Consider the following 144,179-nt stretch of genomic DNA (forward strand, 5'->3'; position numbering starts at 1 on the left):
CCTAAATCAAATCTCTTATGATTATACAGCGGAAGTGAGAAATAGATTCAAGGGATTAGATCTGATAGACAGAGTGGCTGAAGAACTATGGACAGAGTTTTGTGACATTGTACAGGAGGCAGTGATTAAGACCATCCGCAAGAAGAAGAAATGCAAAAAGGCAAAACAATTGTCTGAAGTGGCCTTACAAATAGCTGAGAAAAGAAAAGAAGTGAAAGGCAAAGGAGAAAGCAAAAGATTTATCTATCTGAATGCAGAGTTCCAAAGAATAGCAAGGAGAGATGATAAAGTTTTCCTAAGTAATCAACACAGAAAAGAGAGACAGAGAGAGAGAGACAGAGAGAGAGAGAGAGAGAGAGAGAGAGAGAGAGAGAGAGAGAGAGAGAGACAGAAACATCAGAATAGGAAAAAATGTAGATCTCTTTAAGAAAATTAGATATACCAAGAAGACATTTCATGCACAGCTGGACACAGCAAAATGCAGAAATGATATGGACATAACAGCAGCAGAAAATATCAAGAAGTGGTGGCAAGAATAAACAGATGAACTGTGCAAAACTATCTTAATGACCCAGATAAACACAATGGTATGATCACTCCCCTAGAGACAGACATCATGGCATGCAAAGTCAAGTGGGTCTAAGGAAGCATCACTATGAACAAAACTAGTCCAGGTGATGGGATTCCAGTTGAACTATTTCAAATCCAAAAGATGATGTTGTGAAAATGCTGCACTCAATATGCCAGCAAATTTGTAAAGTTCAGCAGTAGCCACAGGACTGGAAAAGTTCAATTTCATTCCAATATCAAAGAACAGCAATACCAAAGAATGTTCAAACTACTGCACAATTGCACTTATCTCATACGGTAGCAGAATAATGCTCAAAATTCTCCAAGATAGGCTTCAACAGTACATGAATCTAGAATTTCCAAATGTTCAAGCTGGATTTAGAAAAGACAGAGGAATTAGAGATCAAATGACCAACATCCACTGGATCATAGAAACAGCAAGAGAGTTCCAGAAAAAAAAAATCTGCTTCTGCTTCATTGACTATGCTAAAGCCTTTGACTGTGTGGGTCACAACAAACTGTGGAAAATTTTTCAAGAGATGGAAACACCAGACTACCTTTCCTGCCTCCTGAGAAATCTGTATGCAGGTCAAGAAGCCACAGTCCAGACAAGGCATGGAACAATGAACTGGATCCAAATTGAGAAAGGAATTCATCAAGGCTGTATATTGCCACCTTTCTTATATAACTTCTGTGCATTGTCCATCATGCCATATGCCTGATTGAATGATGCACAAGCTAATCAAGATTGCAGGGAGAAATATCAATAACCTCAGATATGCAGATGACACCACCCTTATGGCAAAAAGCAAAGAGGAACTAAGGAACTTCTTGAGGGGAGTGAAAAAGTTGTCTTAAAATTCAACATTTAGAAAACAAAGATCATGGCATCCGGTCTCATCACTTCATGACAAATAGATGGGGAAACAATGGGAACCATGACAGAATTTATTTTCTTGGGCTCCAAAATCACTGCTGATGGTGACTGTAGCCATGAAATTAAAAGACACTTGCTCCTTGGAAGAAAAGCTATGACAAACCTAGATAGCATATTAGAAAGCAGAGACATCACTTTGCCAACAAAGGTCTGTCTAGTCAAAGCTATGGGTTTTCCAGTAGTCATGTATGGATGTGAGAGTTGGACAATAAAGAAAGCTGAGTGCTGAAGAATTGATGCTTTTTAACTATGGTGTTGGAGAAGACACTTGAGAGTCCCTTGGACTGCAAAGAGATCAATCCTGTCAATCCTAAAGGAAATCAGTTCTGAATATTCCTTGAAAGGATTAATGCTGAAGCTGAAGCTCCAGTACTTTGGCCAATGGACAAGAATTTGAGCAACCTCCAGGAGCTGGTGATTGACGGGGAATCCTGATGTGCTTCAGTCCATGAGGTTGCAAACAGTTCGACATGACTGAGCAACTGAACTGCTAATGCTCCACTGATTCTGAGGCACTGTGTTTCCTCCAATTCATGGGTTGTTTTCCCTTGAATAATGGACATCAGGCTCATTACTAAATTATTTTGACACAGCTTACACTGTGCTCAGTTCAGTTCAGCCTCTCAGTCGTGTCCAACTCTTTGTGACCTCATGCCAGGCCTCCCTGTCCATCATCAACTGCCAGAGTTTACTCAAACTCATGTCCATTGAGTCAGTGATACCATCCAACCATCTCATCCTCTGTTGTCCCCTTCTCCCACCGTCAATATTCCCCAGCATCAGGGTCTTTTCAAATGAGTCCACTCTTCGCATTAGGTGGCCAAAGTATTGCAGTTTCAGCTTCAACATCAGTCCTTCCAATGAACATTCAGGACTGATTTCCTTTACGATTGACTGGTTTGATCTCCTTGCAGTCCAAGGGAGTCTCAAGAGTCTTCTCCAACACCACCGTTCAAGACCATCAATTCTTCGGCGCTCAGCTTTCTTTATAGTCCAACTCTCACATCCATACATGACCACTGGAAAAACCACAGCTTTAATTAGACAGACCTTTGTTGCAAAGTGATGTTTCTGCTTTTTAACATGTTGTCTATGTTGGTCATAACTTGCCTTCCAAGGAGTAAGTGTCTTTGAATTTCATGGCTGCAGTCACCATCTGAAGTGATTTTGGAGCCTCCCAAAATAAAGTCTGTCATTGTTTCCACTGTTTCCCCATCTACTTGCCATGAAGTGACGAGACCGGATGCCATGATCTTAGTTATCTGAATGTTGAGCTTTAAGCCAACTTTTCCACTCTCCTCTTTCACTTTCATCAAGAGGCTCTTTAGTTCTTCTTTGCTTTTTGCCATAAAGGTGGTGTCATCTGCATATCTGAGGTTATTGATATTTCTCCCTGCAATCTTGATTCCAGCTTGTACTTCATCCAGCCCAGCATTTCTCATGATGTACTCTGCATATAAGTTAAATAAGCAGGTGACACAATACAGCCTTTGATATATTCCTTTCCTGATTTGGAGCCAGTCTGTTGTTCCATGTCCAATTCTAGCTATCGCTTCTTGACCTGCATACAGATTTCTCAAAAGGCAGGTAATGTGGTCTGGTATGCCCATCTCTTTTAGAACTTTCCACAGTTTTTTGTGATCCACACAGCCAGAGGATTTGGCATAGTCGATAAAGCAGAAATAGATGTTTTACTGGAACTCTCTTGCTTTTACAATGATCCAGCAGATGTTGGTAATTTGATCTCTGTTTCCTCTGCCTTTTCTAAAACCAGTTGAACATGTGGAAGTTCACGGTTCATGAATTGTTGAAGCCAGCTTACATTAGTATGATATATTTGTTACAGTTAATAAACAATATTAATAAATTATTTAGTAAGGTTCAGACTTCGTTCAGATACCCTTAACTCATAGCTTCCATCTTGTTTTTCTATGCATAGACCCCACCCAGAGTATCATATTTCATTTTGCAGCCATTTCTTCATAGGTATCTTTGGCTGTGTGAAATTTCTCAAATTCCATGATTTTGATCATTTAGATGTTTAAGTATTCTTGTTTAAGTATTTTGTAGAACATTCCTAAGCTGGTACTTTTCTGGGTGTTTTAGTTATGTATTTTGGTGGGAGAAGATCATAAACTGCCATTTTCATCATATCAGATTGAGGGTACACTATTAATATGAAAGACATGGCTTATTGCTGTTGATGTAAACCTGGATCACCTGGCTAAGGTGTAATTTTCAGGTTTCTCCACTAAAGTATCTCTTTTCCTCTGTCATATTGTATTTTTGGAGAAAAGTCACAATGTGCAGCTCATACAATGAAGTGGAATGTTATGTTTTAGCTCCTGAGAGTGAAATGAATATTAATATCAGTACATTTACCATTTGGAATTCTCTGAATGGAAGATTTGTCTGTTATCTCACTTTATCATTTATTACATCATTCATTTATATATTAACATATAGATATTTATTTTATCCTTTGATTTATAATTCAATACTACTTTATTTTTAATGTTGTTCAAATTGTTCTAGTGTTTTCTGTTTCGTTTCTAATCTCTTTCTGTTATTTCTTGTGTCATTTTGACATATTCCATCATTGTGTTTTAATTCAGCATACCCTTATTTTCTGGCACTGTAAGAAACTCCAGGCTAATTCTACATATTTCCTGCACTCATCCTGGAATCATTCATTTTTCCAAGGAACCCTGATTCCTTTAACTGGAGAAAATAGAAACTGGTACATGGGCACAGCTATGGTCTTTGTTCCTAAATACCCTTACCTTCAGCCCTCTCAGCTAAGATAGCAAAAGGAAATAATGGGTATAGTAATTTATTTATATGCACATATTTATAATTATTTCCATATTTACCCATCCATAGGTACCGAGATGTATATGGGTTCATCCTGATGGCTCCAGCTCTAACGCAGCACGACACAGTTCAACACAATCCAGTTTTTGTTCTTGTTTGTCTGCAACCTTCTTTTCAACAGTGAGAAGTCTGACTTCCACCCCTTTCTAACATTTTCCTTAACTATTCAATTTCAGTCAAAATGTATAGCAGGATCAGAACTGTTACTATATCCCGTGGGAAAGAAGTTTATCAACAAGAGTACAGTGCTTATGTCTTGCTCCTTTTACCTTTAGTTTTCACTTTAGTCTCCACTATTTTTTGTTACTTAGACCAACACCTTACACATCACCCTTTTGGTGAGATTGTTTCATATATTTGCAACATAAATTGTTTTGTCATTGTCTGCTTTTCATCCTGATGTTCTGTCCTCCAAAATTAACATTTTAATTTGTGTTCATTAAGATTCACTCTTTGTGGTTCAAAGTTCTATGGCTTTTGAAGATGTGTAATACCATGGATTGTATAGAACAATTATAATATTGTATAGAATATTTTTCTCTGCCCTAAAATGTCCTCTGTGCTTCACCTACTGAATCTCTCCTTTTCCTAACTCTAGTGTCTGAACTTTCTCATAATGTGCAATTGGACTCAATAGTTTTTACCCTTTCCACACTGGCTTCTTGCACTTAGCAATATGACTCATTTATCCATATCTGTTGTAGTTCTTTTCTTTTTGTCCTTGGATGATACCCCATTGTACAGAAGGACCATACATGTTTGTCCATTCACCTAATAAAAGGCATCTTAGTTGCTTGTCTTTTTGATGATTGTGAATAAAAATGCTATAAACATGTACATTTTTGTGGAGATATTCTTTACCAAATCAAGGCCACGTTCCTATAATTGTAGTTTACTGAGAATTGTTATCATGAATGAGTGCTGAGAATTTTTTTCATGAACAAGTGCTAGATTATCTCAAATGCCTTTACTGCATCAGTTGATATAACCATATGACTTTTCTTTTTAGCTTGTTAATTTGGTGGATTATAATTGCTTAACTTGTAAATGTTGAATCAGCTTTGTATCACTGAAGTAATTATTATGTACTTGTTTGCAGCGTCATTGATTTGTCTCCTAATTGTTGCTATTTCTTTTATTCTTCTTCTTGTTTTAGGCTTCAATTTCACTTTCAGAAATCTAATTTCCTAATGTGAAAGCTTAGATTATTGATTTTAGATATTTCTTCTTTTCTAAAATGCATGTTTAAAATATGTAATTGCTCTTCAAACTTCTTATTTGCCTTATGTACTATTCAAAAGTGTGTTGTATTATTTCCAAATATTTAGCAATTTTCTAGTCATATTTTTATTGTTTATTTATAGTTTAATTCCATTGTAGTCTGAGAATATAGTTTGTACGATTTCTCTTCTTTTATATTTTTGAGCATGTGTTTTAAGGACCAGAATAATGTCCAACTTGGTGGGTGGTTCATGTGAGGTAGGGAAGAATGTGTTTTCTGCTGTTATTGGATGGATTATTCTCTGAGTCAATTAAACAAAAATGATGGATAGTGCTTTTCAGGTTAACTATATCTTTCTGATTTTCTGCCTGCTTAATCTATTAATTACTGACAGAATTTTTGAAATATTATACTATAATTATTAATTTTTCTATTTCTCCTTTCAATTGTATCCTAATTTTGTCATTTACATTGATGCTCTGTTGTTAGGTGCATAAATGTTTAGAAATTTTGTGTCCTATTGAGAACTGACTTTTTAGCCATTATGTAGTGCCACTCATTTTTATGTTTTTCCTTGCTCTAAGAACTGTTTCATCTGAGATTCATTATCTAATTTAGCTTCTTTTGATTGGTATAAGTATGGTATATTTTTCTCCGTCACTTTATTTTTAACCTGTCAAAGATTTTATATTTAAAATGTCTTTTTTTTTTGGTCTGTTTAGCAACTAATAATTTATTAAAATATTTAAACATCTGCAATGGTGACTTTAATTTCTACTCTTGATTCAACATTCATGGAAATAATCTGCTTAACAACTTCAAAGAAGTGTGCAAGTTAATGAGACACTTGTGATCCTTATGTGAAAATAGGCCTAGTTTTAGAATTTTTAATTACAAATAGTTTTTCCAGCAATTCTTAGAACTTTGGTAGGCATGTAAACTGGTCTTTTAATTTGAAAATTATTTTCAAATAATTTTCAAGGCAGAATATACTTGTTCTGTATATATTTTATTGGTTAATAGAAATTGAGCTAAATAAGACTATAATTGAAGATTTTTTGAAGAATTTGGCTAGAAATTAAGCTGTGTGTCATATTTGCTGCAGCTGTAGCTCCAGAAGCCAGCAATCTATTTCCCTTGCTCTTGTTTTCTTTATAGACTTTGATCATACCTAAGTATGATCAGAAGAAGAAGATATTAGAAAGAGGTGGCAAGAATACACAGAACAATACAAAAGAAATCTTCACCACCCAGACAATCACGATGGTGTGATGACTCACCTAGAGCCAGATATCCTGGAATGCGAAGTCATGTGGGCCCTAGGAAGCATGACTATGAACAAAACTAGTGCAGGTGATGGAATTCCAGTTGAGCTACTTCAAATCCTAAAAGGCGATGCTGTGAAAGTGCTGCATTCAATATGTCAGCATTTGTAAAACTCAGCAGTGGTCACAGGACTGGAAAAGGTCAATTTTCTTTCCAGTCCCAAAGAAAGGCAATGCTGAAGATTGTTCAAACTACTGCACAATTGCACTCATCTCACAGGCTAGCAAAGTAATGCTCAAAATTCTCCAAGCCAGGCTTCAACAATAAGTGAACTGTGAACTTCCAGATAGATGTTCAAGCTGGATTTAGAAAGGGCAGAGGAACCAGAGGTCAAATCACCACATACATTGGATCATCAAAAAAGCAAGAGAGTTCCAGAAAAACATCTATTTCTGCTTAATTGACCAAGCCAAAGCCTTTGACGGTGTGGATCACAACAAACTGTGGAAAATTCTTAAAGAGACGGAGATACCAGATCACCTAACCTACCTCCTGAGATATCTGTATGCAGGTCAAGAAGCTATAGTTAGAACTGAACATGAAACAACTGGCTGGTTCCAGAGCAGGTATGGACTACATCAAGGCTGTATATTGTCACTCTGCTTATTTAACTTGTATGCAGAGTACATCATGAGAAATGCTGGGCTGGATGAAGCACAAGCTGGAATCAAGATTGCAGGGAAAAATATCAATAACCTCAGATATACAGATGACACCACCCTTATGGCAGAAAGTGGAGAAGAACTAAAGAACCTCTTGATGAAAGTGAAAGAGGAGAGTGAAAAAGTTGGCTTAAAACTCAACATCTAGTAAACTAAGATCATGGCATTTGGTTCCATCATTTCATGACAAATAGATGGGGAAACAGTGGAAACAATGACAGACTTTATTTTTGGGGGGGCTCCAAAATCACTTCAGTGGTGACTGCAGTCATGAAATTAAAACACGCTTGCTCCTTGGAAGAAACGCTATGACCAACTTGGACAGCACATTAAAAAGCAGAGACATTACTTTGCCACCAAAGGTCCATCTAGTCAAAGCTATGGTTTTTCCAGTAGTCATGTGTGGATGTGAGAGTTGGACTATAAAGAAAGTTGAGCGCCGAAGAATGGATGCTTTTGAACTGTGGTGTTGGAGAAGACTCTTGAGAGTCCCTTGAACTGCAAGGAGATCCAACCAGTCCATCCTAAAGGAAATCAGTCCTGAATATTCATTGGAAGGACAGATGCTGAAGCTGAAACTCCAGTACATTGGCCACCTGATGAGAACTGACTCATTTGAAAAGACCCTAATGCTGGGAAAGATTGAAGGTGGGAGGAGAAGGGGATGACAGAGGATGAGATGGTTGGATGGCATCACCAACTCAATGGACATGAGTTTGAGTAAACTCCAGGAGTTGATGATGGACAGGGAGGCCTGGTGTGCTGCAGCCCAAGGAGTTGCAAAGAGTTGGACACAGTTGAGTGACTGAAATGTACTGAACTGAACTGAAATATTCTTCCCTAGAGACAGTCTGCCTCAAAGTTCTTATAGCTATAATACACTGCTGTTGTTGGTATAATGTGTGGCAAAGGGAAGCATTATGTACTTTCAGTGATGAAATATCTATATCTCAGTGGACTCTCGTCCCGGGCCTGTGACTTTCAGATGTTTTTCTGAGTTTTGTTTTTTTCCCCTTGAGTGAAACAGGAAGGATAGAGAGAGCTGGAGTCAGAGAAATGCCTTTTCCTTAGGTGGGATAAGGGTGCAGTGAAGTCTCTTCCAGTAGAATGTATAATTTTGTTATAGAGAACACTATACTGTATTTCACAATGGTTCTTTTCTCCTTTCCGTGCCAGTGTCACATGGGGATCTTTATTGGCTCGTCATTGCGAGAAGTTTCTGAATTCATAGAGGTCAAAGCTACAAAAGTGTAAAGCCACTCTAAGACTACAGCCCTCAGGAGTTTCTCACCCTTAAGCTTGTCTACAGCCCCCTCCCACATCATTTCATCACAATCATCATTAAGTGTTTTCTTCCCATGCACGGTTTCTCTAGAAGCTGTACTCCCATGAACATGAATCTTGGCTGTGACTCTCTCTACCTGCTTATCCAGAATTCGGGGGTATTACTTTGCCTTTCAATCTCAGATCTATGGTGGGTTGAGAAAAAGTTATTGATTTTCAGTCTCTTTGACTTTTTCCTATGTATGATTGGAACTGACAACTTCCAAGCTTTTAAAATGTCAGAAGAAAAAAAAAAAGTTGTTTATAAAATATTATGGATAGATATATGAGCGGGGTACACTTCATTGAGGTTTGATATTCACATTATGACCACTCATCATTCTTTATTATTAATAAAGCTTCTCTGAGCTAAACGCTGTGGGATTTACCATGTCAGTCGCAAACGAGACCCTGTTGCTCTTGAATTTATGATCCCAGTGGGAAAGATTACAGTTAAAACACATGATTTTTATTTTTATTTGAATATTGTGCACCTTGAGACCACTTAATAAAGTAACTTGTATTTTCCAGAGTGTCTCTTTCTAGAGTAGGTTACAATTTAGTTGAGACCTGGCAGATGATAAGTTTTTCTGGCAGAGATGGTAGGAATGAATATTACAGAGTGAAGGGAACAAGTATGTTAGAAAGCCTGAAATGGATTGTGTATGATGTTGTTATGGCTGTATGAAACAGAAAGGGCTGGAGAGGAGTGAAAAACAAATAAGAAGCACCGATATAAAAGGTGACAATAAGATCCTGCCTGTCTTGATATACTACCACCTTTCAAATGCATCAGTAGTTGAGGTTTTAGGATCAGAAACATGACTTGACAGCTATACTTGACTAATTTCTTGGTTGTGACTTAAGGAAATAATTTTCTACCTCAAGTATATAAAAATTTCTCATCTTTAAAAATATTATATAATATTATATTCTTATTATAATATTTATAATAATATTATATTAAAATATTATATAATATTATATTGTTATTATAATATTTATATTATTATATTATTAAAATATTATATTATTGTTATTATATAATAATATATTATTAAAATATTATATAGCATTGTATTATTATTATATACAATAATATTATATCATTGACATATTATATAATATTATATAATATTTTTTAAGATGAGAAATTTTTATATACTTGAGGTAGAAAATTATTTCCTTAAGTCACAACCAAGAAATTAGTCAAGTGTAGCTATCAAGTCATGTTTCTGATCCTAAAACCTTAACTACTGATGCATTTGAAAGGTGGTAGTATATCAAGACAGACAGAATCTTATTGTCACATTTTATATCGGTGCTTCTTATTTATTTTTCCCTCCTCTCCAGCCCTTTCTGTTTCATATGGCCATAACAACAAAAATTAGCCTCCAACTAATAAAAACAAATGAAAAAAATAAATAAAAATAAAAACAACAACAGCAAATATTATAGCCCTACATAGGCAATGGCTTTTTAATATTGTTTCCTGGGTCAAGCGAAATAATAATTGGGATAGCACTTTTCAAAACATGAGGAATATTATTGGACTACATTGTTGTATATTTTATTAGTATAATAATTATTGGGTATATTGTTGGACTACATTGTTGAATATTTCTAAGATTTATGCCATTTATTTATTATTTTCCTCATACGTATTATTAGATGGCAAGATAGCAGACTATGAAGAGAGAGAAGACAGCAACTGCCAGTAGCTCATCCCTTCAAGAGACAGTGCGTGCTGCTATGATTTTATATATGTCCCTGTTATGATCTGAACTGGTCTTCATGTGGTAATCTACACAAGGGTTCCCCAAAGCTAATGTGCTTTGTACTGAAACTTTGGGAACATCTAGTCTTACGGGGCTTATTGAGAAAGGAGAATAAAGAAGCTGTGCTCATGAGTTGAATGCAAATTAAGAGAGTCAAGAGTGTGTGTTCGTCACTCAGTCATGTCTGACTCTTTGTGACACCGTGGATTGTAGTCTACCAGGCTCTTCCGTCTTGGAATTCTCCAGGAAAGTATCCTGGAGTGAGTAGTCATTCCATTCTCCAGGATTTGAACCAAGGTCTTGTGCACTGCAGGTGGATTCTTTACCATCTAAGCTTCCAGGGAAGCCCAAGAGACAAGTGAGGGGTTGATAAATAAACATGTTGATTACTAAAAATTGGTAAGTAAGACAAGGGAATTATGTTTGGGGCATGTTGAGTTTGAGATGCCTTTAGAAATCAAATGGAAATGCCATGTAAATATTTTTCTTATCCAAATCTAAAGTTCAGGAGAGAGGGCAGGGTGGGAGGTTTATCAACTTTAGGGTCAAACTATATTGGGCTTCCCAGGTGGCTCAGTGGGTAAAATATCCACCTGCAATGCAAGATATGCAGGTTCAACCCCTGGGTTGAGAAGATCACCTGGAGGAGGGCATGGCAACCCACTCCAGTATTCATGCCTGGAGAATCCCATGGGTGATGAAAAGTGAGTACTGTAGAATAATGTAGAATGGAATAGATGGTGTGGCAAATGAAATGAACAGCCATCAACCACATGAAAGTCTGGTCTTCATCCAAAGAAGATGATGTTATATATATGGTGGAATTGGAAGGGAGTCCTCTATTATTAACTCCTATCAGAAAACCAAACAATTAATTCCAATAAGTATTGCTCCCAATTAGACCAGCTGAAAACAACATTTGATGAAAAATATCCCAAATTAGTCCACAGAAAACACTTAGTCTTCCATCAAGATAACACAGAACTGCATTTTCTTTGATGATCAGGCACAAACTGTTATAGCTTGGAGGGAGAGTCTTATTCATCCATCATATCACCAGGCATATCTCCAGACATCTGCCATATCACCAGACATTATTTGGTCTTTCCAAAATTCTCTTAGTGGAAAAAAAATTCAATTCCTTGGAAGACTGTAAAAGGCAACTGGAATAGTTTTTTTTATCAAAAAGATAAAAAGTTTTGGAAAGATAGAATTATGAAGTTGCCCGAAAAATGTCAGTGAATATATTGTTCAATAAAGTTCTTGGTGAAAATGAAAAATTTGTCTTGTATTTTTGCTTAAAAACTGAAGGAACTTTTGGGGCGATCCACTATATAAATGCATTCATTACAATGCACTTAATAAGCTTATACAAAGTGTATATGTATAGAGATTTTTTATATATACATTTACATGTGATGAGATGACATACAATCTTATATAGACAACACACTGCATAATGAGAAGCAGGCATGATATTTGTATTAGAAAATAAATAATTTTAATAGAATTATTGTTAAGCATCCAAAAAATTCAGTATTCTAGCTTTATTTCAAAATAAATAAGAATAAAAGCTATTTTTTATTGAAAAATATCTCATATTAACCTGAAAAATCTAGATTAACAATCTGTTAGGAAGTTTTAATATTATGTAGCATTAAATGACTGATCTGTATTGACTCTTTTCATCTCTAGTGTCATAAATCTTTTGAATCAGAAAGCATATCAATTTCTCATCCTTTTTTCCCCCACTCTGAGGTATATGAGAAGAGGAATTATTAATTGAAGTTGTGCTGCCTTTTAGATTGCTGCTGTAGGAACACAAGCAAGTCACTCCAACCACAGGAAGAGCTAGTTTTTATTTCTAGGATATTAAATTATCAAAAAACAATAAGTAGAACTTGAACTTATATACCACTACATGCATGGTAAGATATTTTTCAAACCTAAACCACTCCAAAAACAGCTCTGTTAATTTTTTCTACATCTTTCAAATATTTTCTTCAACATGTGAATTTTAATATGTTAAAATTAGAAATTTTGGATAAACATACCTTAAGATGCTACACTGGATACTTTCTATTCTGGCTTCAGTCCTCAAAACAAACAAACAAACAAACAAAAAAAACCACCTCTACAGTTTTTGATTAAAAAAAAAGCTACCAGTTTTCAACTTAGCAGAACAAGCGGATATACTTCTATTGATTCAGAAGCCATTGATTGACAAAATATTGTGAGATTTATTTTTCACTTGTTATTTAAGAATACATAGATTCCTTGTTGTATACTGATAGTGATCTCCAACTTATTACTAACCTTTCCTGACCCATCATCAACAATATTTATTCTTCTTTACATCACGTATAGATTTTTTTTCCCCCCTCACAGCTGGGATCTTGTATAATTTCCCCAGAGATGTTTCAATGATTTCTGGAAAGTAGGCCATTTTTTTCATGAAAAACAAGGGCTCACAAGTGCAATAACTCAGGTCAGTATGCTATATATTCAGTGAAAGATCTATAGCAATACATGTGAAATGAAATGAAGTGATAGATCAACTCTTATAGCTGATTTTTTCTTGGGATTTGATATTTGAAAACTTTATCATTCATGTCTAGTTTCAAGGACTTAAATTTTAGCTCTTCCATTCTGTTTTGAGGGCCCAGCTGTGAGATATTTTATGATTTTCAAATCACTTCCATGTACCTTGAATCTTTCATTATATATATATATATATATATATATATATATGAAAGAAAGATGTATAAGTTAATTTAGGCTCTTATAACCTAGGTCATAAGCCTGGGATCACGAACCAGAACTCAGAAATCTGTTCACAATTATCTTATATATCATATGGAAATAAAATCTGATATGCTTCTAATGTTGATAAGGGATATATTCAGATGATGAATATTTGTAGTTTCAGCATAATGAATACTTCAGATATAAGAGAAGTTTGTCCTCATTGTAAGCAGATCCCTTGAATTTTTGTTAGCCTGGTTACATTATTACATTGTCACTTAACTTCATTCTTGGATAAGTTAAGTATCTTAAGAGAATAATTAGAGAAAAATCTATGTCCTAGAATTATGTGCAAATCAATACTTGTTTTTGTGGAAATGGAGAAATTAGAGAAAGTCCTGGAAATTTCTGCTAGATTATGAATTCATGATAGGAGACATATACACTTATTGCTATTGAATTTAATAAATGCCAGATACTAAATCAGGCTTTAGAAATACAAAATTGACTAATACCAATTCCTGTATTTATTTATTTTTAATTTTTTTTTTTTTTTTCAATTCCTGTATTTAAAGAGTTGAGCAGCTATCTAGCAGGGAAAGCCAAGACATGCTTTCTTAGTCCTAGAACATTCAAATACTTATTGAAACAAGTATACTATCAAGGGTGAAACACATCACCAGCCCAGGTTGGATGCATGAGACAAGTGCTCAGGGCTGGTGTACTGGGAAGACCCAGAGGGATGGGATGGGGAGGGAGGTGGGAGGGGGGATCGGGATGGGGAACACATGTAAATCCATGGATGATTCATGTCAATGTATGGCAAAAACCACTACAATATTGTAAAATAATTAGCTTCCAACTAATAAAAATAAATGGAAAAAAAAAAAAAAAAAAAAAAAAAAAAGAGGTCTGAGAAAAGTGCTAAGGCAGCCCAAAGAAGGGAGACTATCACTAAGTAGGGATATTTGGAAACTTCCTGGACAGAGGGATATTTGGGTTAGAGCTCTCTCTGCCCCCTTCCCTTTTTAATTTCTCCAGAAAATCAGTTATTTCATACCTAGAGAATATAAAATGTCAAAATTCACATTACAATGCCCCTTCATTTTGGCACTCTGAAAGGATGTTCAGTAGTTGGGAGCATTGCCAAAAGGCAAATGACTATAGAATAGCTTCCTTGGAAAATTGATGGTTACTTTGGAGTCCTGTTTTTAAGGTTTCTTATCTTGCCAACTGTTTCTTTTCCAGCTTAACAGTTTCTATTGTTTAGGAAACTATTTTGGGTAGAAAATTGCACTTATTCATGGCTGCAGAGTCACTAAACTCTTAAGGCTTACTTTTCTAATTAACTTTCTATTATTAGCTGGGCCAGTTAACGTGTAGGCATTTTTAGAACCACCTGGAATAGAATGTGTCTGATGAAGTATTACCCTTTTGAATGAGCAGCATCTGATTGCAACAATTTGCTTTCTTTGAAAAATTCCCACAATCTCCATAGTAATATAGCACAAATGGGGAGATTCTAGGTTTACATGAATTCTGCTCCAGTCACAAGCAAATAGAAAGAACAGAACAACTTTCATTTTCCATGTAAAGTTAGTTAAGAATGGAAATGTACCTGAATAGGATTTAAAAACAACCAAAAGTAAATGAACAAAAACCCAACCAAGTAACAATGGTGATGAGCTTTGGGTACTCGCTGTCTCTTGTAAGAAAACAATAGGAAACTGATTATGCTTTGAAGGACCTACATTGGGCCGTCTAATTGCCCACAGTGTCCTGACCCAACTGCAGGAGGTTCATGATGTCAAGAGAGTTTAATTGTTCCTTTTGAATGTATTGGCTTCTAGTACCCAAATGGAAATGAGGTGAAAAAAAAATACAGGAGCTAAAACCTGATTATTAATTTCAAACTGTGAAATTCCTATAAGCTTCTTTTCACTGATTCTATAATGGTGCACAATTTTCCTGTGTGGGACTAGTAATTCTGCTTTGCTCACCTAATTTAAACAGTATCATTTGACATTTTGGGGTTATCTAATAATGGAGTCAGCCATGCAATCAGCTTTAGTGTTATGCATTTCATGAGTGAAAGGAAAAAATATCTTAAAAGACAGGATGGCTTGGTTTAATTTCATTGACTATTAGCATTTTCAAAAGCAAAGCAGTGTTTAGTGATGGAAAGTAGGTTAAAACATTGCTGGTTTGCTAATAAGGAAAAGCAGGGTTTTTCTTCCTCAAAATGAGAATGCTATTGAATGAAACTTCAACACATGCAAGGTAGCAAAATTCTCTGTATTTATGTCTCTTGATTTCTAGATAATAGATTCATTAGGAGGTGAAAGAAGCATAAAAAGATTATGGATACAAAAATGGCAGATTAGTAAAAGAATAAATAGCAGCAGGATTAAAATGGGGACAAAAAGGAGGTGGTATTTTTATTCTCTTTGGGGAGGGAAAAGGAAGGAGAGGAAGTGAGTCTCAGCATGGTTTAAATCACTAATAGGGCATGTTCAGAAGTGCTGTGCAGTAGCATTTAATGAAATTCTAACCTCTACCTCCTCTCATTAAGTTGATTCATGGAGTCAGTAACAGGAGAATAACTGGCAAGTGCCGCCTGCTGTGAAAATGACCAAGTGTCCCATCCATCAGTTTAAACTCTGAAAAAAAGGGCTGAGAAAATGCCCTCTCTTTTAGGTCTTCCTCACCTCTTTTATGCTATCACTGCTTTGAACTTCTCTGTGAGCTTAGCACCTGCTTGCCACCTTCATTACCTGGATATGTACTAATAAATGCAGATATTTCTCCTGAAAGGCGAACATTCTCCTATTACTTTCTTTATTATTCCTTTCCGTGGACTCAAAGCTAAACCTAAGTTCACAAGGAAAGATGCAACAACAGGTTTCCTCTAGTAAGGCTGGTGGAAGGGTGGTAAATTATTGGCCAAAGAAAATTCGTCAAGTGAGATTATTTTCCCTAATATAGTGAAAGTGTTAGTCCTTCTGCCATATCCAACTCTTTGAGACCATATGAACTATAGCTCTCGGGCTCCTCTGTCCATGGGATTTTCCAGGCAAGAATACTGCAGTGGGTAGCCATTTCATTCTCCAGGGGATCTTCCCAACCTAGGAACTGAACCTGGGTCTCCTGTATTGCAGGCAGATTCTTTACTATCTGAGCCATCAGGGAAGCCCAATATCTAATATAAGTATTGCTTGAATAGTATCTGGAGCAAAAGATTTAATGAAACTAATATTTCATGTTTGAAATTAGGAGTTTTTTTTTTTTTAATTCCACCTTTTGTTAGTTAACTTAGCTATTTTCATCTAACAAGAGCTATAAATGAAACCATCCTTAGGAAATTACAAACTTATATGGTCTAGATCTTTTCCCTGATGTTACCATGAATCCTAATCTCCTCCTCGTGTTTCCTGGCCTTAGAAAGAGATTAAGTTCCCATTGAGTTAACTGATTTATTCCCCCTCTTCAGGGCTGCACAGAGGAGCTCTATGAAGAAGAAAATGTGATGACCTAAGGTCCCTGTCTAAAAGAATATGGGGATTTATTAGATTGAACAGAAAGGATTTTCCTCTTATCCAATGAGCTGTTCTTATTTCTTCCCAGGAATAAAGTTCTGCATAACTTTTCTTGATGTCTTTACAACAATTTTTGGGAATATGCTTCTGACATAATTTATAAATTACAGAATTCCTTGGGCATCTCTTTTATGGGTTTTTTGAAATAAGGAATTCAGAAGTACATTAATGGGCAGAATATAACAGCATAAAAATTGTAGAGATACAGATTTGTCTCAAGTTGCTCTCTTGGAATGGGCAAGACAGTGAGGAAGTGTACACAGTGAATGTCGTCCCCTTATTGGTGGGAATACTCATGTATATTTCCCACATGAGTACAGTTAAGAAGGAAGACTAAAGTGCAGGACATCCCAGGATGCAGAGCAGAGTGGTTATCCTAACTCAAACAAAACCTTTTATAGATATTCATGGCTGTGTTACCCCAACCTTTAACAGGTTCATTAAAGCATTTATATCTCACATAAATGTTTCTGTCCATCAGGAATTTGAGAGTGGATTAATTTGGTGGTTAGGGCCCAGGGTTTCTTATACAATTGTAGATAAGATGGCATTTATGGTTGCCACCCACCTGAAGGGTTGAGTAGGGCTGGAGGACACACTTCCAAAGTGGCTCACAGACATCTGGCAAATTAATGCTGGTTGCTTTCAAGAGGCTATAGTTTTATTTTTGCCATAAGGGCATCTCCAAAGTTTACCTGAGTGTCCTGCAGGCATGTCTTCCTCCAGAGCAGGTGATCTGAGAGCTAGGTAGATGTCCCAATGTCTAAGTCTTATTGGTGACTCAGATGGTGAAGAATCTGCCTGCAGTGCAGGAGATCTGGGCTCAACCCCTGGAGAAGGGAATAGTTGCACACTCCAGTATTCTTGCCTGGAGAAATCAATGGACAGAGCAGCCTGGCCGGACACAGAGAATCAGACACAGCTGAGCAGCTAACACTTTCACTTTTCACTAGATAAACTGCTTTCTTTATTTCATAATTCGGAGTTGCTTTCTGGTGGGGGTAGAGCAAATCTGTATCAAGCTAAGCAAATAGGAAAGAAAGTTCAACTTGCTGCAAACAATCTAGCTTGAGTCTAAATAATAAACACATATTTCTTTCCTATGTTGCCATATATACTTATCTTCATACTATCTGCTCAAGGGAAAATGAGTGACAATGATAATTCCGAATCAATTAAAAATACATTCTCTATTAAGGGGAGGGAGGAAGGGAGTAATTGCCATTTTAATTATGTCTGATTAAATTGCAATTAGTTTGTGTTCCCTGAGATCACACCTGATAAAAGAGATGGCCCAAATAAGGCAGTCTGATTGTGGGAAGAGAGACTGAATTTATAAAGTAAGTTCTTTAGAAAAACTACAAGGATTTTAATTCCTATATAGTTATCAAGATTAAATCCTCCCTGAATTGTGATTAAATTGTATGTTGTGTTTGTGTGTTAGTCTTTGAGACGCCAGGCTCCTCTGTCCATGGCAGTAATACTGGCAAGAATACTGGAGTGGGTTGCCATGCCCTCCTCCAGGGGATCTTTTGAACTCAGGGGTCAAACCCAGGTATCCTGTATTGCAGGCAGATTCTTTACCATCTGGTCCACCATGTGGTTTTATATCTTTATGCTTTCTTCATAACTTAATATGCTTTCTTCATAACTTAATAACTTTATGCTTTCTTCATAACGTAATAACAGCATAGGTTAATTTTGAGTCATAATGCTGGATGATTAGAAAAAGAAGAAACTGATAAACTGAATTAGATAAGGGAGGTAAAACAAAAGGCAAAGTGTGAGTAAAGAATTTGAAAATAAAACCTCTGGAGAGATAAAAAAAACTGAGGGAAAGTCAAGATGACCTTTAGAACTACTGTTCCTATTAGGAGAGAGGGAGCTGAGCCTTGTAACAAGGGATCTGCTGACCTGTGTTTCCAGGGGAGCAGTTAGAATCTCTCAGTTACAAACCTTAAAAAAGTATTTTGCATTTGAATAGAGGCTCATTCATTAATTTCATTCATTTTACCAATATTGAAGGGGAATCTACCATGTGTCAGGTGTTTGTTATTATTTTTGGACTGTCGCAATCATAACAAATACAATGGGATAAAACCAGTTGACAAAATCATTTTATTCTTTCTAATAATGAAGATAGATGACAGAATTAATTTTACACTGTCAATCAGTACTAATTAAGAAACATATATATAAATGTTCAGGAGCCAGTTACACTTTGGAGTGGGCACTTTTGAGCAAGTGATTACAAACATATCTTTTATTCTTCTGGTGCTCTCTCAAGTTTTGTTTTTTGTTTTTTAATCAAGTTTATTTTTTTAATATAAGCAAATATATTCCTAGAATCTAAGGTCAAAATGCTAGACATGCTTTATGTGAGCCCAGGGCTTCCCTTGTGGCTCAGCTGGTAAAGAATCTGCCTGCAATGGAGGAGACCTGGATTCTATCTCTGAGTTGGGAAGGTCCCCAAAAGAAGTGAATGGCTTCCCACTTCAGTATTCTTGCTTGGAGTAATTCCATGGACAGAGAAGTCTGGTGGGTTATAGTCTTTGGGGTCACAAAAGAATCCAACATGACTGAGCAACTAACACAAGCTTATCAAATCCTTCTTCATTTACAGTGCAGATACAGAGATTTCAGAATATCTTGAAAAGGTAGAAACAAACGTTCACAAGCTAGATGAGGGTGTGGCGGTTAGTGCTGAAGCGTCTATTAATTTTTCCAGGAACCAAATTTATTCCGCCAATTTCTTAGATAAAAATCGTTTAGTGCTCTCATGAGCAGCCTCTTTTGCTTGAACTATTCAAACCTTGTAGGTGAGAACTACATAATTTTTTCATCTGAAACTCTTCAAAGTTTAGATTTAAGCACAACACCTAAACTGACTTTATTTCTGTAGTTTTAGTTATGACTGTTTTAACAGTTTCCCTTTGAAAACTCATCTTCCTCTCCCTCATTCAAAAGTGTAAACTGACTCTAGGTGGGTTTAAGGTTCCAGAATATTTCTTGCAGAATAGTACTCTCATGAACAGGACTTAGAATAGGGCTAACCATGAGTAGCCCTGATGGCTCACCAGTAAAGAATTTGCCTTAAAAAATAGGAGATGCAAGTTCAATCCCTGGGTCAGGAAAATTCCAAGAAGGAAATGACAACCCACTCTTGTATTCTTGCCTAGAGAATTCCATGGACAGCGGAGCCTGGTGGGTTACAATCCAAAGGGTTGCAAAAGCATCAGACATGACTTAACAACAACAATCATGTAGTAGGGGACCCAAAATAGTTGCTGAACATTGTTGAATTAATAAGAATTTAAAAATTTGAAAGTGACAGTGACAGTCGCTCAGTCGTGTCCGACTCTTTGCAACACCATCGTCTATACAGTCTGTGGAATTCTCCAGGCCAGAATACTGGAGTGGGTAGCCTTTCCCTTCTCCAGGGGATCCTTGCAACCCAGGGATCGAACCCAGAGCTCCCACACTGCAGGGGGATTCTTTATCAGCTGAGACACAAGGGAAGCCCAAGAATATTGAAGTGGGTAACCCATCCCTTCTCCAGGGGATCTTCCCAACCCAGGAATAGAATGAGGGGCTGCTGAATTGCAGGTGGATTCTTTACCAACTGAGTTATCAGGGAAGCCCCCATCTTAGCATATTTTTTACTAATTGAAGAAAATTCTATCTCAGTCTGTCTCCCCAGCCATCCCTCCCATCTCGCTGACCCAATCTGATCACTTATTAAGAGTCTTCCTTGGCCATGCAAGGTTACAAGTACAATGTCCTTATTAAAGGAAATTCCCAGAAACACCCTCCATCCCCCCCATGCCCCCCGCACCCGACTTCTGTCTTAGGTCTTGAAATTCCTAGCTTAACCCCCCCCCCACCACATAATGTCATGACATGGTCCTTTCAGTCGCTTTTAATGACTCCTCTTTCAGTTCACTTCCCTACGTGCTTCCACCTTACTCAGGATTTATGTCTCTAGCATTGGCTCCATCCAAGCTATCAATTTAACCCTTTACCCTTTGAAGACATATCTTCCTCTCCCTCTTTCAACTGTATACATTATTTTCAAAGTAGAGCCTCCTGAGAGTGTTTAGATCCCAGAGTATTTCTTGCAGAATATTGCTGTCATAAGCAGTCCCTTTTGCTTGAATTATTCAACCCTTGTAGGCAAGAATTATATATTCATTTTTTTGGAAACTTCAAAGTTCAGATTTAAACACAAAACCTGAATTGATTTTATTTCTGTAGTTCCAGTTATGACTGTTTTAACTCAATGTAACTTAATCACTGTCATAGTAAACCATCTGAGCTTCTTAGTGCCTGGAAATATCAATCTCAGCCATTGAATTCCTTTTGATGTATCTGTGCACTCTTCATATCTAAAACTTTCATGTGTAACTTTCTATTCACCTTTTATGCCTCTTTTGTATTATTCCACTGCCTTTGAGACATACAACAGTGACAGGAGGATATTCTAAACTCCTAGCTTTCTGGTGATGAGAAAACTGGTTCCCATGCTATGATTTGTTACAGGGACCATTGAACTCTATGATTCTTTCACAATCACACATACTTTCTTTTCCTCTTATTTATGATTTAACCATTTAATGCTCATTATTTAAAGTTCATTTGCCCAGTCATTCTACATGAATTGTGTACTATCTAATCACTATTAACTCCTTCAGGAAAACTGATATATGCATAGGCATGTCCTTGAAGTTGAAACCTTGAGTCTTATTTTGAAGAAATGATATATGGGTTCTTCCTTTAAACTTTGGCACTTCTAAAATTGTTAATTATTGAGGAGAATAAACTTCCTTGCTGACCAAGGTGTCTGAGGATTATAGTTCTTTCAACTCAACTTTGATCTAAAAATAATTTTTACTGTAACTGCAACTTAATTTATGACAACTCAAGTCAAATTTTTGAGTAAATGGCTTGGAGATTAGAACTGAAACATTCAAAGGAAATTGAAATATTGAAAAACATTTGAATTTGTAATAGAATTATTATTATATTGGTTTAATTTTAAAGCACCAAAGCTAAAAACTACAAAGCAATGGATGAGGGTCAAATAGGACAAAGGTAGGTAGCATACAGCATAAATGGAAACAGATATGTTTCTTTATGATTATCATAAGATTTCACAAAATACATTCTTAATAGTTTGACTTGTGTCATGAAAGTGGATAACTCATTTTGAACTTTTATGCAAATACAAAAAATGAATCATGTACATTTTGTATAGTAGAAAATTACTGATGGATTCTTTGTGTTCCAGTTTTAAGTATTTGAAGTTTATTATTTATTTAGGATTATCCATTTGTCATTCCTTCTGCTTTTCAGACTAAACAAAATGAAAAAAGTGAAATATTATCTTCTAAGTGTTGTAAGATGTAATTTGGACAAGTTTAGTTTCTTGGCAGGTTAAATCAATTCATATTTGTGAAATCAATAAAAAGTATAAGTAACAGTGACTGTCAAATCTTTAAAAGTTATAATCAGAGGGATGAACTAATGGTTATAGCCATCTCTCAGAAAACAAATATTAAAGATTCATTTACTCTATGAACACTCAGTTCATCGAGCACCTAGAGGAAAGGTAAATGGAATTAGGCATGGGATTTTAGGCAAATGCAAAGAAAACTGAAGACTTTGATCTATGATAAATATAGATTATAGACCTATACCTAATATTCACTGCTTCTTCAGGGCAATACTCTTGTTTTGAGAGATTGAAATGAGTTCTTTGTCATCCTGAGACAAAGGGACAGTAGAATTAAACTTCTAAATCTACCTTTTAATCAAGGTAGATTGATGTTCATACTATTTTAGTCTACTCTTTTTTTTTTAAAATGAGTTTCCATACTTACAATCTGAAGACATGAATGAATTTTTTAGCTTAGCTGTGAAAGTAAATTTTCACAGTGTTTTAAAGTTCATCTTGCCAAGATTGGATATCTTCTAATTTGGGCTACTTGTTTTAGGTGTGTCTATAAGTAGCTGTATCATTTGTAAAAGATTTGAAGTGTCTCTAAAGTCATTGAACAATTAAATCAAATTAGTTACCTCTATTAATGTAGTAGTATAATAGAAAGAAAATGTTCTTTGCTAATCAGTAACAAAGTGACATGAGATTAGAATTCAGACTGCTCCTTGCTGGCTTTATAGCTTTGGCCAAATTACTTAAACTCTCTGAGCTGCAGTTTCATCATGTATAGAGTGAGAATTATAATACCTAACAGCTGTGTTATGAGGACAAAATGAGATAAAATATGTGATAAGGATCTATAACAATGTTAGGTTCTTACTGGATACTAAACAGCTGTTAGTTTCTTTTCCCTCTGCTTTATAGTAGAACCCAGTCTCCGACACTCACACACACACACACACACACACACACACACACACACACAGACAAATGAACTCTTAATAGTTGCTTGACTAAACTTCCATTTAATTAACTTACTGGTTAAGTAAGCTAAAATAGTCAAGTGGGTTCTGTATGGCAGAAAACACAGTCATTTTCTTTTATATAGATATTAGTTCATTTACTGATACCAAGTGCATTTAATATTATTTAACATATAATTAATATAACATATAACATATAATTAATAACAAAAGTTGTTTAATAGCAAATACTATTAGAATTACATATTGCATTGCTAAGTTATACCCTCCCATGAGCTCTTAGTTTGAAAAATACTTTTATCACTTTGATTCAGAAACTATCCTTCTGAAAAGGGAGTTTTGCAAAAATTCTGGGCAAGGTTTTCATGTCATATGTTGGCAAACATTATTGCAAATCCCAATAAATTCAAAAGTTCCCATAGAGCTCTGAGTAGCAGCAAATACAAGCCACAATAAGAAGACGTGAGCAATGTTAGCCTTTAAAAACTCCTTTTTATTTTGCTGTTTCTTGTTTGCATTCAGAGAAATATCCTTAGATTTTCAATAATAATAATAAAAATAATAAAAAACAACTTTTAGTTTTGAATATTAAGATCATAGATCTTGTCTAGTACAATAAAATAAAGATCCAAAACTTAATCACCCATCATCAATGATAAACATTACCAACATTTTTTGGAACAACATTTTAACCCTTGTGAATAACAATGATGATGCGACAGAGTGGAACTTAAAAAGTCTTTGTGATTATTCCTTTGCTTGAATTTTGCATGGATCAAGACATTGCTTAATATTTATGGTGTCCTTGACACACATCTCAAGTGACTGAGAGAAGATCCGGAGACTGTGAGTGTCAATAATCTCTACTGCTATTTCTATTCATTATATTGCTCCAGTAGCCAAAGGAAGCCACTGGTAAAATACATTCTCTTAGTCATAAAAGACATAGTTAATAAGGAATTAAAATAATAAAAGGTCATCTGTAACTGTGACTTTTTTTATGTCCTAAGTTTATGTATTTATGCTTTTCTATTTTTCTTTATTAAAATGTCTTCTGATGTATCTTTCTTATAAATATATTTTCTTATTCAAGGAATTTGTTCTAGAATTTGCATATCATTTTATTGATTTTCTTTTACTAATACAAGAAATCCAGATTTTCTTATTTTGCAATAACTTTCTTGATCTATGGATACTCCTCAGTTTAGCTAACCCACAGATTTAGATATGTAACATTTTCATCACTATTTTTCAGTTACTCTTGTAATTGTTATATGAATTTCCTTGGTTTAATGGTTTTTTAAAAAATATTTCTATTTTGTTGTTGTTAGTACTTTTGTTATTTAATTCCAGTTTATTGTTGTGTGTTAATAAAATTTTATATTATTTAAAAACATTTTTATATTTTCACATTTTTTTCAGAGACTAATATGTTTACAGCTTTAAAAATATTCTTGGGTGTGTGTGTTAGTCCAACTCCTTGTGACCCCATGGACTATAGCCTGCTAGGCACTTCCAGTTATAGGATTCTCCAGGCAAGAGTACTGGAGTGGGTTGCCATTCCCTTCTCCAGCGTATTTTCCTGACCTAGGCATGGAACCTGTATCTCCTGCATTGCAGGCAGATTCTTTACCGTCTCAGCCACCAGGGAACCCCAAAAGTATTCTTGGTACTATCAAAAATAAAGAACATCCTAATGGTGGAATGATGAATATTTTACATACAAGTACCATTGCAATGCTGTAATATTCATCTTTATATATTTCTCAAGTTTTAGCTTTTAACATTTAGATAATGCTATTTATTACTAACGGAGAAGGCAACGGCACCCCACTCCAGTACTCTTGCCTGGAAAATCCCATGGATGGAGGAGCTTGGTAAGCTGCAGTCCATGGGGTCGCAAGGAGTTGGACACAACTGAGCGACTTCACTTTCACTTTTCACTTTCAAGCATTGGAGAAGGAAATGGCAGCCCACTCCAGTGTTCTTGACTATTTATTACTAAGCATTTAGATTTCATATATTATGTGCCAGGTACTTTTGTAGATGCAACTCAATGAAAAGAGATGTATACCACTTCCCGGTGTTTTCACTTAATATGACACTATTGTCTCAGTATAGTTAGAATTGAAAGTGGGATTTATTCAAGGACTTGGAGCAATAGGTTTGGAAGTTTCCTATAGTTTCGTTATGTTTTCCTGTATTTATTTTTCTTCATCTCAAAGGGCTTCAGGGTGGGGAATGATAAAAATTATTTATTCTGACACCTCTTATTTACCCATTTTATGTTATAATCTATTTTTGGTATTTTTAAATAAATTTAAGACTAAGTTTTAGGTGCTCAAGTCACCATGTGTAAACCAACTATTGTGGTAATTAATTTTTAAAAACCTCAAACATTAAGAGATAGAGAGGCTTTCTAAAATGGAAATAAATTCATAATTCATCAGGCTGTTGTTTCATTAGGCTAGCCATTAGCTGACATTATGAATGCATATATGGCAAAGGCTTATTTATGTCACATAGTATAAATAGAGAAATACACAAAGATGTTTAGATCACAATGTATATCCATTCTCTTTCTGTTTTCTGCCCTACCACCATTTTAAGTGACCCACAGACAGACCTTTAATTATTTCTTGTGAAAAATTTGTTGAATACATGCAAATTAAGACCTTCTTACTTTCTCCTTCCACCCACAGTGCTTAATTAAATTTTAATTTAGCTTTTTGTTTTATTGAGTCGACAAGAGAATGATAAGCAATAGTTTCTGAAGAGTATTTACTATTATTTCTTAAGAGTATTACTAGTATTGATGGTGATTGGCAGGGTAGTAGTGGGGGATAGACATAGAGAATGGACAGTTAACCCCTCTTAGCCTAATTCATCAGAGAAGGCAATGGCACCCCAGTCCAGTACTCTTGCCTGGAAAATCCTATAGACGGAGGAGTCTGGTAGGCTGCAGTTCATGGGGTCTTGAAGAGTCAGACACCACTGAAGCAACTTAGCAGCAGCAGCCTAATTTATTGCTGTTAAGTCACTTGATCATGCCGGATTCTTTGCGACCCCATGGACTGCAGTACTCCAAGCTTTCCCTATCATTCACCGTCTCCCAGAGTTTGGTCAAACTCATGTCCATTGAGTTGGTGATGCCATCCAACCATCTCATCTTCTGTTCTCCCCTTCTCCTCCTGCCTTCAATCTTTCCCAGCATCAGGGTCTTTCCAATGAGATGGCATTTCCCATCAGGTGGCCAAAGCATTAGAGCTTCAGCATCAGTCCATCCAATGAATATTTAGGGTTGATTTCCTTTAGGGCTGACTGATTTGATTTCCTTTCAGTCAAGGGATTCTCAAGAGTCTTCTCTAGCACCATGTTTGAAGGCATCCATTCTTTGGCACTCGGCCTTTTTTTATTGTGAGCTCTCACATCCATACACTACTACTGGAAAACCCATAGCTTTGATAATATGGACTTCTGTAGGCAAAGTAATGTCTCTGCTTTTTAAAATGCTGTCTATGTTGGTCATAGCTTTTCTTTCAAGATGCAAGCGTTGCCTTCATGAAGAGGCTCTTTAATTGCTCTTGGCTTTCTGCCATGAGTGGTGTCATCTGGATATCTGAGGTTGTTGATATTTCTTCTAGCAAACTTGATTCCAGGTTGTGCTTTATCCAGCCCAGCATTTCACATGATGTACTCTGCATAGAAGTTAAATAAGCAGGGTGACAATATACAGCTTTCACATACTCCTTTCCAGATTTGGAACCAGACTTTTGTCCCATGTCTTGTTCTAACTGTTGCTTCTTCACCTGCATACAGATTTCACAGGAGGCAGGTAAGGTGGTCTGGTATTCCCATCTCTTGAAGAATTTTCCACAGTTTGATGAAAGTGAAAGAGGTGATGAAAAAGCCAGCTTAAAACTCAGCATTCAAAAAGCTAAGATCATGGCCTCTGGTCCCATCTCTTCATGGCAAATAGATGGGGAAACTTTGGAAACAGTGATAGACTTTATTTTCTTGGGCTCCAAAATCACTGCAGATGGTGACTGCAGCCATAAAATTAAAGTATGCTTTCTCTTTGGAAGAAAAGTTATGGCCAACATAGACAGCATATTAAAAAGCAGAGACATTACTTTGCCTACAAAAGTCCATATTGTCAAAGCTATGGTTTTTCCAGTGGTCATGTATGGATGTGAGAGCTCACAATAAAAAAAGGCTGAGTGCTATAGAATTGAGGCCTTTGAACTGTGGTGTTGGAGAAGACTCTCGAGAATCCCTTGGACTGCAAGGAGATCCAGCCAGTCCATTCTAAAGGAAATCAGTCTCGCACATTCATTGGAAGGACTGATGCTGAAGCTCCAATACTCTGGCCACCTGATGTGAGGAACTGACTCATTGGAAAAGACCCTGATGCTGGGGAAGACTGAAGGCAGGAAGAGAACTGGATGTCAGAGGATGAGATGGTTGGATGACATCATGGACTCAATGGACAGAAGTTTGAGTAAGCTTTGGGAGTTGGTGATGGACAGGTTAACCTGGTGTGCTGCAGTTCATAGGGACACAAAGAGTCAGACATGACTGAATGACTGAACTGATTGACATAGTTAAAGGCTTTAGTGTAGTCAATGAAGCAGAAATAGATGTTTTTCTAGAATTCTCTAGTGTTTACCTATGATGCATCCGATGTAGACAATTTGATCTCTGATTCCTCTGCCTTTTCTAAATCCAGGTTTTACGTCTGGAAGTTCTTCGTTCACATATTGTTGAAGCTTAGTTTGATGGATTTTGAGCATTACTTTGCTAGCATGTGAAATGAGTGCAGTAGTTTGAACATTCATTGGCGTTTCCTTTCTTTGGGACTGGATTGAAAACTGACCTTTACCAGTCCTGTGGTTACTGTCCTTTATTATGTCTATTTGCATGAAATGTTCCCTTGGTATCTCTATTCTAGCCTAATAGTCTGACACATTATGCAATCTGATTTTCCTTTTACCACCTGTGGGTGGTGCAGTGGTGAAGAATCCACCTGCAAAATGCAGGAGATACAGGAAACCTGATTCTATGCAGGTTGGGCAGATCCCCTGGACAAGGGAATGGCTACCCACTCCAGTGTTCCGGCCTGAAAAATTCCATGGACAGAGGAGCCTGGCAAGCTACACTGTAGCCCACCAGGTAAAAATTGCTAGTATATATACTCAGGCTGGCTTGATCTGGAGGAAATTTTTCTTTCATAGTGATGTAGGTAGTCTCAGAAATGTGATCTTTATAAATTTCACTACTAAGTACCTTGAGTTCCAAATCACACACACACACACTCACACAAAAGAATCAGTCTTTATTTTTTCAATTTCTGGCTTCGGAACTACTCAGAGGGATAATATATTAAATTAGTCATTCAAATATTGATATACTTCTGAAGTCTTAATTTTGGAAATACAGAAGATCTTTATAAGTTTTGTGCAATAACACATAGAGTAATTATTATCCTCTACCAGTGTGATTCAGAGAAAAAAAAATCTGAATGTTTCAGAGCAATGTTTTCATGGGTTATTCAGTTTTTTTCAATGAGAAATTTTATTTTGCAATTTTCTTGATTATTATAAAAGTTATACATATGGTACAATTATGCATCTACCAGTTACATGTAATTTATGTGTTTAAGAAAATTGGGGCATTTTTTCATTTGTTTGAAGCTCTATAACCAAATGCCAGAGACAGGTGGCTTATAAAGAGCAACAATTTATTGCTCACAGTTCTGGAGCTGGAAGTCCTAGGTAGGCTGCCAGAATGGTCAGGTGAAGGCCCTCTTCTAGGCTGCAGACATTTTATTGCATCCTCACATACAGGAAGGTGATAAAGAGCTCTGTGGAGTGTATTTTATGAGCCCTAATGCCCCTCATGTAGCTCTACCCTCATGACATAAGCACTTCCCAAAGGCCCAACCTACTAACACCATCACCTTTGAGAATTAGTATTTCAGTATATGAATTTTGGGAAGATACTCACACTATAGTAAAGTATCCTGTGACTGAATTAAGTTATGCAAGGATTCCCTGGTGTGTTAGTGGTAAAGAACCCACTTGCCAATAAAGGAGACGTAAGAGACATGGGTTTGATCCCTGGGTTGGGAAGATCCCCTAGAGTAGGAAATGGCAACTCACTCCAGTATTCTGGCCTGGAAAATTCCATGGACAGAGGAGCCTAGAAGGCTACAATCCATGGAGTCACAAAGTTGGACACGAGTGAAGTGACTTAACACATGCAGGCCAGTTGTGTGGGTAGAGAAATTTGCTTCCTGCTACCAATAGCTGTAAGTCAATTAGGAGCTGGATAAAGGCAAAATTCTTTTTTTTCCCCCTGAGTGAAAAAGTGAAAAAGTTAAATGTTTTATTGACATCACAATGTCATTATCTGATAACGGAGAAGGTAGCTCCTATTATATCACAGGTGATGATGTTAATAGTATAAACATCTTAATAGAACAATATAAACAAGTTAATAGTATAATATTGGATGATGATAAGAGTAAAAAAAGAAAAAAAAAAAAAAAAGCCCATATGGCTTTTTGAAAGGTTTACTTTAAAGAAGTCCAGGTGGTCAACATGAATTTTGGAAAATATTTAATATTATTTTAGCTGAACTGGTTTGTCTTCATGCAATTTATCAATTTATACACAGATCAAAATGCAGAAACTACTTAAAGATGAGTCTTAATACCAATAACCACATTCTTGTGCACAAATATTTTCATTGTTAAGAGTAAATTCTTTAAGGCAGATTCTCAGAAATAGGGCAACTGAATCAGAATATAATATTTTAAGCAATTTTTTCCCCCATAAAACATAAAGACTGTAACCTTAACTCAAATTACTGAGAGGTACATGTCATTACTTGTATCACCTTACCCTTACGTTTTTGGAATTTTCATGCAAAGAAAATCAATAATTTTGGTAAAAAGGATTTAATTGTTATTTTCATTTGCATTTCTTTTTTAAAAAATGATATCAATAGTTTTCAGTGTTTTCCAGTTAGTGTTTCAATGTCTGATTACATAGTTTAGTAATTTAAAATATTTATTTTAGCTTAATTCTTACATTTTACTATATATAAAAACATATTCAGTATTGGTATTTACATTAAAGTTTGTTCAAAATTGCACAGAGCATCAATGACCAACATTTTTAGAAAATTTCTTTAGTTATAAAGTTATGCCATACTAAAAAATAATTTGGAAACATATAACGTAATAAAGACAAAATGAAAAAAAAAATCTATCAAGAAAAAAAAATTTAATGCGTTTTCTTGCTTTTTCCCTCAGAAAACAAATATTTCTCTTTCTGCTCTGGCCTCAATTTCTTCAAGTGGATATAGATAAAAATAGTATCTTACTCATATTGCTAGTATAAGAAATAATTAAGTTAGTGTTAGTACAGCACTAAAATCATTGCATATGTATAAGTAGTTTATGCCATTAAACCATACCTAAAACATACTCTTATATCTTGCTCTACAGTTGAACATCAAATCAACCCATTCTAGGCATTCTTAACTATTTTCAAGATTATCATTGTCATTTTTTAACTAAAACTGTCCTACTGGAACTGAAAGATGAACTCCCCAGGTCGGTAGGTGCCCAATATACTGCTGGAGAAGAGTGGAGAAATAGTTCCAGATGGAAAGAAGAGGCCAAGTCAAAGCAAAAACAACGCCCAGTTGTGGATGTGTCTGGCGGTGGAAGTAAAGTCTGATGTTGTAAAGAATAACATTGCATAGGATCCTGCAATGTTAGGTCCATGACTCAAGGTAAATTAGAAGTGATTAAACAGGAGATGCAAGAGTGAACAAAGACCTCAGTGAACTAAAATGGACCAGAATGGGTGAATTTAATTCAGATGACCATTATATCTACTGCTGTGGGAAAGAATCCCTTAGAATAAATAGAGTAGCCCTCATAGTCAACAGAAGAGTCCTAAATGCAGTACTTGAGTACAATCTCAAAATCGACAGAATGATCTCTGTTCATGTCCAAGGCAAACCATTCAATATCACACTAATCCAAGTCTCTGGCCAACCACTAATGATGAAGAAGTTGCAGGTGAATGAAGAAGTCTTTCCATGAAGACCTACAAGAAGTTTTAGAACAAATGTCAAAAAATTAAAAAAAAAAGTAGTCCTCCTTTCATCTTAGGGGACTGGAATGCAAAAGTAGGAAGTCAAGAGATATCTGGAGTACCAGGCAAGTTTGGTCTTAGAGTACAAAATAAAGTAGGGCAAAGGCTAACAGAGTTTTGACAAAAGAATGCACTGCTCATAGCAAACAAACTCTTCCAACAACACAAGAGACATATTTACACATGGACATCACTAGATGGTCAATACCAAAAACAGATTGATTGCATTCTTTGCAACTGAAGATGGAGAAGCTCTATACAGTCATCAAAAACAAGACTGGGAGCTGGCTGACTGTGGCTCAGATCATGAACTCCTTGTTGTAAAATTCAGACAAATTTAAATTGAAGAAAATAGGGAAAACCACTAGGCCTTTCAGGTATGAACTAAGTCAAATCCCTTCTGATTATACAGTGGAAGTAGCAAATAGGTTCAAGGGATTGGAACTGATAGACAGAGTACCTGAAGAACTAAGGACAGAGGTTCAGGATGCACACTCATTTATGATTAAAACTCTCCAGAAAGCAGGAATAGAAGGAACATACCTCAAAATAATAAAAGCTATATATGACAAACCCACAGCAAGCATCACCCTCAATGGTGAAAAATTGAAAGCATTTCCCCTGAAATCAGGAACAAGACAAGGGTGCCCACTCTCACCGCTACTGTTCAACATAGTGTTGGAAGTTTTGGCCACAGCAATCAGAGCAGAAAAAGAAGTAAAAGGAATCCAGATAGGAAAAGAAGAAGTGAAACTCTCACTGTTTGCAGATGACATGATCCTCTACATAGAAAAACCTAAAGACTCTTCCAGAAAATTACTAGAGTTAATGAATGAATATAGTAAAGTTGCAGGATATAAAATTAGCACACAGAAATTCCTTGCATTCCTATATACTAACAATGAAAAAACAGAAAGAGAAATTAAGGAAACAATACCATTCACCATTGCAACAAAAAGAATAAAATACTTAGGAGTATATCTACCTAAAGAAACAAAAGACCCATACATAGAAAACTATAAAACGCTGATGAAAGAAATCAAAGAGTACACAAACAGATGGAGAAACATACCGTGTTCATGGATTGGAAGAATCAATATTGTCAAAATGGCTATACTACCCAAAGCAATCTATAGATTCAGTGAAATCCCTATCAAGCTACCAACGGTATTTTTCACAGAACTAGAACAAATAATTTCACAATTTGTATGGAAATGCAAAAAACCTCGAATAGCCAAAGTAATCTTGAGAAAGAAGAATGGAACTGGAGGAATCAACCTGCCTGACTTCAGACTCTACTACAAAGCCACAGTCATCAAGACAGTATGGTACTGGCACAAAGACAGAAATATAGATCAATGGAACAGAATAGAAAGCCCAGAGGTAAATCCACGAACCTATGGACACCTTATCTTTGACAAAGGAGGCAAAGATATACAATGGAAAAAAGACAACCTCTTCAACAAGTGGTGCTGGGAAAACTGGTCAACCACTTGTAAAAGAATGAAACTAGAACACTTTCTAACACCATACACAAAAATAAACTCAAAATGGATTAAAGATCTAAATGTAAGACCAGAAACTATAAAACTCCTAGAGGAGAACATAAGCAAAACACTCTCCGACATAAATCACAGCAGGATCCTCTATGACCCACCTCCCAGAATATTGGAAATAAAAGCAAAAATAAACAAATGGGACCAAATGAAACTTAAAAGCTTTTGCACTACAAAGGAAACTATAAGTAAGGTGAAAAGACAGTCCTCAGATTGGGAAAAAATAATAGCAAACGAAGCAACAGACAAAGGATTAATCTAAAAAATATACAAGCAACTCCTGAAGCTCAATTCCAGAAAAATAAATGACCCAATCAAAAAATGGGCCAAAGAACTAAACAGACATTTCTCCAAAGAAGACATACAGATTGCTAACAAACACATGAAAAGATGCTCAACATCACTCATTATCAGAGAAATGAAAAGCAAAACCACAATGAGGTACCATTACACGCCAGTCAGGATGGCTGCTATCCAAAAGTCTACAAGCAATAAATGCTGGAGAGGGTGTGGAGAAAAGGGAACCCTCTTACACTGTTGGTGGGAATGCAAACTAGTACAGCCGCTATGGAGAACAGTGTGGAGATTTCTTAAAAACTGGAAATAGAACTGCCATATGACCCAGCAATCCCACTTTTGGGCATACACACCGAGGAAACCAGATCTGAAAGAGACACGTGCACCCCAATGTTCATCACAGCACTGTTTATAATAGCCAGGACATGGAAGCAGCCTAGATGCCCATCAGCAGACGAATGGATAAGGAAGCTGTGGTACATATACACCATGGAATATTACTCAGCCATTAAAAAGAATTCATTTGAATCAGTTCTAATGAGATTGATGAAAGTGGAGCCCATTACACAGAGTGAAAAAGATAAAGAACATTACAGCATACTAACACATATAAATGGAATTTAGAAAGATGGAAACGATAACCCTATATGCAAAACAGAAAAAGAGACACAGAAGTACAGAACAGACTTTTGAACTCTGTGGGAGAAGGTGAGGGTGGGATGTTTTGAAAGAACAGCCTGTATATTATCTATGGTGAAACAGATCACCAGCCCAGGTGGGATGCATGAGACAAGTGCTCGGACCTGGTGCACTGTAAAGAACCAGAGGAATCGGGTGGAGAGGGAGATGGGAGGGGAGATCGGGATGGAGAATACGTGTAAATCTATGGCTGATTCATATCAATGTATGACAAAACCCACTGAAATGTTGGGAAGTAATTGGCCTCCAACTAATTAAAAAAAAAAAAAATAGAAAAAAAAAAATCCTCAAGAAAAAAAAAATACAAAAAGACAAAATGGTTGTCCAAGGAAGCCTTACAAATAGCTGGGGAAAGAAGAGAACCAAAAGGCAAAGAAGAAAAGGAAAGATATATCCATCTGAATGGAGAATTTCAAAGAATAGCAAGGAGAGATAAGAAATACTTCCTCTGTGATCAATGCAAAGAAACAAAGGATAGAATGGGTAGGACTAGAGATCTATTAAAGAAAATTAGAGATACCAAGGGAATGTTTCTTGCAAAGATGGGCAACTAAAGGACAGAAATGATATGGATATAAAAGAAGCAGAAGATGTTAAGAAGAGGTGGCAAAAATACACAGAAGAACTATACAAGAAGCCTCTTAATAACCCAGGTAACCATGATGGTGTAATCACTCACCTAGAACTAGACATCCTGGAATACAAAGTCAAGTGGGCCTTAGGAAACATCACTATGAACAAAGTTAGTGGAGGTGATGTAGTTCCAGCTATTAATGTAATTTGAGCTATGATGTAATTTGAGCTATTTCAAATCCTAAAAGATGATGTTATGCAAGTGCTGTGCTCAATATGCCTACAAATTTGGAAAACTCAGCGGTAGACACAAGAGTGGAAAGTGTCAGTTTTTATTCTAATCTCAAAGAAAGGCAATGCTAAAGAATGTCCAAACTACCACACAATTACACTCATTTCGCATGCTTGCAGAGTAATGTTCAAAATACTCCTAGGTAGGCTTCAAGAGGATGTGAACAAAGAATTTCCAAATGTTCAAGCTGGATTTAGAAAAGGCAAAAGAATCGGAGATCAAATAGCCAACATCTGTTGAATTATAGAAAAAGCAAGAGAATTCAAGAAAAACACCTACTTCTGCTTAATTGGCTATGCTAAAGCCTTTGACATTGTGGATATCAACCAACTGTGGAAAATTCTCAAAGAGATGGAAATGCCAGACCACTTCACCTGTCTCCTGAGAAACCTGTATTTAGGACAAGAAGAAACAGAACCGTACATGGAACAATGGACTGATTCAAAATTGGGAAAGAAGTATTTCAAGGCCGTATATTGTCATATTGTCACTCTACTTATTTATCTTCTATGCAGAGCACTTCATGAAGAAAGCAGGCTGGATGAAGCACAAGCTGGAATCAAGAATAAGGGAGAAATATCAATAACCTCATATATGTAAGATGACACCACCTTCATGGCAGAAAGCTAAGAGGAACTAAAAAGTCTCCTGATGAAAAGTGAGAGAGAGTGAAAAGCCTGGCTTAATGCTCAATATTCTGAAAACAAAGATCATGGCACCCGATTCCATCACTTCATGGCAAACAGATGGGGAAACAATGGAAACAGTGACAGACTTTATTTTCATGGGCTTCAAAATCACTGCAAATGGTGACTGCAGCTATGAAATTAAAAGATGCTTGCTCCTTTGAAGAGAAACTATGACAAACCTGACAGCATATTGAAAAGCAGAGACATTACTTTGACGGCATGGTCCGTATAGTCAAAGCTGTGGTTTTTCCAGTAGTCATGTATGGATGTAAGAGTTAGACCATAAAGAAGGCTGAGCACTGAAGTATTGATGCTTTTGAACTCTGGTGTTGGAGAAGACTCTTGAGAGTCCTTGGACTGTAAGGAGATCAAACCAGTCAATCCTAAAGGAAATCAACTCTGAATATTCATTGGAAGGACAGATGGTAAAGCTCAAATACTTTAGCCACCTGATGTGAAGAACTGACTCATTAGAAAAGACTCTGATGCTGGGAAAGACTGAAAGCAGGAGGTGAAGTGGATGACAGAGGATGAGATTTTTGGGTGGTATCACCAATTCAATGGATATGCTTCAGGAGATGGTGAAGGACAGGGAGGCCTGGTGTGCTGAAGTCCATGGAGTCACAGACACAAGTGAGTGACTGAACAGCAACAACATTGGCAAAAGAAAACTAAGTTGCTACTACCACACTTTTACATGTTAGTAAAATGTAAGCAGGCTTACACCTTAGGCATTTATGAAAGTAGTTTTACAGATAGAAAGAAAATGATAATAGAAAAAAAAATCTGAAGCTTTAAAATAAAGGAAAACAGTAGAACAGACAAATATTGTGGTGAATATACTAGGTTATTCTTTTCATCATGGGTTTCTTAATCATATATGATGATTGGAGCAAATTTATAACATCTGTCGTAATTGTCGATGTATATGGAGAAAATGTTCACATGAAAATAAAGGGAAACCTTATTTTAAATGGAGTCAGGGTCACAAATGGAGAGCTCTCAAGCCCGTATCACTCACTGTAGTCTACATAACCAACAGGAATAAGATAAGAATTATTTTAACTGATCTGTTTGTATAGAATTCTTTGTATAAAATTTTCTCAGTCTCAACTTCTTATGCCTGATTAAAAGAATGTTACTTCCAGCACAAAGGAGAACATTATTTTTTTTCCAACATGGAAAGTTCATCTCTTGTTTTCTGAAAAAGGAAGAGCTTTCCCTGCCCCAGCAAGAATGCACTAAACTCTACTTGCAGCCAAAAGGAAGCTGTCATAACTTTGAACGTATTCTCCAAAGAACTTTTGTTTAAAAAAGCCCTCCCAAGTTTACTCCTGAGGCCTAATAAAAGATGACCTTCCCTTTGTGACTTTTGACTTTTCTATGATTTACCATAACTTCCCTGTCCTGAATTCTGTGCAATTCCCAATAAACCCACTTTTCTGGCTTCAAAAGGATTATGTTGAAAAAAATGAAAGAATACAGGGTCCTAGATAAAAGGGAGGTTATAATATTTCACTTAAAATGGCAAAATATTAGCAACAATAGACTTTGCTAACTTATGTATGTATGTTGGATTTCCTAGGGCAACCATTAAGAAAACTAACTAATACAGCATAATCAAAGCAGAATTAAAAAAAAAAAAAAAAACAAGAAAAACTACTATGAAATTTTCAAGTAAATCACGAGATGACAAAAAGGGAAAAATAGACTTAAAAAATAGAAAGACAAATAGAAAAATAATAGAATTGTAGCCTTAAGCCCTAAACATCAGTAATAACTTCAAATGTAGACTAAAGCACCAACTAAAAGACACAAGTTTGTGGATTTGATGAAAGAAAATAAAATAGCTATTATGTGGTTTATAGGAAACTCTTTACAAATACAATATAAAAAATAAAAGTAAAAAGCAGAAATAGATATATTATGGTAATATTAACTAAAAGCATAATATATATGTTAATAGCAAATAGTGTAGAGTTTAAAGCAAAGAAAATTATATTAAGTAATAAAAGGAATTATTACATAATGGAAAATGGGTCATTATGTCATGATTCTTTATGTTAATTTCATAATGATAAAAGGGTCAATCCTTCAAGAAATCCTGTACATATGTGAAAAAACAGAGTTGCAAAATACATAAAGGCTGATGGGGTGAAGGGAAAGAGAACATAGGAATGCACAATTTTAGCTGGCATTCCAAAACTCCACCTCATACAACTAATAGACATAAAAGCAACAAAAATATCAAATAATTGAACAACACCATCAATCAGTAGCAGCTACTTGACATTTATAGAACAACCAAACAAACTATAGCATAACACATATTTTATTAAAATGTTCATGGAATATTTACTAAGATTGAACATATCTTGGGCCACAAAACAAATGTCAACATGTTTAACAGATCTGAATTTATTTTTATGTGTTATGTCCAACTATAATGGAATTAAACTAGAAAACAATAACCTAAAAACAACCTCAATCCTCAAACACTTGGAAATTAAACTGCTCACTTCTAAACAACCTATGCCTCAAAGAGCAAGTCCCCAGGAAACAGAAATATACATAGAATTTAAAGAAAATGAAACTAACATATATTAGAATATGACAGATGTACTTACAACAGTCTTGATAGGAAAATATATAAAACAAAATGCTTATTAAAAATGGAAAGGGCTCAAAAAATTATCTAAATTCCTATAAAAAAAAAGATTGAAAGCTCAAATATGCCAAAAGAGAGGGAAAAAAAAGAAATAATAAAAATAAGAGAATCCAATTAAACTAAAAACATGGAAACAATAAAGAAAATCAATGGAACAAAGCTTTTTTTTTTTTAAAAACACCTCAATAAAATGGATCACCTGCAGCAAAACTTAAAGATATAAATGACAATATGAGAAGTAAAACATAAGATATCATTACAGGTGCTGCAAACATTAAAATAATAATAAAGAAATATTATGAACAGCTTCACACTGATAAATTTCAAAATGCTGAAGAACTGGGCAATTTCCTCAAAACAGCACATCACTAAAACTCAATCAAGATGAAATAGATAACCTGAAGAGCTCTATAACATCCAAAGGAATTAAATTTGCTATTTAAAATTTACATTCCTCCCCCAACCAACACACATATATATCCTTAGGCCCAGACTTCCTCATTGAAAAATTTTACCAAACTGCTAGTAAAGAAGAACTAATCTCAATTTTATACATTCTTTTTCAGTGGATAGAAGAGGAGAGATTAGTTCCGACTTTATTTTATGAAGCCAGTGCTAGGCTGATACTCAAACTATACTCAAAGATAGTACCCAAAAAAAAAAAAAAAAAGACAAAATTATATTTAGAAAAATAGAGGGGAATTATCTTAACTTGATACTGTATCAACAAACAATACAGAACACTCTATAACAAGCGTCATCTTCAATGGTAAAAGATTGAACTCTTTCTACTACTAGGAAAAAGGCAAAAATACCTAGTTACTACCTCACTTGTGGTATTCAGCATAGCACTATAAATTCTAGCTATTTCAAAGAGAACCAAGCAAAAAAACAAAAAAAGAATATTGACCTCAATTTTACACAGTGTGCAAAAATTAACTCAAAATAAATCATGCATTTAAATATAAAATATTAACCTATGAAACTTTTATAAGAAAACTATGAAAAAAATTGAGGATTTAGGGCCAGCAAGTTTGTTGACTTGAATACCAAAATCAAGATCTAAAAATGAAAAGTTATATGTAAATTAGCCTCATCAAAAGTAAAAGTTTTACCCTGATAAAGGTACAATGAAGAAGATGAAAAGACCAGCTACAATTTGAGAGAAAAACTGCATACCACAACCTGATAAATGATTGTGTTGCAGATACCTAAAACCCCACAAAACTCAACAGATGAAAAGAAAAAAAATCCAATTAGAAATTTAGTAAAAGATATAAACATACATTTCACAGAGAGTAGGATATCATGAAAATAAGCATGTTAAAAGTTATTCCACATCACTAGCCCTTGTGTGTGTGTGTGTGTGTGTGTGTGTGTGTGCGCGCTCAGTCATGTTTGACTCTTTGCAACCCCGTGGACTGTAGCTCAACTGCCAGGCTCGTCGGTCCATGGAATTTTCCAGGCAAGAATACTGGAGAGGGTTGCTATTTCCTACTCCAGGGTATCTTCCCAACTCAGGGATTGAACCCACGGATTTTGCATCTCCTGCATTGGCAGGCAAATTCCTTACCATTGCGCCACCTGGGAAGTCCTTAGGTAAATAAAAATTAAAACCATAATGAGAGATATCACAACTTAACTATCAGAGTGGCTAAAATTAAAGAAAAAAATAATGATAATATCAAATATACTGGTGAAAATGCAGAGAAACTAGATCACTCATACATTGCATGGGGATGTAGAATTAACATTCTATCATAAAACTAAACATGCAATTACTATATAATCCTATAATTGCACTCTGAGGCAATTTATTTCAGATAAATGAAAATTTATGCTTATACAAACATCTGCACATGAATGTTCATAATTGCCTTATCTGTGATACTCCCAAACTAGAAGCAACCCAGAAGTTATTCAATGAGTAAAACTTTAAATATACCATGATCCATTTACACAATGGAATACAAGTAAAAAATAAAAGGAACAAATCATTGACACACTCAACAACTTCAGGAATGACTATCAGAACACCACAGAACTGAGGCATCAGAGAAGCTAATATTTTTATCCCAATCAGGAAGGTAGAGAATCAGAAGGCTAACACTAGAAATACTAAGTGAAGAGCTCTATAATTAAGATTCCAAGTTAGGATAGCAGTTGTTGGTAGCCATTATTGCAACTTCCTCACTGGAAAGGGGAGTCTGGTTGTCACTGAAATCCAGTTCTTTTTGATATCACAAAGCTGGTGACCATACAGGGAAACAATGACTCAAGTTGCCATTGCTACTGTGACTGTCCTTTGGAGCTCATAAAGTTAGCAGTGACATCTCCTCAATCTTGTCTGTCAGCAGAGTATAACAAAAGGCATTAAAAAAAAGCCTCTATTCATTTCAATCTCCCAAGTCTTGCTTACGAGCAACAAATTGGCAGAAATATTTACATTAAACATTTATGACTGGACAATATATTAAATAATGTATGGATGATGAAGAAGATATTTTTTCCTTGTAGTAATTATTGAATTGAATAGAAAATAAAAACATATATTTCACTAAGATTTAATTTGGAGGAAGAATAAAAGAAACATATTTGTTTAACTGATCTGCATTTTCAGGTTGCTTTTAAATTTGTTAATTAATAAGGATAGTGTGAGGCATGTTCAAGAACCGAGAGTATTTTTTCTATGTCTTGTTTTCTGTTTATCTGACATGGAAGTAATCATAATAATCATTTAATGGACTGTAATAGGTATATATAGGTTATAAAGATATGGTTTTAATGTTTCCTTGCCCCACAATTTCAACTGGAGCTTAGCATTCATAGAGAAGTTGGATAAATGTAACACATAGGCCAAGCTCCTCATATGTAGAAAAATACATGTCATTTTGTGAATTCATACTTGTGTCCAAAAGTTTTATCAGTTTAAATCAGTAAAAACTGTTTAAAAGCATCCATAATGTTAAGAAATATTTGAGTTGGTTATTCTGTGGTTTTATTTGCCCTGAATTAATAAAATGTTTGAGTTGCATTAATTAGCTTCTTTCCACAGGACTGGAAAAAATCAATCCTCATCCCAATTCCCAAGAAGGGAAGTACTAAAGAATGTTCAAACCATTGGATAATTGCACTCATCTTCCGTGCTAGTAAGGTCATGCTTAAAATCTTACATGTTAGTCTTCAGCATTATGCAAACTAAGAACTTCCAGACGCCCAAGCTGTGCTTAGAAAAGGCAGATGGACCAGAGATCAAATTGCCAGCATTTGTTGGATCATAGAGAAAGGAAGGGAATTCCAGAAAAACATCTATCTCTGTTTGATCGACTACACTAAAGCCTTGACTGTGTGGATCATAACAAACTGTGGAAAGCTCTTAAAGAGATGGGAATACCAGACCATCTTACATGTCTCCTGAGAAACCTGTAGGTAGGTAGGTCAAGAAGCCTGAACCCTGTATGGAACAACTGATTGGTTCAAGATTGAAAAATGAGTACAGCAGGGCTCTCTGTTGTCCTGTTTGTTTATCTTATATGCTGAGCATGTCATGAGAAATGCCAGCTGGATGAATTACAAGATGGAATCAAGGTAGGCAGGAGAAACATCAACAACCTCAAATATGTGGGTGATACCACTCTAATGGAAGAAAGCAAGCAGAAACTAAAGAAACCTCTTGATGGGGGTGAAAGAGGAGAATGAAAAGACAGCTTAAAACTAAACATTAAAAATCAAATTTCATGGCATCCAGCCCCATTATTTCGTGGTAAATAGAAGGGGAAAACATGGAAATAGTGACAGATTTCCTTTTCTCAGGCTCTAAAATCACTGCATGTGGTGACTGAAGCCATGAAATCAGAAGATGATTGCTTCTTGGCAGGAAATCTGTGACAAACCTAGACAGTGTGTTGAAAACCAGAGACATTACTCTACCAATAAAGGTCTATATAATTAAGGCTATGGTCTTCCCAGTGGTCACATATGGTGGTGAGAGCTGAACTGCAAAGAAGGCAGAGCAGCAGACAGTTGATGCCTTTGGAATGTGGTGCTTGAGAAGACTCCTGAGAGTCCTTTGGACAATGAGGAGATCAAACCAGTCAATCTTAAAGGAAATCAACCCTGCACACTTACTGGAAGGACTGATGCTGAAGCTGAAGCTCCAGTATTTTGGTCACCTGATGCAAACAGCTAACTCACTGGAAAAGTCCCTGATGCTGGGGAAGATTGAGGGCAGAAGGAGAAGAGGGCATCAGAGGATGAGATGGCTGGATGGCGTCACTGATGCAATGGATATAAACTTGGGCAAACTCCAGGAGATGGTGAGGGACAAAGTGGCCTGGTGTGATGCAGTCCATGGGGTTGCAAAGAGTTGGACATGATTGGGCAACTGAAAAACAATTAACTTCTTAAAGGGTAGGAATAGCAGGAATAACAGCAGCAATAATAAGTAACATATATAAAATACATCCTAAGTGGCAGGTATTTGTGTATATTCTACATATTTTGCATATACCATGTCATTGAATATTCATACCTACTTTAAGAAAATGAGTGATATACTTTTAGTTATATGTTCATTTCAGTACAGTCACTCTGTTGTGTCCGTGTCTGGCTCTTTGCGACTCCATGGACTACAGCACACCAGGCCACCTTGTCCATCACCAACTCCCAGAGTTTGCTCAAACTCATGTCCATCCATAATGGATGGCATATAAAGTTATCTGTTACTTCTGTATGAATGCCTCTGTGACTTGTTTTCTCACTCAGAATTGCCTTTTGGAAACTCATTCATGGAGATGCCTGTAGCTATAGCACATTCATTCGCAAATGCCAAATTGTATGCAAAACTGCTTTTTGCCAATTACATTTCCACCACAAGTGGATGAAATTCCATTGCTCCATATGCTTGAGATATTTGTTTTGTCAGACTTTTACATTTTGCCAATTTAGAAGTTGTAAAATATCTCATGTTGGTTTTAATTTCTAATTTTCCTAACTATATAAAATTGAATATATTTTAAAAGTTATTTGGTATTCATATTTATTATTCTACAAAGTGCACATTATTTTTCTTGCTAATTTTTTAAATTAATGCTCAAAATTTTTATAGTTTAAATGCTTAATGCTAATTATCAATGCAAATACCTTCTATAGTTTATGGGCTGACTCAGTTTTTAAGTTGTCCTTTGAAGAGACTTAAGTGTCTTAATATGGTTGAACTCATACATTTTCATTTTGGTTTGTAATTTCTGTGCATTTTAAAAGGTATTATTCATTCAGTTAAGCTATACAGGTGTTTCCCTACTCTCTATTCAAAATTTTGTGTGTGTGTGTTTTTACATATACATAAATTCCAGAAGAACTAATCATGAAATTAATTTTATGAAGTGTCAATTAAGGAAACAATGATTTTCCTATATGAAAACATTTTCCTAATACTATCTATAAACAATGTCTTTCCCACAGATCTCCAATGCCTCCTTTTCAGGTATCAAGTTGCCATATATGCTTGATTCTGTGTCTGCACCATCTCTGTCTCTCTTTTTCTTACTTTTATGTTTGATTGTGTGTTGCTGTTTTTCTTTGCCTCTAACCTAATTTCTATAGGTAAATGAAAAATTTTGAAGGATTATAGCAGTTCCTTGTGATTATTATTCTTTGAAATATTCCTGACTTTGCCCTGTCTGTATAAAGCTTAAATAAATTTCTCTCAATTTTTAAAAAGAAAATTAAAAAAAATTTTTGCAAATTAAAAAAAATTCTCTATAGAAAAATTTGGCAATAATTAAGAACTCTTGCCTAGAGAATCCCGTGGCCAGAGGAGCCTGCTGGGCTGCAGTCCATGGGGTCACACAGAGTTGGACACGGCTGAAGCAACTTAGCATGCATGCATGCATTGGAGAAGGCAATGGCAACCCACTTCAGTATTCTTGCCTGGAGAATCCCAGGGAAGAGCCTGGAGGGTTGCCATCTCTGGGGTTGCGCAGAGTCAGACACAACTGAAACAACTTTGCAGCAGCAGCAGCAGCAATGCTGCTATTTTTAATGATGAGAGTAAGGTTCTCTAATCAGGTCAACTTCAGTTCAGTCACTCAGTAGAGTCCGACTCTTTGTGACCTCACGGACTGCAGCACTCCAAGTTATACTGTCCATCACCAACTCCTGGAACTTACTCAAACTCATGTCCATTGAGTTGGTGATGCCATCCAACCATCTCATCCTCTGACATCCCGTTCTTCTCCTGCCTTCAATCTTTCCCATCATCAAGGTCTTTTCTAATAAGTCAGTTCTTCGCATCAGGTGGTGAAAGTATTGGAGTTTCAGCTTCAGCATAAGTCCTTTCAATGGACATTTAGGACTAATTTCTTTTAGGATGGACTGGTTGGATCTCCTTGCAGTCCAAGGGACTCTCAAGACTTCTCAAGAGTCAAGGGGCTCTCAAGAGTTCAAAAACATCAATTCTTCAGCACTCAACTTTCTTCATAGTCCAACTCTTACATCCATACATGACTACTGGAAAAACCATAGCTTTGACTAGATGGATCTTTGTTGGAAAATAATGTCTTTGCTTTTTAATATGCTGTTTATGTTGGTCATAACTTTTCTTCCAAGGATCAAGTGTCTTTTAATCTCATGGCTGCAGTCATCATCTGCAGTGATTTTGGAGACAAAAATAAAGTCTCTCACTGTTCCCATTGTTTCCCAGTCTATGCCATGAAGTGATGGGATCAGAAGCCATGATATTAGTTTTCTGAATGTTGAGTTTTAAGCCAGCTTTTTCACTCTCCTCTTTCACTTCCACCAAGAGGTTCTTTAGTTCTTCTTCACTTTCTGCCATAAGGGTGGTGTCATCTGCATATCTGAGGTTATCGATATTTCTCCCGGCAATCTTGATCCCAGCCTGTGCTTCATCCAGCCAAGCATTTCTCATGATGTACTCTGCATATAAGGTAAATAAGCAGGGTGAAAATATACAGATTTGATGTACTGTTTGGAATCAGTCTGTTGTCCCATGTCCAATTCTAACTGTTTTTTCTTGACCTGCATACAGATTTCTCAAGAGGCAGGTCAGGTGGTCTGGCATTTCCATCTCTTGAAGAATTTTCCACAGTTTGTTTTATTCCACACAGCCAAAGTCTTTGGCACAGTCAATAAAGCAGAAGTAGATGTTTTGAAATAATGAGATGCTCAATGAAATAATAAGTCATTCTGTGTATGGTCACCCAAGATGGACAGACCAACTTAATGTCTTTCAATAAAGTTATTTTCATAGCAAAACTTTTTTCCACCTTTTCTACATTCATTAATAAATACCATATATACATATACACCTGGAGGAGGGCACAGTGACCCAATCCAGTATTCTTGCCTGGAGAATCCCAAGGACAAAGGAGCCTGGTGGGAGTCCATAGGGTTGCAAGAGTTGGACATGAATGAAGTGGCTTAGCATGCACACATACATATACACAAATATATGAAATGTATATTATATATATATATATATATATAATTTTTTAGATTATACTATTTTAATGTTTGTTGCCTCTGTATGAAAATGCATTAAGTGTTTGGTATATTCCTCTGTTATCTGGGTTTTCCTGGTAGCTCAGCTGGTAAAGAATCTGCCTGCAGTGCAGGAGACTCCAGTTCAATTCCTGGGTTGGGAAGATTCACTGGATCTAGTCACCTTGCTAAACTTTTTAATTCTCTTTTGTTAATTATGATAATGTGATGGTAGATTTTGTTTCTCTCTCTATGTGTATATACCTACATTTATATATATGCTCAAATCTATTTCTGTGTTTAATATAACATATACATATAATCTTATAGTATTAAAATATTTACTGTCTTTCTGGATTAGCAAAGGTTTTGTATAAAATGTTGAGTGAGAGGAAGGAGATGTAGATGCTGGGGTAAGAGAACATAGGGCTCACCTCCTGCCACCAATACATTTAAAATATATCTACATGTGGAACAATTCTCACTGCAAACCAACTGGAGATGGCAGAAGTCTGCTATAGAAACAAGATTGTAAAAAGACACACATAGAATTGGGTAGGAAGGGGAGAGAAGCCATCACCTGTGCCCCAGGGAGGGGACTCAACAGAAGACAAAAGTGGAGACCCTCCCTGGGAATTGAGTAGTTTGAGCCACATATTGAGTACCCTAGCCTGTGGGTCCAACATTGGGAAATCTTGCCCCTTGACTGGTTGGAAGGCCAATGAGACAAATAGGGGAGCTATGGGAATCCTGGACTCTGCTTGCAAGGAACTCACACACCCTTACTATCAAAACAGGGCAAAGAAGGAGTATTAAAAATGCATAGATGGCTGGCCAGTTTCCTGCAACCAGCATGGAACACACCTAGCCTTAGGTGACCTACTACTCTGGCCTGATTGCTTCATGACACAACTTCACACTGGGGTGAGAGAAATCGACTGTGAGATACAAAAGTGGCTTAGACATGAAAGTGTGTCTGAATAAGGGAGCACTCTTTACTGGTATTTGCACAAGCAGTGCATCAGAAGCAGTCCCAATAATGGATTGCACTTGAAGCACCATAGCCAAGTCCCTGACCCATGCCAAGGACCCACACTGGCCCCACCTGCCCTGGAGCAAAGCTCAACATAAGAGTGAGGACATCAGAAATCAAGAGGAGAGCTCAGATGCAAGGGCAAAGCAGAAGTTTAGACTCTAAGTGGCATCAAAGCAGGGCAGGTATAGCCAATAATTGTACTTATACAGGCACTTATACTGCACCAGAAGCAGTTCAGGTCTATGACCCCAGTCAGACACCCCAACTTGTACCCCACCCAAGCCAAGCACTCAAAACAGCCCCTCTTGCTTAAGCATTTCTCCCCCTGGAGTGAAGGTGCCAGTACTGTGAGGGAGAAGAATCCACACTTAAAGGGAGTCAGCTTGGACCTAACCTTCAGGAGTTCTGTTCTAGCCATTTGGGACCCGACCCAGACCCTGATAAATTGTAGTGGCCACGACAGTTAACTTTGGCCCCAGCCCCCTCCTTCTCCAGCCCTACCACCTACTAAGGTGATACTGCCAGTGCACCCTGAGGAAGGATATGAATTGTGTTCACATCAGATCCAACTCTATCACCAAAATCACTAAGAACATGTAGACTGTATGGGAATATTCTTGCAAAAGGAAATCACTTCAAGACCACAATAAATAACTATTTCAGCTAATTTCTCAGAGACCAGAAATGTTGTGCAAAATGACAGAGGAATTTGTTTAAGTTGAAACGATTGAAAGAAAACAAACAAACAAATAAAAAAAAAAACTAGTGAGATAGTTTATTAGATAAAAAGTGCAATTTATTAGAAAAAGAGTGCAAAGCATTAGTAACAAGAATGTTAACTGGGTGTTTCAATCTACATTCCCACAAACAGTGTAAGAGAGTTCCGGTTTCTCCACACCCACGTCAGCATTTACTGTTTGTAGATTTTTTTGATGATGGCCATTCTGACCCATGTGAGGTGACATAGAGACCAGATTTGTGGACACAGTGGGGGAAGGAGGAGGTGGGATGAATTAAGAGAGTAATATGGAAACATATATATTACCATATGCAAAATAAATAGTGGGAATTACTTGCTGTATAATTCAAAGATTTCAAACTGGTGCTCTGTAACAACCCAGAGGGATGGGGTAGGATGGGAGATGGGAGGGAGGTTCAATATAGAGGGCGGATATGTATACCTATGGCTGATTTGTGAAAAGGTCAGTTTTCATTCCAATCCCAAAGAAGGGCAATGCCAAAGAATGCTCAACCTACCATCCATTCATTTCACAGGACAGCAAAATAATACTGAAAATCTTCCAAGTGAGGCTTCAACAGTATGTGAACCAAGAACTGCCAGATGTACAAGCTGGATTTTAAAAAGGCAGAGGAAACAGAGATCAAATTGTCAACATCTGATGGATCATAGAAAAACCTAGAGAATTCCAGAAAAAAGAAATCTACCTCTGTTTCATTGACTAGACTAAAGCCTTTGACTGTGTAGATAACAACAAATTGGAAAAATATGAAAGAGGAGGGAATACCAGACCACCTTACCTGCCTCCAGAGAAGCCTGTATGCAGGTCAAGAAGAAACAGTTAGAACTGGACATGGAACAATGGACTGGTTCCAAATTGGGAAAAGAGTACTGTATATTATCACCCTGCTTATTTAACTTATATGCACAGAACATCATGTGAAATTCCAGGCTGGATGAAGCCCAAGCTGGAGTTAAGATTGCAGAGAGAAATATCAATAACCTCATATATGAAGGTGACACCATCTGCATATGGTGTGAAGAAAGTGAAGAGGAACTCAAGAGCCCCTTGATGAAGGTGCAAGAGCAGATGAAAAAGCTGGCTTAAAATTCAACATTCAAAAAACAAAGATCATGGCATCTGGTCCCATCACTTCATGGCAAATAGATGGGGGAAACAATGGAAACTGTGACAGACTTTATTTTCTTGGGCTCCAAAATCACTGTGGATGGTGACTGTATACATGAAATTAAAAGATGCTTGCTGCTTGGAAGAAAATCTATTACAAACCTGACAGCACATTAAAAAACAGAGATATTACTTTGCTAACAGAGGTCCATATAGTCAAAGCTGTGTTTTTTCCCTGTAGTCATGCACGGACAAGACAGCTGGACAATAAAAATGGCTGATAATGAAAAAAAATGATGCTTTTCAACTGTGGTGCTGGAGAAGACTCTTGAGAGTCCCTTGTACAGCAAGGAGATCCAACCAGTCAATCCTAAAGGATATCAGCCCTGGATATTCATTAAAAGGACTGATGTTGAAGCTGAAACTCCTATACATTGGCCACTGAAGAGAGGAACTGACTCCTCAGAAAAGACCCTGACTTTGGGAAAGATTGAGGGCAGGAAAGCAAGGGGGTAACAGAGGATGAGATGGTTTAATGGCATCGCTGGCTCAATGGATATGAGTTTGAGTAAACTATGGGAGAAAGACAGGGAAACCTGGCATGCTACCGTCCATGGTGTCACAGAGTCGGACACAACTGAGTGACTGATTGATGACAATGGCTAATTCATGCTGGTGTGTGGCAGAAATAAACAAAATACTCTAAAGCAATTATCCTCCAATTAAAAATAAATAAATTTAAAAATTATTTTAGAAAAAAAAAAAGAATGTTAACTGGGAAAAGATTAGAGGAACACAGTGAGAATTCTAACAAGGAATTACAAAACATGAAAAAAGGAAGAGAACCAAGCAGAACTGAAGAATGCCATAACAGAAATGAAATGCACACTAGAAGGGATTAACAACAGGCTATGTGATATGGAAAAATATATGCATTATCTGGATGATAGAATAATGGAAATCATCCAATTGGAACAATGAAAAGAACACCAAATTTGAAAAATAAGAACAGTTTATAGACTCTCTGGAACAGCATCATATATATCAATATTTACATTTATAAATGTTCCCAAAATACAAGATATAAAGGAGGGAGTTGGAAATTATTTGATGAAATTATGGCTGAAAACTTTCTAAAGTGGAAGATGGAAACATATATCCAGATAGAGGAAGCACAGTGGCTCCAGACAAATGAAACCAAACAGACCTGTGACAAAGCATATCATAACTAAAATGACAAAGTTTCAAGACATAGAACAGATTCTAATATCTGCAAGAGAAATGCAATGAACATTTACTAAGGAACCATCACAAGGCTATCAGCTGGCTTTTCTGCAGAAATTTTGTAGGTCAGAAGGGAGTGGCATGATATATTCAAGGTGCTAAAAGGAAAAAATAAAAAATACCCTGCAGACCAGGCTACTCCATCCAATAAAATTATCACTTAGAATTTAAGCAGATAAAGAAGTTCTCAGATAAGAATAAACTGAGAGGTCCTCAATATGAAACCCAAACTAAAAGAAATGTTAAAATTCTTCTCTAAGTGGAAAAGACTGTAACAAGAATCAGTAGAAAAGGAATACTCTCACTAGACAGGGAGATTGTTTGAATAAATGATCTAGCCTACCACCTAAAATAATTAGGAAAAGAACAACAACAGCAACAGCAACAACAAAAGCCCAAAAGTAGCATCAGGGAAGAAACAATACAGTTCAGAGAGGAAATAAAATAGACAAAAAAAAAAAAAAAAAAAAAAAGGAAGAAGAAGAAAAAGAAATCAATAAAACCAAGAGAGAGTTTTTTTTTTTTTAATAAAGAAATCTGATAAAATTTTAGCTATACTCACAAGGAAGAGAGAGAGGACCCAAATAAAATAAATAAAAGAAAAAAAATAACAGTAGATACAATAGAGAAACAAAATAAGAGAAGACTATGCCTCTTGATGAAAGTTAAAGAGGAGTGTGAAAAATTGACTTAGAACTCAACATTCAGAAAACTAAGATCATGGCATCTGGTCACATCACTTCATGGGAAATAGAAGGGGAAACAGTGGAAACAGTGTCAGACTTTATTTTTTTGGGCTTCAAAATCACTGTAGATGGTGATTGCAGCCATGAAATTAAAAGATGCTTACTCCTTGGAAGGAAAATTATGACCAACCTAGATAGCATATTAAAAAGCAGAGACATTACTTTACCAACAAAGGTTCGTCTAGTCAAGGCTGTTGTTTTTCCAATGGTCATGTGTGGATGTGAGAGCTGGACTGTGAAGAAAGCTGAGCACTGAAAAATTGATGCTTTTGAACTGTGGTGTTGGAGAAGACTCTTGAGAATCCCTTGGACTGCAGGGAGATCCAACCAGTCCATCCTAAAGAAGATCAGCCCTGGGGTGTTCATAGGAAGCACTGATGTTGAAGCTGAAACTCCAAAACTTTGGCCACCTCATGAGAAAAGTTGACTCATTGGAAAATATCCTGACACTTGGAGGGATTGGGGGGCAGGAGGAGAAGGGGACGACAGAGGATGAGATGGCTGGATGGCATCATCAACTCGGTGGACATGAGTTTGAGTAAACTCTGGGAGTTGGTGATGGACAGGGAGGCCTGGCGTGCTGCGATTCATGGATTCGCAAAGAGTCGGATACGACTGAGTGACTGAACTGATGTACAGTTGTATGCCAATCAGTTGGAAGAAATAGATGTATTTCTAGAAACATACAACCTGCTAAGAATGAATCAGAAAGAAATAGATAATCTGAACTAACTAATATCTAATAGGAAAATTGAATGTGTAATTTCAAAACCCACAGCAAACAAAAGACGAGGATCAGAAGGATTCACAGAGGTATTCTACCAAACATATAGACAAAAGCTAATACCTGTTTTTCTCAAACTACTCCAGAAATTTGCAGAGGGTGAACACTTAAATTTATTCTACAAAACTACAGTTACCCTGATACTGAAATCAGTGGGAGGCACACACACACACACACACACACACACACACACACACACACACACACACACACACAAGGCTAATGTGTGCTGTGCTTTGCTTAGTTTCTCAGTCATGTCTGACTCTGTGACTTTAAATACTGTTACCCACTAGTCTCCTGTGTTCAGGGGGATGCTCCAGGCAAGAATACTGGAGTGGGTTGCCATGACCTCCTCCAGGGGATATTCCCAACCCAGGGATTGAACCCATGTCTCCCACATTGCAGGAGGATTCTTCACCATCTGAGCCACCAGGGAAGACAGAATATTGGAGTTGATATCCTATCCTTTCTCCAGGGGATCTTCCTGACCCAGGAATGGAACCAGGGTCTTCTACATTGAAGGTGGATTCTTTACCAGCTGAGCTACTAGCAATCCCATATAATGCTAATATGTCTGATCAATCTAAATCAAAAGTCCTCAATGAAATATGAGCAAATTGAATTCAGCAATATATAACCAAAGATCATACACTAAGATCAAATGGGATTTATTTTAGGGATGCAAGAACATAAAGTTCAATATTCACAAACCAGTCAATGTGATACACCACATTAACAAAAGGAAGGATAAAAATCACATGATCATCTCTATATAGGAAAAAAATTTTTCAGTAAGATTCAGCATCCATTCACAATAAAACTCTCATCAAAGTTGGTCTAGAAGAAACATATCTCAACACAGTAAAGGCCATTTATGACAAACCCACAGTTATCATGATACATAATGATGAAAAGCAGAAAGTGTTTTCTCAAATATCAGGAACAATAATGCCTTCTCTTACAACACTTCCATTTAACATAATAATATATGCCCTAGTCACAGCAATGAGAGCAAAAAAAGAAAACAAATTTGAAAGGAAAGAAGTAAAACTATCACTATTTGCAGATGATGTGATACTCTATGCAGAAAATCCTATCTCCATCAAAGCACTATTAGAACTAAGAAACACATTCAGTACAATTGCAGGATATAAGATCAATATATAGAAATCTATTGCTTTTCTGTACTCTAATAATGAGCTTCAGAAAGAGAAAGCAAGAAAACAATTCCACTTAAAGTCATATCAAAAAGAATAAAATGCTTACTAAAAAACAAAGCTATGGATGTGAAAAACATACTCTGTAAAATGTTGATGAGAGAATGTGAAACTAATGCAAAAGAGATAGAAAATAATACAAAGAAATGTTCATGGATTGGAAGTATTAATATTGTAAAAATATCCATAACATCTAAAGCATTTTATAGATATAATGCAATTAATATAAAAATATCCATAAAAAAATCCATGATATTTTCACAGAATTGAAATAATCCTAAAATTTAAATGGGACAAAAAGACCCCAAATTGCCAAAGCAATTGTTCAAAAGCAACAAAACTCTATATACCATGCTCTCTGACTTCAGACTATGCCATAAAACTACAGTAATGAAATCAGCATGATACTGGCACAAAAACAAACACATAGATCAATGAAATAGAAAGGAGAGTCTCAAAATAAATGTATTCACTTATGGTCAATTAATTTGTGGCAAAAGAAGCTAAAGTATACATGGGGAAAAGATAATCTCTTTAATAAGTGGTGTTGGGAATAAGTGCTGCCTTGAAAACTGGACAGCTACATGTAAAGAAAGAAATTCAACATTTTCTCATACCATTTGCAACAGTAAACTCATAATGGATTAAAGACTTGAATGTAAGATTGGAAAGCATAAAACTCCCATGAGAGAACATGGGCAACCATCTTTGATACAAACTGTAGCCAATTTTTTGGATTTGTTTTCTAGGGCAAAAGAAACAAAAGCAAAGTTAAACAAATGAGACCAGTTAAACTTGAAAACTACTTCACAGTAAAGGAAACCAGTGGTCAAACACAAAGACAACCTACTGAATGAAAAAAAAAATAAATCATATGACCAATACAGGATTAATATCCAATATGCATAAATAGCTCATGTAACTGAATATCAACAGCAATAACAACAACAATTCAAAAAAAAATAATGGGCCAAAGACTAGAATAATACCTTTCCAAAGAAGATACAACACATAGTCAACAAGCACAATAATAGTGTTCAACACCACTAGTCATCAGAGGAATACAAATCAAAAACACACTGAGATATCACCTTCTATCTGCCAAAATTACTATCATCAAAAGGTCTATAAATTAGAAGTGCTGGCTAGGATTTGGTGAAAAGAAAATGCTAGAACACCGTTGGTGGGATTTAAATTGGTGTGGCCACTATGAAGAGCAGCATGGAGGATCCACAAAAAAACTAAAAATAGAACTACCATTTGATTTAGCAATTCTACTCTTGGATACACATTCAGAAAAAAATGAACACAGTAATTCAAAAAGATATATGCACCCAATGTTTGCAACACCATTATTTATAATGAATATGGTTTGAAAGCAACACATGTCCCTTAAATGATGAATGCATAAAGAAGACGTAGTATATATATTTATAAATTTAGGCTCATGGTGGTTAAAATTTGCTTTGAGTTCCCCGATTTTCTGAAAGATTTCATGATGTACTTAAACATATTTTTGGTAACTTATTCATCATTTAGTTTTATTTATCTTATTTATTTTCTAAAGTGGGACAATTGTTCAGACTAATTTGTTGATCTGCTGTAAAGAGATCTCATTGTCCTTAATGACATCTTTTACTTTATCCTTTTTCTCTTTATTTTTAAATGAGATTTAATTTAATTTAATAGTTGAATTACAATATTATGTTACAGTACTTGAGATGTTATTCCTCTTTATGCCATCTATTAGAATAATTTTATCACTAATTATACATTTAAAATCTCACATTCTCATAATATTCCTTATCTACCACATTCTCATAATATTCCTTATCTACCATGGCCTAATTTATATTTCTGTCTTCAACACTACTCATGGTCTGTACAAGTAATCTAGCAATTAACTATATATATCTTTATAATACCTTATCTATTGTTTCCTTAAACTATAATTATACTTTCTGTCATTTTAACTGCCCTGTGAGAACAGTTTATCTGTATTACAATTATATTTAAACTTCCTAAATGCTAATGTGGTGTTTTGTGCATCTTGTACTCTGATAGAATGTACAGTGCTTGAATTACAGTTAAGCTTCCTTGAACAGATATGTTCAAGTTCTTTTTCATTTATTTTTCAATATTTATTATCCTGTTTTTCACTTTCCTCTCACTCTTCCACATCATTACCAAAGTTATTAATTAATAGTGGCTATTTCAAACTCATTAGAATACAAGGAAGAGCTTTAACTTTTTCTACAACCATATTCTCAATTATTCATCCATAAAATAAAACTTTCACAAGTTTTCATGTTTTAGTCACTCAGTTTTAATGTCTCATTTAATATTATTATATAATAATCTCAGTTTTGAATTAGTAGATTATGATGGCATTTCACATGTTCAGTGGTAAAATTATATTAAAAATTTTTTAAAGTTTCATTCTTATATTCAAGTCAAAGTGACCTTTCTCCTTTAAGCTTTATTTTGATTTGCAGACCAGGAACTTATAACATTGAAGTGAAGGTGTATTTCTTCTTTATGTCTTCCTTGATATACTCCCTGTTTTGTTTCCTGAGAAGGAAGTGACAGAGGATGAGGATGAAATGGTTGGATGGCATCATCAACTCAATGGACATGAGTCTGAGCAAGCTCCAGGAAATGGTGAAGGACAGGGAAGGAAGACTGACACTATGTGGTTGGATCACAAAGAGTTGGACATGACTTAGCAACAGAATGACAGCCTTTGATTATGACATAGAGTCACAAAAGATTAGATAAAGAGATGTAATATTTAAATGATTCATATGGCTGTAATCCAGTTATAACTGTCCATTGTCATGGCCAGACTTAAAATACTGGCTCTTTCATGAGGAACATGTGAATTTCAAGCTTCTTGCTTTGGCTGATACTTTTCTGACAAATGCTTTGCTATGACTGCCTCTTATATTCCTTCTTTATCTGCCCACTGGTAAACTTATTGATGAACATAATGATGTTGATGAACATAGGTAAAATGGCTGAGTGTTCCTTTTATCATAATACACAACCTTTCTGGCTAAGGTTCCTTCAAGATTGAATGAACCAGACAGTTTCTCCTGAGAAATTTCTGGCACTCTTGCTCTGACAGAGATAGAAAAGAGTAACTTATCTGACTACTAATCTTTCTTCATAATGTAGATTCTATATATTTCAACTCAACTTGCCTTAGATTTCTCTAAGATAGAGAAATTTCTCTAATATAGAGGCATCAGATTCTTAGATGTACATGCTCTGTTTACCCCCTAAGGGATACACATTAGTTTCTCCCAAGAATGCTTTAATGTTGCTCAACCATTTTTGGCCACATAATACATTTTTGTATTTGTAAAGCAAATATTTACTAAGTTCTTATTTTATGTAAGTTACTGTTTTCAGCACTGGAAGAAGTATAGTTGGAGTTATCAATTTACCAATTTAGTGATTTTCAGTTAAATTTGATATTAGATAAATATAAATAACTTAACAGTTGTTTCGTTATTCAGTCGAAGTCAGGTGCAACTCTTTTGGAGCCCACGGACTGTATCAGACCATGCTCCTTTGTCATCCAGGATCTCAGGGAGTTTTCTCAAATTCATGTCCATTGAGTCAGTGATGTTATCTAGCCGACTCATCCTCAATCTTTCCCAGAATTAGGATCTTCTCCAATGAGATGGCCCTTTGCCTCAGGTGGTCAAAGTACTGGAGCTTCAGCTTCAGCACCAGTACTTACAATGAATATGCAGGGTTGATTTCCTTTTGGATCGACTGGTTTGATCTCTGCTGTTCAAGGGGCTCTCAAGAACAGCACAATTAAAAAGCATTAATTCTCTGGCATTCAGTCTTCTTTTTAAAAGATGATGATGTTATAGTGCTACACTCATTATGCCAGTAAATTTGGAAAACTCAGTAGTGGCCACAAGTGGGAGAGCTCAATTATCTTTCCAATTCCAAAGAAAAGCAATGCCAGAGAAAGTTCAAATTACCACACAATTACACTCATTTCATATGCTAGCAAGATTATGCTCAAAATTTTTCATCTAGGCTTCAGGAGTATGTGAACTGAGGGCTTCCTGATGTACAAGCTGGATTTAGAAAAGGCAGAGGAACCAGAGATCAAATTGCCAATATATGCTGAATCATAGAAAATTCAAAGGAATTAAAAAAACAAAATCAACTTCTGCTTCATTGACTATGCAAAAGTCTTTGAATGTGTGGATCACAAAAAGCTGTAGAATATTTTTAATGAGTTGGGAAAACCTTAACATATTACTTGCCTCCTGAGAAACCTGTATGCAGGGCAAGAAGCAGTAGTTAAAACTGGACATGGAACCACGGACTGGTTCAAAGTTGGGAAAGGAGTTCATTGAGGCTGTATACTATCACCATGCTTATTATATGCAGAGTACATTATATGACATACCAGGCTGGATGAAGCACAAGCTGAAATCAAAGTTGCTGGGAGAAATAGCAATAACCTCAAATATGCAGATGATACCACTTTAATGGCAGAAAGTGAAGAGGAGCTAAAGAGCCTCTTGATGAAGGTGAAAGAGAAAAGTGAAAACACTGCCTTAAAACTCAACATTCAAAAAATGAAGATCATGGCATCTGGTCCTATCACTTTATGGCAAATAGATGGGTAAAATGTAGAAACAGTGTCAGATTTCATTTACTTGGTCTCCAAAATCACTGTGGATGGTGGGTGGCTGCAGCCATGGAATTAAAAGGTGCTTGCTCCTTGGAAGTATAGCTTTGACAAATCTAGATAGTGTAATAAAAAGCAGAGACATCAGTTTTTGCTGTACCCTAGAGAAGGCTAAGCACCAAAGAACTGATGCTTTAGGACAGTGGGGCTAGAGAATACCATTGAGAATCCCTTGGACAGCATTATATTGGCCATCTGATGTAAAGGGCTGACTCACTGGAAAAGTCCCCAATGCTGGGAACGGTTGAGGGCAAGAGAAGAAGGGAGTGATTGAGGATGTGATGGTTGGGTGGCATCATCAACTCTATGGACATGAGTTTGAGCAAACTCCAGGAGATAGTGAAGGACAGGGAATCCTGGTGTGCTGAAGTACATGGAGTCATAGAGACACAAGTTAATGAGTGAGCAACAACAGCCTTCTTTATGGCCCAATTCTCACATCTGTACATGACTAATGGAAAAATCATAGCTTTGACTATACAGGCTTTTGTTGGCAAAATGATGTACCCTTTAATATGCTATCTAGGTTTGTCATAGTTCTCCTTTCAAGAAGAAAGCATTTTTTAAAAAAATTTCTTTGCTGTAGTCACCTTCCACAGTGATTTTGGAACTCAAGAAAATAAAATGTGTCACTGCTTCCAGTTTTTCCCCTTCTATTTGCTATGAAGTATTGGGACTGGATGGCACAATCTTAATTTGTTTAATGTTGAGTTTCAGGCCAGATTTTTCACTTTTCTCTTTCACCTCATTATGAGCACCTCTAGTTCCTCTTCACTTTCTGCCATTAGAGTGGTATCATCTGCATATCTGAGGTTGTTGCCATGTTTCCTGACAAATTTGATTACAGCTTGAGCTTCAACCAGCTTGGCATTTCACATGATGTACTGTGCATGTAAATTAAATAAACAGCAGGATGGCAATATACATCCTTGTCATACTCCTTTTCCAACTTTGAACTAGTCTGTTGTTTCATGTCTGGTTCTAACTGTTGCTTCTGACCTGCATAGAGCTTTCTCAGGAGGCAGTTAAGTGGTCTTGTACTCTTATCTCTTTAAGAATTTTCCACAGTTTGTTGTGATCCACACAGTCAAAGGCTTTAGCATATACAATCAAAATTTTGTATTCCTAATCTCGAATATACAGTAATACCTCCTTTCTTTTGATACTAAAATCTATATGTATTCCTTAAATAACATAGACTTGAAGCACACTCTTTTGACAGTAGTTGATAACCTAGACTTTGGAGTCAAATAAATTGTGGTTCAAATCCTCATTTAACTAATTTTAGCTTCGGTATTTTTTACAAGGCATTTTGACAATAATAAAATTGGGATTTTGAGAGATTAAATAAAGAAGATTATGCTTTTCAAAATGTATGGATATGTATGTGTTAAGTTGCTAAGTCGTGCCTGACTCTCTGTGGCACCATGAACTGTAACCCACCACGATCCTCTGTTCGTGGAATTTTCCAGGCAAGAATACTGGAATGAGTAACCATTTCCTCTTTCAGGAAAAACTCCTGACACAGTGATCAGACTCACATCTCCTGTGTCTCCTTCTTTGGCAGGTGGACTCACTGAACCACCTGAGTGAAATCAAGTGTTAGTTTTTTGGTCATATTTGATGTTTTGCAACCCCACACAAGATGATGGAGTAGAAGGACATGTGCTCATCTTCTGCTGTGAGAACTCCAAAATTACAACTCACTGTTGAACAACCATCGACAGGAGGATGTTGGACCCCACCAAAAATGATACCCCATGTACAAAGGCAAAGAAGAAGACCTAGCAAGATGGTAGGAGGGGTGAAATCACATTTAGACTCAAACCTCATACCTGCTAAAAATGCTCGGAGGGCTCAAACAAAACCTTGTGCACAGCATGACCCAGATACCCCACAGAGACTGAGCCAGACCTGCCTTTGGGAGTTTGGGTGTCTCCTGCAGGGTACGAGTCAGCAGTGGCCTGCCACAGGGCCAGAGGCTCTGGGTGCAGCAGACCTGGGTCATACAGCCTGTGGCATAAGCCCTTTAGGAGGAGGTCACCATTAACCCCACCATAGAGCCACCGAGCAAATGACCCACAAACTGCAAAACAATTATACCAAATATATTCTCACATTGTTAAGAAAGTTCTAGGACCCACAACAAATTTCCCAACATGGGGATCTGGCAAAGAGACTGAGAACTCCCAGGGAACTTGACATTGGAGGCTGGTGGGATTTGATTATAGAACTTGCACAGGACTGAAGAAACAGACTCTTGGAGGGCACAAACAAAATCTTGTACACACCAGGACCCAGGAGAAAGGAGAAGTGACCCCACAAGAGACTGACTAAGTCTTGTCTGTGAGTGTCCAGGAGTCTCCAGCAGAGGCATGGGTCAGCGATGGCCTACGGCAGGGTCGGGACACTGATTATGGCAGTTTATGCATGGGACCTTTTGAAAGAGGTGGCCATTATTTTCATTGCCTCCACCATAGTTTGGTATCAGGTCAAACAATAGGGAGGGAACACAGCCCTGTCCATAAACAGAAATTAGGGTTAAAGATTTACTGGACATGGCCCTGCCCATCAGAATAAGACCCAGTTTCCCCCACAGTCAGATTTTCCCATCAGGAAGCTTCCATAAACCTCTTATCCCTATCCATCAAAGGGCAGACAGAATGAAAACCACAGTCATAGAAAATTAATCAAATTGATCACATGGACCACAGCCTTGTCTATCTCAATGAAACTATGAGACATGCCATGTACAGCCACCCAAGATGGAAGGGTCAAGGTGGAGAGTTCTGACAAAACGGGGTCCACTGGAGAAGGGAATGGCAAACCACTTCAGTATTCCTGTCTTGAGAACCGCTTTAACAGTATGAAAAGGCAAAAAGATATGATACTGAAAGATGAACTCCTCAATGGGCAGTAGGTGCCCAATGTGCTATTGGAGAAGAATAGAGAAATAACTTGAGAAAGAAAGAGGAGACAGAGCCAAAGCAAAAACAACGCCCAGTTGTGGATGTAACTGGTAATGGAAGTAAAGTCCAATGCTGTAAGAAGAATACGACACAGGCACCTGGAATGTTAGGTCCATGACACAAGGCAAATTCAGCTCAGTTCAGTCTCTCAGTCATGTCCGACTCTTTGCTACCCCATGAATCACAGTATGCCAGGCCTCCCTGTCCATCACCAACTCCTAAAGCTTACTCAAACTCATGTCCATCGAGTAGGTGATGCCATCCAGCCATCTCATCCTCTGTCGTCCCCTTCTCCTCCTGCCCCCAATCCCTCCCAGCATCAGGGTCTTTTCCAATGAGTCAACTCTTTGCATGAGGTGGCCAAAATTATGGAGTTTCAGCTTCAGCATCAGTCCTTCTTATGAAGACTCAGGACTGATCTTCTTTAGGATGGACAGGTTGGATCTTCTTGCAGCCCAAGGGACTCTCAAGAGTCTTCTCCAACACCACAGTTCAAAAGCATCAATTTTTCAGTGCTCATCTTTCTTCACAGTCCAACTCTCACATCCATACATGATCACTGGAAAAACCATAGCCTTGACTAGATGAACCTTTTTTGGCAAAATAATGTCTCTGCTTTTTAATATGCTATCTAGTTAGGTCATAACTTTCCTTCCAAGGAGTAAGTGTCTTTTAATTTCATGGCTGCAATCACCATCTTCAGTGATTTTGGAGCCCCCCAAAACAACGTCTGACACTGTTTCCACTGTTTCCCCATCCCCATCTATTTCCAATGAAGTGATGCAACCAGATGCCATGATCTTAGTTTTCTGAATGCTGAGTTTTAAGCAAACTTTTTCACTCTCTTTTTTCACTTTCATCAAGAGGCTTTTTAGTTCCTCTTCACTTTCTGCTATAAGCGTGGTGTCATCTGTATATCTGAGGTTATTGATTGGAAGTGATCAAACAGGAGATGGCAAGAGTGAGCATCAGCATTTTAGGAATGTAAACTAAAATGGACTGGAATGGGTGACTTTAATTCAGATACTACTGTGGGAAAGAACTCCTTAGAAGAAATGGAGTAGCCTTCAGAGTCAACACAAGAGTCCAAAATGCAGTACTTGGATGCAATCACAAAAAAATGACAGAATGATCTCTGTTCATTTCCAAGGCAAACCATTCAATATCACAGCAATCCAAGTCTATGCCCCAACCAGTAAGGCTGAAGAAGCTGAAGTTGAATGCTTCTATGCAGACCTTCAGGACTTTCTAAAACTTTCTAGAACCCCAAAAGTTGTCCTTTTCAACATAAGGGACTGGAATGCAAAAGTTGGAAGTCAAGAGATACCTGAGGTAACAGGTCAGTTTGACATTGGAGTACAAAATGAAGCAGGGTGAAGGCCAACACAATTTTGCCAAGAAAACACACTAGTCAAAGCAAATGTTCTCTTCAAACAAGACAAGAGATGATTTTATGCATGGACATCACCAAATGGTCAATAACAAAGTCAGATTGATTATATTTTTGCAGTCAAAAATGAAGAAGTTCTATACAGTCAGTATAAACAAAGCTGGGAGAAGACTGTGCCTCAGATCATGAACTACTTACTGCCAAATTCAGACTTAAATTGAAGAAAGTAGGGAACATCACTAGATTTTTCAGACATAGCCTAAATCAAATCCCTTATTATTGTACAGTGGCAATGACAAATAGTTTCAAGGGATTAGATCTGATAGAGTGCCTGAAGAACTATGGATGGAGGTTCATGACATTGTACAAGAGGCAGTGATCAAGAGCATCTCTAAAAAAAGAAATGAGAAGTGCAAAATGGTTGTCTGAGGAGGCCTTACAAATAGCTGAGGAAAGAAGAGAAGCTAAAGCAAAGGGGAAAAGGAAAGATATACCCATTTGAATGCACAGTTCCAAAGAATAGCAAAGAGCGATAAGAAAGCCTTCCTCAGTGATCAACGCAAAGAAATAGAGGAAAGCTATAGAATGGGAAAAACTAGAGATCTCTTCAAGAAAATTAGAGATAGCAAGGGAATATTTCATGCAAAGATGGAGACATTAAAGGGTAGAAAGTGTATGGACCTAACAGAAGCAGAAGATATTAGGAAGAGGTGCCAAGAACACACAGAACTATACAAAAAAGATCTTCATGACCTAGATAATCACGATGGTGTAATCACTCACCAAGATCCAGACATCCTGGGATAGGAAGTCAAGTGGCACTTAGGAAGCATCACTACAAACAAAGTGATGGAGGTGATGGAATTCCAGTTGAGCTATTTCAAATTCTAAAAGATGATGCTGTTAAAGTGCTGCACTCAATATACCAGCAAATCTGGGAAAATTCAGCAGTGGCCACAGGATTGGAAAAGGTCAGTTTTCATTCCAATACCAAAGAAAGGCAATGCCAAAGAACGTTCAAACTACTGCACAATTGCACTCATCTTACACGATAGCAAAGTAACATTCAAAATTCTCTAAGCCAGGCTTCAACAGTATGTGAATTGTAAACTTCCAATTGTTAAAACTGGATTTACAAAAGGCAGTGGAACCAGAGATCGAACTGTCAGCGTCCGTTGGATCATAGAAAAAGCAAGGGAGTTCCAAAAAAAAAAAAATCTACTTCTGCTTTATTGACTATGCCAAAGCCTTTGACTGTGTATATTACAACAAACTCTGGAAAATTCTTCAAGAGATGGGAATAGCAGATCAACTTACCTGCCTCCTGAGAAATCTGTATGCAGGTTACCAAGCAACAGTTACAATTGGACATGAAACAATAGACTGGTTCAAAATTGGGAAAGGAGTATGTCAAAGCTGTATATTGTCACCCTGCTTATATAACTTATATGCAGAATGCATCATGAGAAATGCTGGGTTCTATGAAGCACAAGGTGGAATCAAGATTGTCGGGAGAAATATCAATGATCTTAGATATGCAAATTACACCACCATTGTGGCAGAGAGCAAAGAGAAACTAATGAGTCTCTTGATGAAAGTGAAAGAGGAGAGTGAAAATGCTGGCTTAAAACTCAACATTCAAAAAATGAAGATCATGGTATCCCATCCCATCACTTCATGGCAAATAGACTGAGAAACAATCCAAACAGTGACAGATTTCATTTTCTTGGGCTCCAGAATCACTGTAGATGGTTAAGGCAGCCATGCAATTAAAAGACGCTTGCTCCTTGGAAGAAATGCTATGACAAACCTAGAAAACATGTTAAAAAACAGAGACATTTCTTTGCCACCAAAGGTCCATCTAGTCAAAGATATGATTTTTCCTGTAGTCATGTATGGATGCGAGAGTTGGACGGTAAAGTGAGTGCCAAATAATTGATACTTTTGAACTATGGTTTTGGAGAATACTGTTGAGAGTCTCCTAGACTGCATGGAGATTCAACCAGTCAATCCTAAAGGAAATCAGGCCTGAATATTCACTGGAAGGACTGATGCTGATGCTGAAGCTCCAATACTTTGGCCATTTGCTGAGAAGAACCACCCATTTGAAAAGACCCTGATGCTGGGAAAGATTGAAAGCAGGAGGAGAAGGGGAGAATGAGGATGAGATAGTTGGGGACACTACTGCCTCGATGGACATAAATTTGAGCAAGCTCCGTGTGTTGTTGCTGGAGAGGGAAGCCTGGTGTGCTGCAGTCTGTGGGTCGCAAAGAGTCGGACATGACTAAGTGACTGGAATAAACTGAACTGACTGTAAACGAACTTTAGCTCACTAGATTCTTCTGTCCATAGAATCCTCCAGGCAAGAATGCTCATATGGGTAGCCATTCCTTTCTCCAAGGAATCTTCCTGATTTCTAAATTATTATTTTAGTATGTACATAATGGGTGACCCTGCAAAGAATAGCTGATAACCTAATTGAGTAATACAAACCCGTTGGCCATGATAAGGCTGTGATTCAAGAAGAGATTTATTGTTAAGTATGCAATCTAATACACACACACACACACACACACACATAATTATTTGACTCACCCGAAATTAAGGTTTAAGTGAATGTCTAGTATCTTATTTGGCACTCTTAGAAACAGAAATATAAAAAACATTCTATTTTATGTGGTATAGAAGATATATTCATGTCTTTATGGAGCTATAATCTAGTTGGAAATGCAAGACTAATAGACATTATAGAAAATTATAGAAAAAATAAAATTATGTTAGGGTGATAGTGTCAGGTGCTTATTGTTGCTACTATATATATATATATACATACACACATATACATATATATATCATATGGTATAGACCATGGCCCTAATATCAAAAGATTTATGAGCAGAGAATGCAAGAAAGCAAGGAAATACAGACGATCCATGTACAAGAACAAGCAAGTACAAAGAAACTGAGATGTAAATATTCATGCCATATACAAGGAATAACAAATAATAGCAACAAAAAATGCATATGCTAAAGAAAATGGCGGAGAGTGATTCAAAGAGGTATCGGGCTTGGGTCTCCTGTGTGTTGTGCCAACGAAGGTGCAAGAAGGCTGGGTCACTCCAACTATTACAAGGATTTTATTTTTGGTTAGATAGGAAGGCTTTGTTGATTTTTGAGAAGTGGCATGATTACAAAATATTTTCAAATGTATTATTTTTCTGCTGAAAAAAGAAATAGATTAGAGAATGTGATTGCAAAGGCAGGATGCCTACTTCAGTAAGCTTGAAAAGAATTGTTAGACTATTCTGATAATTTGGATGTAGAATGTAAGAAAAAGAGAAAAGTCAAAGATGACTCATAACATTTACTGGAGAAACTGAAAGAACAGAGTTGACATTCACTGTGATGGGAAATATAATGAGAAGTTTGTGAGAGGATATGAAATAAGGAGTTCAGTTGGGGCATTTCAAATTTGCAGTGTTAGATATCTAATTGCAAAGATTGAGCCTACAGTTAAAATGACTCTTTGGGGAAGACTTTTGGGCGAGAGATAGCAGCTTGAGAGTTGATAGGTTATGTGTTCACGTGTGTGTGTGCTAAGTTGCTTCAGTTGTGTCTGACTTTGTGCGATCCTATGGATTATAGACCTCCAGGCTCCTCTGTCCATGGGATTCTCCAGGCAAGAATACTGGAGAGGTTTGCCATTTCCTTCTCCAGGGATCTTCCCCACCCATGGATCAAACAGGCATCACTTACCTCTGCACTGGCAGGCAGGTTCTTTCCCACTAGTGCCATCTGGCAGGTTACACATGGTGTTTGGGGGATTCCCATGTGGCACTAGTAGTAAAGGACTTACCTGCCAATGGAGGTGATCTAAGAGACATGAGTTCAATACCTGGTTTGGTAAGATCCTCTGGAGGAGGAAGTGACAACCCACTCCAGTATTCTTGCCTGGAGAATCCCATGGACAGAGGAGCCTGGCGGACTACAGTCCATAGGGTCTCACAGAGTCAGACATGACTGAAGTGACTTAGCGGCACACACATTGTATTTGATACAAAATCATGTAAGAGCACTGACGCTTCTTGAAGGCATCTCCAATTGCTATGGTTGTTTTCCTTGAGAGTCCTTCGGCTTTCTTCTGCTGAAAAGGAGTACTTTATTCCCAATCCATTACACTAATCCTCATCGTAGAATTAATGTCTCAATGACAACTTTTAATACAGGTATGGAAAGTAGCTTCCATTCAGCGACTCTAAAGACGATTTTTCATTCATGGTGCATTTGGTTCTTTCTTTTTTTAAATCTTCTGTCTTTTCAAAAATGATATCAGGTGCTTGAGGGCAGCATGCAATGTATCATTTAAATAATTTTGACTAAAGTTCCTTCTCAATGAGGAAGAAAAGGTTGATTTTAGTATATTAAAGTGATGACATTAATTTGGCTTTAGCAATGACTTCTTTTCAATTTGGACAACATTTGACTATGAGACTATCTTGATCATAGGACTAATTTTATACTTCACCCCCCCCCCCGCCTCCATGTTCATTAACAGTTTTAAGAAAACTTCCCTAAATGCTGCCTATATCTATTATTATTTTTAGTACAATATAGCAAAATCAGTATTTTTCTAATTTGACTTTCCTAATTAATTTACTAAGAAGCAAAAATTTGCATAGAAATCAGCTTCTAGAGTTGCAAAAGACTACCTATATGTTACTGAATAAGTCTCCTACTTCTTCTCTTATTCATCTCATTTGTGAAACACAAGACTTGGAATGCATTCTATCTAAAAACCCACTGATGTAGTATTTCATAGTTCTATGATCAAAAATTTCAGACCAGTCACACCTATAAATTTTGGTCACCTATCTTCTTTATTAGAGGCCTAGAATACTTTTCTCAATTCATAATTTAGAATCAATTTTCAAGTGAGCTAAAACCTTTATATAAAATAAAATTCAAGTGTAGTTTTGTTCATTTGCAGGACTCACCATTCCATGATTTTTTTAATATTGAAGTAAACAAATGTAAAATATTATACTGGTGGTGGTGGTTTAGCCACTAAGTCATGTCTGACTCTTTGCGACCTCATGAATTGTAGCTCACCAGGCTCCTCTGTCCATGGGAATTTCTGGGCAAGAATACTGGAGTGGGTTGACATTTCCTTCTTGGGGGGATTTTTCCCAACCCAGGGACTGAACCTGCATCTCCTGCATTGGCAGGTGGATTCTTTACCACTGAGGCGTTATACCAGAACAAGATTAATAAATGTATAGGTGGTATTTCATGAGACTGTGTATATAGATTGTCATTTTAGAACAAAGCTATTAAGTGACAGTGACTTGGTTATATGTATAAAATATAGACCACTGAAAACATTCCATCAATATTAAAGAATGGTATTAGTTTCTCAACTGATGTTAAAGTGTGATAACTTCAGCACCCAACCTAAACAATCATTAAAATCACATACATGTCTAGTGCCAATTCATATAAAAATATTTAATAATTTTAAAAGCCTTTTTCTTATGCCACTAATATATACAAATAAAAGTTTTACAAAAGTTGAATGCCACTCACATCAGAGGCTCTGATGGAACACATCATAAATCTTCATGGAGAAGAGATGAAAAAGTAAAACTGAACATTCTTTATATATAAATATATATATTTATATATCATTAAGTTCCTAATTGAAATTACCTGATGTATGCTATTTCCTAAGGAGGTAAGGGATAAATCATTTGTTTGAGCTAAAGAAAGCTCTGAAAGTACAGTGACTTTCTTCCTATTTTACATTCAGGGAAACTGACAAAACAATAAAATGCAAAGTTCACAGTTTTAACTGTGCTGACAGGTACACTTGCTTTTCTTTCTAATTAGCTAATCAATAGAATAAATATTCTGAGTTGTGCTATAGTCTAAAGTAAAGCTAACATTTTGCTTTCTAAACAAGTGTTTTATTTTCCTTAAATATTTCAGAAATCATTGTTGATTTGGAATAAATCATTTTAGGAAACATTTTAAAAAAGAGAGCAATATTTAAATTGGAACTATGGGAATATTTCCTAGATTTTTACCTTTCTTAAAAACTAACAGAGGTCAACTCCCAATAGACCAATTTTCAATATTTTCTTTGTGTGTAACTCTTTAAAGTCATAGAAAGAGAGAATATCTTGTTATAGTAGTTGTATCCAAAGACTGTGCTTCAAACAGGAGCTTATTACAGGCATATTTTTATGAATAATGTACATTTTAAACCCTCCTGCTGTTCTATAGCATAATAGCATGCATAGTACAATTTTGCTCCTTTTATGTCATTTTCTGAAAGTTTTTGAGATTTTGAATGCCTTGCAATCAGGAACACTCCCGTGCATTTCTGCAACCATAAATGATACTAAGTAAATACTTCCTGAATCTGTGGAATGGAGTTCTGAGACTATTTCTGTATGTGATAGTTTAATTTATGGTGAACAAAGGTAAAGCGGAAGTGAATGTGAACATATTCAATATTTCAAGAAATTTTCATCTCCTGAACATTGTTAGTTTTTCTAATCCTTCAGTTCAGTCGCTCAGTCGTGTCCCACTCTTTGTGAACCCATGAACTGCAGCACACCAATCTTCCCTGCCCATCACCAACTCCTGAAGCTTACTCAAACTCATGCCCATTGATTCAGTTAAGCCATCCAACCATTCCATCCTCTGTCCTCCACTTTTCCTCCAGCTTTCAGTCTTTCCCAGCATTGGGTCTTTTTCAAAGAGTCAGTTCTTTGCACCAGGTGGCAAAGGTATTGCAGTTTCAGCTTCAACATTAATCTTTCCAATGAATATTCAGGACTGATTTCCTTTAGGATGGACTGGTTTGATCTCTGTGCAGTCCAGGGGACTCTCAAGAGTTTTCTCCAACACCACAGTCCAAAAGTATCAGTTCTTTGGTGCTCAGTTTTCTTTATGGTCCAACTCTCCTATCCATACATGACTACAGCAAAAATCATAGCTTTAACTAGATGGAGCTTTGGTGGCAAAGTAATGTCTTTGCTTTTTAATATGCTGTCTAAGTTGGTCATAACTTTTCTTCCAAGAGCAAGTGTCTTTTAATTTCATGGCTGCAGTCAGCATCTGCAGTGATTTTGGAAACCCCCAAATAAAGTCTCTCACTGTTTCCATTGTTTCCCCATCTATTTGCCATGAAGTGATGGGACCAGATGCCATGATCTTAGTTTTCTAAATGTTGAGTTTTAAGCCAGCTTTTTCACTCTTCTCTTTCATTTTCATCTAGAAGCTCTTTAGTTCTTCTTCACTTTCTGCCATGAGGATGATATCATCTGGATATCTGAGGTTATTGATATCTCTCCCGACAATCTTGATTCCAGTTTGTGCTTCAAATAGCCTAGCATTTCTCATGATGTACTGTGCATATTAGTGAAATAAGCAGGGTGACAATATAAGCCTTAACCAATTTGTGTCTAGTGTGTTGTTCCATGTCAAATTCTAACTGTTGCTTCTTGACCTGCATACAGATTTCTCAGGAGGCAGGTCAGGTGGTCTGGTATTCCCATCTCTTTCAGAATTTTCTAGAGTTTGTTGTGATCCACACCGTCAAAGGCTTTGGCATAGTCAATAAAGCAGAAGTAGAGGTTTTTCTGAAACTCTCTTGCTTTTTTGATGACCCAATGGATGTTGGCAGTTTGATCTCTGGTTCCTCCGTCTTTTGTAAATTCAGCTTGAACATCTGGAAATTCACAGTTTGTGTACTGTTGAAGCCTGGCTTGGGGGATTTTGAGTATTACTTTTCTATCATGTGAGATGAGTACAATTGTGCAATAGTTTGAACATTCTTTGGCATTGCCTTTCTTTGGGATTGGAATTAAAACTGACCTTTTTACAGTCCTGTGGCTACTGCTGAATTTTCCATGTTTGCTGGTATATTGAGTGCAGCACTTTCACAGCATCATCTTTTAGGATTTGAAATAGCTCAACTGGAACTCCATCACCTCCATTAGCTTTGTTCATAGTGATGCTTCCTAATGCCCACTTGACTTCATATTATAGGATGTCTGGATCTAGGTGCGTGATCACACCATCGTGATTATCTGGGTCATGATGATCTTTTTTCTAGAGTTCTTCTTTGTGCTCTTGCCACCTCTTCTTAATATCTTCTGCTTCTTTTAGGTCCATACCATTTCTATCCTTTATTGTTCCCATCTTTGCATAACATGTTCCCTTGGTATTTCTAATTCTCTTGGAGAGATCGATAGTCCTTCCCATTCTATTGTTTTCCTCTATTTCTTTGCATTAAGCACTGAGGAAGCCTTTCTTATTTCTCCTTGCTATTCTTTGGAACTCTGAATTCAAATGCGCATATCTTTCCTTTTCTCCTTTGTCTTTAGCTTCTCTTCTTTCTCAGGTATTTGTAATGTTTCCTCAGACAACTATTTACCTTTTTGCATTTTCTTTTTCTTGGGGTTCATCTTGATCACTGCCTCCTGTTCAATGTCACCGACCTCTGTCCATAGATCTCATCCTTAGGAAACACAGAGTAATTGTGTAAGATTTCCAAATGCTTGGACTCAAAATGTACTACAATACAAAAGTAACAAATATAGTTGGCTAGACTTATTTTTATAAGTCATATTACTAAATTGTGCCTTTCTTAGCCTATAGATAGTTGAATGATTAACTTTATGACTAGATTCCCCAGCCCATTCTAAACATGTAAAAGTGAAAGTGAAAGTTGTTTAGTAGTGTCTGATTCTTTGTGACCCCAGGTACTGTAGCCTGCCAGGTTCCTGTGTTCATGGAATTCTTCAGGCAAGGATACTGGATTGAGTAGCCATTGCATTCACGATGGGATCTTCTTGATCCAAAGAGAGAACCCAGGTCTCCTTCATTGGTAGGTGAATTATTTACCGTCTGAGCACCAGGAAATAGTGTCCTAACTGATTCTTAGGAGGAAATAGCCCAACAAAACACTAGCTTTCTGCTTCTCTTTTAACAGCTTTAGGAAAAAGTATTAATGATTCTCAAATTTTAAGATCTTAAGACTTTTTCTATTCTTAAAATTTCTTTTTAAGAATTTAAAATTTTAAATCTTAAAATCTTCTTATTTAAAGAAAAATCTTAAAATTTTCTTTTTAAGAAACAAATAGCTTTGTTTACTTTAGCAATATCTTTTTATATTCTTCATTTTAAAAGACTAAAACTAACAAACTCTAAGAATCAAGTATTTTTATTAATATATTTAAAATGAATCTAAACTCCTTAATGTTAACCAAATAACATACTTGAAGTGAAAAGAAACTGTTTTTTTCCCAAACAAAAACAGTAAGAAGTACAGCATTTTACACTTTTGTAATAATATTCTACACTTTCATCAATTCATCCATTGCTGTACACTGTTTCAATTAAGATATGCAAAGAAAATCTAGTCACTCATGTATATGTAGTTGGGAAAGAAACATTTTAATAGACTTGTCAGATAATTTTGGATATTTTTATTTGAATGTGGAATCTGAAACCAAATCAATTAATATTTTGCACTCTGCTGCATAAAAATCAATTGGTCTGTCTTATCATTTGAATGGATATTTTACTTATGCATGATTTTGAAACATGCTTTAGTCATTGGGAAAACATTAATTTCAGAGTTATGCAGATAATGAAATAATGAAGCATTTTGTTATACAAAGTGAAAACACACACACACACTCAAATATGTATAGCTTCTATTCCCAGCCAAGATGGAGTTCAGTTCAGTTCAGTTCAGTCGTTCAACCATAATCCGACTCTTTGCAACCCCATGAATCGCAGCACGCCAGGCCACACTGTCCATCACCAACTCTCGGAGTTTACTCAAACTCATGTCCATTGAGTCAGTGATGCCATCTAACCATCTCATCTTCTGTTGTCCCCTTCTCCTCTTGCCCCCAATTCTTCTCAGCATCAGTGTCTTTTCCAATGAGTCAGCTCTTTGCATGAGGTGGCCAAAGTATCGGAGTTTCAACTTCAGCATCAGTCCTTCTAATGAGCACCCAGGACTGATCTCTTTTAGGATGGACTCGTTGGATCTCTTTGCAGTCCAAGGGACTCTCAAGAGTCTTCTCCAACACCACAGTTCAAAAGCATCAATTCTTTGGTGTTCAGCTTTCTTCACAGTCCAACTCTCACATCCATACATGATCACTGGAAAAAAACCATAGCCTTGACTAGACGGACCTTTGTTGGCAAAGTAATGCCTCTGCTTTTTAATATGCTATCTAGTTTGGTAATAACTTTCCTTCCAAGAGTAAGCATCTTTTAATTTCATGGCTGCAATCACCATGTGCAGTGATTTTGGAGCAATAGTGCAAATAGACTCCCACTCATATCATCAAAAAGTCCAAGTAAAATACATAAAACAACAAATATAAAGATATTAGAAATGGAACAATAAAGAACAGTGGTCCCAAGAAATGAGAAAGTAATGAGTAAGACTTCTTAATTGCCCAATGACACCTTGGAGAGTTTCCAAGCCATAGTACCAGGAGCAGAAACTAAGGTAGAAGCCAGTAGTCTCCTCCAATTGAGAAGAAATCAAAGTGGTCAAAGTGCTTGGAGTGCTCAAAGCAGGGAACCAAAGAGAAATCAGCTCAAAGGGAGAATTGCCCAGAGATATTTGAGAACTGATTGGTGCACTCATGTTGAGAAACCATTTAAAACTGGGATAGCTTTGTTTTTACTAATGGGAGTGAAAAAGTCTCAGAATTCACAGGACTCAGGTGAGATATGTAAAATAATTTTTGCCTCAATAGTAAAAAAAATTGGTCCTAGACTAAACACAGATTTAAACTTTTAAACAAAGTTTAAAAGCAAGATCTAAGAAACTCAAAATGTTTCCAGGTAATTTAACTATGTCTAAAAAATGTAATTACAAAAATGTTCAGCACTTAGCAAAGTAACATTCACAGTCTCATTTCCAATTAAAAAATTACTAACCATGAAAATAAGTGAAAAAAAAAAAAAAACCTATCATGAGGGGAAAAAAATCAATCAATGACAACTTATACAATAATAGCACAGATGATAGATTTAATTGGTAAGGAAATTATAACAGTTATTATAACAGTTATTATTATATTATATATTCATTAAGCTCAAATGATGAATTAAGTGAATATGTCTGCTAGAAAGAAAGGTGAAAAAAGACCCATGATAAGCTCTTAAATACAAAGGTATAAAATCCCAAGCGAATTTTAAAAGGAAAAGATTCAACTATGTTTCCTACCAGAAAAACATGTTAAATGGAAGCTTAAATTGGTTGAAAGTAAAAAGAATAAAGAATGAAATATGAATACATGAAACAAAGAGCATTATGGCAAAAAGTGACTTGTATGTCTGTAGTGGTGTACAGAAGACATTATAAATTTACCAAAGTCCATAAAACTGTTCAACTAAAAGAGTGTTGAATTCTAATGTACATAATTTTGGATCATAGTAAAAGTAAGAGAGTTTCAGAAAAACATCTGCTTCTGCTTTATTGACTATGGTAAAGCCTTTGACCTGCAACGCAGGAGAACTGCGTTCAATACCTAGGTCGGGAAGATCCCCTGGAGAAGGAAATGACAACCCACTCCAGTATTCTTGCCTAGAGAATCCCGTGGACAGAGGTGACTTGCAGGGTACAGTCCATCGGGTCTCAAGAGTCAGACACGACTTAGCGACTAAACCAAACCACTAAAACTTTTGACTTTGTAGATCACAAACTGTGGAAAATTCTGAAAGAGATGGGAGGCACATTACCTGCCTTCTGTGAAACCTGTATGCAACTTGTATGTCCAAGTTAGAACTGGACATGGAACAACAGACTAGTTCCACATTGGGAAAGGAGCACATCAAGGCTGCATATTGTCATCCTGCTTATTTAACTTGTATGCAGAGTACAGCATGTGAAATGCTCGGTTGGAGTAAGCACAAGGTAGAATCAAGATTGCTGGGAGAAACATCAATGACCTCAGATGTGCAGATGACATCACACTATGGCAGAAAGTGAAGAGGAACTGAAGAGCCTGTTGATGAAAGTGAAAGAGGAGAGTGAAAAAACTGGCTTAAAATTCAACATTCAGAAAACTAAGATCATGACATCCGGTCCCATCATTTTATAGCAAATAGATGAGAAAACAATGGAAACCATGACAAATTTTATTTCGGGGGGCTCTAAAATCACTGCAGATGGTGACTGCAGCACTGAAATTAAAAGATGCTTGCTCCTTAGAAGAAAAGCTATTAAAAAGCATATTAAACACCATATTAAAAAGCATAGACATATTAAAAAGCAGAGACATTACTTTGCCACCAAAAGTCCATCTAGTCAAAGCTATGATTTTTCCAGTAATCACATATGAATGTGAGAGTTGGACTATAAATAAAACTGAGTGCTGAAGAATTGATGCTTTTGAACTGTGGTGTTGAGGAAGACTCTTGAGAGTCCCTTGGGTCACAAGGAGATCCAACCAGTCCATCCTAAAGAAATCAGTCTTGAATATTCATTGGAAGGACTGATGCTGAAGCTGAAGCTCCAATACTTTTGCCACCTGAAGGGAAGAAATGATCATTTGAAAAGACCCTGATGCTGGGAAAGATTGAAGGTGGGAGGAAAAGGGGACGACAGAGGGTGAGAAGGTTGGATGGAATCACCGACTTGATGGGCATGAGTTTGAGTAAACTCCAGGAGTTGTTGATGGAAAGAGAAGCCTGGGGTCCATGGGGTCACAGAGAGTCAGAAATGACTGAGAGACTGAACTGAACTGAACTGAACACTATATGGCCCTAAAATTAACTATGGGCTTTAGTTGAGAAGATACTGATAATGAATCACCAATTGTAGTAAATGTCCCACACTAAGGCATGGTATTAATAATACAGGAAAGTGTAAGTAGCAGACGCAGAAGATGTACTTTTTGTTGGTTGGAAGAGGTCACCAAAAATACATCACCTCTGGTTGATCTCTGAGCTGAACCCAAGTAATTGGAAGATCTCTACTCTTTCCTGCTCTTGGAATTGTGTTCTACTGGGTTTCCCCACTCCCAGAAGCTGTTCCAAGGATACAGTCTTGAATCAGAAGTGTGATATTGAGGTTTCTTTGACTGGATACATGACTGAACCCATTTAATATCACTATTTAAAAATTTTTTTTAGATTTCTTTAGATAGAAGCATAGTTGATTTACAATGGGCTAGTTTCAGATGTACAGGCATACAGTAATGTTATTCAGCTTTATATATATATATATATATATATATATATATATATAATTATTATATATAAATATATATAATAAAATATATAAATATAAAATATAAATATTATATATATATATATATATATATAAATATATATAATTATTTTATGGCCAGAAAGAAACTAGGGTTAATGGGTTGGAGTGTGTAGTTCTGGGTTTCTTGTTCTGCTTGTTTCATGTGGTAATGAAGTAAGAACATTTTCTGATGCTCCCCAACTTGATCATATTGGTTGCAGGGTCACTGATGTGGTGAATCTACTCATTAATCCCACAAATCCTTCGTGGTTGCATGCTGTGTCTTAGGGCTTCGCTCAGGCTCAGGAGGCCAGCAGGAGTGCTCGGATCCCAGGCCTTGTCTCATGGGAGAAGGCAGGTAAGAAGCTTTATGTTTATAGGTCCTGTGTCACTTTCACAGTCAGGGGCTCGTGGAGATGGAATTTGCAAGCCGAGGGTTGGCCTCCTCCTCTCTTTGTAATCTAGTAGCAGCTCTACTGACTCCTTCCTGAGACAGAAATAGGCTGCCCAGAGCCTTCTGTAATCCCCGAGATTCCAGGACCTCTGTCCTTCCATCCCAGCACCTGGTTGCATTGCCTATTTTATGTATGGTAGGGTGTACATGTTAATCCCAACCTCCTAATTTATCCCTCTCTCCCTTTCCCTTTTGGTAGCCATAATCTTCTTCTTGTGCCTATTGGTCTATTTCTGTTTTGGAAATAAATTTATTTGAATCATTTGTTTTATATTCCACATAAAAGTGATATCATAGTATATTTGTCTTTCTTCATCTGACCCACTTTACTTAATATGATAATCTATAGGCCTATCCACATAGCTACAAATTGCATTATTTCATTATATTTTGTGATTGAGTAATATTTCATTGTATATATATCCAAACTTCTTTATTCATTCGTCTACCCATGAGCATTCAGGTTGTTTCCTTGTCCTGGTTATTATAAAATAAATAGTGCTGCAATGAATATTGCAGTGCAGAAATATTTTCAAATTATGGCTTTCTTCAGATAAATGCCTAGGGGTGGGCTTGCAGGATCATATGATAGCTCTATTTCAGTTTTTAGAGGGAACTCCATGCCGTTCCCCATAGTTGCTGCACCAATTTACATTCCACCAACAGTGTAGAAGGGCTCCCTTTACTCCACACCTTCTCCAACATTTATTATTTGTAGACTTTTTGATGATGGTCATTCTGACTGATGTGAGGTGATAGCTCATTGTTGTTTTGATTTGCATTTCCCTAACAATGAGTGATGGGACCAGATGCCATGACCTTAGTTTCTGAATGTTGAGCTTTAAGCCACCTTTTTCACTCTCCTCATTCACTTTCATCAAGAGGCTTTTTAGTTCTGCTTCACTTTCTGCCATAAGGGTGGTGCCATCTGCATATGTGAGAGTATTGATATTTCTCCTGGCAATCTTGATTCCAGCTTCTGCTTCATCCAGCCCAGCATTTCTCGTGATGTACTCTGCATATAAGTTAAATAAGCAGGGTGACAATATACAGCCTTGATGTATTCCTTTTCCTATTTGGAACCAGTCTGTTGTTCCACGTCCAGTTCTAACTGTTGCTTGCTGGCCTGCACACAAGTTTCTCAAGAGGTGGGTCATGGGGTCTGGTATTCCCATCTCTTTCAGAATTTTCCACAGTTTATTGTGATCCACAGAGTCGAAGGCTTTGGTCATATTGACTATGGTCAATAAAGCAGAAATAGGTGTTTTTCTATAACTCTCTTGCTTTCTTGATGATCCAGTGGATGTTGGCAATTTGATCTCTTGTTCCTCTGCCTTTTCTAAAATCAACTTGAACATCTGGAAGTTCACGGTTCACATATTGCTGAAACCCGGCTTGGAGAATTTTGAGCACTACTTAGCTAGCATCTGAGATGAGTGCAATTGTGTGGTAGTCTGAGCATTCTTTGGGATTGCCTTTCTTTGGGAATGGAATGAAAACTGACCTTTTCCAGGCCTGTGGCCACTGCTGAGTTTTCCAAATTTGTTGGCATATTGAGTGCAGCACTTTCACAGCATCATCTTTCAGGATTTGAAATAGCTCTTCTGGAATTCCATCACCTCCAGTAGCTTTTTTCATACTGATGCTTTCTAAGGTCCACCTGACTTCACATTTTAGGATGTCTGGCTCTAGGTGAGTGATCACACCATCACGATCATCTGGGTCATAAAGATCTTTTTTGTACAGTTCTTCTGTGTATTCTTGCCACTTCTTAATATCTTCTGCTTCTGTTAGGTCCATACCATTTCTGTCCTTTATCAAACCCATATTTGCATGAAATAGTCCCTTGCTATCTCTAATTTTCTTGAAGAGATCTCTAGTCTTTCCCATTCTGTTGTTTTCCTCTATTTCTTTGCATTGATCGCTGAGGAAGGCTTTCTTATCTCTCCTGGTTATTCTTTGGAACTCTGCGTTCAAATGGGTATATCTTTCCTTTTTTCCTTTGCTTTTCACTTCTCTTCATTTCACAGCTATTTGTAAGTCCTACTCAGACAACCATTTTGCTCTTTTGCATTTCTTTTCTATGGGGACGGTCTTGACCCCTGTCTTCTGTACAATGTTACGAACCTCCATCCATAGTTCATCAGGCACTCTGTCTATCAGATCTAGTCCCTTAAATCTATTTCTCACTTCCACTGTATAGTCATAAGGGATTTGATTTAGGTCATATCTGAGTGGTCTAGTGGTTTTCCCTACTTTCTTCAATTTAAGTCTGAATTTGGCAATAAGGAGTTCATGATCTGAGTCACAGTCAGCTCCCAGTCTTGTTTTTGCTGACTATATAGAGTTTCTCCATCTTTGGCTGCAAAGAATGTAATCAATCTGATTTCGGTGTTGACCATCTGGTGATGTTCATGTGTAGAGTCTTCTCTTGTGTTGTTGGTAGAGGGTGTTTGCTATGACCAGTGTGTTCTCTTGGCAAAACTCTTTCCCCTGCTTCATTCGGTACTCCAAGGACAAATTTGCCTGTTTTTGTTGACTTCCTACTTTTGCATTTCAGTCTCTTATAATAAAAAGGACGCCTTTTCTGGGTGTTAGTTCTAAAAGCATCAGATGGCATCTGGTGCCATCACTTCATGAGAAATAGATGGGGAAACAGTGGAAACAGTGTCAGACTTTATTTTTTGGGCTCCAAAATCACTACAGATGGTGATTGCAGCCATGAAATTAAAAGACAATTATTCCTTGGAAGGAAAGCTATGACCAACCTAGATAGAATTGATGCTTTTGAACTCTGGTGTTGGAGAAGACTCTTGAGAGCCCCTTGGACTGTGAGGAGATCCAACCAGTCCATCCTAAAGGAGATCAGTCCTGGGTGTTCATTGAAAGGACTGATGCTGAAGCTGAAACTCCAATACTTTGGCCACCTCATGCGAATAGTTGACTCATTGGAAAAGACCCTGATGCTTGGAGGGATTGGGGGCAGGACGAGAAGGGGACAACAGAGGATGAGATGACTGGATGGCATCACCGACTCGATGGACATGAGTTTGGGTAAACTCCAGGAGTTGGTGATGGACAGGGAGGCCTGGCGTGCTGAGATTCATGGCGTCGCAAAAAGTCGGACAAGACTGAGCGACTGAACTGAACAGAACTGAACAATGAGTGATATTGAGATCTTTTTGTGTGCTTTTGAACATTTAAGATTCTGGCCAGTAGTTATAGAAATCTACTTGTTTTGCAGCCACCCAAGACAAGCCCCATGGGTAGGTTTTATTGCTTATTAAACCTGCCACTTACCAATCTGGAGTGGTCTACCTGTTTCTTTGGTCTTTCCCTGCCTCTGCATACAGATGTTGGTTTTACCTTATACTGAGAAATTCCTGTGGATGTTGCAAAGCAACATAGCTCAATTTTAAACCTAAAATTGCTAACAGATAGTTTGTTAATTTTTTAAATAAAAGGAAAGAAAAAAGTGTTATATTAATTTTAATAATAAAATTCCTGGAATAGATATATCAATAACAGACAAAATAAATTTTATGATAAAAGTATTTTCATAATAATGAAGTCCATTATCAAAAGACATATAATTCTAAATGTTTATATATCTCACAACAGAATTTTAAAACACATGAGACAAAAACTGATAGAAATTCAAGGAGAAACATAAACATACATAATTTCAACATCTCTTTCTCAATATTTCATAGAACAAGTGGATAGAAAATCAGTAAGGACATGAAAGATATGAGGAACAGAGCACCAATAAGAGTAAAATACAAAAATACAAACTATTTTCAAGTGCAGATGATACACTTACTGTGATAGATCCTTCTCTGGGCCACATAACAATTCTCAATAAATTTAAAATAATTCAAGTCTTAATGAATATGCTCTCTGACTACATGGAAATTAAAGTATAAATGAATATGAGAAAGATATCTTGACAATTCCTAAGTATTTGGAAACTAACTAACATATTGTTAAATAACATATGGATCAAAGAAGAAATCAAAGAGGAAAGTAGGATGCATTTTGAACTGAAAGAAAGTGAAAATTCTGCATACAAAATTTTTGTGGTGCACCTAAAGTGGTATTATAAATATTATATAGTTTTTATATATAAATATTATAAATATCAATAACCTCAAGTACTATAAATATCAATAACCTCAGGTTTGCAGATGGCACCACCCTTATGGCAGTAAGTGAAGAGGAACTAAAAAGCCTCTTGATTAAAGTGAAAGAGGAAAGTGGAAAAGTTGGCTTAAAGCTTAACATTCAGAAAACTAAGATCATGGAATCTGGTTCCATCACTTCATAGCAAATAGATGGAGAAACAGTGGAAACAGTGTCAGACTTTATATTTTTGGGCTCCAAAATCACTGCAGATGGTGATTGCAGCCATGAAATTAAAAGACGCTTAGTCTTTGGAAGGAAAGTTATGACCAACCTAGATAGCATATTAAAAAGCAGAGGCATTACTTTGCCAACAAATGTCCATCAAGTCAAGGCTATGGTTTTTCCAGTGGTCACGATGCATGTGAGAGTTGGACTGTGAAAAAAGCTGAGCGCTGAAGAATTAATGGTTTTGAACTGTGGTGTTGGACAAGGCTCTTGAGGGTCCCTTGAACTGAAAGGAGATCCAACAAGTCCATTCTGAAAGAGATCAGTCCTGGGTGTTCATTGGAAGGACTGATGCTGAAGCTGAAACTCCAATACTTTGGCTACCTCATGAGAAGAGCTGACTAATTGGAAAAGACACTGATGCTGAGAAGAATTGGGGGCAAGAGGAGAAGGGGACAACAGAGGATGAGATGACTGGATGGCATCACCTACTCAATGGCATGAGTTTGAGTAAACTACAGGAGTTTGTGATGACAGAGAGGCCTGGCGTGCTGCGATTCATGGGGTCGCAAAGAGTCGGAAACGACTGATCGACTGAACTGAAAGTAGTATTTAGAGAAAAAATTATAGCAGGTATTAACAATACTAGAAAAGATGAACTTCAAAATAATGTTCACACTTTCACCTTAAGAAAACAATAAAAAAAAAAAAAAAGAAAACAGTGAAAAGCACAAATTAAACCTAAAGTAAGTAGAAAAGCAAAAGCTGATTCTTCTGAGAGATAAATGAAATTGATAAATACAACCCACACTTATCAGAAAAGAGGGTGAAGAAACAAGCTACCAATACAAAGAATGAGAGTGGTGACACAATATACATATGTATTAAAAGAATTATCCAAGGAATGCAAGGATTCTTTAATATCCGCAAATCAATCAACGTAATACACCACATTAACAAATTGGAAGATAAAAACCATATGATTATCTCAATAGATGCAGAGAAAGCCTTTGACAAAATTCAACACTCATTTATGATAAAAACTCTCCAGAAAGCAGGAATAGAAGGAACATACCTCAACATAATAAAAGCTATATATGACAAACCCACAGAAAGCATCACCCTCAATGGTGAAAAATTGAAAGCATTTCCTCTGAAATCAGGAAGAAGACAAGGATGCCCACTCTCACCACTGCTATTCAACATAGTGTTGGAAGTTTTGGCCACAGCAATCAGAGCAGAAAAAGACGTAAAAGGAATCCAGATAGGAAAGGAAGAAGTGAAACTCTCGCTGTTTGCAGATGACATGATCCTCTACATAGAAAATCCTAAAGACTCTTCCAGAAAATTACTAGAGCTAATCAATGAATATAGTAAAGTTGCAGGATATAAAATTAACACACAGAAATCCCTTGCATTCCTATATACTAACCATGAAAAAACAGAAAGAGAAATTAAGGAAACAATACCATTCATCATTGCAACAAAAAGGATAAAATACTTAGGAGTATATCTACCTAAAGAAACAAAAGACCTATACACAGAAAACTATAAAACATTGATGAAAGAAATCAAAGAGGACACAAACAGATGGAGAAACATACCGTGTTCATGGATTGGAAGAATCAATATTGTCAAAATGGCTATTCTACCCAAAGCAATCTATAGATTCAATGCAATCCCTATCAAGCTACCAATGGTATTTTTCACAGAACTAGAACAAATAATTTCACAATTTGTATGGAAATACAAAGAACCTCGAATAGCCAAAGTAATCTTGAGAAAGAAGAATGGAACTGGAGGAATCAACCTGCCTGACTTCAGACTCTACTACAAAGCCACAGTCATCAAGACAGTATGGTACTGGCACAAAGACAGAAATATAGATCAATGGAACAGAATAGAAAGCCCAGAGATAAATCCACGAACCTATGGACACCTTATCTTTGACAAAGGAGGCAAGGATATACAATGGAAAAAAGACAACCTCTTTAACAAGTGGTGCTGGGAAAACTGGTCAACCACTTGTAAAAGAATGAAACTAGAACACTTTCTAACACCATACCCAAAAATAAACTCAAAATGGATTAAAGATCTAAATGTAAGACCAGAAACTATAAAACTCCTCAAGGAGAACATAGGCAAAACACTCTCCGACATAAATCACAGCAAGATCCTCTATGACCCACCTCCCAGAATATTGGAAATAAAAGCAAAACTAAACAAATGGGACCTAATGAAAATTAAAAGCTTTTGCACTACAAAGGAAACTATAAGTAAGGTGAAAAGACAGCCCTCAGATTGGGAGAAAATAATAGCAAATGAGGAAACAAAGGATTAATCTCAAAAATATACAAGCAACTCCTGAAGCTCAATTCTAGAAAAATAAATGACCCAATCAAAAAATGGGCCAAAGAACTAAACAGACATTTCTCCAAAGAAGACATACAGATGGCTAACAAACACATGAAAAGATGCTCAACATCCCTCATTATCAGAGAAATGCAAATCAAAACCACAATGAGGTACCATTACACGCCAGTCAGGATGGCTGCTATCCAAAAGTCTACAAGCAATAAATGCTGGAGAGGGTGTGGAGAAAAGGGAACCCTCTTACACTGTTGGTAGGAATGCAAACTAGTACAGCCACTATGGAAAACAGTGTGGAGATTCCTTAAAAAACTGGAAATAGAACTGCCATATGACCCAGCAATACCACTTCTGGGCATACACACTGAGGAATCCAGATCTGAAAGAGACACGTGCACCCCAATGCTCATCGCAGCACTGTTTAATAATAGCCAGGACATGGAAGCAACCTAGATGCCCGTCAGCAGATGAATGCATAAAGAAGCTGTGGTACATATACACCATGGAATATTACTCAGGTGTTAAAAAGAATTCATTTGAATCAGTTCTAATGTAGATGTATGAAACTGGAGCCCATTATACAGAGTGAAGTAAGCCAGAAAGATAAAGAACATTACAGTATACTAACACATATATACGGAATTTAGAAAGATGGTAATGATGGCCCTATATGCAGGGCAGAAGAAGAGACGCAGAAATACAGAACAGACTTTTGAACTCTGTGGGAGAAGGTGAGGGTGGGATGTTTCGAAAGAACATCATGCATAATACCCAGAGGAATCGGGTGGAGATGGAGGTGGGAGTGGGGACCGGGATGGGGAATATGTGTAACTCTATGGCTGATTCATATCAATGTATGACAAAACCCACTGAAAAATAAAAAATTAAAAAAAAAAAAAAGAGAATATGTTGAAAAGCTTTACTCCAACTAATGTAGCAACTTAGTTGAAATGAAAAAATTTTTTGGAAAACAGAAGTATCAAATCGCAATAAGGTGAAATAGATAATCTGAGATGTATATCTACCATAGAATTTGCATTTGTAATTTAAGATTTTGCCTCTTCATTCCCATACAAACAAAAGCAATATGTAATAAGTCCAGATGACTCCACTAGAAATGTATACTATCAAACTTCAACATAAATTAGCCATAGGTATACATATATCCCCTCCCTTTTGAACCTGCCTCCCATCTCCCACCTCATCTTACCGCACTAAGTAGATACAGCCCCTATTTAAGTTTCCTGAGACATACAGGAAATTCCCCTTGGCTATATATTTTATATATGGCAATGTAAGTTTCCATGTTGCGGTCTGACAGAAAACAATAAAATTCTGTAAAGCAATTAACCTTCAGTTAAAAAACAAATAAATTTTAAAAAAGAAATGTATACTATCAATTTTATACAAACTCTTACAGAACACTAAAGAAGTCTAGAAAGTTTAGCAGATTAGATTTTTCAGGAGATATATTCCCTTCAGCCCAAGGTAGGTAGAAAGAAGCTACAACAATTTTTTTCCTTTTTCAAAGACCTTATTTTCCTTGACTTGCCTGGAGCAGAGTGCATAGACTGTTGTTCAGAACTGGCTTCAATCAAACCTCCTTCTTCAGTTTAAAGCTCCTGTCTTGGTCAAATGTATTAACTTCCAAAAATAATGACTAGTACTTAATTCAGTGATGGTCTGCTATGAAATTAACTAGCTACTCACTGGACTCTATGAAATTAACTAGCTTCTCATTGGTTCTTGTTAAAAGGTATGTAATATGATAACCCAATTTAAAATATTTATGGATATTCATAAAAAGGTACATTATGTTAATAAATAGTGTCACCATATAAAACTAACTTAAAAATATTTGTATTATGTACAGGAAAACTCTCTCTATGAGTCCATTGTCATTTTGATAACTGAATCAGACAGAAGTATTACAAGAAATTAAAACTATGGATCAATATTCCTTTTGACCATAAATACAAAAATTCTTTAAAATATTTAGCAAATTGAGTCTAACAGGATAAAAAATAATAATGCATCATGGCCAAGGGACGTTTATCCTGAAGTTGCAAGTTTAGCTTACTATATAAAATCAATCAATATAATTAATAACATTACAGACCAAAAACATAGAAATATCCTTTGATCATCTCAACAGATGAAAATGAAAGATCTGACAAAATCCAGTGTCCTTTTCTAATGACAGCTTTTAACAAACTGAGAAGAAAATATCCTTAAAAATATAAGGATATATGAAAACCTTCAAATAACATCTTACTTAATGGTGAAAGACTATCCCTTTAAGTCAGGGACAAGGCAAGTATGTTATTATCACTCCTTTCTATATCCGATTGTTTACTGTTAGTCTATAGAAAAACCAATGCTTTTTTTCCCCCTTTGTATATTGTTTTTATGTCTTGCATTCTTATTAAACTCAATTACTTATTAGCTCTAATAGTTACTCTTATTATTATTTTAAGATTAGATTTTCTACCTAGGAGATAATGTCATTGCAAACACAATATTACTTCTGTAATGAGGAGTTAGACTAAATTTTTTGATGTTTTTTAACTGCTGACAGCTTTTAAACCTTTTCATTCTCTCTTCTTCTTATGTTGCACACCTGGGCAAGAAAGTTTTGCCTCATAATCTTAGGGAACTCTCCTTTGGTGCCAGTGAGGGATTTAACCAAGCAAACCCCTGCCCTCATGCAGAAATACTAACCCTGGTTCTGCCCCCAGTCACAATCAAAACCCTGAACCAGTCTCAGTTCCTTTCTCTCCAGCCCTTTTGGATTGACTTGAGAGGTGTTCTTTGTTCTCCCCAGATACTTCAATTATTGTAGGTAATAAACCTTACAAACACTTTTAGTGTGTATTTGGCATCATCAGTCTTAGCATTCAAGACAAATTTTGGATGGGAGTCCCTTTTGCCTTTGCAAAGGGTCTATGACAATTTCTTCCCTCCTAGATTTGTTGTATTTCATTTTTCCTGCTTTTTTTTTTTTTTTTAGCTCACTGAATGGACTCAATTCAAACTCTAAAAATGTGCAAAAGATATGAACGGATACCTCACTGAAAAAGACACTTGGATAATAAAAAAGAATGTGAGAAAATGTTCCATACAATTTGTCATTGGAAAAAGAAAGAAAGTGAAAGTTGCTCCGTCACGTCCGACTCTTTGCAACCCCATGGACTATACAGTACCTGCATACTCCAGGCCAGATTTTTGGAGTGCACAGCCTTTCCCTTCTCCAGGGAATCTTCCCACGAAGTTAGGTCTCCTGCATTACAGGTGGATTCTTCACCAACTGAGCTATCAGGGAAGCAAATGTCATTGGAAATTGCAGCTAACAAAAATGCAACAACTCTACACATTAATAAAAATAGCTAAGACCCTAAATAATGGTGATACTAAATACTGGTAGGGGTGCAAAGTATAGTATTACCATATGATTCAGCAATCATGCTTTTTGTTATTTAATCAACTGATTTGAAAAATAATTTCCAGATAAAAACTTGAATTTGAATATTTATAGCACCTTTATTCATAATCACAAGCCTAGGAGTCATTGAGATGTCCTTGAATAGGTGAATGAGTAAGCAAACTAATACATCCAAAGAATGAAATATTCAACTAGATTCACAAATGAGATATGAAAAAAAGAGACATGAAAAAGTCATCAATATATATTGCTACATAAGAGAAAATCCAGTCTTAAAAGGCTACATACTGTATGATTCTAATTATATGATATACTAGAAAAGGCATAACTATAGAGAGTATAAGCAGATGATTGGCTGCCAGTGACTCAGGATAATGGAGCAATTCAATAGGTGAATCATGTGGGTGGCATTTCTTTAGAATAGTAAAACTATTCTAAGTGATCATATAATCTATTAATACAAAAATAGACATTTGTTAGAAATCATAGAGCACAAAGAATAACTTTAACATATGCAAATTTTAGAAAACCATTTAGGCGGTGGGAGTCTCCCAGAATAAAATGAAGAATGTGAACAACAACAACAAAAAATCTAAGCATTTAAAAAATATATGAAAAAACTCATCAATGGTGTGGAGGAATAAGCTGCTAACCTAAGGAACTTTGAAAATATGTGGAGTCTGTAAAACTAAAGACAAAAGGAAGTGTACACAAACATTTTCCTCTAGCTGATAAAGTTGTTTCCATGGAGTTTAAGCTCATGATTCTGAAACCACTATATGTGTGTCCTTGAGTTTTACTATTAAGTAAATTTATGGCAGGTGGTAGAAGCTAGGTTTCTTATTGATAGAATGGGAAGTTACTTAAAAGCAAGAGAAGCTAGAATCATCATTGTGTCAATCTATTATCATTAAAGACATCAGTATTAATTCACATTTAGCATAATATGGGTACAAATGGTTGGATTTATAAATATTTAGATACACACACACACACACACACACACACACACACACACACGGGTTAATATAGTCACAATGTCTCCTTGTTCTATCAGCTAAGAGAGTCTAGAAAGAATGACACCCGCAACAAGCACAACTAACACTTATATCGTGTTTTCTCATGCCATTCTACAACAAAGAAAATAAGAATTTCTTGGAAAAATGACTGGCGAATAGGTGTTTGCATTGAGTGGAGTAACCTGAGTCCTATGAAGTAAAAAAAAAAAAAAAAAAAAAAAACACCAAAAAAAGTGCTTTAAAATATTCTACAATGATGCAGGTATGCGAAAGTAACACTGACATGGGAGTCAGTTGTCAGTTGAAAGAGTTCCCAATGACCAAATCTGATAATGATGTAAGCAAGATAATGAAGTAGTATTGGGTTTATAGATAGATAGATAGATATAGATATATAGATATAGATATATAGATAGATAGATAGATAAAATAGATAGCCATGGGATCATACACATGCTAGTATAAATGATCAAATAAATAAATGAGGGAGAATAGATAATTCTTCCAAACAAAAAAACTCAAATAGTCTGTATAAATTACCCACCCTTAAGGAGGTAGAAATATAACTTCATACTCACTAAGTGTGGAATGTGCATTGTGACTTTCTTCAAAAGAGTAGATTATAGAAAGGGAACAAAAGAAAATGGAATAACTGCATAGTGGGTAAACTTCACAACACCACTATTAACATCAACAGTGGTATGACCAAGGTAAAGTCTTTTATTTTCCCTGTGATTCAGCTTCATCACCTAGAATATGAGAAAAAGAACAGTTTGGGGCTTCCCTGGTGGCTCAGTTGGTAAAGAATCTGTGTGCATGCAAGAGACCCTGGTACTATCCTTGGTTGGGAAGATCTCCTGGAGAGGGAAATGGCAACCCACTCCAGTATTCTTGCCTGGAGAATCCCATGGACAGAGGAACCTGGTGGGCTACAGTTCATGGGGTCTCAAGAGTTGGATGTGACGGAGCGACTAACACTTCATCTTCAAAGGGTTGCTTTCAGAATGAAATGTGTTAATATGTGTGAAGTACTTAAAAGAAAATCTAGTCTAAAATACCATATAGTTTTCCATTATTATTAATGAGGTTACAATTGTATATTCAAGGCCAATTTCAGAGATTCTCTTAAGGAAGCTGAATCTGAGCAGAAGAAATCAAAGAAGTTGTATTCTAGGAAGAATATCATACAGGCATGCTTCATTTTATTTTCACTTTACTGCCCTTTGCAGACTTGAGATTGCTTGTTTGTTTTACAAATTAAATATTTGAGAGGGTAACAGGCAGGAAGGCCAGGGGTCTCCAAATGGAGGAAATAGGCTGCAAGTGCCAGACATTTTTATCTCTCTTAAATGGCAGGAGGAAACAAACCAGCAATATTTTTTTCCTTCTCCATACAAATTTAAAAGGAGGTTTCTCTTAAAATGCTGTGTTGCCATGACACCGGGTTTCACCTGAAGCTAACTATTCTCAAACCTTGAGTTAACCGACACATTTTTTTATGGAAATGTTTATCGTAAAGCTATGTTAATTTACCCCAGACTCTGTAAGTTCCGCCAAATGGCCCAACCTACTTACTCAGGTATTGTTCCCCTAACCTATGTAAATGAAACTATTTGTTGGTAATCTGCCCTTCTACAAGATTCAAGTCAATCGTTTTATGGCCAGGGATGAAATATCTGTTGCCATTCTAAATTCTAAGACATTTCTTTCTTTTCATTAACAGACTGTGAGTGACTATATAACTTACAGCAGAAGACTAGGAGGGGGGTACTATTTCCACCCCCTTCTGATGCCTATGTCATAAGCTTTCTCTATCTCCTTTACACTTTAATAAAACTTTATTACACAAAAGCTCTGAGCGGTCCAGCCTCATCTCTGGCCCCGGATTGAATTCGTCTCCTCCGGAGGCCAAGAATCCCGGGGTCTTATCCTTCAGCAACAACCTTTCATATTTGTGGCAATCCTGTGCTGTGCAAGTCTGTTGGTGTCACTTTTCCAAGAACATTTGCTCAACTAGCATCTGGTCACATCTTGGCAATTCTCAAAATCTTTCTAACTTTTTCATTATTTTTAAATTTATTATGGTGATCTTTGATGTTACGACTGCAACTCTTTCTGGGCTCTGCAAACCACACTCATATGACTATGAACTTAATTGATGAATGTTGTATGTGTTCTGACTGCTCCACAACTGGTTGTTTCTCTGTATCTTTCCCTTTCCATGGGCCTCCTTATTCTCCAAGACACAGCACTATTGACATTAGGTCAATTAATAACCCTACAAAGTCTTCTATGTGCTCTAGTGAAAGGAAAAATACATGTCTTCCACTTTAAATCAAAAGCTAGAAATGGTTAAGCTTAGTAAGGAAGGCTTGTCAAAAGGTGTTATAGAATGAAAGCTAGGGCTCTCGCACCAAATAGCCAATTTGCGAATGAAGAGAAAACGTTCTTGAGAGAAATTAAAAGTGCTACTCCAGTGAATAAACAGATGATAAGTGAAACAGTCTAGTGGTTTGCATAGGAGATTAAACTGAGAGAGTCAACTCCTAGGCAGGTTGATAAGAAGTCTGGGGGTCCCCAAGGAGAGAGGGGTCTGGAATTCTCAAGGAGGAGGAAAGAACAAACTTGTCTTCCCCTCTACACTCCTTAGGATTATATAGCAATAATACATCCTGCCTGAGGAGAGTCTCAGGAAAGACCTCCTGCTATCTTAAAATGTAAATTATGGGCGTGGGTCTAGAGAGGTCTCTAAAACCTCCAGACATTCTTTTGATTCACTGTAATAACTAATTAAAAGTATATAACTCCATTGCTAACACTAGTGAGGGGGCACTCTTTCTGCCCCCTTCTGACATCTATGCAGAAGCTTTCTCTATCTCTTTATACTTTACTAAAACTTTATTACACAAAAGTTCTGAGCAGTCAAGCCTCATCTTTGGCGCCAGATTGAATTTTTCTCCTCCAGAGGCCAAGAATCCTCGTGTCTTTCATGGTTCAGCAACAACTTTTCAAAGCCAGATACAACATTCCCTTAAGCCGAAGACTAATCCAGAACAAACCCCTAACTGTTCAATTCTATGAAAGCTGAGATAGATGAGGAAGCTGTACAAGAAAAATTCCAAGCTAAGAAAGGTTGGTTCATAAGATTTAAGGAAAGAAGCCATCTCCATAAAATAAAAGTTTAAGGCAAAACAACAAGTGCTGATACAGAGTTGCAGCAAGTTTTCAAGAATATCTACCCAAGTTAATTAATGAAGGTGACTACACTAAACAACAAAGTTTCAATGTAGACAAAACAGCCTTGTTTTGGAAGAGGATGCATGTAAGACATCCAGAGAGGAGAAGTCAATGCCTGGGTTCAAATCTTTAATAACAGGCTAACAGTTGCTACCATAGCTAGCAGCTTCAAGTTCAAGTCAATTATCATTTACCATTCCAAAATCCTAGTGCTTTTAAAAATTATAACTCTGATCTGCCTGTGGTCTTTAAATGAGATGACAAAGCCTGGATGACAGCATATCTATTTATATGATTTACTGAATATTTTAAGCCCACTACTGAGACCAACTCCACAGAGAAAGAAAGATTTCTATGTTTCTACTCACAGACAGTGCGCCTGTCCACCCAAGAGCACTAATAAAAATATAAAGTAAGATTCATGTTGTTTTCATGCTGGCTAACACAACACCCATTCTGTAGCCCATGGATCAAGAAGCCATTTTAACTTTCAAGTCTTATTATTTAAAAAATGCATTTCGTAAGGCTGGCACTGCCATAGATAGTGATTTCTCCTTTTTTTTTTTTTTGACACATGCTTTTTTATTAGTATAGATATCTTAGACAATACTGCAAAACATCTAGATTGGTAAATCCTTTCTTCTGGAAGGATTTACCAATCTAGATGACTTTAAGAATATTCATTATCATGGGAATATATCAAAATATCAACATTAACAAAACTTTGGAAGAAAGTTGATCCTAACCTTCCTGGGTGACTTTGGGGGGGTTAAAATTTTAGTGGAAGATGTAACTGCTGATGTGGTAGAGGTAGAAAGAGAACTACAATTAGCTTAAAGATTTACCGAGCATGGCCCCGCCCATTAGAACAAGATCCAGGTCCCCCCTCAGTCAGTCTTTCCCATCAAAGCTTCCATAAGCCTCTTATTCTTAGCCATCAGAGGGCAAACAGAATGAAAGCCACAATCACAGAAAACTAATCAAACTGATCACATGGACCACAGTCTAACTCAATGAAACTATGAGCCATGCCATGTAGGGTCACCCAAAATGGACAGGTCATGGTGGAGGGTTCTAATAAAACGTGGTCCACTGGAGAAGGGAATGGCAAACCATTTCAATATTCTTGCCTCGAGAACTCTATGAAGAGGATGAAAAGGCAAAAAGATAGGATACTGAAAGATGAACTCGTCAGATTGGCAGGTGCCCAATATGCTACTGGAGAACAGTGGACAAATAACTCCAGAAAGAATGAAGAGATGGAGCCAAAGCAAAAATAAAAAGCACCCGGTTATGGTGGTGACTGGTGATGTAAGTAAAGTCTGATGTTGTAAAGAATAATATTGCATAGGAATGTAGAATGTTAGGTCCTTGAATCAAAGTAAATTGGAAGTGGAAGAGTGAACACCGACATTTTAGGAACTGATGAATTAAAATGGACTGAATGGGTGAATTTAACTCAGATGACCATTATGTGTACTAATGTGGACAAGAATTCCTTAGAAGAAATGGAATAGTGCTTATAGTCAAGAAAAGAGTCCAAAATGCAGTACTTGGGTGCAATCTCAAAATGACAGAATGATCTCTGTTCATTTCCAAGGCAAACCATTCAATATCACAGTAATCCCAGTCTATGACCCAATCAGCAATGCTGAAGAAGCTGAAGTTGAATGGTTCTATGAAGAACTACAGGTTTTTCTAGAACTAACACCCCCAAAAGATGTCCTTTTCATTATAGGAGTCTGGAATTCAACAGTGGGAAGGCAAGAGATACCTGGAGTAACAGAAAATTTGGCCTTGGAGTACAAAATGAAGCAAGGCAAAGGCTTAAAAGAGTCTTGCCAAGAGAACACACTGGTCATAGCAAACACTCTCTTCCAACAACACTAGAGAAGACTCTGCACATGGACATCACCAGACGATCAGTATCGGAATCAGATTGATTATATTCTTTGCAGCCAAAGATAGAGAAGCTCTCTAAAGTCATCAAAAACAAGACCAGGAGCTAACTTGGCTAGGATCATCAACTCCTTATTGCCAAATCCACACATAAATTGAAGAAAGTAGGGAAAACCACTGCACCATTCAGGTATGACCTAAATCAAATCCCTTATGACTATACAGTGGAAGTGATGAATAGATTCAAGGGATTAGATTTGATAGACACAGTGCCTGAAGAACTATGAATGGAGGTTCATGTCATTGTACAGGAGGCAGTGATCAAGACAATCCCCAAGAAAAAGAAATGCAAAAAGGCAAAATGGTTGTCTGATGAGGGCTTACAAATAGCTGAAGAAAGAAGAGAAGCTAAAGGCAAAGGAGAAAAGGAAAGACATGCATTTGAATGCAGAGTTCCAAAGAATAGCAAGGAGGGATAAGAAAGCCCTCTTCAGAGATCAATGCAAAGAAATAGAGGGAAAAAATAAAATAGGAAAGACTAAACATCTTTTCAAGAAAATGAGAGATACCAAAAGAAAATTTCTTGCTAAGATGGGCACAATAAAGGACAGAAATGGTATGGCTCTAACAGAAGCAGAAGATATTAAGAAGAATACACAAGAATACAAGAATACATAGAAGAGCTATACAAAAATGATCCGAATGACCCAGATAACCACAATGGTGTGATCACTCATCAAGAGCCAGACATCCTGCAAAGTGAGGTCAAGTGGGCCTTAGGAAGCATCACTACGAACAAAGCTAGTGGAGGTGATGGAATTCCAGTTAAGCTATTTCAAATCCTAAAAGATGATACTGTGAAAGTGCTGCATTCAATATGTCAGCAAATTTGGAGAATTCAGCAGTGACCACAGGAGTAGAAAAGGTCAGTTTTCATTCCAATCCCAAAGAAAGGCAATGTGAAAGAATGTTCAAACTACCACATAATTACATTCATCTCACATGCTAGTAAAGTAATGCTCAAAATTCTCCAAGCCAGGTTTCAACAGTACAATGACCATGAACTTCCAGATGTTCAAGCTGGATTTAGAAAAGGCAGAGGAGCCAGAGGTCAAACTTCCAACATCCATTGCATCATTGAAGAAACAAGAGAGTCTTGCCAAAATCTTTGACTGTGATGGGAATGCCAGACCACCTTACCTGCCTCCTGAGAAATCTGTATGCAGGTCAAGTAGCAACAGTTAGAACTGGACATGGAACAACAGACGGGTTCCAAATCAGGAAAGGAGTACATCAAGGCTGCATATTATCAGCCTGCTTATTTAACTTATATGCGGAGTGCATCACGAGAATTGCTGGGCTGGATGAAGCACAGATAGAATCAACATTGTTAATCAACTATGCTCCAATATAAAATAAAAATTAAAAAAAAAAAAGATGCGGAGAGAAGCTTAAATAACCTCAGATATGCAGATGACTCCACACTTATGGCAGAAAGTGAAGAGGAACTGAATAGCCTCTTGATGAAAGTGAAAGTGGAGAGTGAAAAAGCTGGCTTAAAACTCAACATTCAAAAAACAAAGATCATGGCATCCAGCCCCATCATTTTATAGCAAATAGTTGGGGAAACAATTGAAACAGTGAGAGACTATTTTTTGGGACGCCAAAATCACGGCAGATGGTGATTGCACCCAAAAAATTAAAAGATGCTTGCTCCTTGGAAGACAAGCTCTGACCAACCTAGATACTAAAAGCAGAAACATTACTTTGCCAACAAAGGTCAATCTAGTCAAATCTATGGTGTTTCCAGTAGTTATATCTGGATGTGAAAATTCGACTATAAAGAAAGCTGAGGCCTAAAGAATTGATGCTTTTGAATTGTGGTGTTGGAGAAGACTCTTGAGAGTCCCTTGGACTCCAAGGAGATTCAACCAGTCAAGCCTAAAGGAAATCAGTCCTGAATATTCATTGGAGGACTGGTGATGAAGCTGACACTCCAATACTTCAGCCACTTGGTGCAAAGAACTGGCTTATTGGAAAAGATGCTGATGCTGGGAAATATTGAAGGCCAAAGGAGAAGAGGACGACAGAGGCTGAGATGGTTGGATGGCATCACCAACTTAATGGACATGGGTTTGAGTAAGCTCCAGGTGTTGGTGATGTATAGGTAAGTCTGGCATGCTGCACTCCATGGGGTCACAAATAGCTGGACACCACTGAGGGACTGAACTGAACTGAACTGAAGATGTAACTGAATTCCTGCAATATCACCACAAAATTTTAACAGAGTGGTGTTGCTTTTTATGGATTAGCAAAGAAAGTGGTTTCTTGAGATGGAATCTACTCCTGATGAAGACACTGCAAAGCCTATTGAAATGCCAAGAAAAAACTTAGAGTATTACTTAAACTTAGTTGGTATAGCAGTGGCAGAGTTTGAGAGGATTGAATATAATTTTGAAAGAAGTTCTTCTACTGTGGATAAAATGCTCTCAAACAGCATTGGTGCTATTTGTCCATGAACTGTCCATGAAAGGAAAAGTCAATCTGTGGCAAACCTCATTGTTGCCTTAGTTTAAGAAATTGCAATAGTTACCCTAATCTTCAACAACCACCACACTGATCAGCAGCCATCAACAACAAGAAGAGACACTCTCCCAGCATGACATATGGCCCACTGGGGGCTCAGATGATGGTTAGCATTTTTGACCAACAAAGATTTTTTTTCTTTAAATTTTAAGGAATGTACATTGCTCTTTTAGACATAGTGTTATGGCACACTTAGTAGATTAAAGTATAGTGTAAATATAATTTTTATATGTACTGAGAAACCAAAAAGTTAGTATTACTTGCTTTACTACGATTTTCTGGATCTGAATGCACAATGTATCTGAAGTGTGTCTGTATATCAGACATCTTATAACAAGTGCTGTCTGGGGAATATTTAAGAGTGCTCTGCCTTTCCTAGTGTCTCAAAGTAATATCTAGACAAACCTGGGTTGTCAAGTTTGTGCCAACCAATTGTGGGTTGTCAAAATAAGAGTTTGTTTGTTTTTTTTTTGCATTCAACTGTCTCTGTCAGCCACTGTTTTTGATGCTCTATATCTGTTAATGCTTTCAATAAAACTAAAGGATGTATATGGCCTTCTGCAATGGCTCAGTGGTAAAGAAATTACCTGCTAATGCAGAATCAAGCAGTGGGTTTGATCCCTGGGTTAGGAAGATGCCCTGGAGAAGGAAATGGCCACTCACTCCAGTATTCTTGCCTGGGAAATCCCATGGACAGAGCCTGGTGGGTTTCAGTCTATGGGGTCGCAAAGAGTCAGACACGACTGAGGGACTAAACACCAACAGCAAATATAAATATATATATGCATATGTAGACTTCCCAGGTGATGACTAGTGCTCAAGAACCTGCTTGTCCATGAAGGAGACGTGAGACAGTAGTTCAGTCCATGGATCAGGAAGATCTTCTGGAAGAGGACATTTCAACCCACTCCAGTATTCTTGCCTGGAAAATTCTGTGGACAGTGGAGACTGGCCGGCTACAGTACACGGGGTTGCACAGAGTTGGATGTGACTGAACCGACTTGAACCGACTTAGCATGAGCATGCATATATACATATTGTGGGAGATAGGTCACCTTGATTCTCTCACATTCCAGCTTGTCTAGTGACAATTTTTATTCCAGATAATCTTTGTGTGTGTGTGCATAAAGCGTCTTAATATAATTAAGAAAACTGAAATTATACAGAATTTATTCTTTCATCAAAATGGAATTGATATAGAAAATCAATTGTTAAAAGATGTCTCCAAAAACTCCCAGTGCATGTTAGTACAGAAAGTAACCCTTGAAGATAGAGATAATATCTCCTTCACAGACAGAAGGTAGATTTGTTTGCTGTTCAGAATAATATAGTGTCTACATTTAAGCAATGCTTGCTCAGTTTTCCTAGCAAATCCTTTGTAAAACTGAGAGGGTTCCTAAGCTTAGATTTCATCGGTTATGACTTAAACTTCTGTGTACACAGACTTTATCTGGACCCATTTTCACACTGCCCCTAAGGTATTCAAGGCCCAAGGAAAACCTATGGGAACTTGAAGTTCATCCTGTCTTCTGTGCTATGAGTAATGGAATCCTTTGTCTCTGATTTAAGAGTTTCATGTCTTCTGCCAGTACCTATGAAAATGTAGTACTTCAACTTTTATCTTGTGAGTAGAGTAAAATCTCAGACTCTTCATGGTTCTTGAAAATTATCCCCATCAACTTCACTTTTTCCGGTTGAGGAAGCTGATACACTGTATGCTGAAAGACTCATCCAAGGTCACACAGAAAGTGGAGGATTTTGAATCTGAACATTCTGGTTCAGATATTGCATGCACAACCATTATGCTGTAATGTCACCTGGAAAGTTTCAAAAATATACTAAATTGACTTCATGAATTGTAGTCACAGATGTATTTGCTCTGCTAAACTGTAAAATTGTCAATGTTTGATCAATGAAAAATATTTAAAATGTCTGTGTCTTCTCAAAGAAAGGTTCAAGTTCTGTAAATCCCTCTCCTGCTACACACTATGATCTCCCTGGCCCCTATATCTTTGCCAGGAATCCTAGTTAATGTACCAAAAGACAGAAATATGTCATCATTGTCAAGGGCAGTCTGATTAATTTTGCTGAATAGAGTATCTTACTAGCCGAAGGTTATTTTTTAATGAGCAGCCATACATGCTGTAACTCTTGCTCTGTTGAATCTTAGCACTGACAAGAATGTGGAATGGGCCAGGAGATTTGGATACATTTATTAAATACAGAAGTCCCTCTAATGTATTTTCACCCCATTATGTGTTTCTTTTTCTTGCTTAAAGGGGGTTTATTCATCCCTTTCCACTCTGAAGACTTCTCTCTGAGATAGAAAAAAAAAAAAAATAGCTTTCCCTATGTTACTAGTTAGTATTGAATATCTTGTCCTCATCGACAGGATTCTCTATTCTTTGGAATTTCTCTGACTCTAAAAACAATTCCCTACGTGGCCACTCAGAATTCTTAAAAATCAGGCCATTAACTTTACTTTTTATTCTACTGTAAAACTTGTATCTACACCACAAAATTTATGTTCTTCACTCCATTATTTGTGCTATGTTCTTCATTCAATTTTTTTAAAATTCTGAGATCTTTGGGAAGATCACTTGAAAACATTATTTTCTGGATATGAACTTACATTGTTGCCTCCTGTTAGAAGTCTGTTTTCCCAGCCTTTGTTTAACAAAATCTTATTCATTCCCCAAGCATACACATATGAACTATATTACTAAGGATAACTGCCCTGCAAACCCAGGTTTGGTAGTCTACTTAGATGTACTATATTATTATCAACTTCCCCCCACACAGTACTTGTGACCATGATATTCTTGTGTGTGTTCTCTCTATTCCCCATTAGATCATAAACTCTACAAGAAAAGTCACTCTCTCAATAGTACTAAACATTGTCTGTCATATAGTAGTCACTTAAAAATTTATTGAAAGAATGAAAGAAACATGGTGTTTTATGCATACTTTTTGGCTCCTCTTTGATACAATGTGTAGTGTATTATTCATCACATAGTCTGAGTTGCTGTTACCAGGGCTTCTAATACAATTCATCTTCTCTTCAGAACCTCCTACTAAAAAATCATATCTCTTTTGTATGAAGTCATAGATTCTGCTATCCAAAATACTAAAGGATACATATGCTTTTACCCAACTCTTTGCTCCCTGTCACACTGATTAAATTAAAGAGGTCATTTGTGTTCAATGTTCATATGTGGTCAGTTCTGACTTCAACTTTGACACTTTTCTTATATTGTCAGATGAGAATCAGAAGAGCACCAAAGTCCAGATAATTTGTCTACTATCTGGAAATGATACTGTCAGAAGGCGTAGTACTAAAGAATGTGCTAACCATTGGACAGTTGCACTCATCTCCCACACTAGTAAGGTCATGCTTAAAATCTTGTATGCTATACTTCAGCCTTATGTGAACCAAGAACTTCCATATGTCCAAGCTGGGCTTAGAAAGGGAAAAAGAACTAGAGATCAAATTGCCACTATTTGCTGTATCATAGAGAAAGGAAGAGAGTTCCAGAAAAACATCTACCACTATTTCATCGACTACACTAAAGCCTTTGACTGTCTGGAACATAGCAAACTGTGGAAAGCTGTTAAAGAGATGGGAATACCAGACCATCTTACATGTCTCCTGAGAAACCTATATTCAAGCCAAGAAGCAACAGTTAGGACCTGTATGGAACAACTGATTGGTTCAAGATCAAGAAAGGAATATTGCAGGCCTGTCTGCTGTCACCCTTTTTAGTTTAACCTATACAGAGAGCACATCATGAGAAATGCTAGGCTGGATGAGTTACAAGCTGGAATCAAGACAGGGAGGAGAAACATCAACAACCTCAGATATGTGGATGATACTACTCTAATGGCAGAAAGTGAAGAGGAAATTAAGAACATCTTGATGGAGTGAAGGAGAAGAGTGAAAGAGCTGGCTTAAAACTAAATTTTAGAAAGCATAGGATCATGGCATCTGATCTCATTCAGTTCAGTTCAGTCACTCAGTTGTGTCCAATTATCTGTGACCCCATGGACTGCAGCACACCAGGCTTCCCTGTCCATCACCAACTCCTGGAGCTTGCTCAAACCCATGCCCATTGAGTTGGTGATGCCATTCAATCTTCTCATCCTCTGTCATCCCCTTCTCCTCCTGCCTTCAATCTTTCCCAGCATCAGGGTCTTTTCCAATAAGCCAGTTATTTGCACCAGGTGGCCAAAATACTGGAGCTTCAGCATCAGTCCTTCCAATGAATAGTCAGGACTGATTTCCTTTAGGATTGACTGGTTTGATCTCCTTGCAGTCCAAGAGATTCTCAAGAGTCTTCTTCAACACCACAGTTCAAAATTCCACCACAGTTCACCAAGTCTTCAGCTCTCAGCTTTATGGTCCAGCTCTCACATCCAAACATGAGTACTGGAAAAGCCATAGCTTTGACCAGATGAACCTTCTAGCAAATTAATGTTTCTGCTTTTTAATGTGCTGTCTAGGCTTGTCATAGCTTTTCTCCCAAAGAGCAAGCATCTTTTTAATTTCATGACTGCAGTTACAATCTGCAGTGATTTTCATAGGAAATAAAAGGAAAAAGGTGGAAGTAGTGACAGATTTCCTTCTCTTGGGCTCTAAAACCACTGTGAATGGTGACTACAGCTGTGAAATCAGAAGATGATTGCTTCTTGTTAAGAAAGCAGTGACAAACCTAGACAGTGAGTAGAAAAGCAGAGACATTAATCTGCCAACAAAAGTCTATATAGTCAAGGCTATGGTCTTCCCAGTGATAATGTATGGTTGTGAGAACTGGACCATAAAGAAGGAAGAACGCAAAAGAACTGATGCCTTTGAACTGTGGTGCTGGAGAAGACTCTTAAAAGCGCTTTGGAGAGCAAGGAAATCAAACCAGTCAATCTTAAGGGAAATAAACCCTGAATACTCATTGGAGGACTGATGCTAAACATGAAACTTCAGTATTTTGGTTATCTGATATAACAACTGACTCATTGGAAAAGTCCCGGATGCTGGAAAAGATTGAGGCAGAAGAAGAGGGCATCAGAGGATGAGATGGCTGGATGGCATAACTGACTCGATAGGCATGAGTTTGAGTAAACTCCGAGAGTTGGTGATGGACAGGGAGGCCTGGCGTGCTGCGATTCATGGGGTAGCAAAGAGTTGGACACGAATGAGCAACTGAACTGATGCAGCCATACCCTCCTTCTTTTTATGTATTTGTTTTTAATTTTTTAAAATTGATTAATTTTATTTTACAACATTGTTTTGGTTTTGCCATACTTGACTTGAATCAGCCTTCTAAACTCCACATTCATCTGATCAAACTACTTCCTTGTTTAAAACTTGCCAATGATTTTCTTAGTAAAAAGTGTAAACTCCTTAATATGTTTTTTTTTTTTTTTTTTAATGATTCTCTATTCATCTTTCCTATTTTTCTAGCTAAGCTACTATACTTCACTTTCTGATATCTCCCTAATGCTTATATTCTAGTCATAAAAAATGAGAACCTTGAATGCACTATATTCCATCATATTTCTTGTTTCCTCTGCCTAGAATACTTACAGAGAAGGCAATGGTTCCCCACTCCAGTACTCTTGCCTGGAAAATCCCATCGACGGAGGAGCCTGGTGGGCTGCAGTCCATGGGGTCGCATAGAGTCGGAGACGACTGAAGCGACTTAGCAGCAGCAGCAGAATACTTAACGTCTTATCTATTTACCCATTTTAACGTTGATGAACACTCAAACTGCTTCTAAAGTTTGACTGTTGTGAATGAAAGTACAACAACCCTTCTGTATATGTGTTTTGGTGGATACAAGAATTCATTTTCTTGGGGTATAATTCTAGATTCTAGCAGCTTTGGGGGGGAAGAGTTTTAGCTTCAGCTTTTTAAAAATATAGATTATGATTTATATTTTATATATCTTGTTGACTCAATTTTGCAAGTTAAAAAAGTTTTTAAAATAAAAAACTGAATAAATCAACCAAACTGTAAAAACAAAAAGAAAACATCATATATTTTTCTTGGTGCCTACAGTTTAAGACAAGTAAAAACAAAACAAAACAAAACTTTTTTAGAACTACAAATCTCCTTATAAAGCAGAAGTTTTTATTTTTTTCTCCTTACTCCAACCCTCTTTCAGTCTTCCCTGGACCATAACAAAGTACTATGTCTGTAATTAAATAGTGTCCTGCTGGCCAATGTTCTAACAGCTCTTTTGATAAAAGAATTCAGCTACGTTCCTTCAAAGCAGGCATAAATTCTGCGGAACTAAATAGCCATAGAATATCTGTTAATGATGACATTTTACAGCTATCGCAGTGGCTCCATTCACCTCCTGCCCAGATAACATTCCCCCACTCCCTTTTGGCAATATCCAGTCACTGAAAGGTAAATCTGGCTTATCTATATCTGGAAAGACAAGACTGTACAAATTTAAAAGAAGATTTCTGTGCCCTATTCATCTTTGTGCATCTAGCTTTTATTACAATGTCTGTCACAAACTAAGTGCTCGGTGATGGTTGAAACAAAAACAAATTTTAAAATTTGGAAAAAGGCATAGAAGAAACAGAATTCCCTCACTTCAATTTCTTTCACTATGTTTAGGATAAGAAATGGGTCTACCTGAATAATTTAGTGACATATGCCTATTTTTATGTTATGAAACCTTTCTGATAATAAGTATAGAAAACATTTCTATTACTAGTCATACTAAATTTAGAAAATTTCAGGGTTCATTCTTTTTAGGAGCAAAACTTGCAGTTTGATTTGAAAACATGGTGAATATCAGGCAATACTAAATATTTGGGAAACTTAAACCAAAAGTTTTATTCTATATAGTCACACTTTTGTGCTATAATGATTCTTATGAAAGGAAATCATACTTCTGCATAACTGGATGCAAACAATAATATTATACTAAACATTGCATGAATGTTCAATAGCATAGCTTTCTGAATAATAAAAGGGTATGGTGGCTTTAAAGTTCTCAATAAGTTGTCCATAGTACAGTCAGTTAAAAGCAAACCTCACTTAAGTTGACAATTTCCATATAAAATAAATATTCACACACATTTAAGAAAACAACAATGAAAACTTAATTTACAAATAGGTGGAAAGATAACCTTTTTCATCTTTGAAGATATAAAAACTTTAAAATAGTTTTTGTTTTTAATGTGGAGATCAAAATTCCTTGGTTAAAGAACAGGTTGATTTGCCAGGTGAACAAGGTGACCTCTTGACATTAAAAAGCATTAAGGCTAAAGCTATTGCACAGGAGCTAATTTTTTGCAAACCACGAAAGATTCTAGACTCTTTCATTTTTACCTCACATCATCTAAACAGGTATTTAATTGGCTACAATGTAGTTCAATTGAGCCAATAAAAAGTATCATTGATTATAATCTCTATAGAACTGTAATGGTCACCATTTTTCACTGTATTGGCAGGCAAAATTACATTTTCTCTTCATCTCAGGTCACTTACCACCCAAATGAGCAATTGTTAACGGAACCAGATCATTAGCTCCACTGTACTGATTTCCGTGTCACCGCCTGAGTGCACAATTCAATGGGCAGAGAATATTCCAGGATGGCTTTTTCTCATACATGAGGAAGAAATTTGCTAAGTTTCGATAAATAGCTCCACTTATAGCATGAAGAATTACCTAACTGAAAATGCTGACCACCGGGTTGGGAAGACTAATGACTGAGAGTATGAAGGCCGATTCTCACCTGCCAAAGAAAGAGAGAAAAATCTAAATTATTCAAGACAAGACAAATAATCATAGTAGTCATAATGATAAAATAGTAATGGTAATTATACAATAGGAAGTTAATGGTTATTGAGACGTTAAGTGATTTACATATATTGGTTTGATTAGTCCTCAAAAAACACTCTGAGGTAAAAGTAGAATTTCAAAGATACACTAAAGCCTAGATGTGATAACACACTTAACAAGGATTGTAAATGAATAGAACACAGCTCAACTTCTTTTTTTTTTTTTACAGTGATTTTTTTCCCAATTATTTTTACTAATTGGAGGCTAATTACTTTAGAATATTGTAGTGGTTTTTGCCATACATTGACATGAATCAGCCATGGATTTACATATATTCCCCATCCTGAACCCCCCTCCCTACTCCCTCCCCATCCCATCCCTCTGGGTCTTCCCAGTGCACCAGCCCTGAACACTTGTCTCATGCATCCGACCAGGGCTGGTGATCTGTTTCACACTTGATAATATACATGTTTTGATACTGTTCTCTCAGATCATCCCACCCTCGCCTTCTCCCACAGAGTCCAAAAGTCTATTCTATACCTCTGTGTCTCTTTTTCTGTCTTGTATATAGGGTTATTGTTACCATCTTTCTAAATTTCATATATATGCATTAGTATACTGTATCAATGTTTTTCTTTCTGGCTTACTTCACTCTGTATAATGGGTTCCAGTTTCATCCACCTCATTAGAACTGATTCAAATGAATTCTTTTTAATGGCTGAGTAATATTCCATGGTGTATATATACCACGGCTTCCTTATCCATTCATCTGATGATGGGCATCTAGGTTTCTTCCATGTCCTGGCTATTATAAACAGTGCTGCGATGAACATTGGGGTGCACGTGTCTCTTTCAGATCTGGTTTCCTCGGTGTGTATGCCCAGCAGTGGGATTGCTGGGTCATATGGCAGTTCTATTTCCAGTTTTTTAAGGAATTTCCACACTGTTCTCCATAGTGGTTGTACTAGTTTGCATTCCCACCAACCGTGTAAGAGGGTTCCCTTTTCTCCACACCCTCTCCAGCATTTATTGCTTGTAGACTTTTGGATAGCAGCCATCCTGATTGGCGTATAATGGTATCTCATTGAGGTTTTGATTTGCATTTCTCTGATAATGAGTGATGTTGAAAGCTCAACTTGTTGATTGGTTGAGAGGCCATAATGCTGATTACTAGCAATGTCCAACAATGTTTTATTCTGTTACTGTGTCTGTATGTACTCTACTCCTTTGCTGTTATTGCCTATGAAAAGAACTCTTTTTATTGCCAGTGTCTCTTACTTGAACTGTAAGACATTTAAAAATCAACTAAGTTATAGTTGCTGTTCAGTTGCTCAGTCATATCCAACTCTTTGTGACCCCATGGACTACAGCATACCAAGCTTCCCTGTTCCTTAACATCTCTCAGAGTTTGCTCAAACTCATGTCCTTTGAGTTGATAATGTCATCCAGCCATCGCATACTCTGTCATCCCCTTCACTTTCTGCCTTCAATCCTTCCCAGCATCAAGGTTTTTTTTAGAATGAGTTGGCTCTTCTCCTCAAGTGGCCAAAGTAATGGGGTTTCAGCTTTAGCATCAGTTCTTCCAATAAATATTCAGGACTGATTTCCTTTACGATTGACTGGTTTGATCTCCTTGCAGTCCAAGGGACTCTCAGAAGTCTTTCCAGCACTGCAGTTTGAACACATCAATTCTTCAGCCTTCTTTATGGTCCAACTCTCACATCTGTACATGACTTCTGAAGAAACCATAGCTTTGACTCTATGGGCCTTTGTTCATAAAGTGATATCTCTGCTTTTTAATATGCTGCCTAGGTTTGTCATAGCTTTTCTTCCAAGGAGCAAGTGTCTTTTAATTTCATGGCCGCAGTCAACATCCACAGAGTTTTGTTTTAGTAGAAACTCATTTTTTTTTTAAATGACTGGCTGAATAAATGAGTGAACAAGTGACGAATATTCTTCAGCAAGAATATAAGCATTCAATAGCATTACTAAGATCTCAGATGAATCACATAGAAGAGGGGTCCTCCAACCCCCTAGGCTGCACACCAGTACCAGTCTACTATCTGCTAAGAACTGGACTGCATAGTAGGAGGGGAGCAGCCAACTAGCAAGTAAAGATTCAGCAGAAGCTCCCCATCACTAACGCCTGTGGAAATTTGTCTTTCATGAAACCAGTCCTTGGTGCCAAAAAGGTTAGGGACCTCTATTATAGAGCCAAATAAACTATGACATGTACTCATTAAACAATTTTTTTTTCTTTCTCTCGTTGCTTCCTGGACTGTTAAATATGCTAAGTATATAGTATATACTTTAGATATACTTTTATGTATTCCTGATGTAATGAGTTAAGTACATTGGTATAAATTTTGTATTTGAAATATACTGAAGGAAAGAAATTTTAGTGAATTCTTATGCAGGGTGAACAAATCTTTGATTTATATTTATCTTTTCTGTAGATGAGATTTTTATTTTTAGTGAAGTACAGTCAGTTTTATAAAAATACATACATTCCCTTATTAACTGAAGGAGCAAAAGAAAACTTTGAAGATCAAAATGAAGCAAAGTGCAAATCATAGAATTAGTAACTAGTGAGCACACGTCTGCACACACTCCACACACACTACTTTGTCATAACATTTTGAAGTTCAAAGTGTAGGAAGTAACAGACTACAGAAGGGTACCCAACAACCCCCCCCCCCCACATGTATGATATGCTTGGGTCAACAAACTTTTGTACCCAATGTAGGCCAGTTCACTCGTAGACCCTTTTGTAAAGAAGTAAACACCTCATTAGAAATAAATATACTTTGGGGGGGTAAGGGGAAAGGGAAAAGGAATGAATGAAAGGAATCATAAAGAAAAGCCATTCACAATGGAATATTACTCAGCCATAAAAAGGAAAGCATTTGAGCCAGTTCTAATGAGGTGGATGAACCTAGAACCTATCATACAGAGTGAAGCGAGTCAGAAAGAGAAAGATAAATACTGTATTCTAACACATGTATATATGGAATCTAGAAAAATGGTACTGAAGAATTTATTTACAGGGCAACAGTGGAGAAACAGACATAGAGAATAGACTTATGGACACGGGGAAATGGGAGGAGAGGGTGAGATGTATGGAAAGAGTAACATGGAAACTTATATTACCATATGTACATAGATAGCCAATGGGAATTTGCCGTCTGGCTCAGGAAACTCAAACAGGGGCTCTGTAGCCACCTGGAGGAGTGGGATCGGGAGGTAGATGGGAAGGGGTTTCAAAAGGAAGGGGGTATGTGTATACATATGACTGATTCATATTGAGGTTTGACATAAAACAGAAAAATTCTGTAAAGCAAGTATCCTTCAATTAAAAAAAAATTAAAAAGAAAATCCAGTTAGTCTTAGGTAGTCCTATATAAGTGGAATTTTCTCTTCATGTTACACATAGTCATCAGTAGTGCTCCAGAAATTTAAGAAAATAAAGCATAAGCAAGTTGAGTCATTAACACACACACAAACACACCACAAAACAAAACAATGTGTTATATATCTAAAAATTAGATTGTTGTTGTTTTTCAGTCACCCAGTCACGTCTGATTCTTTGTGACGCCATGGACTGCAGCATGCCAGACCTCCCTGTTCCTCACCATCTCCCGGAGTTCATGTTCATGTTCATGTTCACTGCATCAGTGATGCCATCCAGACATCTCAGCCTCTGATACCCTTTCCCTCTTCTTCTGCCCTCAATCTTTCCCAGCGTCAAGGATTTTTTCCAATGAGCTGTCTGTTTGCATCAGGTGACCAAAACACTGGAGTTTCAGCTTCAGCATCAGTACTTCCAATGATTATTCATGGTTGATCTCCCTTAAAATTGATTGGTTTGATCTCCTTGCTCTCCAAGGGGCTTTCAGGAGCTTTCTATAGCACCACCTTTTGAAAGCTTCAATTCTTTGGCATTCTGTCTTTTTTATGGTCCAACTTTCACAACTGTGTGTGACCACTGTGAAGAACATAGTCTTGATTATACAGACCTTTGTTGGCAGAGTAATGTCTCTGCTTTTCAACACACTGCCGAGTTTTGTCAACATTTTCCTGCCAAGAAGCAATAGTCTTCTCATTTCATGGCTACAGTCACTGTCTGCGGTGATTTTAGAGCCCAAGAAGAGGAAATCTGTCACCATTTCATTTTCCTCTTCAATTTGCCATGCAGTAATGGGGCCGGATGCCATGATCTTAGGTTTTTGTTTTTGTTTATTTTTTTTTAATATTTAGTCTTAAGCTGGCTCTTTCACTCTCCTCCTTCACCCTCAGCAAGAGGCTCTTTATTTCCTTTTCATTTTCTGCTATTAGAGTGGCATCATCCGCATATCTGAGGCTGTTGATGTTTCTCTCACCTATCTTAATTCCAGCTTGTAACTCATCCAGCCTGGCATTTCTCATGATATGTTCAGCTTATAGGTTAAACAAACAGGGTGACATCAGATAGCCCTGTTGTCCTCCTTTCTTGACCTTGAACCCATCATTTGTCACATACAAGATTCTAGCTTTTGTTTCTTGACCCACATACAGGTTTCTCAGGAGACAGTAATATGGGATGGTATTCCCATCTCTCTAAGAGTTTTGCAGAGTTTGTCATGATCCACACAGTCAAAGGCTTTAGCATAGTCAATGAAAAAGATGTTTTTCTGAAATTCCCTTTCTTTCTCTATAATCCTGTGAATGTTGGCAATTTGATTTCTAGTTCCTCTTCCTTTTTTCACTTGGACTTCTGGAAATTCTTTGTTCACATAATGCTGAAGCCTAGCATGCGAGATTTTAGGCATGACTTTTAGACATGGAAGATGAGTGCAACTGTCCGATGGTTAGCATATTCTTTGGTACTATCCTTCTTGGGATTGGGATGAGGATTCACATTTCCAGTTCTGTGGCCACTGCTGGGTCTTCCAGATTTGTTGACATAATGAATGCAAAATCCTGATGGCATCCTCCTTTAATGATTCAAATAGTTCTGCTGAAATTTCATCCCATCCACTAGCTTTACTAACAGCAGTACTTCTTAAGGTCCACTTGACTTTGCAGTTCACAATGTCTGGCTCTGGGTGACTAACCACCCATCATAGTAAGCCGGTTCTAAAGATCTTTTTTGTTCAGTTCTTTTGTGCATTCTTTCCAACTTATCTTGATCTCCTCAAGGTATACTAGGTCTCTACCATTTTTATCTTTTCTTTATTGTTTCCAACTTTCCTGAAGAAATCACTAGTCTTTCCACTTATGTTGTTTTCTTCTATTATTAAGCACTGTTCATTGAAGAAGACCTTCTTGTCTCTCCTAAAAATTACATCAGTCAGTCAGTCAGTTCAGTTGATCAGTCGCATCCAATTTATTGCAACTTCATGGGCCATAGCACACGAGACCTCCCTGTCCATCACCAACTCTCAGAATTTAATCAAACTCGTCCACTGAGTCAGTGACGCCATCTAACCATCTCATCCTCCAATGTCCCCTAATCCTCCCACCTTCAATCTTTTCCAGCATCAGGGTGTTTTCAAATAAGTCTGTTCTTCATATCAGGTGGACAAAGTATTGGAATTTCAGCTTCAGCATCAGTTCTTCCAAAGAATATTCAGGACTGATCTCCTTTAGGATGGACTGGTTGGATCTCCTTGCAGTTCAAGGGACTTTCAAGAGTCTTCTCCAACACCACAGTTCAAAAGCATCAGTTCTTCTGTGCTCAGCTTTCTTTATGGTCCAACTCTCATATCCATTTATGACTACTGGATAAACCATAGCTTTGACTAGAGAGAACTTTGTTGGCAAATAATACCTCTGCTTTTTAATAAGCTGTCTAGGTTTGTTACAGCTTTTCTTCCAAGGAGCAAGCATCTTTTAATTTCATGGGTGGAGTCACCAACTGCAGTGATTTTGGAGCCCCCCAAAATAAAGTCTGTCGCTGTTTCCATTGTGTCCCAATCTATTTGCCATGAAGTGATGGGATCAGATGCCATTATCTTAGTTTTCTGAATATTGAGTTTTAAGCCAAATTTTTCACTCTCCTCTTTCACTTTCATCAAGAGGCTCTTTAGTTCTTCTTCACTTTCTGCCATAACAGTGGTGTCAACTGCATATCTGAGGTTATTGATATTTCTCCTGGCAATCTTGATTTCAGCTTGTGCTTCCTCCAGTCCAACGTTTCTCATTATGCACTCTGCATGGAAGTTAAATAAGCAGGGTGACAACATATAGCCCTGAAGTACTCCTTTCCTGATTTGGAACCTGTTTTTCCATGACAAGTTATAACTGTTGCTTCTTGACATGCATACAGATTTCTCAGGAGGCAGGTCATCTTGTCTAGTATGTCCATATCTTTAAGAATTTCCCACAGTTTGTTGTGATCCACACAGTCAAAGGCTTTGGCATAGCCAGTAAAGCAGAAGTAGACGTTTTTCTGGAACTCTCTTGCTTTTTTGATGATCCAACTGATATTGGCGATTTGATCTCTGGTTCCTCTGCCTTTTCTAAATCCAACTTGAACATCTGGAAGTTCATGGTTCACATACTGTTGAAGCCTGGCTTGGAGAATCTTGAGTATTACTTTGCTAGCGTGTGAGATGACTGCAACTGTGAATTAATTTGAACAATCTTTGGAACTGCCTTTCTTTGGGATTGGAATTAAAACTGACCTTTTCCAGTCCTGTGACCACTGCTAAGTTTTCCAAATTTGTTGACATATTGAGTGCAACACTTTCACAGTATCACCTTTTAGGATTTGAAACAGTTCAACTGGAATTCCATCACCTGCACTAGCTTTGTTTATAGTGCTGTTTCTTAAATCTCACTTGACTTTGGGCTCCAGGATATCTGGCTCTAGGTCAGTGATCACACCGTCATGATTATCTGGGTCATGAAGATATTTTTTGTATAGCTTTTCTGTGTATTGTTGCCACCTCATCTTAATTTCTTCTGCTTCTGTTAGGTTCATGCCATTTCTGCCCTTTATTGTGCCCATCTTTGCATGAAATGCTACCTTGGTATCTCTAATTTTCCTGACGAGATCTGTAGTCTTTCCCATTCTATTATTTTCATCTATTTCTTTGCATTGATCACTAGAGAAGGTAATTATTTTGGAAAAAAAAAAGTTTGACATAGTGTTTTCTCAAATAGAAAATTCTTATTTTAATTTTAGTTAATTAATTCACCTCAAGCAATTTTCTTCTCTCTTGGCATATCTCCCTCCTTGCCTCACCATATTATGTTCTACCTAATATTCTACAGAATAAACTCATCTCTCCAAGCTCTTCTCTTTACTTTTGGCAACTCCCTTTGCTTGCCACTATCTTCATTGCCAAATTGACATCAAACTACAATGAAGGAACAGGCATCAGTGTCCTATGAGACATGAAAGTGGATGGTTGGGTATGGATAAATCAAACCTTCCATCTCAGAGTGAAAGAATGTAGCCTAGATGGGAAAGTAACTAGAGAAAAGTTATACTGAATACAACCAGAAGCATGGGGAAAAAAAAAAAAAAAGTTAGCTACAGAAAGAAAAATCCTGAAGAAATAGTGGGTGTATTGAAGCAGTAACTTTCTTGGGCAGTAGAACTAATATAATTCAGATTGCATTTGCTAGGAGGTATTCTTTTATTGATACTGCCCTGTCCTGCCTTCCTCACAATAATGAACCAGATGCCCCTGAGATACATAAGCTGGCACTAGTGGTAAAGAGCATGTCTGTCAATGCAGGAGAAATAAAGAAGCCAGTTCGAACCCATGCTCAGGAAGATCTACTGGAGGAGGACATGGCAACCTATTCCAGTATTTTTGCTTGAAGAATCTCAGGGACAGAGGAGCCTGGTAGCTACAGCCCATGGGGTCCCCAAGAGTTGGAAACAACTGAATTGATTTAACACACATGCATGCACACGTTCCTTCCATTCATGAGTATGTTGGATCTGGTAATTGTGAAGTTGTGCCTGTTCATGCATTGCTTTGGCAAATATTTATTGATAAGTCAACATGGATGTGGCAAAATATGCAAAATGAGATTGCTGACCTCAAGGGAACCTGCAGGGTAACTGAATATCTAAGATATGCACACATCAAAATAAAACATTCTTTTAATGCATTATATCATGGAGTTTAGAATTGCTGGTATTAGAAATGGATCTTAGAAATTCTTTATTAGCTTTTCTGCTATATTCCCAAGAGGTGGGATTTTATGGAAGCATTTTAAGAATTAATACCAGTATCAAGGGAAAGGCCAAACTCATGAAGCTATCCTTTTCTTCCCATTTTATAGAGAAGCTGAGCTGACATTTGTATCCCAAGAGCATTTGCTAGTGATTCACAGAGCTGAGATCAGAAGTAATTAAGCACCAGTATGTGGCAAAGGTAATATGTATTGCCTGATTTCAGGTGGGAGAGGCATTTGGTCAATACACACATAGAATCAAGTATATTCTAATCATTTTTGAAGGCCAGGTACAAAATCTCTGTTACCCACAAGTGAATATACTATGCTAAGAGTTATCTGCTGAAAACATTTAACTTTAGAATATTTAATAGGGGTTGAATTTGCCCTTCCATTTTTCTATCATGAGGGGCTGAAAAAGTTTTTCCCAGGCTTGACCTCATTTCAATATTAGCCTAAGGAATATGTAATTATGAAGATAAACATTGTTCAGCGTCATGTGATTAACTTCAAAGGTAACAACAATGTTTTTTTCATAGCTTATATCCATTGACCCAGATTATTAACACTTTCATTTTCACTGGATTTTCAAAACTAATTTTCCTCGTTAGTTCAATAAGCAAGTGGATGAGTAGGACAGAATGACTAAACAAAGCAAAATTTTATTTCCTCAAATCATCTTTACAGGGTATTAATAAACTTATTAACTTAAAAATAGTTAAAAACAGTATAACAGAGTCAGTGGTTTGGCACAGGATTTCATGAATAGATTCACTGTTTAAATTCAGCACTTACTATTCATGAGTAGGGTAAACAAGTTCCATAGTAAGACAAGTTCCATACTCCTCGAATCTTTAGCTGTATCTTGTGAAATACGGAGATTACAGTAGCATCAATCTATCAACATTTTATAAAAATAAAATTTTACATTTTATATATTTAACACAGTTTGAAATACTTAGTAAACACTGAAGAATTGATACTGATTAATACCTATGAGGAAATGTGCTAAGTAATGTGGATATGAGATAAACTACACATCTTTATTTTCTTGGAGTCCAAAGTCACTGCAGATGGTGACTGAAGCTATGAAATTAAAAGGTCCTTGCTCCTTGGAAGAAAAGCTATGACAAGCCTAGGAGGCATATTAAAAAGCAGAGATGACACTTTCCTAAAAAGGTCTATCTAGTCAAACCTATGGTTTTTCCAGTAGTCATGCATGGATAAGTGAGTTGGACCATAAAGAAAGCTGAGCAACAAAGAATTGATGCTTTTGAACTGTAGTGTTGGAGAAGACTCTTTTTTTTTGTAAAATTTTTTTTTTTAAATTTTTCAGTGGGTTTTGTCATACATTGATGTGAATCAGCCATAGAGTTACACGTATTCCCCATCCAGAACCCCCCTCCCACCTCCCTCTCCACCTGATTCCTCTGGGTCTTCCCAGCCCACCAGGCCCGAGCACTTGATTCATGCATCCCACCTGGGCTGGTGATCTGATTCACCATAGATAATATACATGCTGTTCTTTCAAAACATCCCACCCTCATCTTCTCCCACAGAGTTCAAAAGTCTGTTCTGTACTTCTGTGTCTCTTTTTCTGTTTTGCATATAGGGTTATCGTTACCATCTTTCTAAATTCCATATATATGTGTTAGTATGCTGTAATGTTCTTTATCTTTCTGGCTTACTTCACTCTGTATAATGGGCTCCAGTTTCAACCATCTCATTAGAACTGATTCAAATAAATTCCTTTTAATGGCTGAGTAATATTCCATGGTGTATATGTACCACAGCTTCCTTATCCATTCATCTGCTGATGGGCATCTAGGTTGCTTCCATGTCCTGGCTATTATAAACAGTGCTGCGATGAACATTGGGGTGCACGTGTCTCTTTCAGATCTGGATTCCTCAGTGTGTATGCCCAGAAGTGGTATTGCTGGGTCATATGGCAGTTCTATTTCCAGTTTTTTAAGATATCTCCACACTTTTGGACTGCAAGGAGATCCCACCAGTCGATCAGGAAATCATTCCTGAATATTCATTGGAAGGACTGATGCTGAAGCTGAGGCTCTGATAATTTGGCCACCTGCTGCAAAGAACTGATTCATTGGAAAAGATTCTGGGGCTGGGAAAGATTGATGGCAGGAGAAGGGGATGACAGAGGAATGAGATGATTGGATGGCATCACCGACTCAATGAACATGAGTTTGATCAAGCTTCGGCAGTTGGTGATGGGCAGGGAATCCTGGCATGATGAAGTCCGTGGGGTGACAAAGAGTTGAACACGACTGAGTGACAGAAGTGAACACATTCTAAAGCTTGTGGGGGAAGATACATATGTTAAATAACTGCTTGTAAAATGTAAACTAGGGGGCAATTAAATTGAATTACTTTTAAATAGTGGTGGGTAATGAAAAGAAGTTTATTTTAAACTGATATAATAAGCATGATATAATGGGTAAATTCTTTTTGTGTGTGTTTTCTGATATTTCACAAATGAATAAATGAAAACTGTAATGTTATTCAGGTACTATAAGATCACAGTCAATGATGAGGTTCATCTTTTCTGGAAATCTAACATTAAACAACACTGGAAAGTATTTTCTGATTGTGATTCTCCACAAGCATTCCATTCCTTCTAGAACCTGGATGAGGATCAATTGAAAATGAAGAGAGGTCTCACAGAGTTCTCAGGAACTGGTACTGAGAAACACATAAGTTAATCTCTTTTAGCTTGGGCTACCATAACGAAATACTATACACTGGGTGGCTTAAACAACAGATATTTTTCTGAAGACTGAACAGTCCAAGATCAAGCACCCATCAGATGCAGTTCTTTGTTAAGTTCTCTTCCTCCCTTATAGACAGCCAGCCACCTTCTTTCTGCATCCTCACATGATGGAGAGAGGAAGCTATGGTGTCCTTTCTTATTTGTATAAAGACACTAATCTCAACATGGGTACTGCACTTTCATGACCTAATCAAAGTTTAATTACCTCTCAAACACCATACCTGCTAGTATAGATATCATATGAATTTGAAGGGATACAAATATTCAGTCTATAATACTATCCTACACATAACGAGATTCTTTTTCTGTGCAAAGTCAGATACTAACTAGTTCTTCCTCATGGGTTATCTCAGCCTTTTCAACTGCCAGGCTTGACTGCATGTAATAATTGTAGAAATTAAGAACTACACACATTTGAATTCCTTTTCGTAGGTCCACAAAATTGAGTTTAATTTACTATCAGCATGTTAAGAGCAAGAGCTCTGTATCATGGTTTGTTTCCATTGTGTATCAGAAGTCTTGACAAAAGAGTGTAATTAGTGCAATCCAATTCTTTGTTCTATTTAATAAATATTTATTGAGTATCTTCATGATAGAAACTGTGAAAGGTACTGACCGAAGTGAAAACTGAAAAAAGATATAATTTCTGTTCTGAAGAAGCTTATACTTGAACTTGGAGAGAGAAATATAAAATACTAATGTCTGCAAGTTAAAATGGGATAGCTGCTTTAATAATGGTGAATCATGAAGAAGGATAAGATATAATAAATTAATCAGTTTGGATTAGAAGTATCCCCCAGAGGAAATTTGAGATATAGCTTTAAAAAATGAATAGAATTTTGGTAGTTAGAGATGTGGGGAAAGTTGACGTAATTGAGAAACTGTCTTAAAAAGGTAGGATAATGATTTTAAAAGCCAGATATGCAAGTAACCTACAAGGGGATACCCAACAGGATAACAGCTTATCTTTAAATATAAACTCTTCAGGCCAGAAGGGAATGGCAAGACATACATACAGTGATGAAAGAGAATAGCCTACAATCAATATTATTCAGCAGGAATCTCATTCAGATACAAAGGAGGAATAAGCTTTAAGACAGGCAAAAGCTGGAGAATTCAGCACCACCAAACAAATTCTTCAACAAATGCAAAAGGGTTTTCTCTAAACAGGAACCACAGTAAAGGTTTATTAAAAGGAACCCAAAAACAGCAAAGTAAATGGTAACAGGAACATACTTATCAATAATTACCTTAAATGTAAATGGGTTAAATGCTCTGACCAAAAGACAAAGTCTGTCCAGTTCAGTTCAGTTCAGTTGCTCAGTCCGACTCTGCGACTCCATGAATTGCAGCATGCCAGGCCTCCCTGTCCATCATCAACTCCCAGAGATTACTCAAACTCATGTCCATTGAGTCAGTGATGCCATCCAGCCATCTTATCCTTTGTTGTCCCCTTCTCCTCCTGCCCCCAATCCCTTCCAACATCAGGGTCTTTTCCAATAAGTCAACTCTGCGCATGAGGTGGCCAAAGTATTGGAGTTACAGCTTCAGCATCAGTTCTTCCAATGACTACCCAGACTGATCTCCTTTAGGATGGACTTGTTGAATCTCCATGCAGTCCAAGGGACTCTCAAGAGTCTTGTCCAACACTATAGTTCAAAAAAATCAATTCCTCCGTGCTCAGCTTTCTTCACAGTCCTACTCTCACATCCATACATGACCACTGGAAAAACCATAGCCTTTACAAGACGGACCTGTGTTGGCAAAGTAATGCCTCTGCTTTTTAATGGTGTCTAGGTTGGTCATAACTTTCCTTCCAATGAGTAAATCGTCTTTTAATTTCATGGTTGCAATCACCAGCCATAGTGATTTTGGAGCCCCCAAAAATAAAGTCTGACACTGTTTCCACTGTTTCCCCATCTATTTCCAATGAACTGATGGGACAAGATACTGTGATCTTATTTTTCTGAATGTTGAGCTTTAAGTCAGCTTTTTCAATTTCCTCTTTCACTTGCATCAAGAGGCTTTTTAGTTCCTCTTCCCTTTCTGCCATAAGGGTGGTGTCATCTGCATATTTGAGGTTATTAATATTTCTCCCAGCAATCTTGATTCCAGCTTGTGCCTCCTCCAGCCTAGGGTTTCTCATGATGCACTCTGCATGCAAGTTAAATAAGCAGGGTGACAATATACATCCTTGACGTACTCCTTTTCCTATTTGGAACCAGTCTGTTGTTCCATGTCCAGTTCTAACTGTTGCTTCCTGACCTGCATTTGGTTTCTCAAGAGGCAGGTCAGGTGGTCCGGTATTCCCATCTCTTTCAGAATTTTCCACAGTTTATTGTGATCCACACAGTCGAAGGCTTTGCCATAGTCAATAAAGTAGAAATGTTTTTCTGTAACTCTCTTGCTTTTTGATGATTCAGCGGATGTTGGCAATTTGATCTCTGGTTCCTCTGTCTTTCCTAAAACCAACTTGAACATCTGGAAGTTCACGGTTCACATATTGCTGAAGCCCGGCTTTGAGAATTTTGAGCATTACTAGCGTTGTGAGATGAGTGCAGTTGTGCGGTACTTTGAGCATTCCTTGGGATTGCCTTTCTTTGGGATTGGAATGAAAACTGACCTTTTCCAGTCCTATGGCCACTGCTGAGTTTTCCAAATTTGTTGGCATATTGAGTGCAGCACTTTCACAGCATCATATTTCCGGATTTGAAATAGCTCATCTGGAATTCCGTCACCTCCGCTAGCTTTGTTCATAGTGATGCTTTCTAAGGCCCACTTGACTTCTAATTCCAGGATGTCTGGCTCTAGGTGAGTGATCACAACATCCGGATTATCTGGGTAATGAAGATCTTTTCTGTACAGTTCTTCTGTGTATTCTTGCCACCTCTTCTTAATATCTTCTGCTTCTGTTAAGTATCTACCATTTCTGTCCTTTATTGAGCCTATCTATCTTTGCATGAAATGTTCCCTTGGTATCTCTAATTTTCCTGAAAAGATCTCTAGTCTTTCCCATTCTGTTGTTTTCCTCTATTTCTTTGCATTGATCACTGAGGAAGGCTTTCTTATCTCTCCTTGCTATTCTTTGGAACTCTGCATTCAAATGGGAATCTTTCCTTTTCTCCTTGGCTTTTTGCTTCTCTTCTTTTCACAGTTATTTGTAAGGCCTCCTCAGACAACCATTTTTCCTTTTTTGCATTTCTTTTCCATGGGGATGGTCTTGTCCCCTGTCTTCTGTACGATGTCATGAACCTCCATCCATAGTTCATCAGGCACTCTGTCTATCAGGTCTAGTCCCTTAAATCTATTTCTCACTTCCACTGTATTGTCATAAGGGATTTGATTTAGGTCATACCTGAATGATTTCCTGGTTTTCCCTACTTTCTTCAATTTAAGTCTGAATTTGGCAATAAGGAGTTCATGATCTGAGCCACAGTCAGCTCCCGATCTTGTTTTTGCTGGCTGTATAGAATTTCTCCATCTTTGGCTGCAAAGAACATAATCAATCTGATTTTGGTGTTGACCATCTGGTGATGTCCATGTGTAGAGTCTTCTCTTGTGTTGTTGGAAGATGGTGTTTGCTATGACCAGTGTGTTCTCTTGGCAAAATTCTATTAGCCTTTACCCTGCTTCATTCCGTACTCCAAGGTCAAATTTGCCTGTGTTTCTTGACTTCTTAGTTTTGCATTCCAGTCCCGTATAATGAAAAGGACATCTTTCATGGGTGTTAGTTCTAAAAGGTCTTGTAGCTCTTCATAGAACGGTTCAACTTCAGCTTCTTCAGCATTATTGTTTGGGGCATAGGCTTGGACTATTTTGATACTGAATGGTTTCACTTGGAAATGAACAGAGATCATTCTGTCATTTTTGAGATTGCATCCAAGTACTGCATTTTTGACTCTTTTGTTCACCATCATGGCTACTCCATTTCTTCTAAGGGATTCCTGCCCACAGTAGTAGATATAATGGTCATCTGAGTTAAACTCACCCATTGCAGTCCATTTTAGTTCGCTTATTCCTAAAGTGTCGACATTCACTCTTGCCATCTCCTGTTTGACCACTTCCAATATGCCTTGATTCATGGACCTAACATAGCAGGTTCTTATGCAATATTGCTCTTTACAGCATTGGACCTTGCTTCTATCACCAGTCACATCCACAAGTGGGTATTGTTTTTGCTTTGGCTCCATCCCTTCATTCTTTCTGGAGTTATTTCTCCACTGATCTCCAGTAGCATATTGGGTACCTACTGACCTGGGGAGTTCCTCTTTCAGTATCCTATCATTTTCCCTTTTCATACCGTTCATGGGGTTCTCAAGGCAATACTGAAGCGGTTTGCCACTATGGATACAAAAAGAAGACTCCTATATATGCTGTCTACAAGATACCCACCTCAAACCTAGGGACACATACAGACTGAAAGTGAAGGGTTGAAAAAAGATATTTCATGCAATTGGGGACCAAAATAAAGCTGGAGTAGTAATATACATATCAGATAAAATAAACTTTGATAAAAAAGACCATGATAAGAGACAAATAAAGGATCAATTCAAGAAAGTACAACAATTATAAATATATATGTACCCAACACAGGATCACCTCAATATGTAAGGCAAATGCCAATGAGCGTGAAGGTGGAAATTAATAGTAACACAATAATAGTGGGGGACTTTAGTACCCCACTCACACTTAAGGATAGATGAACCAAACAGAAAGTTAGCAGTTAACACACGTTCTAAATGTTACAATGGATCAGTTAGACCTAATTGATATTTATAGGGCATTTTACTGAAAAACAATGGAATTCACCTTTTCCTCTAGTCCACATGGAGTATTCTTCATCCTGGACCATAAATCTGGCCTTGGCTAATTAAAAAAAAAAGTTGAAATCATTTCAAGCCTCGTTTCCAATCACAATGCAGTAAGATTAGATGTCAGCTACAGGAAAAAAATATATATATAAAGAATACAAACATATGGAGGCTAAAAATCACACTTCTGAATAATCAAGAGATCAAGAAGAAATAAAAAAAGAAATCAAAATATGCTTAGAAACAAATGAAAATGAAAACAGGACAATCCAAAACCTATGGGATCAGTAAAAGCTAAAGGGGGAATTCATAGCAATACAAGCCTACATCAAGAAACAAGAGAAACGTCAAATAAGCAATATAACTTAACATCTAAGACAACTAGAAAAAGAAGAAAAAAAATAACCCCAAACTTAGTAGAAGGAAAGAAATCATAAAAATCAGAGCAGAAATAAATGAAAACAAAATGGAGGAGAAAAATCAACAAAACTAGAAGCTGATTCTTTGAGAAATAAATAAAATATGCAAATCATTAGCCAGACTCATCAAAGAAAAAGGGAGAAGAATCAAATCAATAAAATTAGAAATGAAAATGGAGAAATCCCAATAGACAACAAAGACATACAGAAGACCATCAGAGACTAATATGAGCAATTATATGCCAATAAAATGGACAACTTGGAAGAAATGGGCAAATTCTTATAGAAGTAGAAACTTCCAAAACTGAACCAGAAAGAAATGGAAAATCTTAACAGACCCATAACAAGCATGGAAAACAAAGTTCTAATCAAAAACCTTCCAGCAAAAAAATGTCCAGGATCAAATGGCTTCACAGGTGAGCTCATACAGCTCAATACCAGAAAAATAAATGACCCTCAAAAGTAATGCATCACCGAACTAAATAGACATTTCTCCTAAAATATACAGATGGCTAACAAACACATGAAAAGACGCTCAATATCACTCATCAGGGAAATGCAAATCAAAACCACAATGAAGTACCATCTCATGCCAGTCAGAATCAGTTCAGTTCAAAAGTCTACAAACAATAAATGCTGCGGAGGGTGTGGAGAAAAGGGAATCCTCTTACACCATTAGTGGGAATGCAAACTAGTACAGACACTATGGAGAACAGTGCAGAGATTCCTTAAAAATACAAAATACAAGTGCCATATGACTCAGCAATCCAACTGCTGGGCATACACACCAGAACTGAAGGGGACACATGTACCCCAATGTTCATTGCAACACTGTTTACAATAACTAGGACATGAGAGCCACCTAGATGACCATCAACAGAGTAATGGATAAGGAAGTTGTGTTACATATATACAATGAAATATTACTCAACTATAAAAAAAATACATAGTTGAGTCAGTTCTAATAAGGTGGGTGAAACTGGAGCCTGCTATACAGAGTGAATCATGCCAGAAAGAGAAACAACAATACAATATATTTATGTGTATATATGGAATTTAGAAAGATGGTAATGATGACCTTATATGCAAGACATCAAAAGAGACACGGATGTAAAGAAAAGACTTTTGGACAAAGTGGGAGAAGGTGAGGATGGGATGATATGTGAGAATAACATTGAAACATGTATATTACCATATATAAAATAGATGACCAGTACAAGTTAAATGTATGAGGCAGGGAACTCAAAGCTGGTGCTCTGGAACAACCCAGAGGGTTAGGTAGGGAAGGGAGGTTGAAGGGGTTTCAGGAGAGTGGGACACAAGTACACCCTTTGCTGATTAATGTTTATGTATGGCAAAAACCACCACAGTATTGTAAAGTATTTAGACTCCAATAAAAATAAATAAATTAATTTAAAAAAATTCCAGAGGAGAGGGTTCTAAGATGGCAGAGGAATAGGACAGGGAGCCCACTTTCTCCCCCACAAATTCATTAAAAGAACATTTGGAGCAAATTCCACAAAGCAACTTTTGAATGCTGGCAGAGGACATCAGGGACCCAGAAAGGCAGCCCATTGTCTTCAAAAGGAGGTAGGACAAAATATAAAAGATAAAAAGAGAGACAAAAGAGGTAGGGGCAGAGATCCATCCCAGGAAAGTGAAAAAAAAAAAAAGTGAAGTCGCTCAGTTGTGTCTGACTCTTTGCGCCTACCCCATGGACTGTAGCCTACCAGTCTCCTCTGTCCATGGGATTTTCCAGGCAATAGTACTGGAGTGGATTGCCATTTCCTTCTCCAGGGGATCATCCCAACCCAGGGATCGAACCTATGTCTCCCGCATTATAGACAGATGTTTTACCATCTGAGTCACCGAAGGGAGTCTTAAAAGAGGAGAAGTTTCCAAACACCAGGAAACACTCTCACCAGCGGGTCTGTGGAGAGTTTTGGAATCTCAGAGGACAACATAACTGGGTGGAAAAATAAATAAATAAATAAATAAATAAATAAATAAATAAAACAAACCCACAGATTATGTGCCTAGCGGCAACTCCCAACACTCAGAGCCAGAAAGCGGGGACTGAACAGAGAGGCACAATCTGCATTGCTTAGGGTAAGGACTGTGCCTGAATAACCTGAGGGCAATCTGTGGGAACTAACATGAGATAGCAACCCAAAAAGTGGGATAGCCAGAAAGAGGGAGGCGGGAGGCAGTGAAGAGAGAGAGAACTATTCCACTAAAAGTCCTAACCTAAGACACTGCCAGGCCCACTCACAGGACAAAGGACTGAGTGAACACAAGAGGAGAGCTAGCAAGCTGCGGATCAGCCCATCCCCCTGCTGGAGACAGGCAGGCAGGGGGCAGCCAGAGCCGAAAGGGGGCAATCTCGGCCGCAGAGAGGCATCCTCTACCAAACTGCAAGCAGGCTCTGTTGCTAACCAAGACTTCTTGGGATTCTGGATGTTTGACATCAGCTGGGAGGTTTGCAGCCAGAGATCAGTGTCCCAGAAGAGACACACAGCACACAAGAAGGAGCGCCCTCTGCACACCTAGAAAACTGAGCGGCTGGGACGGGGGAGGTGATAAGACGCACCCCCCACCTGGGGGAGACTGCTCTCACCAAGCACCTGGTCGCCTGAGCTGCTCGGACCTGGGAAGCGCACAGAACGCAGGCCCAACCGAGTCTGCGCCTTTGTGGAGTACCCGAGAAACTGAACCTGAGCGACTGAGACCAGGGAAGTGCATGCAACGCAGGGCCCACCTCAGACAGTTCCCCAGCAGAGCAACCTGGAGCCTGAGCAGTGTAGACAGGAAAGTACACACGCCGTGAGCGGGGGACAAACCCAGTGTGGCCCAGATACTGCGAACGCTCCCCACACACGCCAGTGATGTTTGTCTGCAGTGCTCCTCCCTCCCCACAGCAGGACTGAACAAGTGAGCCTAAACAAGTGACCACCTCCGCCCCCTTGTGTCAGGGCAGAAATTAGACACTGAAGAAACCAGCAGACAGAAGAAGCTAAAATAAACAGAGGGAACAGCTTTGGGAGTGACAGGTGCAACAGATTAAAACCCCATAATTAACACCAATTACATTGGAAGGGGCTTATAGATCTTCAGAAGTATAAGATTGATCAAGGAACTATCTGAAACTGAACAGACCCCACACTGTCCGCAACAGCTCCAGAAAAATTCCTAGATATATTTTTACTATTATCAATTAATTTTTAAAAAATTTTAAGGCCTCTATTACTCATTTAATTTTCATTTTTATAACCTACTAATACCTTGAAAAACAAAAAGACCATATTTTAAAAGCAAATTTCATATATATATAAACTCTTGTGACTTTGTTTTGGTTTTCTAATATTGTATTTTTGAGAGTCTAATCTCTATTCTTGATTTTTAATCTTTGCTTTTTGGTATTTGTTATCAAATTTTGTATCTTTAAGAACCCAATCTTCAGTACTCATTTTTACTTGGGACTGTGATTACTGGCTTGATTGCTCTCTCCCCATTTTAACTCTGCTTTTTCTCTACCAGGTCACCTCTATCTCCTCCCTCCCCCTTCTCTTCTCTACCCAACTCTGTGAAGCTCTTTGTGTGTTCCGGGCTGTGGATAACACTTAGGGAACTGATTTCTGGCTGGATCTGTTTCTCTCCTTTTGATTCCCACTTGTATCCTCCTGGTTACCTGTCTTCTTCCTACCTTTTCTCATCTCTGTGTAACTCCATTAACATCTCTGAGGGGTCTAGACTGTGGAGAGCACATAGGGAAGTGATTACTGGCTAGCTTGCTCTCAGCTCTTTTGATTCCCCCTCTTCTCCTCCTGGTCACCTCTATCTCCCTCCTCCCTCTTCTCTTCTTCATGTAACTCTGTGAACCGCTCTGAGTGTCCCTCACTGTAGAGAAACTTTTCATCATTAACCTAGGTGTTTTATCATCAGTACTGTATAGATAGAGAACTCCTGAGGCTACTGTAAGAATAAGATTGAAAACCAGAGGCAAAAGGATTAAGTCCAAAGTGTGAGAACACCAGAGAACTCCTGACTCCAGGGAACATTAATCAATAAGAGTTCATCCAAAAGCCTTCATACCCACACTGAAACCAAGCAATACCCAAGGGCCAACAAGTTCTAGAGCAAGACATACCATGCAAATTCTCAAACAACTCAGGAACATAGCCCTGAGCTTAAATATACAGGCTGCCCAAAGTCACAAACCCATAGACATCTCAAAATTCACTACTGGACACTTCATTGCACTCCAGAGATGAGCTCCAGCTCCACCCACCAGAACACCGACACAAGCTTCCCTAACCAGGAAACCTTGACAAGCCACACGTCCAACCCCACCCACAGTGAGGAACCTCCACAACAAAGAGGAACCACAAACTGCCAGAATACAGAAAGGCCACCCCAAACACAGCCATCTAAACAAGATGAAAAGGCAGAGAAATACCCACTAGGTAAAGGAACAGGATAAATGCCCACCAAACCAAACAAAAGAGGAGGAGATAGGGAATCTACCTATAAAGAATTCCTAATAATGATAGTGAAAATGATCCAAAATCTTGAAAACAAATGGAGTTACAGATAAATAGCCTGGAGATAAGGGTTGAGAAGATGCAAGAAATCTTTAACAAGTACCTAAAGGAAATAAAAAAGAGTCAATATATAATGAATGATGCAATAAATGAGGTAAAAAACACTCCGAAGGAAACCAGCAGTAGAATAACTGAGGCAGAAGATAGGAAAAGTGAGGTAGAAGATAGAATGGTAGAAATAAATGAATCACTGAGAGAAAAAAAAAAGGATTAAAAGAAATGAAGACAACCTCAGAGACCTCTGGGACAATGCTAAATGCCCCAACATTTGAATCATAGGAGTCCCAGAAGAAGAAGACAAAAAGAAAGACCATGAGAAAATACTTGAGGAGATAATAGTTGAAAACTTCCATAAAATGAGTAAGGAAATAGTCACCCAAGTCCGAGAAACCCAGAGGGTCCCAAACAAGATAAACCCAAGGCAAAACACCCCAAGACACATATTAATCAAATTAACAAAGATCAAACACAAAGAACAGATATAAAAGAAGCAAGGGAAAAATAACAAATTACACACAAGGGGGTTCCCATGAGGATAACAGATGATCGTTCAAAAGACACTTTTCAGGCCAGAAGGGAATGGCAGGACATACTTAAAGTAATGAAAGAGAAAAATCTACAATCCAGATTACTGTACCTAGCAAAGATCTTGTTGAAATATGAAAGAGAAATCAAAAGCTTTACAGACAAGCAGAAGCTGAGAGAATTCAGCACCAACAAACCAGCTCTCCAACAAATGCTAAAGGATTTATCTAGACAAGAAACACAATAAGGGTGTATAAACTCAAACCCAAAACAACAAAGTGAATGACAACAAGATCATACTTATCAATAATTACCTTAAATGTAAATGGGTTGAATACCCCAAGCAAAAGACAAAAAATTGCTGAATGGATACAAAAACAAGACCCCTATATATGTTGTCTACAAGAGACCCACCTCAAAACAAAGGACATACACAGACTGACTGACAGTGAAGGGCTACAAAAAGATATTCCACGCAAATAGAGACCAAAAGAAAGTAAAAGTCTCAATAATCATATCAGATAAAATAGATTTTAAAATAAAGGCTGTGAAAGATACAAAGAAGGACACTACATAATGATCAAAGGGTCCATCCAGGAAGAAGATATAAGAATTATAATTATCTATGCATCCAACATAGGAGCACCAGAATCCGTAAGGCAAATGCTAACAAGTATGAAAGGGGAAATTAACAATAGCACAATAATAGTGGGAGACTTTAATACCCTACTCACAACTATGGATAGATCAACTAAACAGAAAATTAACAAGGAAACACAAACTTTAAATGATACAATGGACCAGTTAGACCTAATTGTTATCTATAGGACATTTCACCTCAAAACAAGGAATTTCACTTTTTTCTCAAGTGCACATGGAACCTTCTCCAGGATACATCACATCCTGGGCCATAAATCTAGCCTTGGTAAATTAAAAAAAAAAAAAAAAAATGAAATCGTTCCAAGCATCTTTTCTGACCACAAAGCAATAATATTAGATGTCAATTACAGGAGAAAAACTATTAAAAAGCCCAAAATATAGAGGCTGAACAACATGCTGCTGAATAACAAATCACAGAAGAAATCAAAAAAGAAATCAAAATCTGCATAGAAATGAATGAAAATGAAAACACAACAACCCAAAACCTATGGGACACTGTATAAGCAGTGCTAAGGCAAGGTTCATAGCAAAACAGGCTTACCTCAAGAAACAAGAAAAAAAGTCAAATGAATAACCTAACTTTACACCTAAAGCAACTAGAAAAGTAATAAATGAAGAACAGCAGAGATAGTAGAAGGAAAGAAATCATAAAAAGGGCAGAAATAAATGCAAAAGAAGCAAAACAGACCATGGCAAAAATCAACAAACCCAAAAGCTGGTTCTTTGAGAAGATAAACAAAATAGACAAACCACTAGCCAGACTCATCAAGAAACAAAGGGAGAAGAATCAAATAAAAAAAAATTAGAAATGGAAATGGAGAAGTCACAACAGACAACACAGAAATACAAATGATCATAAGAGAATACTATCAGCAACTATATTCCAATGAAATGGACAACTTGGAAGAAATGGACAAATTCTTAGAAAAGTATAACTTTCCAGAACTGAACCAGGAAGAAATAGAAAATCTTAACAGATGCAACACGAGCATGGAAATTGAAACTGCAATCAGAAAGCTTCCAGCAAAAAAAAAAAAAAAAAAAAAAAAAAAAAGCCCAGGACCAGATGGCTTCACAGCTGAATTCTACCAAAAATTTAGAGAAGAGTTAACACCTATCATCCTCAAACTCTTCCAGAAAATTGGACAGGAAGGTAAACTTCCAACTCATTCTATGAGACCACCATCACCCTAATAGCAAAACCAGACAAAGATGCCACAAAAAAGGAAGAAAGAAAGAAAATTACAGGCCAATATCACTGATGAACATAGATGCAAAAATCCTTAACAAAATTCTAGCAAGCAGAATCCAACAGCATATTAAAAAGATCATACACCATGACCAAGTGGACTTTATCCCAGGGATGCAAGGATTCTTCAATATCCACAAATCAATCAATGTAATGCACCACATTAACAAATTAATGTGATAAAAGATAAAAACCATATGATTATCTCAATAGATGCGGAGAAAGCCTTTGACAAAATTCAACATCCATTTATGATAAAAACCCTCCAGAAATCAGGAATAGAAGGAACATAACTCAGCATAATAAAAGCTGTATATGACAAACCCACAGCAAACATTATCCTCAGTGGTGAAAAATTGAAAGCATTTCCCCTAAAGTCAGGAACAAGACCCGGGTGCCTACTCTCACCATTACTATTCAACTTAGTTTTGGTCACAGGAATCAGAGCAGAAAAAGAAATAAAAGGAATCCAGATTGTAAAAGAAGAAGTAAACCTCTCACTGTTTGCAGATGACATGATCCTCTACATAGAGAATGCTAAGGACTCCATCAGAAAATTACTAGAGCTAATCAATGAGTATAGTAAAGTTGCAGGATTTAAAATTAACACACAGAAATGCTTGCATTCCTACACACTAACAGTGAGAAAACAGAAAGGGAAATTAAGGAAACAATTCCATTCACCATTGCAAAGAAAAGTATAAAATACTTATGAATATATCAGTCTAAAAAATAAAAGACCAATATATAGAAAACTCTAAAACACTGATGCAGGCAGTCAAAGATGACACAAACAGATAGAGAAATATACCATATTCATGGATTGGAAGAATCAATTTAGTGAAAATGAGTATACTACCCAAAGTAATCTATAGATTCAATGCAATCCCTATCAAACTACCAACAGTATTTTTAACAGAACTAGACAAATATTATCACAATTTGTATGGAAAAACAAAAGCAAAAAAAAAAAAAAAAAAAAAAAAATCTCGAATAGCCAAAGCAATCTTGAGAAAGAAGAATGGAACTGGAGGAATCAACCTGCCTGACCTCAGGCTACAGTACAAAGCTACAGTCATCAAGACAGTATGATCCTGGCACAAAGACAGAAATATAGATAAATGGAACAAAATAGAAAGCCCAAAGATAAATCCACACACCTATGGACACCTTATCTTTGACAAAGGAGGCAAGAATATACAATGGAGAAAAGACAATCTCTTTGACAAATGGTGCTGGGAAAACGGGCCAATCATTTGTAAAAGAATGAAACTAGAACGCTAACTCCATACACAAAAATAAACTAAAAAATACATTAAAGATCTAAAAGTAAGACCAGAAACTATAAAACTCCTTGAGGAAAACATAGGCAAAAGACTCTCCTACATAAATCACAGCAGGATCCTCTATGACCCACTTCCTGGAGTAATGGAAATAAAAGCAAAAATAAACAAATGAGACCTAAACTTAAAAATTAAAAGCTTTTGCACAACGAGGGAAACTATAAGTAAGGTGAAAAGACAGCCTTCAGAATGGGAGAAAATAGCAAACAAAGCACCTGACTAAAGAATTAATCTCAAAAATATACAAGCAACTCCTACAGCTCAATTACAGAAAAATAAACTACCCATCAAAAAATGGGCCAAAGAACTAAACGGACATTTCTCCTAAAACATACAGAAGGCTAACAAACACGTGAAAAGATGCTCAACATCACTTGTTATCAGAGAAATGCAAATCAAAACCACAATAAGGTACCATTTCATGCCAGTCGGAATGGCTGCTATCCAAACGTCTACAAAAAATAAATGCTGGAGAGGGTGTGGAGAAAAGGGAACCCTCTTATACTGTTGGTGGGAATGCAAACTAGTACAGCCGCTATGGAGAATAGTGTGGAGATTTCTTAAAAAACTGGAAATAGAACTGTCATATGACCCAGCAATCCCACTTCTGTGCATACACACCTAGGAAACCAGAACTGAAAGAGTCACATGTACCCCAAAGTTCATCACAGCACTGCTTATAATAGCCAGGACATGGAAACAACCTAGATGTCCATCAACAGAGAAATGGGTAAGGAAGCTGTGGTACATATACACAATGGAATATTACTCAGCCATTAAAAAGAATACATTTGAATCAGTTCTAATGAGGTGGATGAAACTGGAGCCTATTATACAGAGTGAAGTAAGCCAGAAAGAAGAACACCAATACAGTATACTTACGCATATATATGGGATTTAGAAAGATGGTAACAATAACCCTATATGTGAAATAGGAAAAGAGACACAGATGTATAGAATAGTCTTTTGGACTCTGTGGGAGAAGGCGAGGGAGGGATGATTTGAGAGAAGAGCATTGAAACATGTATATTATCATATGTGAAACAGATCACCAGTCCAGGTTCGATGCATGAAACAGGGTGCTCAGGGCTGGTGCATTGGGATGACCCAGAGGGATGCGTTGGGGAAGGAGGTGGGAGGGGGGTTCAGGATTGGGAACATATGCACACCTATGGCTGATTCATGTCAATGTGTGGCAAAACCACTACAATATCATAAAATAATTAGCCTTCAATTAATATAAATCAATTTAAAAAATGATCCAGATACGGATATGGTAACGATTTTTAACATAATATAAAACTTGGAAGAATAGTTTAGGTTAGATTTTGAGAAACCTAGGACACCGTTTTAAAAAGTGTGGGAATTTTTTTTGTAGATAACAAGAAATATTAAAGGTTTTAGAGAAAGAAAGTGATGTGTCCTATATCAGTTTTTATCAAGGCAACTCAGAAGGCCATATGACAAATAGTTTGGAAACAGAACAGTTGAATCTAATTCAATAAACAGAAAAGCATAATTTAGACAGGAATTACTATGATAGAATAAAAAGGAGAGGGACAGATAAAAGAGCTCGTAACGGTAGTAGAAATAGTACTTGGTGTCCAAATGGTCATTAAAATATCTACAAATAATAAATGCTGAGAAGAGTGTGGATAAAAGGGAACCCTCTTACACTGTTGATGGGAATATAAGTTGGTGTGGCCACTATGGAAAACAATATGGAGGTTCCTTAAAAAAACTAAAAAATAGAGTTACCATGTGATCCTACAATCCCATTACTAGGCATATAACCAGAGAAAGCTGTAATTAGAAAGAAACACGTGTACCACAATGTTCATAGCAGCACTCTTTTTAATAGCTAAGACATGAAAGCAACCTAAATGTCCATCAGTAGATAAATGGATAAAGAAAATGTTTGTAGCAACATGAATGGATCTCAAGATTATTATATTAAATTAAGTCAGGTAAGGATAAATATCATATGATAACACTTACATGTAGAATCTAAAATATGATACAAATGAACTTATTTATAAAACAGAAAGAAACTCACAGACATAGAAAGCAAGCTTATGGTTATCAAAGGCAAAAGGGGTCAGGGTAAGGATAAATTAGGAATTTGAGATTAGCAGATACAAACTACTAATTATAAAATAGATAAATAAATAAAAGAAATAATACTTGGTAACCAAATTATTGTAAAAGAATGGTGTTAAGTATATGACCTTCCAATTTTTAGTTTGGGCCATTTGAAAGGTGAACAATGCTACTAACCAAGATAGAAAACAAAAATAATAACAACAAAATAGTTAATAGAGTTTCCTATGAGCTCAAAAATTAAGCCCTACAATGTATCTCTCAGGCATGTATGCTCATAATATCCTCATTTCTTACAAGAAAAAAAAAAAAAAAGGACCAGGAGGGTTGAGAAACTTGCCCAGAGTTAAGGAAATAGTGAGTGTCAGAGCTGGGATTCAAGCTCATGTAATCTCATACCTGAGCCCTGGTTGTTAATTACTATTCCATTCTCTTTCCCCCAAATAAGCAGGAACAAGTAGCCTGAGATGAAGGAGCAGCTGAGTTTTTTAAGATGCTATATGTGAAGTATTTTCAATATGGGGATATTCAGCAACCTTTTGTGGAAATATGTTTCCTGTTTATGAGAATAATTACAACTGAACCTTTCAATGGTGTCATCACTAAAAACTGAGGATGTAGGTATATGAAAAGCAAATAAGAACTGCAAAGATTTCTTTTTTCTCCCTCAATCTGAAAATGCAGAGTATAAGATAACCATTTTCTTTTGCTAGATAGTTGATTTACAGTTTTTATAAATCCAATACTATTTTGTCTTCTGTTTCTTTAATTTAGTTAAAATAGCTGTGAAAATAGCAAATCTAGTATAGGTAGGTAAGAATTATTTTTAATCTAATTAAAGTGTCTACTGCCTCACACATGATCATGTATGAATATAAAGTTCCCTTTGAACTCTAGTTAGCCTTTCTCCTGTATAGCAATTTTGAGCTGAACTCTCACCCATCATGTCTCCATCTTCTTGGCATATTACTATCCGTTGCTGTGGAAAAATAGGCACTTCGAGAGAAAGCACATTAGTTAAGCACCAGTTGCAACTTAATGGGCCACGGTCTTTGAATGATATTCTACAATGACATTATAAATCTTCCCTTTAGAGTATTAGGGGAATATGCTGTATCTCACTGAAAATCTCTGATGCAGACTCAGCTATCAGTATTCTTTTCACAGATGAGCCAGTTGAAGAGATAGATATATTTTGAGAACAAATAGTCCAGGATGAAAGCAAAAACTCAGTAATGGGTCAATATTGGGGTAAACATAGTGTGTTGTGGAAGAGATATGATGGAGAGAGATGGAAAAAGGTAAGGAGAGAGAATGAGAATTAATATAAACACATGAATCTCAAATGTTTTGCTATTTCTTTCTCTCTTCTTTACTAGATGCTCATATCATTTCATCTTCAATCAAGTGAGTTGCAGGTGGCATTTTTATGTGGCTGAAAGAGAAGACTAAATCAGCCAAGCAGGTAATAGCTAGCTGTAAGCCTAGCGAGTCTTATCCAGCAATGATAAAACTGTGCCTGCATAACTGGTTTTAAATATGATGCATTCACCCCATTTTTCTCTCAGTTATACTATACAAGTTACCAGTGTTAGTAAGTGCACAAGGATAAGGCAGAAGAGATTATTCAAAGAGGGCTAAGTAGGACAGTAAATTCAGGAGCACAGAAAATAGACACCATCATTTCTCTATTACTGATATCTATTTAAGATAATGCACACTTGAAATTTACAGGTAACATGGGGCATTTAAAAGAAGAATTTCATGGAAATGGAAATTTAGGGACTAAAATTCCTAATGAGATGTCATTTACAGAAATAAAGGACACATATATATTTCATTCACAGAAATGACATATAAAAATCATAGAAACTATTCTATAAAATAAGGAATTGTTTATAATATACAGAGAAGAAAAATAAAAATCTCATAATATCTGAAGGAGAGGAAAATAGAGGTGCTTAATTGTTTCATGCCTCTTTTGATTTACATTCATTTATTCAACATGCATCAACTGAGTACCTACTATATATCTATCACTGAGCCAGGCACTAGAGAGATTCAGTAGTGAACAAAACTTCAATGAGCATATATTCTGGTGGAATCTTTGGGGAGATGAGAGAAGGAGGAGGTGGAGAGACATAAAATAAGTAATTAAAATATTAAGTGTCTTAGATGGTTCAAAGCATTATGGAGAACAGTGGAATGAAAAAGGTGGGTTAATGATGGAGAGAGACCTGAAATTTCAGGTATGCTTTTGATGAAAGTTCAAGTAAAAGAGGGTATTTGAACAAAGACTAGGTGAAGTAGGTTAGAGAATAAGTGACCTGGACACCTAGAAAAAGAACATCTTACGTACAGAGAAAGAAATTATCCAAGTTATTGAGGCAGGAGTGGGTCTAGAATATTTGAGGAGCAGCAAAGGCAGTGTGGCTGAATCAGAGTGAATAGTAAGAAAGGCAGGAAGAAATGGGATCAGAAAACTGAGGAGACTGAAAAGCTCCTATAGCACTTTGTAGGCTGCTGTTAGGGACATGTTTTTATTTTGACTGACATGGGAGTTATGCTTCTATTTTGAAAATAGATTATGAAGAGCAAGAACAGTAGCAGAGAAACATTAAGGTTATTACATCAATCCAAATGAGAGAGAAGGGAGGCATAAAACTGGGACATAATGGTGGAGGTAGAGATCCTTGGTCAGATTCTTAATGCACTTGGAACAGTGATGTTGATGGATATGAAAGAAAATGGTTTTTGACAGAATAACCAGAATGCTGGAGTTGCCATTCATTTCAATGGGGACAACTGTAGCAGAAGCAAATTTTGAGTGGCAGATCAGAAATATGACTTTCTTTTTCTATTTATTTATTTAGATTTTAAATTTTTATGGTGGTTAAATTGGTATATAACATAAATTTCAAGTGTATAACATTATGATTTGATATTTATATACATGTCACCATCATAATCGCCACTTATAATTCACCATCATAAGTCTAGTTTACCATTCATCACCATACAATTGATCCCCTTCACCCATTTTGCCCACCCACTCACAAATCCCTTATCTCTGGTAACCACCAATCTATTCTCTCTGAGTTTGTTCTTGTTTTGTTTACCTAGTGAAGCCATATGATGTTTTTCTTTATCCATCTGACTTAGATTAATGTTCTCAAGGTCGATTTGTGTTGTATATGGCAAAACTTCATTCTTCTACATAATACTCTGTTTTCTGTGTGTTTGTGCATGAGTGTATATCCATTCCTTCATTAAAGGACATTTGAAAAAAAAAAAAAGTCCCCTACATAGGAACTTTCAAGGTGGGAACTTTCAAAGCTGCTAATGTACATTATTCATTCAACCTATTGACCAGGGACTTACAGTGACTTTCAAGAAACATTCTTTACATGATGCTTTTCATCAGGCAGTAAAGTGAGTGATGAATCAGGAAGAACCTTGTGATGCCAGGTCCTTCTTAAGTCAGTAGTCCATTGATAGGCACTTGTGTTATTTCAATGTCTTAGAAATTGTAAATAGTTCTGCTGTGAATATTAGGGTGCATGTAAATTTTGCTGTAAACATAGGGTAGCGTGTATCTTTTTGGATTAAAATTTTCACCTTTTCCAGATATATGCCCAGGAGTGGGATTGCTGGATCATATGGTAACTTTATTTTTGTTTTTTTATTAAGGAACCTCTGTACTGTTTTCCATAGTGGCTGCACCAATTTTCATTCCCAAGAACAGTGTACAAAGGTTTGCTTTTATCCACCCCTCTTCAACATTTAATATGTGTGTTATTTTTGGTGATAGCCATTCTGACAGGCATGGAACTCACTGTGGCTTTGATTTACATTTCTCAAATGATTAGTGTTGTTGAACAAGTTTTTGTGTGCCTGTTGGTCTTCTGTATGTCTTCTTAAGAGAATTGTCTCTTTAGGTCTTTTGTCTATTTTAGATATTCTGCTCATTTTTTTATTGGGTTTTTTGTTTTGTTTTGTTAAACTGCATTAGCTGTTCACACATACACACACACAAACACACATATATAAACTGTATAGAAAAAATATATAGAGAAAATATACAATATTTACTATACAGTCACACACACATTTGATATACAGTAGGTCTTTGTTGAATATCTATTTTAAATACAGTAGTGTGTACATGTCCATCCCCAGCTTCATAACTATACCTTCCCCCCAGAACCCCCACAGCCATACGTTTCTTCTCTAAGACTGTGAGTCTCTTTCTCTTTTGTAAGTTCATTTGTATAATTTCCTTTTACATTTCACATATAAGGGATGCCATATGATATTTCTCCTTTGTCTGACTTACTTCATTCAGTATGACAATTTCTAGGTCCATCCATGTTGCTGAAAATGGTATTATTTCATTCTTTTAAATGGTTGAGTACTATCCCATTGTATATACACACCACATCTTCTTTATCCATTTTTCTGTTGATGCGCATTTAGTTTGCTTCCATGTCTTGGCTATTGTAAACAATGCTGCAAGGGACATTGGGGTGCATATATCCTTTCTGATCATATATGACCTGGATATCTGCCTAGGAGAGGGACTGAAGGGTTATATGATAGCTCTATTTTTGTTTTTAGAGGAATCTCCATACTGTTCTCCACAGTGACTCTACCAATTTACATTCCCACCAATAGTAAAGGAGGGTTCCCTTCTCTCTACAGCCTATCCATCATTTATTGTTTGTGGATTTTTTGATGATACTCATTCTGGCTGGTATGAGGTGATATCTCATTGTAATCTTTGATTTGCATATCTCTAATAATTAGCACTGTTTTAACTGTTTCCCCAACTATTTCCCCATCCCATGTAGTGATGGGACCAGATACCATGATCTTAGTTTTCCGAATGTTGAGCTTTAAGTCAACTTTTTCATTCTCCTCTTTCACTTTTATCAAGAGGCTTTTTTGTTCCACCTCACTTTTTGCCATAAGGGTGGTGTCATCTGCATATCTGAGGTTATTGATATTTCTCCCTGCAATCTTGCCCGTTTGAGTAAACTCCGGGAGTTGGTGATGGACAGAGAAGCCTGGCATGCTGTGATTCATGGGGTCACAAAGAGTAGGACATGACTGAGAGACTGAACTGAACTGAATAATTAGCAAAGTTGAACATCTTATCATGTGCCTTTTGACCATCTATGGAGCCTTCCAGGTGGCTCAGATGGTAAGCGATATGCCTGCAGTGGAGGAGACCTGGGCTCAATTTCTGGGTCAGGAAGATCCTCTGGAGGAGGGCATGGCAACACACTCCAGTATTCTTGCCTGGAGCATTCTGCGGACAGAGGAGCCTAGCAGGCTACAGTTCACAGGGTCACAGAGAGTCAGACATGACTGAGTAACTAATACACACACACACATTGGCTATCTATATATCTTTTTTGTACAAATGTTTATTTCAGTCTTATACTCATTTGTTCATTGGGTTCTTTTTTTTTTTTTTTCCCCACGAGTCTAAGAATCATGATCTACATTTTGGAGACTAATCCCACATTAGTCACATCATTTGCAAATATTTTCTCCCAATTTATGAATTGTTTTTTCATTCGGTTTGTTGTTTCCTTTCCTGTGACAAAGCTTTTATGTTTGTGTAGGTCCTATTCATTTATTTTTGCTTTTATTTTCATTATTTTATGCGACAAATTGAGAAAATTATTGCCACAGTTTGTCACAGAGTATTTTGCCTAACTTTTCCTCTAGAGGTTGTATAGTTTTCTAATCCATTCGAGGCTTGTTTTTGTATATGACAATAAAGAATGATCTAATTCCATTTTATTTTGCATGTAGTTGTCCAGTTTTCCAGCACCATTTTTTTGAAGAGACTATTTCTCCAACATTATGTAGTCTTGCCTCCTTTGTCATAGATTAATTGACTTAAATTGAAGAAAGTGGGGAAGTACACTAGGCCATTCAGGTATGATCTAAATCAAATCCCTTAAGATTATACAGTGGGACTGAAAAATAGATTTAAGGGACTAGATCTGATAGACAGAGTGCCTGATGAACTATGGACGGAGGTTCATGACATTGTACAGGAAACAGGAATAAAGACCATCCCCAAGAAAAACAAATGCAAAAAAGCAAAATGGCTGCCTGAGGAGGCCTTACATATAACTGTGAAAAGAAGAGAAGTCAAAAGCAAAGGAGAAAAGGAAAGATATACTCATTTGAATGTAGAGTTCCAAAGAATAGCAAGGAAAGATAAGAAAGATTTCCTCAGCTATCAATGCAAAGAAATAGAGGAAAACAATAGAATGGGAAAGACTAGAAATCTCTTCAAGAAAATTAGAGATACCAGGAAACATTTCATGCAAAGATGGGCTCAATATAGGACAGAAATGGTAGGGACCTAACAGAAGAATATATTAAGAGGTGGCAATAATTCACAGAAGAACTGTACAAAAAAGATCTTCACAACCCAGATAATCACAATGATGTGATTACTCACCTAGAGCCAGACATGTTGGAATGTGAAGTCAAGTGGGCCTTAGGAAGCATCACTATGAACAAAGCCAGTGCAGGTGATGGAATTGCTATTTCAAATTCTGAAAGATGATGCTGTGAAAGTGCTTCACTCAATGTTAGCAAATTTGGAGAACTCAGCAGTGGCCATAGGACTGGAAAAAGTCAGTTTTCATTCCAATCTCAAAGAAAAGAAATGCCAAAGAATGCTCAAACTACTGCACAATTGCACTCATTTCACACGCTAGTAAAGTGATGTCTAAAATTCTCCAAGCCTTAAATTCTTCACGTATTTAACAATAAGTGAACCGTGAACTTCCAGATGTTCAAGTTGGTTTTAGAAAAGGCAGAGGAACCAGAGATCAAATTGCCAACACCCTCTGGACCATCAAAAAAGCAAGAGAGTTCCAGAAAAACATCTATTTCTGCTTTATTGACTATGCCAAAGCCTTTGACTGTGTGGATCACAATAAACTGTGGGAAATTCTGAAAGAGATGGGAATACCAGACCACCTGACCTGCCTTTTGAGAAATCTGTGTGCAGGTCAGGAAGCAACACTTAGAACTGGACATGGAACAATAGACTGGTTTCCAATAGGAAAAGGAGTACGTCAAGACTGTATATCATCACCCTGCTTATTTAACTTATATGCAGAGTACATCATGAGAAACGCTGGGCTGGAGGAAGCACAGATGGAATCAAGATTTCCAGGAGAAATATCACTAACCTCAGATATGCAGATGACACCACCCTTATGGCAGAAAGTGAAGAAGAACTAAAGAGACTCTTGATGAAAGTGAAGGAGGAGAGTGAAAAAATTGGCTTAAAGCTCAACACTCAGAAAACTAAGATCATGGTGTCCAGTGTCATCACTTCATGGCAAATAGATGGGGAAACAGTGGAAACAGTGTCAGACTTTATTTTCTGGGCTCCAAAATACTTGCAGATGGTGATTGCAACCATGAGATTAAAAAAGGCTTACTCCTTGGAAGGACCGTTATGACCAACGTAAACAGCATATTAAAAAGCAGAGACATTACTTTGTCAACAAATGTCCATCTAGTCAAGGCTATGGTTTTTCCAGTAGTCATGTATGGATGTAAGAGTTGGACTATAAAGAAATTGAGTACTGAAGAATTGATGCTTTTGAACTGTGATGTTGGGGAAGACTCTTGACAGTCCTTTTAATTGAAGCAGATCCAATCAGTCCATCCTAAAGGAGACCAGTCTTGGGTGTTCATTGGAAGAACTGATGTTGAAGCTGAAACTCCAATATTTTGGCCACCTGATGAGAAGAGCTAACTCATTGGAAAAACCCTGATGCTGGAAAGATTGAAGACAGGAGGAGAAGGGGATGACATAGGATGAACTGGTTGGATGGCATCACTGACTCAATGGACATGAGTTAGGGTAAACTCCGGGAGTTGGTGATGGACAGGGAGGCCTGGCGTGCTGCGGTTCATGGAGTCGCAAAGATTCGGACACGGCTGAGCGACTGAACTGAACTGAATTGACCATAGGCGCATGGGTTGATTTCTGCATTTTCTGTCCTGTTCCATTGAGGTATATATTTAATTTTGTGCAACTACCAACAGTTTTGGTGACTATAGCTTTGTAGTAGAGTCTGAAGTAGTGGTACCTGATTACTCCAGGTCCATTTTTCTTTCTCAAGTTTGCTTTGATTATTTGGGTTCTTTTGTGTCTCCATGCAAATTTTAAGATTTTTTATTCTAGTTCAGTGAAAAATGCCATTAGTAATTTGATAGGGATTGCATTGGATCTGTAGATTGTTTTGGGTAGTATAGTCATTTTGACAGTATTGTTTCTTTCAATCTACGAATATGGTATATCTTTCCATATGTCTGTGTCTTCTTCTGTGTCATCATCAACATCTTATACTTTACAAATTATAAGTCTTTTGTCTCCTTAGGTAGGCTTATTTCTAGGTATTTTATTCTTTTTGATGAGATGGTAAATGAAATTGTTTCTTGAATTTCTCTTTTTATCTTTCATTGTTAGTGTATGGAAATGCAGTAGACTTTTTTTTTTTGTATTAATTTTGTAACCTGCAATAGTACCAAATTCATTAATAAATTCTAGTCGTTTCCTGGTAGTATCTTTAGGATATTCCATGTACAGTATTGTGTCATCTGCAAAGGACGATAGTTTAATTTTTTTTCCAGTTTGGATTCCCTTTACATCTTGATCTTCTCTGATTGCTGTAGCTAGGATTTCCAAAACTATGTTGACTGAAAGTGGCAAGAGTGAAAATCCTCGTCTTGTTCCCAGTCTTAGAGGAAATGCTTTTAACTTTCCACCAGTGAGTACAATGTTAGCTGTAGTTTTGTTGTATATGGCCTTTGCTGTGTTGAGGTATGTTCCATCGGTAGCTCAGATGGTAAACAATCTGCTTTATGAGGTTACCTGGGTTCAATCCCTGGTTTGCAAGATCCCTTGGAGAAAGGAATGACAACCCACTCCAGTATGCTTGCCTAGAGAATTCCGTGGATAGAGAAGCCTGGTAAGCTGCCATCTATGGTGGTCACAAAGAGTTGGACATGATTCAGTTACTAACACATGCATACATATATATTCTCTCTATGTTCATCAGTAATATTGGTCTGTAATTTTCTTTTACAGTCTGGTTAAAGGTTTATCAATTTTATCTTTTCAAAGAACCAGCTTTTAATTTCACTGATCTTTGCAATTGTTTTCTTTGTGTCTCTTTCATTTATTTCTGCTCTGATCATTATGATTTCTTTTCCTTTACTAAATGTAGATTTTGTTTATTCTTCTTTCTCTAGTTGTTTTAGGTGTGAGGTTATGTTGTTGTTTGAGATTTTGTTTCCTGACGTAAGATTTTATTGCTGAAAACTACCTTCTTAGAACTGCTTTTGCTGCATCACATGAGTTTTGGACCGTTGTGCTCTGATTTTCATTTGTCTCTAGATTTTTTTTTTTCAATTTCATCTTTGATTTCTTAAGGTATCCATTGTTACTTAGTAGCATATTTTTTACCTATGACATGTTTGTGCTTTTATCTTTTTTTTCTTGTAGTTTATTTCTATTCTCACAGCATTGTGATCAGAAAAGATGCTTGATATGATTTCAATCTTCTTAAATTTACCAAGGCTCACCATGTAGCCCAGAAAATGGTAAATCCTGGAAGATGTTCCATGTGCCTTTCAGAAGAATGTCTATTCTGCTGGTTTTGAATAAAATGCCCTGTAAATAGAAATTAAATTCTTCTGGTCCAAACTGTCATTTAAAGCCAGTGTTTCTGTATTAATTTTATGTTTGGATGATCTGCCCATTGATGAAAATAGGCTGTTAAACTCCCTCACTGTTATTGTGCTGCTGTCAATTTCTCTCTTTCCAATTGTTACTCTTTCTCTTATATATTGAGGTGCCTTTATACTGGGTGTGTTGTTGTTGTTGTTCAGTTGCCCAGTCTTGTCTGACTCTTTGCAACCCCATGGACTGAAGCATGCCAGGCTTCTCTGTCCCTTACCATCTCCCAAAGTTTGCCCAAGTTTATGTTCATTGCAACAATGATGACATCCAGTTATCTTATCTTCTGATGCCCTCTTCTCCTTCTGCCCTCAATCTTTGCCAGCATTAAGGACTTTTCCAATGAGTCAGCTGTTCACACCAGATGACAAAAATACTAGAGTTTCAACTTCAGCATCAGAACTTCTAATGAGTATTCAGGGTTAATTTCTCTAAAGATTGATTTGTTTGTTCTTTTTGCTGTTTAAGAGGCTCTCAGGAGTCTTCTCCAGCACCACAGTTCTTTTGCGTTCTTCCTTCTTTATGCTCCATCTCTTACAATGGGTATGTGATCGGTGGGAAGACCATAGCCTTGATTATATGGACTTTTATTGGCATAGTTATGTCTGCTTTTCAGCATACTGTTGAGGTTTTTCATCGTCTTCCTGCCAAGAAGCGAGCATCTTATTTCATGGTTGCAGTCACCATTGAAAGTGATTTTAGAGCCCAAGAAGAGGAAATTTGTCACTACTTCCATCTTTGTCCCCCTCTATTTGCCATGAAGTAATGGGACTGGATGCCATGATCTTATTTATTTATTTTTTAATACTTAATTTTAAGCTGTCTCTTTCACTTTTCTTCTTCATCCTCATCAAGAGGCTCTTTAGTTCCTCTTCACTTTCTGCCATTAGAGTGGTATCATCCGCATATCTGAGGTTGTTGATGTTTCTCCTGCCTATCTTGATTCCAGCTTGTATCTCATCCAGCCTGGTAATTCTCATGATGTGCTCAGCATATAGATTAAACAAACATGGTGGCAGCAGACAGCCCTGTTGTACTCCTTTCTCAATCTTGAAGCAATCAGTTGTTTCATACAGGGTACTAATTGCTGCTTCTTGACCTGTATACCGACTTCTCAGGAGACAGATGAGATGGTCTGGCATTCCCATCTTTTAAAGAACTTTCCACAGCTTTTTAGATCCACACAGTCAAAGGCTGTGCATAGTCAATGAAGCAGAGGTAAGCGTTTTTTGGAATTCCCTAGCTTTCTCCATGATTCAGTGAATGTTGGCAGTTTGATTCTTTTCTAAATCCAGCTTGGACATCTGGAAATTTTTGGTTCACATAATGCTGAGGCCTACTGTGCAAGATTTTAAGAATGACCTTACTAGCATGGGAGATGAGAGCAACTGTCTTATGGTTAACATATTCTTTAGTACTACCCTTCTTGGGAATTGGGATGAGGATCAACATTTTCTAGTCCTGTGGCCACTGTAGGGTCTTCCAGAATTGCTGACATATTGAATGTAAACTACTTGATGGCATCATCCTTTAGGGTTTTGAATAGTTTTACTGGAATTCTATCCTATCCACTAGCTTTATTAACAGCAGTGCTTCCTAAGGCCCACTTGACTTTCCTCTCCAGAATGTCTTACTCTGGGTGGCTGACCACACTATCACGACTATCCGGTTCATATGTATTTTCTTTCTTTTTTTAAATACAGTTCTTCCATGTATTCTTTCCATCTCTCCTTGATCTCTTCAGCATCTACTAGGTCTCTAACATTTATGTCATTTATTGTGCCCATCTTTGGACAAAATATTCCCTTGATAGCTCCAATTTTCCTGAAGAGATCTCTTGTCTTTCCCCTTCTGTTGTTATTTTCTAGTTTTATACACTGTCCCCTGAAGAAGACCTTCTTTTCTCTCTGACCTCTGTTTAGTTGGATATACCTTTCCCTTTCTCCCTTGTTTTTTGCTTCTATTCTTTCTTTAGCTTTTTGTAAGTCTTCCTCAGATATCCACTTTACCTTCTTGTTTTTCTTTGAGATGGCTTTATTTGCTGACACCTGTGCAATATTATGAACCTGTGTCTAGAGTTCTTCAGGCACACTATTTACAAGTTCTGATCCTTTGATTCTTTTCATTGCTTCCACTGCATATTCATAGGAGATTTTATTTAAATGGTACTTAGCTGATCTAGTGGTTTCCCCTGCTTTCTTTAGTTTGAGCCTGCATTTTGCTATGAGAAGCTGATGATCTGAGCCACAGTCAGCTCAAGGTCTTGATTTTGCTGACTGTATACAGCTTCTCCATCTTTAGCTACAAATAATGTAAACAATATGATTTCGGTATTGGCCATTTGGTGATGTCAAGTGTAAAGTCATCTCTTGCGTTGTTGAAAAGAGGTATTTGCTAAGATCAATGCATTCTCTTGGCAGAATTCAGTTAGCCTTTGCTGTGCTTCATTTTGTTCTTCAAGGCCAAGCATGTGTGTTACTCCAGGTATCTCTTGACTTCCTACTTTTGCATTCCAATCCCCAGGGATGAATAAAATATCTTTTCTTTTTTTCTTTTTTTTTTTTTTTGGTGCTAATTCTAGAAGGTCTTCTAGGTCTTCATAGAACTGATCAAATTCCACTTCTTTGGTATCAGTGGTAGGGGAATTTATTTGGATTACTGTGATGTTGAATGGCTTACCTTGGAAATGAACAAAGATCATTCTCTCATTTTTTAGGTTGCACCCAAGTACTGCCTTTTGGGCTCTTTTGACTTAGACTCTGGTTATGAGGGCTACTATATTTCTTCTATGGGATTCTTGCCCACAGTAGTAGATATAATGGTCATTGGAATTAAATTTTCCCATTCTCATCCATTTTAGTTCACTGATTCCTAAGATGTCGATGGTTATTCTTACCATCTCCTGCTTGACCACGTCCAAGTTTCCTTGATTTATGGACCTAAAAATCCAGGTTCCTATGAAATTCTTTTCTTTGCAGCATCATATTTAACTTTCATCACTAGGCTCATCTACAACTGAGCATCTTTTCCACTTTGACCCAACCACTTCATTCTTTCTGGGGCTATTAGTAGTTGTCCTTTGCTCTTCCCCAGTAACATACTGGATACCTTCAGACCCGGGGAACTCATCTTTTGTTGTCATATATTTTTGTCCTTTTATATAATTCATGAGGTTCTCATGGCAAGTTACTGGGGTGTTTTGCCATTCTCTCCTCCAGTGGATCACGTTTTGTCAGAACTCTCTGCTATGACTTGTCCATCTTGGGTGGCCCTACATGGCATGGTTCATAGCTTCATTGACCTATGCAAGCCCTTTCGCCATGACAAGGCAGTGATCCATGAAGGGGTACATAAATATTTTTAATTATTATATCTTCTTCTTAGATGAAACCTATGATCATTATGCAGTGTCTTTCTTTGTCTCTTATAACAGTGTTTTAAAATTCATCTGAACATTGCTACTCCAGTTTTCTTTTGATTTCCATTTGTATAGAATACCTTCTCCTATCCCCTTATTTTCAGTCTGTGATTTTCCCTATTTTTGAGGTAGTTCTATTGTAGAGAGCATAAATATGGATCTTATTTTTATATCCACCCAGCCAGTCTGTGTCTTTTTGTTAATATGTTTTATCCCATTTTTGTTGATATGCTTGATCCAACTTTCTTAATTGTTTTGGGTTTATTTTTTGTAGGCCTTTTAATTCTCTAGTTTTTTCCTGCTGAGAGAATTTCCTTCAGCATTTGTTGTAAAGCTGGTTTGGTCGTACCAACTTCTCTTATCCTTTGCTTGTCTATAAAGCTTTTAATCTTTCCATCAAATCTGAATGAGAGCCTTCCTAGCTAGAGTGTTCTTAGTTGTATGTTCTTCCTTTTCATCACTTTATGTAGTACCAATTCTTTCTGGTTTGTAGAATTTCTATTGAGAAATCAGCTGATAAAACTATGGGAGTTCTCTTATATGTTATCTTTTCACCTTATTACCTTTAATGTTTTATCTTTAATTTTTGTCAGTTTAATTACTAAGTGTCTTAATGTATTCCTCCTTGGGTTTAGCCTGCCTGGGACTCTCTGCACTTCTTGGACTTTGTTGAATATTTTCTTTCCCAGGTTAAGGAATTTTTCAGCAATTATGTTATCAAATATTTTCTCAGGTCCTTTCTCTCTCTCTTCTCTCCTGGGACCTCCATAATGCAAATATTAGCATGGTTAATATTATCTCAGAGATCTCTTAGGTTATCTTCTTCTCCCCTCCCCCCATATTCTGTTTCCAGAACAGAATATGAACAGAAATATGAATAGAATAGTAGAGAAAGCTGTGATTTCCACCATTCTACCTTCCAAGTCACTATCTGTTCTTCTGCCTCAGTTATTCTGCTATTGATTCCTTCTAGTGTTTTGTTCATCTCTATTTGTTCTTTAGTTCTTCTGGGTCTTTGGTAAATATTTCTTGGTATCTTCTCCATTCTGATATCCTAGATCATGTTCACTATCATTATTCTGAGCTTTGTGTGTGTGTTTTTTTTTTTTTTTGAAGGTTACCTATCTTTTCATTTAGTTGTTTTTCCAATGTTTTATCTTGTTCCTTCATCTGGGAAATAATTCTCTGCCTTTTCATTTTGATTACCTTTTTGTAATTGTGGTTTTTATTATAGAGGCTGTGGGCCTGTAGTTCTTCTTGCTTCTTCTGTTTGTCTTCTGGTGGATAGGCTAACAGGCTTGTGTAAACTTCCTGATGGGAGGGACTGGCAGTGGGAAAAACTGGGTCCTGATCTGGTGGGCAGCACTGTGCTCAGTAAGACTTTAAACCAACTGTCTACTGATGGATGGTACTGTGCTCCCTCCTTGTTAGTTGTTTGGCCTAAAGCTACCCAATTCTGTAGTCTGCCAGCCCCTTTTTGTTGTTTAGTTGCTAAGTCATGTTCGATTCTTTGCAACCCCATGCACTGCAATGTGCCAACCTTCTCTGTCTCAACTATCTTCTGGAGTTTGCTCACACTCTATTCATTGAGTCAGCTATGCTATCTAATAACTTACATCCTCTGCCACCTCCATCTCCTTTTGCCCTCAATTGTTCCCAGTATCAGGTTTGCACTGAGATGGATAGTTACATCATGTGGCCAAAGTATTTGAGCTTCAGCTTCATCAACAGTCCTTCCAATGAATATTCAGCAATCAAACCCTCATTTCTTGCATCTCCTGCTTTGGCAAGTGGATTCCTTACCGTTGTGCCACCTGGGAAATCCCTATATGCCTCTATGGTAGGGCTAATGGCAAACTCCAAGAGTATTCACACCAAGGGGCACCTCCCAAGACTGCTGCTGTCTTGCCCCCATCCCCACAATGAGCATCTGCT

Source organism: Muntiacus reevesi, chromosome 9, assembly GCF_963930625.1.
Source record: "Muntiacus reevesi chromosome 9, mMunRee1.1, whole genome shotgun sequence".
NCBI classification, from domain to species: domain Eukaryota; kingdom Metazoa; phylum Chordata; class Mammalia; order Artiodactyla; family Cervidae; genus Muntiacus; species Muntiacus reevesi.